The sequence below is a fragment of the Malus domestica genome, chromosome 17, assembly GCF_042453785.1.
Source record: "Malus domestica chromosome 17, GDT2T_hap1".
NCBI classification, from domain to species: Eukaryota; Viridiplantae; Streptophyta; class Magnoliopsida; order Rosales; family Rosaceae; genus Malus; species Malus domestica.
Window position 1 is genome coordinate 10,622,213 of NC_091677.1, and position 121,896 is coordinate 10,744,108.

The 121,896-nt window shown below is 37.9% G+C and overlaps 10 protein-coding genes and 3 long non-coding RNA genes across 20 annotated transcripts; 7 read left to right on the forward strand and 6 right to left on the reverse strand.

The window, feature by feature from the left end:
- Positions 1-6,526: 6,526 nt before the first annotated feature.
- On the reverse strand, positions 6,527-7,634 carry LOC139193350 (uncharacterized). Its single transcript, XM_070816344.1, has 2 exons — positions 6,697-7,634; positions 6,527-6,620 (listed from the first exon to the last, which is right to left on the reverse strand). Exons 1-2 carry the CDS (start codon positions 7,632-7,634, stop codon positions 6,527-6,529), a joined length of 1,032 nt encoding a protein of 343 aa, XP_070672445.1.
- A 20,186-nt stretch (positions 7,635-27,820) lies between these two features.
- On the reverse strand, positions 27,821-32,574 carry LOC103405073 (probable glycosyltransferase At3g07620). 2 transcript variants are annotated; one of them, XM_029097868.2, is made up of 5 exons: positions 32,341-32,574; positions 29,656-29,856; positions 29,279-29,514; positions 28,831-29,179; positions 27,821-28,594 (listed from the first exon to the last, which is right to left on the reverse strand). In XM_029097868.2, exons 2-5 carry the CDS (start codon positions 29,842-29,844, stop codon positions 27,938-27,940), a joined length of 1,431 nt encoding a protein of 476 aa, XP_028953701.1. In that variant the 5' UTR covers positions 29,845-29,856; positions 32,341-32,574; the 3' UTR covers positions 27,821-27,937. The 2 variants fall into 2 exon arrangements, with proteins under 2 accessions (XP_028953701.1, XP_008342266.1); XM_008344044.4 differs by lacking the exon at positions 32,341-32,574 and adding an exon at positions 29,987-30,173.
- A 1,319-nt stretch (positions 32,575-33,893) lies between these two features.
- On the forward strand, positions 33,894-35,167 carry LOC108169892 (uncharacterized). The gene is made up of 2 exons (XR_001786203.3): positions 33,894-34,345; positions 34,640-35,167. It is a non-coding gene; the product is annotated as an uncharacterized lncRNA (long non-coding RNA).
- A 1,196-nt stretch (positions 35,168-36,363) lies between these two features.
- On the forward strand, positions 36,364-38,864 carry LOC103426004 (uncharacterized). Its single transcript, XR_528047.4, has 3 exons — positions 36,364-36,582; positions 36,889-36,965; positions 38,409-38,864. It is a non-coding gene; the product is annotated as an uncharacterized lncRNA (long non-coding RNA).
- Positions 38,865-44,997: 6,133 nt separating this feature from the next.
- Positions 44,998-46,325, reverse strand: LOC139193351 (uncharacterized protein At4g26485-like). The gene is made up of 3 exons (XM_070816345.1): positions 46,178-46,325; positions 45,866-46,070; positions 44,998-45,622 (listed from the first exon to the last, which is right to left on the reverse strand). The coding sequence occupies exons 1-3, from the start codon at positions 46,323-46,325 to the stop codon at positions 44,998-45,000; spliced, it is 978 nt and encodes a 325-aa protein (XP_070672446.1).
- Positions 46,326-47,317: 992 nt separating this feature from the next.
- On the forward strand, positions 47,318-51,242 carry LOC103405251 (uncharacterized membrane protein At3g27390). The gene is made up of 10 exons (XM_017324145.3): positions 47,318-47,466; positions 48,147-48,255; positions 48,383-48,575; positions 48,812-48,948; positions 49,039-49,327; positions 49,458-49,564; positions 49,718-49,883; positions 49,975-50,170; positions 50,264-50,504; positions 50,681-51,242. Exons 1-10 carry the CDS (start codon positions 47,373-47,375, stop codon positions 50,928-50,930), a joined length of 1,782 nt encoding a protein of 593 aa, XP_017179634.3. The 5' UTR covers positions 47,318-47,372; the 3' UTR covers positions 50,931-51,242.
- Positions 51,243-55,309: 4,067 nt separating this feature from the next.
- Positions 55,310-56,077, forward strand: LOC108169840 (uncharacterized mitochondrial protein AtMg00810-like). Its single transcript, XM_017324026.1, has one exon. The coding sequence runs from the start codon at positions 55,310-55,312 to the stop codon at positions 56,075-56,077; it is 768 nt and encodes a 255-aa protein (XP_017179515.1).
- A 13,308-nt stretch (positions 56,078-69,385) lies between these two features.
- LOC103417205 (uncharacterized) lies at positions 69,386-71,069 on the forward strand. 3 transcript variants are annotated; one of them, XM_029097702.2, is made up of 2 exons: positions 69,386-69,506; positions 69,654-71,069. In XM_029097702.2, the coding sequence occupies exon 2, from the start codon at positions 69,884-69,886 to the stop codon at positions 70,811-70,813; it is 930 nt and encodes a 309-aa protein (XP_028953535.1). In that variant the 5' UTR covers positions 69,386-69,506; positions 69,654-69,883; the 3' UTR covers positions 70,814-71,069. The 3 variants fall into 3 exon arrangements, with proteins under 3 accessions (XP_028953535.1, XP_008353617.2, XP_008353618.2); XM_008355395.4 differs by having other exon boundaries at positions 69,810-71,069; XM_008355396.4 differs by having other exon boundaries at positions 69,820-71,069.
- A 1,715-nt stretch (positions 71,070-72,784) lies between these two features.
- LOC103417206 (uncharacterized) lies at positions 72,785-95,044 on the forward strand. 2 transcript variants are annotated; one of them, XM_070817610.1, is made up of 5 exons: positions 72,785-72,942; positions 73,028-73,127; positions 73,811-74,194; positions 74,434-74,586; positions 94,837-95,044. In XM_070817610.1, exons 1-4 carry the CDS (start codon positions 72,842-72,844, stop codon positions 74,560-74,562), a joined length of 714 nt encoding a protein of 237 aa, XP_070673711.1. In that variant the 5' UTR covers positions 72,785-72,841; the 3' UTR covers positions 74,563-74,586; positions 94,837-95,044. The 2 variants fall into 2 exon arrangements, with proteins under 2 accessions (XP_070673711.1, XP_028952871.1); XM_029097038.2 differs by lacking the exon at positions 94,837-95,044 and having other exon boundaries at positions 74,434-74,747.
- LOC139187720 (uncharacterized) lies at positions 74,841-83,693 on the reverse strand. The gene is made up of 8 exons (XM_070817609.1): positions 83,581-83,693; positions 82,991-83,484; positions 81,421-81,894; positions 80,863-81,009; positions 80,680-80,781; positions 76,421-76,501; positions 75,891-76,321; positions 74,841-75,634 (listed from the first exon to the last, which is right to left on the reverse strand). Exons 2-8 carry the CDS (start codon positions 83,475-83,477, stop codon positions 75,026-75,028), a joined length of 2,331 nt encoding a protein of 776 aa, XP_070673710.1. The 5' UTR covers positions 83,478-83,484; positions 83,581-83,693; the 3' UTR covers positions 74,841-75,025.
- A 160-nt stretch (positions 95,045-95,204) lies between the features above and the next one.
- On the reverse strand, positions 95,205-106,447 carry LOC139187436 (uncharacterized). Of its 2 annotated transcripts, XM_070817611.1 has the most exons (8): positions 106,355-106,447; positions 105,965-106,251; positions 104,293-104,766; positions 103,756-103,902; positions 103,573-103,674; positions 96,716-96,796; positions 96,186-96,616; positions 95,205-95,928 (listed from the first exon to the last, which is right to left on the reverse strand). In XM_070817611.1, exons 2-8 carry the CDS (start codon positions 106,242-106,244, stop codon positions 95,320-95,322), a joined length of 2,124 nt encoding a protein of 707 aa, XP_070673712.1. In that variant the 5' UTR covers positions 106,245-106,251; positions 106,355-106,447; the 3' UTR covers positions 95,205-95,319. The 2 variants fall into 2 exon arrangements, with proteins under 2 accessions (XP_070673712.1, XP_028952869.1); XM_029097036.2 differs by lacking the exon at positions 106,355-106,447 and having other exon boundaries at positions 105,965-106,302.
- Positions 100,992-104,082, forward strand: LOC103417204 (uncharacterized). Of its 2 annotated transcripts, XR_011578369.1 has the most exons (5): positions 101,001-101,180; positions 101,274-101,390; positions 101,604-101,645; positions 102,110-102,143; positions 103,779-104,082. It is a non-coding gene; the product is annotated as an uncharacterized lncRNA (long non-coding RNA). The 2 variants fall into 2 exon arrangements; XR_526498.4 differs by lacking the exon at positions 103,779-104,082 and having other exon boundaries at positions 100,992-101,180; positions 102,110-102,327.
- A 9,836-nt stretch (positions 106,448-116,283) lies between the features above and the next one.
- On the reverse strand, positions 116,284-119,346 carry LOC108169876 (uncharacterized). 2 transcript variants are annotated; one of them, XM_070817612.1, is made up of 3 exons: positions 119,254-119,346; positions 119,075-119,156; positions 116,284-116,881 (listed from the first exon to the last, which is right to left on the reverse strand). In XM_070817612.1, exons 2-3 carry the CDS (start codon positions 119,139-119,141, stop codon positions 116,379-116,381), a joined length of 570 nt encoding a protein of 189 aa, XP_070673713.1. In that variant the 5' UTR covers positions 119,142-119,156; positions 119,254-119,346; the 3' UTR covers positions 116,284-116,378. The 2 variants fall into 2 exon arrangements, with proteins under 2 accessions (XP_070673713.1, XP_028953738.1); XM_029097905.2 differs by having other exon boundaries at positions 119,075-119,172; positions 119,254-119,320.
- Between the last annotated feature and the right edge of the window lie 2,550 nt (positions 119,347-121,896).

The following is a 121,896-nucleotide window of genomic DNA, read 5'->3' on the forward strand; positions in this document are numbered from 1 at the left end:
AAATTTTGTTATACTTTCGAAATGAAAATCGACATTTAATATTTATTTAAAGTTACAAAATTTCATTATTTATCTTAAATAACAAAAAATGGGAAGGCAAAAATGAATATACAAATGACAAAAGAGATACTAGGGGACCAACTAACTCCTAGTAATCTTTTTCAGCTTCCGACTCATTGGATTTTCTTGGTTCACGTATTTAGGGGGACAGGGGGTTCTATTGGGGTCTGGCCTGGCCTGGCTCTTTTCAATTGCTATGAATGGGGAAAGGTAGGCTGAATTAACAACCGCAGTCTGAGTTCTTATGTACAATCAGACTCGCCTAATCCTTTATGACATGAGCTAAGTTTTTCCCTCTTAGTTGTAATCTTATATTTTATCAAACACGTCTTTTTTTTAATTAAAAAAGACCAACTAACTTCTTGTTAATTATAAATAAAAAAGAAGGGAGGAATGAATGTGTCAAGTTACTTTAAAATGACATTAACCAACCTTGAAATCGACAATGTAAAAATGTTCTTAGAATTATCCTCATCATGATTCCTTCATAAACCCAATAGGAGTATTTCATTTAATATGAAGAAAAGTAAGCATATATGAATATAATGCGAAAGTAAACAGGTACTAACAACATCACACTCTTTATTGTTGTAATATTATGATTATGGTGTTGTTGGCCCTAAAAACTACCAAGCCTACGTGGCTGTTGACCCTAGAAACTACAAAACCTACGTGGCGCGCATGCCGAGTAATTAATGAGCTAACTACGTCCTTCGGTGAATGCGGGGCGTGCCAACTCGTCGGCCGAGCTCAGCCGAGGAGTAAATTTGTTGATGTTGCGTTGGGTCGCGCTACTGACTTCTGCGTCTTGCGATTGCGGCCGAGAAAGGAACACGTCTCGGCCTCTTGGGCTCTTGAACCTGAAGACAAGGTTACTATTCTTACGAAGTTCAATATCAAATTCGGCTTTCAATGTGCCGAATGTAATAACTGTAACACCTCAATTCGCCGAGAAGGCTGATGAGATGACCTCGACCAATAAGGATTTAGAAACCCTTCTCGACCGAGACTTGGATAGGTAATCAATCTTTTTCGCCGCAGTGCTGTTGATGCCAACGGAAGATACTGCGAGACCGACTGACTCTACGGTGACAGAGCTATCTATGCCGACTTAAGATATCACCGGTTGCTTCCACAGTGCTGTTGATGCCAACGGAAGATGTGTCAGCGAAAAAGGAAGAAGAAAAATCACAAGTTGTGAGAGTTTGCGCAGGGCAATTTTGTATTGATTTTGTGGGGGCTTCCACAGTTGCTGAATGGCTTGTATTTATAGTAGCAGCACATCGAGCCCGAGTTCCAATCCTATTCGGACTAGGTCTCCTTCTCCGGATTAACATCCCCTCGATCAGTCCTATCTCCGCTAGGACTACGAATCTAGTCCTTAACTGAGCCGGATTCGCTTTCTAGATTATTGATCTCGTCGAGAGTCCCTATTGCACTAGGATTCGACCTCTTGCGTTATGACCTAGCCGACCTAGGTTTGGAGGCCCACATACTGAACGATCCGTAGTATTCTTGCCGCAAGGCCTCCAGGGCCGAGAATGACCCTACACTCGGCCCAAACTGTTATTTTGGGCCCAAACATTGCCCCCTCGCTTCTGAGGTCTTCGGCCTGAATTCTTTGGCCGAGTTTCGGCCTTGAAGAAGCGAATCTGTCACTCAGAACCCTAATGCCCGAGTTCCAAGGCGCATTTATTGAACACGATTGCACGATCTTGATCCTGCTAACCAAACTTGCCACGTGGCGTCCTTTAATACGGCCAACCCCAATGATGACGTCCAAGGCGTGCGGCTGCCTGAACCGTCGACATTATGACCACTATCTCAATCCGCGAGCCACTTTCTTAGTTCGTGAGCCCACTTGTCATCGTGCAGGCGTCGAAACGTCTTCCGCCATTAATTTCGCCGTCACACGCAATCGTGCGCCCCCAACATCTGAAACCTTCGGTCTTCTCAACTGCATTTCCCAAATGTTCATCATGATCAGCGATTCTTTCGGTCGATTTTGCCCCTTTGTTTTGAATTTCAAACGATTACCCTTCTTGCCAAAAGCCTATAAATACTGAAAATCTCTCATTCGCACTTTACGCTCCCAAAACTTTCTGAAAAACTCTCGCTCTTATTTTCCAGTACCTTTCTTTTTCAAGTCTTCGTCTTCAAATCTCCCTACCCAGAAAACCCTTTTACACCGTGCTTCCTTCTTACAATGGCGTCCTTCATCTCCAAGCTTTCCAAGGAATGTGACCAGCATCAGAAGATTCTTGATCGGAGCTCGATCAAGACTATACGGTTTGAAAGTGACATGAGCACCGTTCACCAAATCTTGGGCCCTCTCTTCAAAGCAACCGTACCATCAACTATCACCGAACTTCTTCAGGAACATTGCTTGTCACCCTTGTTCCAAGGGTTTGAATGGTCAAGATAGGAGGCAGCGAAACCCCAAGGCTCCTGGCCCTCGACGACCACAACCTGGGTAGCCTGGGTTGTTCGAATGGAACGACTCTTTGGCGAGCAATGGAAGGCCCTCAGCATCTACGACGCCATCCTCATTTTATCCATGGAAGTCGTCCTCGACAAGGAGCTTCTCCTAGCCGCTCTGTGCTTCTGGTGCTCGGCCACCAACACAATGGTTCTTCCTCTGGGTCCCATTGGCCCCACCATCCTGGATATCACTGCCATTCTGGGGACTTCGGCAACCGGGATCCCTGTCGACGCGACACTTTCTGGGCACCCGTCGAATATCGACCTGAAGAAGCTTTTCGACCGTCGAGCCTTCGAGACCCTGAACCGTGACGGTCACATCCCGTCGAAGGAAGACATTCAGAAGCTCCACAAGAACTTCTGTAATTACAACACCCTCTATCTTCACTTCGCCGGCCGAGGAGAAGAAGACCTGCGAGAGGGAGAGCATGAAGCCTTCCTCTTCTATTGGTACAACAAATACATTTGTTGTACCAAGTCAAACAAGTGTTTGGTCGAGAACATGCCGGTAGCCGAAGCCCTGGCTAGTGGACACGTCCTGGCACTGAGTTCCAACATTCTCGCCCAACTTTTCCGTTGCCTGGCCGAGGCAACCCTGCACAAAATTGACCCATACCAGAATGGTCCTCTCTGGGTCTTCCAACTCTGGCTCCAAGTGTACTTCGCCTCCCTTCGGCCAGCAATCGTCGATTTCTCACCCACAGAGGCGCTTGGACCTCAGCTGGCCTCTCGACCAATACCCTCTCACCGAGCCGAAGAAATATTTAAATTCTTTTTCGCCCTCGACGATCTCTCCAACGATGAGTTCCTGATATGTCATCGTCGGGCATATCCTTCCTCGGTCAGGCTACCTATATCGGCGTGGAGCGCAGATGAAGACGCCGACCTTCGTCAGTCCTGGGGGTCGTTCGTGCTTGCTCGCGACCTCCCCCTCGGTTGCGATGGAAAACGAGCGGGGTGGGAAGTGTATCATCCCAACTTCCTTGCTCGGCAGCTTGGCTACCTCCAAGGTAGCCCAGTCCCCCTTCTCTCCTCTCGGTCCGTCCTAAGTCGCGGACGCGAACCTGGCTCCTCAGAGAAGGAGTGCGCCGACGCCAAGAAGGAGTTCCAGGAACGGTGCCAGAAATTTCGCCTTCGACCGGCCACTCCAGAAACCCTTTGCACCGACACCTTCGGTGATTGGTGGGACAGTTACACCCAACGTTTTTTCGGGGTCTCGGTCGATACCATTGTGGACACACTTTTTGGTGGTCGACCTAAAAAGTCTTCTGCCCCCCAACCCCAAGGTAGTTGCTTTTTTTTTTTTTTTTCAACCTTGCATATTGATTTGCCTTACTGAATTGTTTTTATCCTTATAGGTAGTCGGCCTTCGAGAAAAGCGGAGGCTGTTGCCGTGGCTACGGTCGAGAAAAAATCGGCCGTGGTTAAAAGGGATAAAGCTGCTGGTCGGGCAGTGCTGATCAAACGACCTCACCCAGAGGCCGATCCGGTCATCGAACCTCCGCCGCCTGCCAAGCGGGTAAAACAACTGGCAAAGAAAGGTGCACGGGAGATCCACGTCATCTCCAGTCACACTACGGGGACGACGACTCCCAGTGCTTCCCCTTCTCCAGCCGCCGGCCAACCCCTGGCCGAGAAACAAGTCGTACCTCCCTCCGTCGAGAAGGCACCTGTCCCTCAACAGGTGGTCTCTACGGCCGAGGAAACCTCCCCGAAAAATCCAAAGCCCTCGGTCTTCATTCTAGAAGAAAGCGAGGGGAGCGATGAAGTCCCGCCGGCACACCGTCCTCATCCTTGCCAACCACCTCCTCTAGTGTCTGAGACGGTGGTTCGAGCCGGCCCCTCCACGGCTGATCGTGGCAAGCGCCCGGTCGAGGAACCGACCCCGGTGGCCGAACCTCTCGCTCCCTCTCAGGACCAGGACGTCCTTGCCTCCTCTGAAGCAGCTGTTCCAGTCGGCCCTTCCACAGCCGACTGTGGCAAACGACCGGTCGAGGAACCCGAGGCAACGGCGGAATCGCCTGTTCATCCTCAAGACCAGGGCTTCCACATTCCTCCACATGAGGCTACCTCAGCCTTTGTAAGCACATTCGACCATCTTTCCTTGATTGTTTTTTTCTTTAGAATTCTAAACGAGGAAAATAATAAATGTCAGGTGCCTGTACATTCTTTTCACCGAGAATTCTACGCGCCGAAGGGCGTTATCTATATTTCGTGGCCGCCTCAATGGCCATCAAACATAGATAACCTCAATCGGCCGCGTGAATTGAGAAGCAACCTGAAACACTGGGCTCGGCCATTGAGTTCTTTAGGTTCGACCAACGATCCTGGAGACATGGCCGAGGTCTCCTCTTGGCAGGTTAAAAAAATGAAACCTTCTTGCTACTCCTGTCATGACTTCTTTTAAACTTAACCTGATTTGTATGTGCAGGCTTCCTGGGAGGTCGAATTCAAAGCCCTCCTCTCCAGTACTACTGCAGAGTCTGGTCCTTAGGCCGCTACGACCGAAGCTGCCGATCCCAGCGCCCTAACCCAGCTGCGAGAAGTCCTGTCGCTCTCATCATCGCAAGTACTTGAGCGCAACGGTCTTGATCTGCTCGGTGTGTGTCTGAACGACCTTGGAGCTGACGGTCGCCTGAGCGGAGATGCCATTGTTCGGGCATCATCTACCTTGGAGCGCGTTCGGGAGACATTTAGTATCTTCCAGACCGCTCTAAAGGCCGAACAAGACCTGCAAGCTGCCACGGCCGTTCAAGACACCCTCCGTCCGAAGATTGACGATCTTCGGGCAAAAGGAGAAGCGCTAGCCGAGCTCGATCGTCAGATGGCCGAACTAGCACAACGTCGGTCGGCCATCGCTTCCGAGCTTGCTAAAGACTTCGAGTCAGGCGGGAAGGATCGCCTCACCGAGTATGCGGCAGCCAAAAAATGGGTCGAGCGGCTGAAGCTGGACAAAAAGAATCGGCAAGCCGAAGTCCTCATGGCCGACGTGCGGTGGTTGGAGTTGAAGGCTCTGCTCAGCACTCTTCTTCCCTCTTCTCCTTAAATGTATCTGAATGTAAACCAACTGACCTACTCATTTTGTAAATACTTATCAATTTTAATGGACTGGTTTACTATTCCCGCATTTCCCATGTGACCGGATAATATTTCTTCAAAAACTTCCCATTAATCGGTAATCTGTGGACCGTACCGGTTCGGTCTTTAAGATGATACGCCCCTTTTCCGTATACTTTATGCACAATAAACGGCCCTTCCCAATTCGGCGACCACTTGCCGAACCTAGGATCTTTTATTCCTACGGGCAACACCGTTTGCCACACTAAATCACCCTCGCCGAATGTTTTCTGTCGCACCTTTTGATTATAGGCCCGCTCGGCAATCTGTTTTTGTGCCACCAACAAGTTGTAAGCGTCAAGCCGCGCTTCTTCCAAATCTTCTAGTTCCTGTCTCATGGACTGATTATATTCGGCGCTAAACAAACTACTTTGCTCAATTAATCGCAACGAATTTATGCTCAACTCGACTGGTAACATTGCATCGTGTCCGTAGGTTAATGCGTATGGGGTTGTCGCGGTCGCCGACCGGGGCGACGTTCGGTATGCCCATAATGCCTCGTTCAACTTCAAATGCCACATGCCAGGCCTTTCTTTTATTATTTTTTCGAGGATGCCGATCAACACTTTATTACTTGTCTCGGCCTGCTCGTTCGCCTGTGGATAATACGGTGTGGACTGTTCCAACCGAATTTTCAAATTTGCCGTGTATTCTTTAAACCTTTCGGCTGTGAAGATTGTTCCATTGTCGGTTATGATCGTTTCCGGTACACCGAACCGGGTCACAATGTGTTCCTCCACGAAGTCGCAAACCTCTTTAGATGTTAACTCGGCGTATGATTTTGCTTCGACCCACTTAGTAAAGTAATCAGTTGCGACTATTATCCATGCATGCTTAGCAGCTCCAGAAGTCGGCGTGATTTTGCCGATTACGTCCATGGCCCATCCTCTAAATGGCCATGGTTTAATGACCGAATGTAACGATTCAGCCGGGACCCTTTGTATTGGCCCGTGGATTTGGCACTGTACGCATCCTCGTGCAAACTCGATACAATCCTTTAGTATCCTTGGCCAAAAATAGCCGTGCCGTCGAAGTAACCATCGCATTTTCCGTCCGGATTGATGAGCTCCGCAAACCCCTTCATGAACTTCCGAGATCACCCGAGCACCTTCTTGAGGGCCGAGGCATAGCAGTAGTAATCCATCCTCCCCTTTTTGATATAACTCGTTCTGGTACGTGACATAGTTCGTGGCGTGAACTCGTGTCTTGCGACTATGTTTTTCATTGGGATTGTCAAGGTACCGCATAATGGGTTTTTTCCAATCATATGGTGTTGCCTCGACGGTGCAGACCTCTATAGTATCTTGTCGGTCTAACAACGAAGGTAAAGACATGACTCGAGTGCGTATTACATCGTCGCGCCGGAGGATTTGCTGGTTGACCAAGGCCGGGTATAATTGTCGTAGCACCGGTATTTCTCGGCCTAGCTTGCCCCCCAGGAGTTGTGCGCCAGAGGCAATTTGAGCCAACTTATCTGCGTAGGTATTATGGATCCGGGAAACATGCTCGAACGTAATACCGGCAAAGGACTCGGCCAAATAGCTGGCAACCATGTGGTAGGGTGCCAGGGTACAACTCATGCATCGAAAAGATCCATTAAGTTGGTTGATCACAAGTTCAGAGTCACCGAGGATGAGGGCACGGGTGACCCGCAAGTCATGAAGGAGGCCAAGGCCAATGATTAAGGCTTCATATTCGGCCTGATTATTGGTGCAGTCAAAATCCAACTTAAGCGAAAAATACCAACGATCATGATTAGGAGATTGAATGACAACTCCAACGCCGGCTGAGGATGAAGTACTGGACCCGTCAAAATACATCGTCCAATAGTTGTCACGTGCTTCAACCATGCCGATTTCGACATCGGTGTCCCCAAAACCATAGGGGGAAGGATGGTGAGCCAGGAAATCGGCCAATGCTTGGCCTTTGACAGCTTTCTGAGGCACGTATTGTAGGCTAAACTCGGACAACGCCATCGTCCACTTCCCAATTCTCCCTTTTACGATCGGCCGGGTAAGCATGTACCGGATGACGTCGGTCTGGGCAATGACTTGTGTGACCGACGGAAGCATGTAATGCCGAGTTTGGAGACGGCGAAGAACACGGCAAGACAGAGCTTCTCCACGGCGGAATAATTGATCTCCGGTGGATTAAGATTTTGACTGAGGTAAAAAATAGCCTGCTCTCGCCCGGCATCATTGTCTTGGGCAAGGAGGCAGCCGATGGACTCTTCAGCCGCCGAAATATATAGTTTGAGGGGTTTACCGCGCCGAGGTGGAACAAGAACAGGCGGCGTTGTGAGGGAGACTTTGATTTGTGTAAATGCCGCCTGATGCTCGGTCCTCCACGCAAATGTATCCGAATTCTTAAGTTTCAAAAGCGTGGAAAACGCTTTCATTTTTCCTGCCGAGTTAGATATAAATCGGCGGAGAAAATTTATCTTGCCGAGTAAGGACTGCAGTTGTTTCTTCGTAGTCGGTGGTGGAGCACTGATGATTGCACGTGCCTTATTCTCATCGACTTCAATCCCCCGATGATGTACGAGAAAACCAAGAAAATTCCCGGCCGAGACACCGAAGGCACACTTGGCAGGGTTTATCTTAAGGTTGTACTGACGCATGCGAAGGAAAGCATGTCGGAGATCGTCCAGATGTGTCCGCCGGCGTTTAGATTTGACGACAACATCGTCGATGTAAACTTCAACGATGGTACCAATTAAATCATGGAAGATGGTGTTCATCGCCCGTTGGTACGTGGCGCCGGCATTCTTGAGGCCGAATGGCATGACAACCCATTCATAAGTGCCGAGTGCCCCCGGGCAACGGAAAGCAGTTTTGTGCACATCGGCTTTGGCAATAAATATTTGGTTGTACCCGGCATGTCCATCCATAAAGGATAAGATCGCGTGATTTGCCGCTGCATCGATTAACAGATCTGAAATCGGCATTGTATACTCATCTTTGGGAATTGCCAGATTCAGATTGGGAAAATCGGTACAGATGCGCAGTGCCCCATTTTTCTTTAATACAGGAACGATATTTGCTAACCATTCGACATATCGAGCTGTCCGAATGAATCCGGCTTTCAAAAGCCGAACTAGTTCGTCCTTGACACTGAGTTGTACTTCGGTCGAGAATCGACGAGGTGGCTGACGGAAAGGTTTAAATCCGGGCTTAATACGTAATTCATGCTCGACCAGAGTACGATCTAAGCCGGGCATTTCATGATAACTCCAAGCAAAACAATCTTTGAATTCCGTAAGCAAGGTACGAAACTCGTCTTTCATTCGTTGAGGAAGTAACGCACTAATAAACAAAAGCCGTGGGTCATCGGCCGTCCCAACATTAATCTCTTCCAAAGGGTCCTTAACAAGGGGCCGATGATCTTCGAGTTCGGCCGGGGCGGCTCGAATTTTATCAAAAGATAATACAGGCCCATTATCTCCCTCAGCAAGGAACTCGACGAGGTTGACGCCCGAATTTGGTTGTTTAGATATCGTATACCAATGGGCCAGCAGTCGTTCCATAGTAGATGAAACCGCGGCCCTGCGTGCTTCCCGATCGGTGTCAAACATTGGCTTTGGGGAGAAAGTTAGCTAATCCGAGTCTCGCCGAATCCTGCTGGACAGTCTCGGCGCCAACCTCAATAGCTTTCTGAACGGAAATTCGAGTTGGCCGTCCCTCTTCATTGAAGCCTTGCAAAGTAATGTAGCCGACATGATCGTCATAATACCGTGCTTGGATCATGTTAGCTTCGAAAGGCTGGCTATCGGCCGGATGAACAGTGACCGATTTACCGTCCCAAAAGACAAGCACTTGGTACAATGATGAAGGAATACAACTGGTTTGATTAATCCAATCTCGGCCGAGCAATGCATTATACTCGGTTTTGGAATCAACCACGAAAAAGGCGGTCATATAGGTGCGACCGGTAATATTTACAGTTAACGGTAGTACACCTTTGGTATGGGATTTGTCACCGACAAAACTACTCATTGTGATTCCTGACGGAATAAGCTCGTCATTTGAACGGCGCAAGGCCTTCATGATGTTCAAAGGCATGATATTAACGGTAGCTCCACAGTCGACAAAAACTTTAGAAACTGGATATCCCTCGATGTGGGCCGTCACATACAGTGGCTTTAAATGGTGAAGCTTGGCCGACGATGAACGAGGGAACAATTCGGCCAAAGCGACCTTTAGACTATCATCTTTTGCTGTTGACTCGCCTTCAGCAATCGATACAAAATCAACATGGCCGGGTTCCTCGGCAACCACATCTCCATCAAGGAAATTTGGTTGAGCCGTGCTTGATTGAAAATCGGCAGGTAACACATGGACCATACTGATTTCCATATTATCCAGGACTGAAGGGCCCATCTGGTCAAGACCCTCCTCGTTCGGTTGGTCGGCGACTACGGACTCAATTGTCGTCAAAGTCGGACAACGAGACTCTTCTGTCCCTTCTTCAATGACGTCACTCGGCGGAGCTGCTTCGACGACTTGTTGGTTCTGCGTGACCGCCTCAGGTAAGGTTGAGATTGACAATGAACTTGGGGTCAGGACCTGAACCTGCTCCTGGTAGTGTAGCCGAGCATCCCTAGTGTTGAGATAAGCATCCAGACGGGCAATACGTGCGATTTCATCGGTCGTAAGGCCGAAGAGAGAAACCACCGAAAATACTTCAAAGTGATATCGTAAATACTGAAGGTCCTCCAGCGAGAAAGGAAGGTCGGCTGCATTGATATCGGTGTACAGGTCGACTTCAAATCCAAAGACACGAGCTTCTCGTATGTGCTGGAACCTTGCTTTCAATCCTGGATCTGAGGTCTTCTGGATGATCCGCTCAGCATCCGGACAAGTTAGGATCAGATCGATGGTGTCCTGGCATGCCTTCGGCAAACCATACAGATCGTTAGCCGAATGATTCTTATGAAATTCTTGCATATACTCCAAAGACTCCCCAAGGAACGGGGGATGCAAATTCCGTCAAATTTTGACCAAAGGCTCTTGTATAACTGGCGGGGATAATTTGTTTTCGGCCTCTTGCCTGAAATGTTCAAGACGTGCCTTCATTTCCCCTGGTCGAATGAGAAGTTTGATCCGTTTATCAGCTTCTTCAAACATGGTCTCGACATCTTGATCGACCAGCCGTTTCCCCTGAGCCAACTCTGTCATAATTGCTGGAGGTGGTCGCTCCTTATCAGTGGCAACTGTATCCTTCGGCCGCCACTTAGGGGCCGAAGTTTCTTGGGCTGCTCGTCGGCGAGCCATGCAATCTATCCGTTGATGCCGGCGTTTCTGAGATTTGGACAACGCTGTGTAGACGCCCTTCGAAGAATGGTATGTATACCAACGTTGGTCTCTAGGCTCGCGAGGCTTGAAGGTTTTTTGACTCCGTGATGATCCTGAACTGCTAGAATTACGCTTATAGTAATCATCGTCATAAAATGAAGCATCAAAATTGAGGCGCCGCCTGACCGGGGGTGTCTCTTCCATCCGTACTTTAGGACCGAGCCTCCCAAAAACCCCATGATGTTGGCCTTCATTGGCTATCTTTTGCCGAGTTACGGCCACGGGTTACGAAGAAGGCTTCTCCTCTGGTTCACTGTCGACTTTCGCTCTACATTTCCTGCACAAAACCGCCGTCCCACTATCTTCATCGGTGCTATAATCCATCATAGATTTGACAATAGCGGGCCCCGTTAAAGCCGTAGGTGGTTTATTTGAACGAAAATCGGCCATGAACCGTGGCCGAACATTCTGATTCCGCGGGCGTTGTGTCTCAACCACTTCAGCCTTGCCTTTCCCTTTGTCCTTGGGTAGGTACGCGTCGACCATGTTTACTGTTACCGTGGGGAATGGATCAGTATCAACACTCATCCTCTTCTCGGGAAACTTCAATTTGCCATTATCAATCCAGCTTTGGACGTTATCGCGAAATACGACGCAATTGTTTGTCGTGTGTTTGCTCGAATTGTGGTATTTGCAATACACCTTTCCTTTAAGCTCTTCGGCCTTAGGAATGTTATGACCGGGCCGAAGCTTAATGATTCTTGCTGATAACAGTTGGTCAAAAATTACGTCAGCCTTGGTAATATCAAAAGTATAAACCTTTGACGGTTTCGATGTTCCTTCAGTGGCCGAGCGACTTTTGGCTTCTCTAGAATCAATCTGAGTCAATGCCTTGCAAATGTATGGCTTATCTATTACTATCTCAGCCGCATCCACACTAACACATTCATCCTCGGTTGATGCATAATTGACAGTAGGGTTCTTGTAAATCGTTCCCCTAGTTGGAGTCTTCGAAGTCTTTTCCTCGCGGAGCAAATAATCATACTGCTCGACATGTTGGGCCAATTCGTACATATCCCGAAAATTTGCCCCCAAGAATTTCTTTTTGTATTCGACGTCAAGGGCGTTCAAAGCAAGCCTGACAAATTCGACTTCGGGTAAAGGCACTCGGCACCAATTCCTAGCCGATTTGAACCTGGTAAGATAATCCATTGGTGACTCATCAGATGCTTGAGCCATCCGTGCTAATGAAGAGACTGACATCTCCATCCCCGGCCGATAAAACTGCTCATGGAACTTCTCGACCAACTCCTCCCAGTTTTGGACGGAATTAGGCGGGAGATTGATGTACCAGGCAAATGCCGAGCCGGTCAATGAAAAATTGAACAGCCGTAACTTGTGGAAATCACTATTAACATCTCCGCATTGCGCGGTGAAACGAGCCACGTGCTCCAACGAAGACAGGGACGATTCACCGGCAAAAAGACTAAAATCTGGGATCTTGAAACCCTTCGGGTAACCAAACGTTTCCACATAAGCTGGGTACGGATGAATAAACTTGGGAAACTTCGGCCCTTTCTTCATGGCCGAGTCGATCATCCGCTGAACTTCGGTCATATCAACAGGTGTTGCTTCGACCCTCTGGTCGGTCCCGTCTGACCTACTATTCGACCCTCCTCCTTTCTCCAAGTTAATTGGTTTGAGCGGGGCAGGAATAGGCTCGGCCGGTACAATCGGTACCGGGTTGTTTCCTGGTAAACAATGTTGGCGAAGATCAAAAGGCCTGCTGCCACCAACTTGACTAACCAGCATTTCGAGCAGCCTGGTTTGTCGATCATTGGAACTGAGTATCGCGTCATGCAGCTTGTCAATGCCTCGACTGAACGTCTGCTCGACTGACCGAGACTGCTCGTCTAGTCGCTTTCGGAGAAACGACCTCGTTGGTGGGTCAGATCCTTCACCACCATCCTCGTCACACTCCTCTACTATCCCTTCATTGAGAACGCATGTGTTTCTGTTAGGGATTTCTAAACCACGGAGTTGACCGCCGAGATTAACTTCTCTCTCTCGGCGAGTCGCGCTCGTGGACTCAGGTGTCACAGCGCTAAGGGGATTCTGCGCCTGCGGCACACTTTGTCCCAGGCTTTGATTCGGCAAATCGGTTGTCGACTTTCCCATAGTTGTTTTCTTTTTTACCGATCGTGTTTCAATTGGCATGAACTTCGTAGTTTAGCACTGGGTCCCACTGGGCGTGCCAAAATGTTGACCCTAGAAACTACAAAACCTACGTGGCGCGCAGGCCGAGTAATTAATGAGCTAACTACGTCCTTCGGTGAATGCGGGGCGTGCCAACTCGTCGGTCGAGCTCGGCCGAGGAGTAAATTTGTTGATGTTGCGTTGGGTCGCGCTACTGACTTCTGCGTCTTGCGATTGCGGCCGAGAAAGGAACACGTCTCGGCCTCTTGGGCTCTCGAACCTGAAGACAAGGTTACTATTCTTACGAAGTTCAATATCAAATTCGGCTTTCAATGTGCCGAATGTAATAACTGTAACACCTCAATTCGCCGAGAAGGCTGATGAGATGACCTCGACCAATAAGGATTTAGAAACCCTTCTCGACCGAGACTTGGATAGGTAATCAATCTTTTTCGCCGCAGTGCTGTTGATGCCAACGGAAGATACTGCGAGACCGACTGACTCTACGGTGACAGAGCTATCTATGCCGACTTAAGATATCACCGGTTGCTTCCACAGTGCTGTTGATGCCAACGGAAGATGTGTTAGCGAAAAAGGAAGAAGAAAAATCACAAGTTGTGAGAGTTTGCGCAGGGCAATTTTGTATTGATTTTGTGGGGGCTTCCACAGTTGCTGAATGGCTTGTATTTATAGTAGCAACACATCGAGCCCGAGTTCCAATCCTATTTGGACTAGGTCTCCTTCTCCGGATTAACATCCCCTCGATCAGTCCTATCTCCGCTAGGACTACGAATCTAGTCCTTAACTGAGCCGGATTCGCTTTCTAGATTATTGGTCTCGTCGAGAGTCCCTATTGCACTAGGATTCGACCTTTTGCGTTATGACCTAGCCGACCTAGGTTTGGAGGCCCACATACTGAACGATCTGTGGTATTCTTGCCGCAAGGCCTCCAGGGCCGAGAATGACCCTACACTCGGCCCAAACTGTTATTTTGGGCCCAAACAGTGGCGGGCAGACCGAGTAATCTATAAGCTAACTACGTCCTTCGATGAATGCGGGGCGTGCCAACTCATCGACCAAGCTCGGCCGAGGAGTAAAATTTGTTGATGTTGCGTTGGGTGCGCTGCTGACTTCTTGATTTTGCGATTGTGGCGGAGGAAGGAACACGTCTCGGCCTTCGGGTTCTAGAGCCTGAAGACAAGGCTGCTAACTTAGCGAAGTTCAATATCCAATTCGGCTTACAATATGCCGAATGTAGTAGCTCGTAACACCTCACTTCGCCGAGAAGACTGATGAGATGACCTCGACCAATAAGGATTCAGAAATCCTTCTCGACCAAGACTTGGATAGGTAATCAACCGTCCTCGCCGCAGTGTTGTTGATGCCAACGGAAGATGCTGCGAGATCGGCTGACCCTACGGTGACAGAGCTATCTATGTCGACTTAAGATATCACCGGTTGCTTTCACAGTGCTGTTGATACCAACGGAAGATGTGTCAGCGAAAAGAGAAAATAAAAATCTCAGTTGTTGAGAGAGTTTGCGCAGGGCAGTTGTGTGTTGAATTTGAGAGCTTGAAATGTTGCACGACATCTTGTATTTATAGGGACAAGTTAGCTTGCCACGGCCTAAATGATAAGTAGAGGATTTCAATTGCACCTAAAGACTTGTAATGGAATATTCTGAGAAATAAAACGATTAGCACATAAGGACTCTGCATACTAATCCTGTTTTATTCCCACTTTGACTTAACTTTATCCCATCACTGAATTTGTTGGATAGTCACATACGACTCTTTTCACATCCAAAACAATCACCTTGTTTTTCTCAATGTCTATACGCCCCACACATTGCAGACACCTATCCAACTTACTACTGGAACTTATCCCACCTGCAAGTCACCTATGCATGCATAAAGACCATGCACCTAACAACTCTAATCAAACCCCATGTTGATATATCCAACCGCAACCATGCATGAAGGCCATATGACAAGATGGAATCCTACTACAGTTTTGTTGGATAAAAATCTATTTGTTGATGTACTTAAATTCCAAGATAACTATTCTGATTGATAATATCTAGATATTGTTAATCAGAATAATTATCGTAGAAATAAAAACATCTTTATCCTAGGAACGATCCAAATATTTTGTCCATCCAACGCCGAACTGATTTTGTAAAATCGGGTCCAAACATTGCCCCCCAGTTTCCTTGAGCTTCGGCCCATAGGCCGAATGGTTAAGGAAATTAGCTCAGTCGAAGAAATGTACGGTCGAGGAATCCACTCCATAGCCTAACACGTCTTGAAAGAGACCTCTCTCTCTCTCTCTCTCTATATATATATATATATATATGTGTGTGTGTGTGTATATGTGCTTTTATAGTCCTCCCACATCACTTTATTGACAAAGTCTGCAACCATCAGCCCCCTTGTCCCTTTCATGCACATGCATATATGCATGCATTCTATTTATTAGCATTTGATAGGGTGAGAAAGCTAGCCCAGCGACTTGATGACCAAAGGTATGATCAAAGAAGTAATAATCTTGGTAGCTCGGATTTTCAGGTCGAAAAAATCATTTAGGTCGAGGTCAAGGAAATTTATGTATGCTTGGCGGGCCGAGAAACAAAGCTTTAATAATTTTACTCGACCAAATCTCCTCGGTCATGCTAAGCAGCATATAACAATAACTTGCCATGGTGAATCTTGATTGTAAGTAACTCGTCGAAGAGACATTGGGCCGAGGCCAAGAAAATCTTGGCCGAGGTCGAGCAGAATTTTCATGAGCAGTTCGGCCTACCCCAAGAAAGGATGCAGCAAAAGTGGACATCATGCGCCAAATCACCAACAAAAAGTAGCCTACCTTTTAGCTATTATAAAGGGAACAGTGGAATCATGACGTCCGGACTTATATATATATATATATATATATATATGTTTTGACTGATGCTTTGTTTCGTAATGGGGCCGAGGCCGAGGCTTTTGTAAGCAAAGTTCACAACTAAATGCATTTGGCCAAAATAGTCAAACAAGTGTATTCGACCAAATTTTTTATTAGGCCAGAATGTTGTTGCCCCCTTATTTTCTTATGCATCGGCTTGCAAAGCCGTATGTTTAAGAAAATAACATATATATATATATATATATATATATTTAACAAACGACAAGAAAATTGGCCGAACCATAGTTAGGAGGAGGCCGACGATGCTTTATTCCAAGTCGAGATCTTGTAATAACAAAATCTTCACATTGATTTCGCTCTAGGCCGAATAAAGATTTTCCTCCAAATATTTTCGACTTGGCGAAATATTTTTTATCATCGGCTGCGGAATGTATTGAACAATTACTATGCCCCCCCGGGCATAATAATTTTGACTTTTAATTCAAACATCTTAGCCGAACGAGATTTCTCCATATCGGCTTTATCGCCAATAATCATATCAATTGTCGTGGTTTCTTGGGCTAAGCCAATGTTGCGGCCTTGTTCGTTATTGGAGCATTCCTCTGACGAATCATTTTCTGAGTCAATTTGTGGCTCAGAAACTTGAACATTTTCTTCTAGGCCTACCACACTTCCAGTCTCGACCGCAAAATAGGTGGCCTTTGTTCTTCGGCCAAATTAACAATTTTCTTAGGCCGAATATTGGTTGAGGCCGGAGTGGAAATTTGCCCCCCGGCCTCTTGCCTTTCAGAACTTCTTCCCAATCTCTCGAGAAGTTGTTTTTGCTTCTTTAATAGGCAATGACACTCATCCCTTAAAGCCTGATCGAGATATATCACGTGAACTTCGTAGTTTTAGCACTGGGTCCCACCGGGCGTGCCAAAATGTTGGCCCTAAAAACTACCAAGCCTACGTGGCGCGCAGGCTGAGTAATCTATAAGCTAACTACGTCATTTGGTGAATGCAGGGCATGCCAACTCGTCGGTCGAGCTCGACCGAGCTCGACCGATGAGTAAAATTTGTTGATGTTGCGTTGGGTGCGCTGCTGACTTCTTGATCTTGCGATTGTGGCCGAGAAAGGAACACGTCTCGACTTTCGGGTTCTAGAGCCTGAAGACAAGGCTGCTAACTTAGTGAAGTTCAATATCCAATTCGGCTTCCAATGTGCCGAATGTAGTAACTCGTAACACCTCACTTCACCGAGAAGGCTGATGAGATGACCTCAACCAATAAGGATTCAGAAATCCTTCTCGACCAAGACTTGGATAGGTAATCAACCGTCCTCGCCGCAGTGTTGTTGATGCCAACAGAAGATGCTGCGAGATCGGCTGACCCTACGGTGACAGAGCTATCTATGCAGACTTAAGATATCACCGGTTGCTTTCACAGTGCTGTTGATGCCAATGGAAGATGTGTCAGCGAAAAGAGAAAATAAAAATCTCAGTTGTTGAGAGAGTTTGCGCAGGGCAGTTGTGTGTTGAATTGGAGAGCTTGAAATGTTGCACGACATCTTGTATTTATAGGGACGAGTTAGCTTGCCACGGCCTGAATGATAAGCAGAGGATTTCAATTGCACCTAAAGACTTGTAATGGAATATTCTGAGAAATAAAACGATCAGCACATAAGGACTCTGCATACTAATCCTGTTTTATTCCCACTTTGACTTAACTTTATCCCATCATTGAATTTGTTGGATAGTCACACACGGCTCTTTTCACATCCAAAACAATCACCTTGTTTTTCTCAATGTCTATACGCCCCACACGTTGCAGACACCTATCCAACTTACTACTGGAACTTATCGCACTTGCAAGTCACCTATGCATGCATAAAGACCATGCACCTAACAACTCTAATCAAACCCCATGTTGATATATCCAACCGCAACCATGCATGAAGGCCATATGACAAGATGGAATCCTACTACAATTTTGTTGGATAAAAATCTATTTGTTGATGTACTTAAATTCCAAGATAACTATTCTGATTGATAATATCTAGATATCGTTAATCAGAATAATTATCGGAGAAATAAAAACATCTTTATCCTAGGAACGATCCAAATATTTTGTCCATCCAACGCCGAACTGATTTTGTAAAATCGGGTCCAAACAGGTGTAATCAAGACATCTTCTGTGGAGATCTGTACACATTTTTCCTGTAAAAGCTATTGAATTAGTAAACTTCGGAAATTATATATGCCAAAGACGATAGGTCAATCTCTTTGCCCACATTTGATCTACTCCAATTCTTGGAGTTAAACTCAAATTTTAGGTTTTAAACTTACCTCAACTTACTCCAACCCTTGGGCCAAATATGAGTTTTAACGCAAAACTCATTTCTAGGACAAATTTAGCCAAGAATTCTCACATGAGTTAGTCAACTGGCTCATCATATATGTGTATATTTTTTTCTAATTTTATATTTAAAATTTGATTTAATCCAATAGTTAAGATCTAATATGATTAAATCTAACGATAAAAAAAAAATCTAATGGTCCAAATTTAAATCCAAAGGCTAAAATAATTAAAAAAAATTATTTCATGTGTTTCATATTCTTTCATAGTATTCCACGAGTTTCATGGTTTTATTTTAGTGATTTTTCATCGGAATCTAAATATTTGTAGGTTAAAATGTTTATAAAATTAAATTTGGATAGTCTACATAGTTTTTTTTTTTAAGTTACTTTAAGAAAAAATTATCCTAAATTCATTATTTAATAATTTCGAGCTAAAAATGTAACTCATAAGGATTGGAGCATAAAATTGTTCCTAGATTAAAACCTAAACATTTTGAGTTTAAAATTTTAGGTTTTACGAGTTAGAGACTGTCTAAGAAAACCTCGACAACAAGATTAATTAATCAGCAAAAGGTTCAGTCCTGTTAGTTAGGGATTGTTGCTGGGAATCTCATAAAAATTGTAGTGACTGCACGTTGAAAAAATAAGTTTTAACCACGTGAACCATTTCATGTGATCGACTTTTGGTTTGGAAGGTGCAAAGAAAAAACAAGTTGGAAATAAGAGTTATTATTCCAGCAAACTACAAATTAATAAGAGAGTTTTAATGAAACACTCTTGGTTTGTTTATTTTTAATGAAAATTTACATTTTTACCTTTCTCTGATACTATTGACTACACCTTTATTTATCATCTTTCATTAAAATTAAAGTTTTTTTTTTAATTGTCGTTCATTTTCCTAATTAATAATTGTCTCCACTTCCTTTTGGGGTTATCTATGGACAATGATGCGTTTAAGTCATTAGGTGGCAAATTGGATTAGTCGAAATTTTGACCAAAGTGTGAACCCCTTGAAAGGTGCCCCATTACGCGGTTCACTGTTTGTGTGCTTGATAAATAATAAAAAAAATTAAATATAACATATTGTATACAATAGATTTATGTTTTGTTTCGGAGTACTTTTAAAATGACTCAAAACAGTTTTAGAGAAAATATTTTTGCGTTTCAAAAGAACTTGTATTGCTTCCTGAAATAACACACTAGTTATGTCTTTTTTTTTAGGAATAAGTTTAAGTGTTTTTTCATGATTTATTTACATTTTTATTAATAATTGGTTTTAAAAATATTTTCATCAAAAACTATTTTAATAATTTAAAAATATCAAATGACAAAAATTAATAAGGGATGTATGAGAAGTAAAAATGAATATGTTACCCACCCCATCCTCCAAGTCAGATTGTTGGAGGAAATAATATCAAAGTACCGTTTCAATTGGGTCGTGTCTAATGAAGACAAGTTGCTTTGTTTACCGAACAAACACGTCGGTTTCCAAACAGTGCCCATATACGAGCAGTCGCAACTGCTTCATATAAACCATGTGAACCGATGTGCCTTCTCCAAAATGGAAAGGGACTGATAAGTTGATTTTATACTATATATTTTACCCTATTATTAATATTAATTTATTAGTTATTTTGTGAGAAGTTTGATACTTTGATTTATATTCTTAATATAGGACATTCGACTTCCTCTAGAGAAAAAAATAGTCAAACGGATGAATTTTGGAGTGATTCCAATTGGAGAATGTTCGTGATTCTGTTGACTTGATCGTATCAAAGTTTCATAATTTTATACCAAGCGGTTTATTTATAGTGATGAAACAAAGGAGCAGAGCGTAGTGTTGTCAAACTGACGTTTTGTGATTTTTTGGGCTTTTTGGCATCCAAGATGATGTCTTTTGGGTTCTACATCTCTAGCTTTAATTCTAGCCATTTTGGGCCTGTTTTGGAGCCCTGAAGATCTAGAAACGTGGCTGTTTTGAGGTAGTGCAGATTTTGGACGAATTTTACCAGTTAATTTATGACTATGTTTCCTAATTTATTTTAATTTATTTGGTTTCCTAGTATTATTCTAAGACTTTTTCTGGGTAGAGTTTTATTTTCTAGTAGTATAAATAAGGCTTTTTAGCCATTAGGGTTTTTGGGGTAGAGAAGACAAGGGGAAAGGGAGAGAACACACGCACTAGTTGGAGAATTGCTTTTGACAATTCAAGTTTATTTTCAAGGTGCTTTCTATCCTTGTTTTTAATAATATTTTGTTTTATAGTTGTTAGTACTAATTTCCGTTTGTTAGGGCGAGGCCACAAGCCTTAGCAAGAAAATGTAGTTTCTTTTCAATTTACTTATGATATTATGCATGTAGATTTTGAATTATTAATCACTGGTTTAAACTATTTAATTGTCTTAATACTTAGCTACCATTAGGATTTTTAGAAAAGTAAATTGATGCAATTTTGGTTGGAGGTCAGTTCCTGAAGTTGACGAACGCTTCTTGTGATTAATATGTGCAAGTTCACTTAGGATGAATACCATGTCTTAAGGGTTGTATGATTTTTCAAAAGGTTTTACAAAGCTTAATGAGTCATGCATGTTTACATTTGATTTGAATACCACAGACGGATTGTATGTTTAATATACGCTCTATGTTGGGGGTCTAAGTAGGCATATATTAGGAAAACCTAATCTTCAAATATACATGTGTAATTCATAAGTAATTGAAAGAACTGCATAGGATTGTTAAGGTGACGGCGGAACCTTAGGCTTTTACAATTTAATTTTCAAAAACTATTTTCTTTTAGTTTATTTTATTTTATCACTTTATTTAATTATTTTCTATTAAATTCGTTTTTAGTATTTGAAATCAAAAATCGACTTTTTCTCAAACTTTGTTTCAAGTAATTAATTAAGATTTGATTTGATACACATTATTCATTCAATCCCTGTGAAAAACGACATTGTTAGAGCTGCTATACTACGATAATCTTGTACTCTTTCAAGTATTTAAAGTGTTTTTATCCCTATTTTTGCAGGTTGTAATACAGGGACATTTGTTCATCCAATTCAAACTGACAACAAATGAAAAAGCAAGTTTACAAACAAACTACCAGCACATGGTAAGCACTCATTCATAATCGAAGGACATGACCATCAAGATTCGCAGTAAAACAAATCTACAATTTAAAAAAACTGGCTCTCGAATTTGTTCCGAGGCAAGAGTTTTGATCAACGGAGCCGAGGCTATAGATCCGAACAGAGAAGTCGTCATTTATTCATTTAGAGCTCTCTCTCTTTATCCGAATAAAAATGGAACGACGACCTCAAATTCATGTCATAAAAAAACAAAATTAACAGGTGAAGGCCGAAGGAGTTAGGGGCATATGAGATAAATTGTTCGAATGGGCCAAGTCTGTGGTTTGATTTTGTCCTTATGGTTAACCAAAGTTCATTGAATGCTTTTGGTTAAATTTAAAGTTACGAAATCTTTTTTATTAGTTTCTTAGTGTTTATAGGTATAGGTTTTCTAGTACGATTAAGTTTGATTTATTTCATGTTTTGGATTATTGCATCTTGTTTTCCTTTGGAAGAGAATAATAAAGGATTGTGATTTGTGAGTGTGTCTGTGAAATTATGAGAGAATTCTCAAATGCTTTGTTTAACTTGGTATAAGCATAGTTCGATTATTAGTTGAATCATGATGTGCTTGCTTCACTGTGTGTGCACAAATCTAGCTAGGTTTATTCATGCACCCACATGCCCGACACTTGAGAATGATGATTATGCTTTCGTTTCCTTTGCCTTTGAAACATGATGTGCTCGCTTCACTGTTTTGTCTTTGCCTTCACCTTGTCTTCCTTTTCCGTGGATTGCTTTACTTTTGTCTTGCCCTAAAGTTTATGTTTTAGGTTTTGCCCTTTGCCCTAAAATTTGTTGCAGTTTGCTTTTGTTGCCTTGCTGAGTTGTTTTGCCCTTCTTGTTCTTGCCTTGATATTGCTTTGCCATTGTGATCGTACTGTGTCATTATCTTGCTAGTGTTTGTGGCTTGTGCTAATTGCGATTATGTTCGTTGTTTCTTAAAGACCTCGCCCCCTTATTGTCATCACGTAAATATTTAAATTCAATCCTAAAAGCAAAAAGTGCAATCACACAAGGGCTCAAATTTGAAGGGAAAATAAGACTGCTTCTATTGTGTTGTGAGAAAAACAACTATAAAATAAAGTTGTTGAGTGTTTGTAAACTTTTTTTTTTTTGTAAAAGTGCTTTTAACAAAAAAAAAATAATAGTATCTGAGTGTTTGGAAAACTTTTATATAAATTGCTCTAAATTTATTAAATGAGTAAAAATGATATACTATTTAATATGATATAATAATTGTCAAAGAGTATAATGTAAAAGCAATAATTGTAATTTTGTAAAAAATGTGGGGATATATTTGGTATTTGAAAATTTCATTAAATGTGCACTGATTACTATGCTTTGAAAAAAATAAGCACTTTTTTTAGAAGCATAGTAGACCCTACTTCTGATTTTCTATGTTTTTCTATTGTCATTAATGTCAATTAAAAAAAAATTGTTTTACCAAAGACATTTGATGCTTCATATTTTCTAATAACCTTTTTTTTTTTAAAAAGAACCACTATCTCAAACCAGTCCTAAATATAAAAATTTGGAGGGTACACTGGTATATTTAGAGTGTCAATAACAATTTGTTTTTCAATTTTATTATATAATAATGATGTATATTCAAGTGAAACTTTAAAATTAGAGTATTTAAAGCTTTTTTTTTTCTTGTTTGTTTGTTTAAGATTGAACCGCTTTGATTATGTAGTGAAAGTTATGTTTGTAGTTTTTTTTTATTACTTATTATTTAATGACATTTATAAACTTACAATCAGTGAATTCTAAAATTTGTTTTGATTTAAGTTTTTTTTTTTAGCATTAATACATTGTCCTACTTTTTGAAAAAACCATTTTAACGAGAAGAACTTTTATAAACTCCACACATCAATTCCAAAATCTCGGAGATCGCCAGGATTAATCAAATATTTTCTTAATTTCTACTAGTATATGCGCACAATAAAGTGTGAAATTTTTTACTTTGGTTGTTAAAATTGAAAGAGAGGGGAAGCGAGTGAGAGAAAACATGGGAGTGAGGAGAGGAGAGAGGGAGAGATATTGTTTTTTTATTTAAATTAGAGATGATAAACTTACATGTAGGTGAAGTTTAAAAAAAAAAGTAAAATTGTATTTTGTAAAATTACATTATTGTCTTAAATTTTTTTTGTTGTGATAGAAAATAAATATGTTTTTTTTATCCTCATTTAGTTGACAAAAAGAGTTTTATTAATGTAGTTTTAAACCATGGAAGTTGATATGATATCTTCCCAGACATCAATGACCTACTTTTTGGACTCAAACAAGGAGGCAGATTCTATGTCCTCCTACTTTCCGTGCTCTCCTATTTTGTGTGATCACAGTTAAGTCATGTCAATATTTTATATTATTTTTTTATAGAGATAATAAGATAAAAATGAATAGTAATATAAAATGTTAATACGACTTAATCGTAACTACACGAATAGAAGGGCACGGAAAGTAGAAGGGAGCCGCGGTCAAACAATCGCCCTTGTGGAAGGGTAATCATTGATTTGAATACAGTAAACACAATTAGAAAATGTTGATAGTAACTGATTAACTATTTTGTTTTTCACCAACTATTTATTATTAGTATAATGCCTATTTATCCACGTTTTGAGATCATTGGAGTACATCTTCATCTTAGCCGTCCATGCTTTTTGGATTCCATAAATATAAATAGTCTGGATTCTTCAAACACGTACACGTACGACTGATTCTAATTTTATTTTATTTTATTTATTTTTTTTTTTGTAAATTCCTTTATTTTGTAGGGTGCTATGCTTCAAGTAACGTCGATATCAGATGATGTAATTGAGTCATGATGACAAAGTGCTTATACAATATGTAGATGAAAAAGGTATGATTAAATTTGGAGTGTATAGAATAAGTGGAACCTTAAATCACTACAAGGTGGTTCAGTAGTTGAGACGAATTTCAAGTTCGTATTCTAAAACGACATGTTTTGTGTTTGATTCCTTGCACATAATTATACGATGGTGGTCAGAGAATGCTTAAATGATTTCATCAGTCTTTTCGATTCAAAATGGTGAACTATTTTGAGAAGCAACCATCTATTTCCTTTTCAAGAATAAAACAAGTGGAACCTTCATTTTGCCTGAAAACTTCACTTTGTTCATTTGATTTTAACAATGTGAAATTATCAGTAATTTGATAAACCAATCAAACTAGCTGAATCATAAAATCGATCCTTTAATTTTGTTCTACATTCTATTGAATTTACATTAAGAATAGAAAAAATAATGGTTAATAAACAACTGATTGAATCACATTATTGCTAGCCCATTGTAAGGTACTAATTATGTAACAACCTATCCCTAACTTTACAATTTTATTAATTTTAAATGAGTGAATTGACGAAAATGCCTCTAGAGGCAAGGATTTTGACTTCTGTTGACCATCGGGGCGTCTCGGTCGACTTTTTAAGATTGATCGTTGACTTTTTGTTGACTTTTTACAAAATTTGCTCGGGACCCCGCTCTGGTTCCGAATCCACGCTCCGTTTTTCCAAATTTAGTCGTTTAAGTTGAGTTTTACTAATTGTTCCTAATATTATGCTTAGGTGCAATTATTATCAGAGACTCTGGTTATTCCAGTTTAAACGGATGCGGCCTCGCAAGTATCTGTGAGTGGGTCTTTACTTTTAAATATTATATATTTATTCAGTTTCTATTTATACGTTTGAAAGAGAATTTCCTACGTATGCCTAGATTAGACTAATGTTTATAAGAATTAGCGAAATAGCGGAAATTACGAAATTATCCCAAATCCTACGGGATGCACATGTATGCATACTTTTATGGGGTTTTAATTACAACCATGATTAATATTTTACTTATTACTATTATGTTGATGTGAATTATCAAATTACTATGGCACGACTATATTTATGTTATCTGCTCATCGTTTGCTGCACCGGTGTTAGTACTCGCCGGAGCCAAGGCCAATCTTTCACGTGTATGTTCACATCGCACTGTACGTTCACTTTGTAAGTGCCAGTCATGTCCATTGCTATAGGCAATTAGGACTCGTATGTGCTGCTTATAGCTCCACTTTTCACGTCGTAAATCACTGGTACACCCAGTCATGTTTATGTCAGAATACATTTGCATGAACTCGTGCATAGCATGTGTCGATAAGCACTCGATATGATATGTTTGCTAATGCGAGATTATGTGATTACATACGTTATGTACTTATTTATGAAATATTGTGTCGTATTGAATTCTTGAGATTTTGCAGGTTACGGTAGTTATTTTCTTACTATACGTAGTATGTATATCTTGGAAACTATACTTGTTTTACGGTGATGGGTTATTATGTTTTCGAAAAAGTTTTTATAAAGCTTTGTTTTTAGGCCCACTCACCCTTATTTTTCACCCATCCAGGTTTAATAGCTACGCATTTTGTGTCGACGAGGATTCTTGGCAAATCTTGGTATAAGTGGTTACCTTCGATGGTATGATTCTCATCCTACCTTACTGCACTTTACTTATGCTCCGACATAACGTGTGAAATGAGTTCATTCCCGCTCACAAGCGCACTTTTGTGTTTATGCATTTTTAGGTTTAAATTTATCCACAATTTCCTTATCACTACACTTTTATGGCTTCGTCACCTTCCTAGTGTCGGCCAGTACAGCTCGATTTGGAGTCCAGGTGTACATTCCGAGTCAGGGTGTGTCAAATTATAAAAAATAAAAATAAAAAAATAAAAAAAACACTGTACAAGAAAAAGTTAAATATTAAAAACACTGTTTACCATTGTACAGTAAATAGTTAAATATTAAAAACACTATTTATCATTGTTTATATGATGAAAATACCCTTGCTACATTTGATGCATTATTTTGAATTTCTTTTGAAGTTTTTTGTTTGAGGGCATTTCTGTCCAAATCTTTTTGGTGAAGCCCGTGACCCAAAAAAAACACTATTCACTAGGTTGTTGGCTTTATATATATTAGCCTTCATGCATGCGTGCTATGTGCGATTGACATGTTTTAAATGAATAATATTAGACCATGCTAGAAGAAACCCCTCATAAACCAATCAAAGCAGCTTGTTGATGCACAAAATCAGTGAGGACTTTGGTACAACAGAAAATGTCAAGTTTGTGACCTTCGCTAGATTGCTTCGGTCACTAGCGTGGATAAGTATGTAAATGGATAGAGATAGGGAAGCAAACACAAAATGTACGTGGTTCACCCAGATTGGCTACGTCCACAGAGTAGAGGAGTTCTCATTAATTGTGAAGGGTTTACACAAGTACATAGGTTCAAGCTCTCATTTTGTGAGTACTAGTGAATGATTTAGTACAAATGACATTAGGAAATATTGTGGGAGAATGATCTCCTTTTATAGAAGAGAGTTTCTAGTTTTGTTTTGACATTGACACGTGTCGTATTGTGATTGGCTTTTGATGTTGACACGTATCTCGCTATGATTGGCTTCTGATGTCGACATGTGTCGCGTTGTGATTGGCCTCCTGGTTGGAGGGAAACTCTTCTGGATCCTTGACGATATAACGTTGACCGGTGCTCAGTAGTTTTAGGATTGGTCAAGTATGATACAAACACAGCTGAATCCACATAATACAATCGGTCTTTCAATTTCGATTTACATTCTATTGAATTTACATTAAGAATAGAGAAAATAATAGTTAATAAACAATTGATTGAATTATATTATTGTTAGCCTATTGTGAGGTACTAATTATAAAAAAAAAAATTAAGAAAAACATTGTACCAAAACACAGTTTATCACTGTTTACTACTATACAGTAAATAGTTAAATATTAAAAACACTGTTTATCACTGTTTATATGACGAAAATACCCTTGTCACATTTGATGTATTATTTTGAGTTGCTTTTGAAGTTTTTTGTTTTGGGGGCATTTCTGTCCAGTTCATTTTGATGAAGCCTATGATCCCAAAAAACACTGTTCATTAGGCTGTTGACTTTATATATAAGATGGAGTGGGATCAGTTGCAGCTGTCATGATACCAAGCAAGTCCCCAAAATACCAAAAAAATAAAAAATAAAGTTAGAAATATTAGCCAGATTTTCTATCCCTGTATTGTCACTTGGTATGGTGTAAGAGAGCTAATTTTAACGCGAAAAAATATAGGAGAGCTAATTTTAAATTTTTGAATAAAAAGCTTCAAGAGAGAACTTTAGTAAAAACAACCCTCAATTTAACGGAACAATTGACACAACTAAGTTGAGAGGGAAATTGACATGAATGTAAGTCTATGGGGGCCTCGGAAGCAAATTGAGAGTTCATAAAGTGGAACAATACCTTCAGGGGGTATTGCTACATTTTTCACTTTGTATTTAAACAAATTTTTTTAAAACAATATCGTGATGTACTTGGTAACTTGGGAAATAAATTAACTCTAAATCTGTACATTCAATCTTCTAAGCCAGATTGAATGAATAATCATATGGAAAACATCATATCTCTTGGGTGGATTATTCACTACAAAATGCCTTTGCACCTGCTTCACTCTTTCCTGCATTCTTCGATATTGCTCTTCAGGTATTCCCATTAAGATTTCTTTAAGTTTTGGAATTTCACTCACTGAAACTTGAACAGAAAACGAGTCCCAGTTAAGCACATCACTGAAAGGCAGCACATAGTGTTGTGATATCAAAACTGGAACACAATCTGCATAAATTGCCTCCACAATTCTTGGGCTGGCAACTTCATGTCCACTAGGGCAAATGCAATACTTGCTTTTCTTCAGCATGTCATGGTATGAAAGCTCTTCAGGGAGTTTTTCATAGACCAGTAAATCTCTGTCTTTTCCTTTCCAATGCTCGAAAAGAAATGGCCTAATTCGACCGTGCATTCGTCCTGCAAAAAATGCTAGGATTGTACGTTTGGACGGATGCAAGCCTCCAATTAGACCTGTTATTTCACCAGTTTCCAGATTGATTTCAGGAAATGATGCATCTTTCTTAGGGTTAAAGTGCTCGGATGTATTGGCGTTGCATAGTACACGGATGGCAACGAAGTACAGTTGTTTAACATACCATGTAGCCCTTGGCCCCTATACAAAAGCCAGTAGCAAATTAGTTACTCGACTGTGGATCTGAACAACTGATCATGTGAAATCATACTTTCATACAATATCTTAATTGAATTATATGTAATGATCAATAAATTCTATTTAATTCTACGTCTACATGTATAAAAATTCTAGTAATCTATAATATTTGTTTGAATGTGTGATCCAGATTAGCAATATGGCAATGTGAAATGTTGTACTAATAGTAAAAAATTTACCCAATCATGGCAAGAAAGCATGACATGATCAGCTCCAAGGCTTCTGTTCCAGTATGGATACCTATTAGAGATGATACGAACGTAATCAACCACAGTGCGCTCAAGAACAGCTTTGTCACGAATAATCGGGTGAAACAAATACTCGACGATCATCACAACACTGAATGGCAGAAAATAGACGTGAGCATTTTCAGGCTCTCGAGTCCGGAACTTGGTATCAGTTTCCATGAAGCTAAGGAAGAGTCCCTCCATAGAGTAAATGTTTTTGCAAGGACCGTTATGAAATATAGGCAGCTCTCCCTCTTCGTAGACATATATTTTAAACATTTTTTCCATTAAGAGGTAGCTCCTACATAATTGAAATAAAATGAGACAGAACTGAAGAGTAAGGCAATTTATTTTTCGGACTATTGAAAGATTTAAGGTTCTAGTTATGAGAGTTCAGTACCGGTGAAAGGCATACGCATTCCTGTAAATATCGCCTTTTGGTATATAATCTGCATCTTTAAGAGGTGTTGTATGGTTAAGATTTTTTATTGCTTCCCCAATCAATGCTCTAGCAGCAGCAAGACCAGCTTCAAGTTTCTTCAGGTTTTCATCTCCCTTCTGCCAATCCCTTTGCGGAACAGAATCGCCAATGTATCCCCTTCCAAGATCAGGCAATGCCTTCATCCTTGTTGCATCCTACAAGATTAACTTGGTCAAAACATAAGTGGTAACATCAACCCAAAAAAAAGAAATGGAAGAACAAAATTGGTTACACAAGTTTACACCATAACGAAATTTTACAGAAATTCAAGCACCAAACTTGAATAAGTAGAATACCTTGTATGATGAAATATAGTTGATTCTGAATGTGGAATCAGAAATCATATCTACGCCGGTACCCAACCATGGAAATTGAGACGTTCCTTTCGAACCATTTGTCACAAGACTCACAACCATATAAACTATAGCAAAGGAAGCCATAGCAAACACAATAGCATTTTGATATCTTCTGTAAACCTGCTTCATCTTTCTCTTCCTCTATCAGAAACACACAAGCACACATTACCTTTCAGAACACATAATTCTGTAAATGTCTGGGAAATATATGTATGATTATAAGTAGTTATCAGGTTTTCGCCTTATCAAATTTCACTTGAATAAAATATACCTGATTAACGGCATTTTCTCTCTGAGGTAATGCTATACTGGAATAGAATATGTATCCAGAGCGTTTAAAAGATGCTATACTGGCATCTTCTAACAACCGGTAACCGACATGGAATTTTTGGAGTGAACGGTAAGATAATTGTATAAAAATTTGGTACACTTCAACAAATCAAGGGAAAAAAAAAATCACAGAACGAGTAATGATTTGTATAAAATGACCTTAATTATACATTAAGATTTTGGCTACAATATTTAGATGTATTTAATACAATAATCATTTGACAGTCAGATATAAATCATGTGAATATATGGACAGATGGATGAAGGGACTAGTAATGTCCATCCCCATCCTCACATTATTACTTACGGTGCAATCCAGAGACTCCAAAGTTATTCTCGTTCCCTTCATATGTTTTGTCAATCTCAAATAACAAATCAATTCAACAAACAATAAGATTTATAAAAGTATTGGCCATAATTTTTTTTGGTTTCTCCTCTGCTCTACCTCTTACTTGAGTGCTAGGGTTTCTATATTTTTTATTGATAGAATTTTCCTATTAACCTTAATAAGTCTTTCAAATGGTTAATAAATAATTTTGTAAATACTCTCCGTTTAATTCCTTTTTATATTTGGAAGAAGTTCATCCTCATATAAAATTTTGGTTCCGCCACTATATAAATATATGTATTTAATGCTCGAAAACTTAATTTCAATCATGTGGTATCATGCAAGAATTAAAGAAGGTTTTGTTATTTACTCCTGGTCCTGATTCTTCAAGCACAAGATAATTAATAAGATTTGGAGATGCTCGATGTGACATCCCACATCGCCCAGGGGAGTGATCCTTAAATGTATATTCTCATCCCTACCTAGCACGAGGCCTTTTGGGAACTCACTGACTTCGGGTTCCGTAGGAACTCCGAAGTTAAGCGAGAAGGAGGCCAGAGCACTCCCAGGATGGGTGACCCACTGGGAAGTTGCTCGTGAGTTCCCAAAAACAAAATCGTGAGGACGTGGTCGGGGCCCAAAGCGGACAATATTGTGCTACGGTAGTGGAGCGGGCCCGGGAAGTGATCCGCTCCGGGCCGGGATGTGACACTCGAGACCACTGTCATTTGCATAGTTGTATTTTGATGTTTTATTTTATCCTTTTATTTTTATTTTAATGTATTAATTACATTTAAATTTAATTTTAAGCGGACAATATTGTGCTACGGTAGTGGAGCGGGCCCGGGAAGTGATCCGCTCCGGGCCGGGATGTGACACTCGAGACCACTGTCATTTGCATAGTTGTATTTTGATGTTTTATTTTATCCTTTTATTTTTATTTTAATGTATTAATTACATTTAAATTTAATTTTTATTTCATTCATCATAATATATTTTAATGTCTACATTTAGGCAACTAATTTTTTTATAATATATATTCCGATAACAATTTTGTATGTTCTTTATTTAGGTACATTAATACATTTGAATATTTTGGTATATCCATCGATACAAACATGTAGTTACATTGATTCAATATAATGCATTTTGGTCAATATAATGTATTTCGTTACGTACACTTTGGTACACACATTTGAGTATTGACTTTTAGGTACATTAATTCAATTATTATATTTCGGTAAATACATTTAGGTACATACATTTTGGTATTGATATTTAGGTACATACATTTTTGGTATTGACATTTAGGTATATACATTTCAGTATTGACATTTAGGTACATTAATTCAATATAATACATTTCGGTATATACATTTAGGTTCATTATAATATATTTCGGTACAATCATGTAGGTACAAATATTTCGGTACAAAAAAGTCAATTTTATATATTTTGGCACAATTATTTCTGAACACTTATGTATTTATATATTTTTGTATCACAAATTTTTTTTAATATTTTCTCATTTAAATTCATTTCTAATTAAAAAAAAAACTAAATATGTGCATATTAATAAAATTAAAATTTAATATGGAGAGATTAAATAAAAATACACATTAAATAACAAAAATTGAATGTAAATTTTGATAAAAGTACACTCAAGGGATTAAATTGAATATTTAGCATCAGGTTTTTTTTTTAAATTTTAATCTTTTACAAGGATTAATGTTCAAAAACCCCAATAAATTATTATCTTCGTGAAAACTAGACAACACAAACAATCGTCCAAGCAAGGGCAACTCAATAATTTTTATTTCAAATAATTTTAAGCATCATAAACTGTTAGAAAACGAGATTCCCTATCGTCGTTCACCTCAACGGTATTGGATCTCGCAACAATTAAATGGTTCACAGTCATCAACGTACATGATCAGTAATTTCTTCAATATTAAGAATCTACACACCTGATAAGTCGAGAACTGATAAGTGGACCGGGCAGGAACATATAGATGTCTGGGCAGATGCCTTTTACTTCATGCATACTTAAAAAATCTGACACACACTTGTACGACAACAATAAGGCAAGGAGATAGCAACAAGAGATAATAATAGAGTTTATTATTCAACGACTAGCCCAAATGTTGATGAAGACCTGGCTTCAAGTCTTTCTATTATTTATGGCTCTTCTCTTACTATGAATCTTGATAAGCTTTCATGCACGCATGTGAAAGACTTGGCTTCAAGTCTTTTTATTATTTGTGGCTCTTCTCTTACTATTATTTGTGGCTCTTCTCTTACTATGAATTTTGACAAGCTTTCATGCACGCATGTGAAAGACTTGGCTTCAAGCCTTTCTATTATTTGTGGCTCTTCTCTTACTACGAATCTTGTGCTCATGCGCGTACAGAAGACATTTTTTGAATCACGACGTGCTACGTGCGATTTACACGTTTTAAATGTATTTATATACGTTAATTGACAAAAGAAAAGTTAAATATTTGAAGTAAATGAATAATCTTAGATCATGCTAGAAGAAACCCCTCATAAACCAATTAAAGCAGCTGAATCCACATAATAAAATCGGTTTCTATTGAATTTATCTTAAGAAGATAGAAAATAATATTTAATAAACAACTGATTAAATCACATTATTGCTAACTCATTGTGAGGCTAAGCTCACTCCCCTCTCCCTAAGTGTAGATAATATTGTTTGTTAAAAAAAATCATTTAACAACTAATTTAATCACATTATTATCCGCATGCGAAAGACTTTTTTTATAACCGGGCATTACACGCCTCTTAAGATGTTTTGAACGTCTTTAAAAATAAAGGAAATAATATTTAATTAACAACTGATTAAATCACATTATTGCTAGCTTATTGTCAAGTACTAATTATTAAAAAAAACATGTACAAAAAAAATTTATTTATTAAAAAACACTATTAAAATGACAAAAATACCCTGCCACATTTGATACATTATTTTGAGTTACATTTGAAGTTTTTTGTTTGAGAGACATTTTTATCCAGTTCTTTTTTTTTTTTTGGGTGAAGCTTATGACACCAAAAAATATTGTTCATTGAGCCCTTGACTTTATATATAAAGATAAGTCCTAAAACAAAAGGGAATATGAGAGAACTCTAAACTCCATTGTATAAGAGAACAAGTGACAACCATAAAAGATGTTTAAATAACTACTACCATCAATTGATGATGTCATTAATGGTAAGTAATGGTGCGAACAAATATTGAAGCTATTTTCACTAACAGGTCATTTTAGGGTGCATTTGTTGCACCACACTATCTCGAACTGGACTAACTTCAGGGATTAAACTGGATTGGTTTTGAATGGACTAAGTAGTATAAAGATAATGAAACATTTGGTGCAGTGTCAGACTAAATCAGAGATTAAATTATTTTAGAGTTAAAAGACTTTTTTTTGTCATTTTTAATATTTTATTATTGTTAATACACACTTTTTTTATTTGACTCTCTCCCCCAGTCTCACCACTTTTTTTCTTTGGTTTGCATTCTATTCTTCGAAAGCGCATATTTGCTCCCACTAATAATCAAACCCAGAAAACTCTCTCTTCCTTTCATTTGCTTTCTCTACAATTAAAACCCATATTTCTCTTCTTTTAATTCACTTTCCCTTCAAATCAAATCCAGAAAAATCCCTTCTTTTTTTTTTCAATTTGCAGAGGCTCAGATCGTTGGATCTGTAAATCGGCGACATACTTGCAGACACATCTTCTTGGCGGAGTGCTTGGCGGCCTCAAGGAGGACGCGACGGTCGGTGGCATGTAATCTGGAGCTGCGGGCAAGGCATATGAGAGAGCTGGAAATTCGAAGGAAATTATGGAGAAGCTTTACAAAATTATTATGAAGCTATGCGATTAGAAACTTATCCTAATGATTGAAGTTATATACTAAAACATAGGCCTTATCCACACAAGTAACCGAGAAAGGTAACTAATGTGGAAAGTAGCCATCGTGTTTTAAAATTGAGATTATTTCATTTATTTCTTTGTCAGAAAGCAGCCCTTAGGGAGCGGGGCTTTTTTTTATTGAAATGGGGGAGTTTCGGGAACAAAGCTCGGCCCAGATTTTAAAGAAAAGCCCTACCCTATATGTAGGGGTAGTATCATTTCCCTATCTAAGCTATATCAACATAGCCAACTAGAAAACTCATCCGCTTGTCAGTTATTCTTGGTGTAATACTCACTCATAAATGATTGGTGTCATAATTTTTCACTGATCAGGTGTGATCGGTCTCATCCCTGTGATTGCAAGTTGAGGAAGAAGAAAAGCTTAATGGCAGCAGGTTCGGGATTTGTGGAAGACGAAGAGGAAGATGACTGAGGAAGTTGAAGCCTCAGCACATTGATGAAGCGAAGCAATGATCTTAGCAATCTCATCCTTCTTGCCCTGCCTCGCTAAGCCTAGCTAGTGAAAAGTTTAGTCGGAACGAGTCCAAGCTAGTCCCATTAAACTTAGTGTTGGCATGCACCAAACAAAGATTAATATTCTTAGCTAAGCCAGTCCAGTGAGACTTAGTGAGTGCAAACAAACACGCTCACCAAATGTAGTCCATAGTCAACACTAACTTTGTCTAGTTAAAGGGGATCAATTTAGAAATTTAGAGCTCTATAAATGATATGGGAGTTAAATCCCGCTTCAATACTTGTCCAGGTTATCATTTAATGTTGGTGACCTAACAAGTCTTCATTTTTCAAAATATTATGTAATTATTTGAAATGTTTTACAAATATGAGACCAATTTAAAATCATCTCTAAGTTGAATTGTTATTTGTACTTAACCCTACAATTAAATGAGCATTTCAAAAATGGCCAAAATTTAAAAATCAAATGATGCCAATGCAGGGGGTGTGGTTTGTTTTTGTCGTATAAGCCCAAATCGAAAACCAGAGCCCAATTTCAGATATCTGAGAACCATTTTTCTTGGACTTACACTTACCAGCTGCCACCAAAATCTTGTCCGCACCAAAATACAATGCTGCATCTCTAAAATCTAATGCAGGAAACATGAAATCTCAAAGTTTCAACTATAAAAGAAGAGTCATGCTAGGTAGATGTTGATTGAAACATTAAAACCACCATTAATGTATAACAGAGAAAGCTTGAAGATATAGAAAGCTAAGAGAGGGAAAACTTTCACAAAGACTTGTCATGGTAAGAAAAAAGGTAGGAATAAGCACACTTGGAGAGCGTAATACAATGATGAGTTGTATACGTGTTCAGGAAGTATGAATTGCTTCTAAAAAAGAACTATTGATTCTTTCCCAATTGGTAGGACCATAGATTTGTCAAGAATGAATCACTATTGACCTTATTCCTTTCATATGGTATTTATAGCTCATTACATAAAGCAAACTTGCAATTACACTACTTAAACTAACTTAAGATAACATATCATTTCACTTTAACTGATGTGTCACTACTATTATCTATTATAGCCTCCCTCAGTCTCATGTTAGGATTATGTAACATGTTCATAATATATGCAATTTGATTGGAACCAGAGACATGATAAATCACCAACTCTATCTTAAGAACATGCTCATGAATGAAATGGACATCCACCTCGATGTGTGTACTACGACTATGAAAGATGGGACTATGAGCTTAGGCTTGCAAAGATATTTACAGCTCATTACACATAGCCGTGCTACCCTTCACTTCATGGCTGTCAAACCATACTCAAGTATCTTTTTATTTGGCAGGGATATTTGGAGTAGAATTCTCTCTTATTTTTTTTTCCCTTCTCTTTCCTCTTTTTCTATTTAAACGGTTACGGTTATGCCGCATTAACATTTTATATTAATTTTTTATAAAAAGAAAAAAATAAAATAAAGAAAGTGAGAGGAGGATATAGAAAAAGAAGAAGAGAGAATCCTAATCCGGAATATTTTTCCACTTCAGGGTTTATCAAAGACAATCTTGTACGAACCCATATGCAAATTTCAAGGCTTCGTTTTCTACTTTAAGGTCTCGTTTGGCATACCATATAAGACGTCGGATAATATTAATATTACGAAATACAGTGAATACCCGCCTCCTTAGTCCTTACTCTCCAAACCCACGGGGCAATTTAGTCGCTCTCTCCTTCCTCTCCAGGCGCACACTCATCCTCTCCAGACGCTCTCTCTGCCTCTCGCGCGCTTGCTTTCTCATCTGAATCCAGGTTCGTCTTCTCAGAGGCCTTCTTCTTCTTCGTTTTCCATCCTATCCAGTTCATCTTCTCATTTTTCTTCTTCTTCCCAAGTTCCTCCCTTCCCTCTGATCTTCTATCTCCTCCTATTTTTCTTGCAATTTTCTTTCAATTGATTGAATCTAGTTATTGTTTTCTCTCTAATTATGCAATTGATTATGTAATTTTGTGTTTTAATTAGAATTTTCGAATTTTATGGTTTGCTGTTGGGGTCGAATTTTAGATTTGTTGTTGGGTTTTTCAGCTTGTGTTTTGTGTGATTGTGTGTGTTGTTTGTAGGTGTTGTCATGGCATCTAAACGCATCATGAGGGAGCTCAAGTATTTGCAGAAGGACCCCCTACCTCATGCAGTGCTGGTATTTGCTCCTTTTCCTTGAACTTGTCTTTTTATTAAATTTGGATCCCATATATAAAATTGTATTAGAATTGTAGATGGTAGTTCTAATTGAGGCTAATTAGCGGGGTTTTTTCGATAATTTCAACTGTTTGCAGCTCAGATTTTTAGCCAAAAATTGGCCCCCTTTCATCAATTGAACAGAAAAGAAAAAAACTGAAATTTTGCCCTTTGCTTCATCGATTAGGAAATAAAGATGTAGCAAATTTGTGGATGGTCCATTTGGGAGCGAAACAATCCTCCTTTAATGGTTTAACTGATGTAAAAAAGTGATGGTTAGATATTAGCATAATGTAGCTGGTTTTGTATAGGTCTCGTATGCTGGCTCATGCATCTTATGTTTCTCGGGTATATGTATATTTTGATCACTTTACTGAACTTGGCATACATCAATTCATTTCCCTCCAGATTATCCATTCAAGCCTCCAAAGGTACAAATAGAAAAACCGGGTCCTCATGTTTCTATATGTTGTTGTGGTCATGTTCCTCCATACAGTATCATTATTGAAACATGAGCTTTTGTGAGTCGTATAATGGGTGAAATGGATATCTGCACATAGTCTTTAGTTATCTATTCATACATGCAGGTGATATATATTTTGGCTACTTGGAAAGCAGCATGCATATCTTTTGTTAAAAGTTGTAGCATGCATATATTTTGGGTACTTGGACAAATTGCTTCTTACTGAAAGCAAAGCAGCAGCATGCATATATTTTGGCTATCTGGACAAACTGTTTCTTACTGAAACCAACTTGCATTTGTATATTTTGTGAACTTGGATATGTGGTTGGATTAATCTATATAACGTAACGACTGTAGTTGTGTTTTGTGAACCTTCTTTTATGTTATTGGAAAATATTTTGAATTTGATGTATGAAATTTACTATTTTTCTTTGTTATTTGAAAATTTGTGTGGTTTTGAATATGTATAAATATGAGAAAAGTTCAACAAACAAACACAGATTTTTCAATTTTTTTTTCTTCCCTTTTCTTATCTGGTTCAGTACCAAACACAATATAAATAATACGATCATTAGTTTAATACTGTACCAAACACTCGACTAATTTAGTTAGTACCATCCGATGTCTATTTATCCTATTCGACAAAAATAGTCAATACAGTTTGCCAAACGATGCCTAAGATTTATTAAAGTATAATGTTAGAGATATTAAATTTTTATATCAAATTTGTCAATAATAAAATATAAATACATTAAACAACACTCATTTAATAATTTAATTATCTATAATCATATAATTTGATTTCAAATTTGATAGAAAAAATTTGGTAGTACCTTATCAAAGACACTTCGATGTCTCTGGTTTTTTATCTGGGCTTTTGCTTGTTTTTTGTGATTTAGGATTCTCTTTCTCATCCGGGTAAGTGCGAAATCTCACTTGCAGGGCTCCAACGGCGATGACAAGCTCAACCACCCACAAGCTCTCTCTTTTTCTCTCATCTATTCCGACTGATTCTCACAGCTCGGGGTCCGATTCTAGCTTTCTTAGGAAATTGTAGTTTTGGTTAATTTACTTTAATCTAGAATTTGAGGATAAATTTGAAAAGAGTTCAAATCTGCAAGGGGACGGCGACCCCAGGAAGACCCACTACACGCTGGGGTCTGTAAGACGAGGTGTCGTGAGAGGCTGTCTCTGTTGGGTCTTAAAAAGATTTCATTACTTTGGAGATGTTTATCTCACAAAGAAAAATGTAATGGAGCGAAATTCCTCCTAGCCACAAGTTTTGTGGTTCTAGATATTTCTACTTGCAAGCCTACTTAAATATTGCAAGAACTCCAAATTTTTTTTAGTATGCATGCCTAATGCACCGACAACCTTTTGCTAGAATTTTCTAGCACATTTTATGAGTTTTCTATGGGCTGGATAATCTTCTTGGGCCAGGAACAAGATTACATTTCAACAGTCTTAAGGGCGGCACTTGAGTATAGGAACTTGCATGAAATAGCGGAAAGGGAGGAGAAGGAGAAGGAGGAGGGTTTTGATAGGGTGTGATTAGGAGACCGTGACGAAGGTATTATTGGAATGTAGAAAGTTTCATTAAACATCACTATTCATTTGCATGTTTTAGATAAAAAGAAAAGAAAAGAAAAGAAAAAGTAGCATTTAGTTGCTTCGGCCTTTCTGCTTTTATTCACAACTTCCAAAATAATGAACTTAGTTTAATTTCACCAAACACCTTAAACACAAACAATTATAAAATAAGATGTTTTTTTCTTAAGCAAAACAGCCTTAAACCAGTACTAAATGTAATATATTGCAATCCTCCTACCAAGCTCCGAAACAAGAACGGATCAGCAAGAGGTTCTCCTGAGTTTTGCTTCTGGAAGAAGAGGAGTTGCACAAGGTTTTCACACGGTCATACCAGCTTTCGACAATATCCGGCCATCAGCACAAAAATTACAAACAAACTGCAAATTTAAACAAGCGATAGCCGAGGTCAGTGAAGCAGTGGAAGAAAAACGGAAAACAAAAAGTAATTTTAGTTGTCCTATATGGCATTTAAAAATAGTTCAATTGTAACAAATCCTAAGCAGTTCATCCTGTTCACTGTTTGTATGCTTAATCTGCAGATAATCATCGAAGAGTATTCTAGGTTGGATACTGGCTGTTAAATGCCATTAATTCTAAAATTCTAAAGTTACAGTTGATAATCATCAAGAAATTAGATAGAATTTAGTCCTGAAAAGGATAGAAAGAAAACAACAACTAATAAAACACACAATTACCTAATGCATGTTGAATATGATGATCAAAGTATTAAGGAGCGTAACAAGAAAACTTGACTACTTGACAATAGTCACTAACATCAGTTGTACAAAACGAGTTGGAACAAAAAAAGCCATATGAGGGGCTAATGCCCATCATAGTTAGTAGTATACGGAACGGGTATAGTACGTGAATACACGAACGTGTATTTTTGTGCAGCTAAAGTCAATTGCAACTGAAAGCTAGTACGGGTATTGGGACAAGGACAGAATACGCATACCAGCCTCCAAGGATTGAGCAGCAGCCGTTGTCATCATCTACTTGGCGTGAAGGAGGTGGGGTTGGGGGAGCTGTGTTGTGCGGAAGCGGCATTCGACTGTAAGTGAATAGTAAGTGAAAAATAAAACAGAACCGAATAAAAAACAACACCAACAAGAACACCAAGATTTATACTGGTTCGGCAATGCCTACATCCAGTTTGGAGACGACGGAGTATTCCACTATAATCAATGAGAACATACAATAGTGTTTATCGCTCAATTTCCCAAAGACCCAAATAACCCCAAGCTCTCACACTTACAATAGAAAGAGAAAACCAAAAATACAAAGCAAGACAATTTGAGAAAATTCTTCTCTATGCCAAATGGCTTCTTGCTATTTTTCTCTCTTCCTTGTTCTTCTCTACTTCTCCATGCTTATGAGCTACACCTTGCTCTCCTTTTATAGCCAAAGAAAAGTTTCTCAAAGACATCAATGGCCAAAGGCCTAACATCAAGTCAAAAAGAATTAGGCATAAGTGCATCCAATTTTGGTTTCCCACATGTAGCATGCCATCCAACAATTTTGACCACAAAAATAGCCCAAAGATTTGGACTTTGACTACATGTTTGAGTCAATAATCAACAATCTCCACCTTGACTCAAACCCTCTAAGTAGAACTCCAAATAGTCGTCTCCCAATCCCCCATGGGGCAATCAACAAATTTTACAAATGTTAAAAATGCCAATCTCCACCTTGGCTCCACCTTGGAACAATAAACCAACATCCACAGTACCCAGAATATACCGTAGAATCCATTTCACAGCTTGCCAATGCCCTTTTCCTGGATTATGCATATATCTACTGACAATGCTAACAGCTTGTGAAATATCAGGCCTAGTACACACCATAGCATACATCAAACTACCAACAACATTTGCATAAGGAATTTGAGCCATGTACTGACTCTCTTCAACAGTTTTAGGACTCTCTTCAACAGTTTTAGGAGACATAGAAGCGCTAAGTTTGAAATGAGAGGCAAGAGGCGTACTAACCGGTTTTGAATTTTCATTCATCCTGAAACGTTGTAGTACCTTCTTCAAATACTGCTTCTGACACAGACTAATCTTGCCCTTCGCTCTATCTCTTTCAATTTCCATACCTAGTATCTTCCGAGCTTCTCCCAAGTCCTTCATCTCAAATTCATTACTTAGTTGAGTCTTCAACCTTGTAATCTCCACTTTGCTCTTACATGCTATAAGCATATCATCAACATATAAAAGCAGATAAATGAAGGTTCCATCTTGTAGTTTGCGAAAGTATACACAATGGTCATAGTGACTTCTTGTGTACTTCTGCCCGATCATAAATCTATCAAATCGCTTGTACCATTGTCTTGGAGACTGCTTCAAGCCATACAATGATTTTTCCAATTTGCAAACCCAATTTTCCTTTCCAGCAACCTTAAAACCTTCTGGCTGAGACATATAAATCTCTTCCTCCAAATCACCATGTAAGAACGCAGTCTTGACATCAAGTTGGGCCAACTCAAGGTCAAACTGCACAACCAAAGCCAACAGAATACGAATAGAAGAATGTTTTACTACAGGAGAAAATACCTCATTGTAGTCAATGCCTTCCTTCTGAGCGTAGCCTTTAGCTACCAATCTGGCTTTGAATCTTACATTGTCTTTTCCCAAAGATTCCATCTTTTTGGCATACACCCATTTACAACCAATTGCTTTCTTCCCCTTTGGTAACTGAACCAGATTCCAAGTCTCATTTTTATGAAGAGATTTCATCTCCTCATCCATAGATTTCTTCCACAACTCGCACTCTGAACTCATGACAGCTTCTTTGTAGGCGGATGGAATATCATCTTCAATAACGGGAAGTGCATATGCCACAATATCAGTAAATCGAGCAGGCTTTCGGATTTCCCTTCTCGATCTTCTGGTTGCAATATAGTCTTGTTGCTGTGGAGGCTCTTGGGTAGGTGCCTCCTCTTCATCATCCTCGTCCTCATCATCAGAATTAACTGTAGGACTAGTGTTTGAAACATCAGACCTTACTGGAACAACTGGAGTCTTCAGTAACTCCACCTGCTTTGAGCTACTCATGGTCTCGGTCGCTTCAGTTTCACCTTCATGCTTGTTCTGATTAACCATAGCAGCCTCATCAAAAGTCACATCTCTGCTTACAACAAATTTCTTCTCATCTGGACACCAGAGTCGGTATCCCTTCACGCCAGTGCTAAAGCCCATAAATAGAGCTTTCTTTGCTCTTGGATCCAACTTGCTTTCTCTGACATAATAGTAAGCAGGACAACCAAATATGTGTAAAAACTTGTAATCAGTACAAGGTTTACTAGACCATACCTCCATGGGCGTTTTGCCCTCATTCGCAGCAGCTGGCAATCGATTAATGAGGTGGCTTGCATAAGTAATTGCCTCAGCCCAAAATGCCTTGCCTAATCCAGCATTAGACAACATACACCGAACTTTCTCAAGCAAAGTACGGTTCATGCGCTCCGCCACCCCATTCTGTTGCGGTGTCTCCCTAACCGTGAAGTGCCTCACAATACCCTCATCTTGACAAACTTTCAAGAAAGGATCAGACTTATATTCACCCCCATTGTCTGATCTGAGAGTCTTGATCTTTCGACCGTTTTGCGTTTCAATCATCTTTTTCCACTTCAGGAATATCTTCAAGACTTCATCTTTACGCTTCATGGTGTACACCCATATTCTTCTAGAGAAGTCATCAACAAAGGAGACAAAATAATGGCTACCTCCCCAAGATGCATTCTTGGAAGGTCCCCAAACATCAGTGTGAACATAATCAAGAATGCCTTTAGTGTGGTGAATAGCAGTGCCAAATTTTACTCTAGTTTGCTTACCCAACACACAATGCTCACAGAATTCCAATTTGCATGCCTTTGCACCTTTCAATAAGCCTTGCTTCACCAATCCTTGCAATGCTTTTTCACCAGCATGCCCAAGACGCATATGCCATAACCTCGTGGTGTCTGTGCTATCTGCGTCAGCAGCTTCGGTGACAGCTGCTCCACCAATAACTGTACTCCCCTGCAAGAAATACAAGTTATTTCGTCTTGTACCTTTCATCACCACCAGTGCCCCGTACACAGCTTTAAGAACTCCACCCTCCATGGTGATCTTGAGACCCTTGGATTCCAATGCACCTAGTGAGATAAGATTTTTCTTCATATCCGGTACATACCGAACATCACTTAATTCTCTGACTGTTCCATCATGCATCTTCAAACAGATTTTGCCTATTCCTTGTGTTTTGCAGGCATTATTATTACCCATCAAAACAACTCCACCATCCAGCTCCTCGAGATTAGAAAACCATTCCCGAATGGGACACATATGATAGGTGCAACCTGAATCCAAAATCCACTCATTTGAGTGACCATCAGCATATGAACTCGCCAAAGCAAACTCGAAATCATCATCTCCAGATTTTGCAATATTTGCTTCAGAACCCGCTTTCTCCTTCTCTTTGTTCTTCAATTTGGGGCAGTCTTTCTTCCAATGCCCCTTTTGGCGACAAAAAGCACATTCATCTTTAGCAGGAAACTTCCCTCGTGACTTTGAACGAGATTTTCCCCGCTTCCCAGATTTTCTTTCCTCTGTTCGACCCCTTGCAACAAATGCCTCGTTTTGTGAATTGTGAGTCTTCAATTCCTTCTTACGACACTCATGATTCACCAATGCCGCAGACACCTCATCAAGTTTCACCTCAGATTTTCCATACAACAGAGTAGTTGTCAAATGATCATAATCATCAGGCAATGAATTTAACAAACATAGTGCCTTGTCCTCGTCAGGAATTTTCACATCAAGGTTTGCTAAATCAGCAAGTATTTTATTATAATCATTGAGGTGTTCGTGCATAGAGATACCTGGACGATACTGAAATCGGAAGAGTCGCTTCTTCAAGAAGAGACGATTTTCTGCGCTCTTGGTCATATACTTCTCCTCCAATTTCGTCCATAACTCCTTAGCAGAAGTTTCCTTCATATACGGGTATTTCAACTCCTTATCAAGGAACGATCGAATAGCAGCACAAGCATGAAGATTAATTCGCGTCCACTGCTTGTCATCAATATCTTCTGGTTTATCTTCCAGAACCATATCCAACTCTTGTTGATACAACACATCCATAACTTCACATTGCCACATACCAAAATTATTAGAGCCATTGAATTTATCAACCTCTAACCTTGTAGTAGTGGTTGGATGTCTATTGGATGTAGACGAAGACGATGCTGACTCCTTCCTTACAGATTCATCTTTATCTCCAGCCATCTACTCGGTACTGTTCACAAATATGGCACTGTTCACAGATACAATACTGTTCACTGATACTGTAGCAGTTCACTGTTCACAGAACTGTAGCGCCAACACTATTCACGAAACTGGGCTCTGGTACCACTTGTTGTGCGGAAGCGGCATTCGACTGTAAGTGAATAGTAAGTGAAAAATAAAACAGAACCGAATAAAAAACAACACCAACAAGAACACCAAGATTTATACTGGTTCGGCAATGCCTACATCCAGTTTGGAGACGACGGAGTATTCCACTATAATCAATGAGAACATACAATAGTGTTTATCGCTCAATTTCCCAAAGACCCAAATAACCCCAAGCTCTCACACTTACAATAGAAAGAGAAAACCAAAAATACAAAGCAAGACAATTTGAGAAAATTCTTCTCTATGCCAAATGGCTTCTTGCTATTTTTCTCTCTTCCTTGTTCTTCTCTACTTCTCCATGCTTATGAGCTACACCTTGCTCTCCTTTTATAGCCAAAGAAAAGTTTCTCAAAGACATCAATGGCCAAAGGCCTAACATCAAGTCAAAAAGAATTAGGCATAAGTGCATCCAATTTTGGTTTCCCACATGTAGCATGCCATCCAACAATTTTGACCACAAAAATAGCCCAAAGATTTGGACTTTGACTACATGTTTGAGTCAAATATCAACAAGCTGGAGGGTCATCATCATCTTGGCAGGAAGGAGGTAAGGGTGGAGAAATTCTTTCCTCCGGAAACTGGAGGCAGTGGGCCATGGAGTGGTGTGAGGGCGGGTTGGGATCATTACATGGGCTAGTGGTGGGTCTCAAAACAAGAGGTGGTGGGTCATGTGGGGGGTTTTGTGTCTTAGGTTCGCACCGGCTCGTGGTCTGGATGCCAGACCTAAGAATCTCTCGTAAGGGTGGGCTTGGAGGAGCTGGAGGACAAATGTAACCCTGATAGCCAGGTGGTGAAGGGACATCACTAACAATGCTGGTTGTCGAATTACAAACAGAAATTTCAGAACTCGCATGTTTGAGAGAGAATTTGGAGGTGTAACATTCCTTGTTTGTTAGAGGAAACGTTTTGTTGCTCTGGATGCCGCCACCTCTCTTATTGTGGTAGCCAGGGTAGTCCGATTTGTCGAACCACACTTTCTCTTTCAAAAACAGGCCTGCTTTCTCAGCAAGCTCCTTCAACTTCCATTGATCATACGGGTAGTCTACCCTGTGTGAAACATGAATTTCACCACCTTTGCTGAGCATCCCGCGGGCGCTTTTGAAAAACGCTTTTAACAAATGTCTGTGCAATCTAGCTCCATTGAAGCTCCAAATTAATCACTTATGATAAAGAAATCCAGTAACTAATAGTTATAATATGGATAGAGATTAGAGAGAGATTAAAGGATCAGCATTATGCTATATAACTGCCCCTGCAGCCTCACCATTGCATAAACATTAATCAGTTTTGTTTTTTTTGGTTACACAGGCATCACTGGAGAGCATGTCGGAACAAGGCATGTCACAAAAGATGAAGGAAAATTTTGTCACTTACTCTATAAGCTCCTCGTCGGTTTCGATTAGCCGATGGTAATGACCTGCATGAGGAAAGTTGAATATGATAACATCAAATTTCATAGACTTCAGTGTGGGATGACGGTCCATGACATATACATTGACTTCATACAACACCAAGCACCCTCTTCTCTCCAACTCCTCCAAATGTGCCTCACTGCTGAAATGCTCAGTCAATATAGTATCTGAAAGTTTTCAAGAAAATTAATTAATTCATGTAAAACAAATTTAAAAAGATGAAGGTAACGGCTTTCTGTTTGTTACGTGCATCCAAGGAGTCCATATATTTTACCTTCGGATTCGAGAGTCGTAGCAACCATGTTCGCGGCGGAGCGAAATGCTCTAGCCAAACAGGCAGAAAATGAGAAGTCTCCCTCACCAACCAAGAGTATTTTGTGAGAGCTAGAGTAGTGTCCTATCCATCTTTGTTTCTTATCCATGCTTGATTTTTGCTCAACTTCCTTTAAAAATTATATGCTTTCTCTTTGAGCCATTTCACTTACTCTCTTAAAGGTGATAACAGAGGCAGAGGAAGAGTTTATTGTTAGAATTCCATCCTCAAGAAATTAAATGCCCATCTTTAATGTGCAGCTGTCTAAGAAGCAAAATCCTTGGACAAAGAAAGGTCTTTCCAGTTTTCAAGAACTGAGTAAATGTAAAGCAGCCCAATATTGATCGCTTTGTCTATCCCCTTCCATAGTTTTCTACAGGGGAGTTGATTATGAATATTTATATGTTGGTTAGCCTGTAGCTCTTCGACAGAAGGTTAGTAACAGAAAAATAGTGAGTTCATCCAAGAGTTTGTGAGTGCTCTTGAGTCAGTCAACCTCTTGAGTCAGTAACAACTTAAGAGAGAGGGAGTTTTGAATCTAGAACGTATAAGTGGAAACTAAAGACCTTATCCATTTGGAGATTAGATTATATGCAACGATCTAGTACATTTCTCTCCACTTGTAAATGATAGATGATAAGTTTGAGTCTCATAAATAACAAGTTCAATTCCAATTTATTTTTCAAACCTTTTTTTTTACTATAAAAAATATCCCACCATATATTTATGACAAACTAATCTCTTGATATAGTTTTATTTTTTTATTTTTTAAGAAATCTCTCGATATAATTTGGTACCGCATAAAACGGTAAACTTTTGCCTTTCAAGTAAAAACGGTATGCCAAAACTTTTGCCTTTCAGTAGAGATAGTTGGCTTTGGGCTTGCAGGTCATTTGGCCCTTTTGGGGGCTCTTCCTTTTTGTTCCCGCCGAACGCGTGACGATACCCCAAGAAAGCGGTGTCGCGTGTCGTTGTCTCAACGCTCTCCCTCACGAACCCGTCGTTTGCCACGTGCCCGCCTCACATCCCCTTTGTCCCGCCACGTAACGCCTCCTTACCTGCACTCCGTCAAATCAAATACCTTTTCTCTCACTCTCTCTCTCTCGCTTTATTAAATTCAATTTTTTTTGCCAAAAGTTATTACTTAGATCGTGCAATGGAGGTTCCTGTGCATTTTGTGGGGAAGCTATGGAGTTTCATCTCCTTTCTGCCCTTCTTTTTCTTGCTCTTCATCCTTGGCCTTGTCAAAGGTAATTAACCACACATAGTTATTGCTAATCACTGTGTTTACATCTGCTATGAACGATATGTACATATTAGTCAATATATGTCTATGCATACTGAACACAAATTGTATATCTACTTTATGTCCATGATTGCATGCATATACATAAATATAGAATCTGTTTCTTCCCATATCAATACTTGGTCAATATTATTGTTATTATTGATACTTTGATCTATTTTTTAATTAAAACAACAATTTCACCTTTTCTTTTTAAACCTTTATTCTTTCCCTCCCCCACCCCACCCCACCCACACCAGGCCTCAAACCTAGGACCTACTCTACCCCACTCCTCACCCACACCCTCACCACTAGGCTATTCCTAGTGGTTTAACAACAATTTCACTTTTAATCTAGCATTGCGTTCATTCTATGACCTATAAGTTATATTACTGATATTGTTGATATTTTAACCGTTGGAGTGTGTTAGCATATTGTTGATGTTGTTGATAAATTGAACTATTCTTTTTAGAAGTGTAGTTCAACTTGACAAGAAAAATCCTATCAATGAATGTATATGGTATGGATGCAAGGGGATGGATGGAGTTGATTGGATGGGTTTGCCAATTTATAGGTGATATATATATATATATATATATGTGTGTGTGTGTGTAAATTAGTAACAGTGTAGGTTTTGCTTGGCAGCTGCAATCATTGGGCCAGTGGCGGCGGGAATTATCGTGATTGGAAATTTATCTGTAATTGCTGGCCTTTGGATAGCTCATTTCATCTGGACTTACTACTGTGTAGCAAAGTATGCTTACCTTGTACTAATCTTTATGATTATGAACCGACATTATAAATGTTTTTATCGTTCTTCATACCATGTGCTTGGACATTTCCAAATTTTCATAGCCCTACTGTTTCCCTAATTATTTCAGGAGCAAGAGGCTTGGGCTTGTGTTGAAGATCCTTGTGCTGTTATTGCTGCCATTGCCTCTTGTCCTTTGGCCGGTCCTCGGAGTTGTTGGAAGTGTTTTAGGTGGGATCGGATATGGGTTTTTTGCTCCCCTTCTTGCAACATTTGAGGCTGTTGGCGAGAATATAACCGACAAGTTCTATCATTGCTTTGTTGTATGTCTCCTTTCTCCTTGGATTTTTTATTTTTTTTTGGTAAATGGTTTTTTGTTTTATTTTTGATAATGTATTCGGAGGGGCCATTTGAACAATAATAACATCCAGCGCTATGGGGGATTTTCATGATTTGTATCAAATGCATGTCCCTAACAAATTGTTTGTATGGAGCTTTCATTCTCGATTATAGTAAGGTCGTAGCAATTCATGTTGGCAGCTTATGTTTTGTGTACTAGGATGGTTCTTGGTCGACAATCAAAGGAAGCTTCGTGGTTGTGCAGGATCTCACAGATTTCTGCTTCCACTCTTACTTCTCCTTCATGGATGAGCTAATTGAGCAGATACCTGCGGATGAAAAGCCTTTGGATATCGAGTGAGAAACTTTACTTTTTAAACTCGTCAATTACTTGTTAAAAGAAATTACATAGATGGACATTCTGAAAATTTTGGTTTCACTTGGTAGGTTATTGAAATTGCCAGCTTCTTTGTTGGTGAGTCTGATTGGAGTGCCGGTGGATGTGCCTTTGATTACAATGGTTGCGATATGGAAAAGCCCATACATGTTGTTCAGAGGATGGAAGAGGTTATTTGAAGACTTGATAGGCAGAGAAGGACCATTCTTGGAAACAGTATGTGTACCATTTGCTGGTCTTGCCATTATCCTATGGCCTTTGGCAGTTGTGGGAGCCGTGGTAGCTTCTTTCATCTCTAGCTTCTTTTTGGGACTATATAGTGGCGCTATTGCTTATCAGGTAGGCCGATTAGTTGCCTCTTATGATAATTTTGTTGTGTTTGGGCATACTATTGGAACTTCTTAGTATGTGGATGGGTTCATTTTTCGTAGGAAAGAAGTTTTCCTTAATATGATGTGTGATTTTTCAGGAAGACTCGATCCACCTTGGACTTGCTTTCATAATTTCTGTGGTTTCACTGTTCGATGAATATGTGAACGAACTACTCTATTTGAGAGTAGGGTCTTGCTTTCCAAGGTACATCAGGGATCCCCGTCCTTCTTGTAGACTTCATATGAATGATTGCCCTAGTGAAATGTTTTGTCCAAAAATAAGGAATTTTACTTTCCATTAGGCCATTACAGCTTGAAGTCTTTTAATTTGATCATGAGACATATCTGTGACAGCTAGGCCAATATACCGTAGAAATATGAGTCCTCGCCCGGAGGGGAAAAAGTATGGTAACAACGAGAAAAATGATTTGGAGAATGGTGGAGAAGGCTCATATAAATCAAAACTTGTCTCACAACGATCAAGAACATGGAAGCAGGCAATTCAACGTTATAAACCAATCCAGGTAAGGAGTTGCCAAAATACAAATATAATCAACATGGACTCGAGTTTATCTGTCATTTTTATGTGACAAAATATTTTTGTTATTGTCAAAGGTGTGGGGCTGGCTGTTTAAATCTTGTGAGATTAACGGCCGGATATTCCTCCGCGATGGTCTGATAGATGTTAAGGACATAGAAGAATGCCTTATAAAAGGAAATTGTAAGAAGTTGGGGATCAAACTACCTGCTTGGTCTGTGATGGAGTGTCTTCTTGCATCAGCGAAGTCGAACTCGTCTGGGTTGGTCATATGTATGCTATCTGACTTAGATCTTTTATTCTTTGCTTAATTGATATATGTTACCTTGAGCTTAATCACAGTTAATTCTAATTTGAATCCCATAGCTGATGATGTAGAGTTGACGAAGGCAAATGGACCGAGGGACAAAGTGTTCGAGTGGTTCATCGGACCTTTGTTGGTCATGAAAGAGCAACTAAAGAATCTCCAATTGGAAGCGAACGAGGAAATGAGTCTCAGATACGTGTTTATGAAATCCAGAAATGATACACCATGGGAATGGGACGATACAGAGTTTCCATCGGGAGACCATGTCAGACGGGCGCAGTTGCAAGCCATATTTAGGAGGTGCGCACATTCATTTCATTATATAAATTGCTCTAGCCCCGATTGTGTTAGATATTCAGATCATCATGTCATTAACGTTGATCATTCTCGTGCGCATGATCAAGTCCGTGCTTGTTTTCTTTAGTTGTACGCTACCTCAGAAGCAAATAAAACTTTGACAAGCTGTTTTGTATCAGATTGCAGGGGCTTGTAGCGTCTATGTCAAGGATACCAACTTTCAGACGGCGGTTCAAGAACTTGGTGACAGTGCTGTATATAGAAGCGGTTCAGGCTGCTGCTTCAGACAGCCATATAGGAGGAATCTTAAACCCCGGTAAGGGTGCCAGTAGCGTCATTGGAAGCAAGGATAGAAGAGATGGTGAAACTAGGGACAGAGGCCGGAACGATACACGCGACAACGGGTCATATGGGATAATGGGAGTGTAGGATGAATGAGTTCTTTTTCAAACTACCCTTCCATAGAAATGGAAGCTTCGCATGTCTAATGACTCTATTTCGAGTTAAATTTTAGCTAAAAAGACGGAAAGTTAGTTTAGGATCTCGCTACAAAATTTTAACTTCAACCATATTCTAATTTAGGGAGTAGTGATAATTCTGAGCCAATAGGAATATTTTAAATATTGTTAAATTGTAATAAATAACGATAGGAGCTCATTGTCATTCCTCACTCTTTAGATTCAGTAGCTCCTAGGGGTTTTTCGATTTTCAGAGCATAATACATTCAATTCGGTTTTTTCAGCTTCGGTTTAGTTTTTTCGAACCCACTCCTACCATCTACTCATGTTTTTAAAGAGGGTAATGTTAGGAAAACTAAATTTGAAGTTAAATTTTCAAACTAAAAAATGTGTTAGCAATAGGAATGAACATGTTTAATAACGTTTATATAATAAATTAATCATCAACTTTCATGTTCTTGTTGCAGTCTTAGTAGATTAGGAATGTGATTGTGTAAATCCTAGTATATCTTGGAATATCTCTTATATTCCTATTAGGGAGTTGATTACCTGTTAAAGAGTTGTAATCCTAAAAGGGTAAGGAATTAACATTTCATACTACTATAAATAAAGACATAATGGGGTGGAATAGAACATACCTCACAATTACACATCTATATCTTCTTCTCTCTATATTGCACATTCTCTCTCTATATGACCTCCATAATTGTTCAGTAATTATGCATACACCACATTATCAGTGTTGAATTATAAGTTATGAGCTGATAGGATGAATTTTATGGTTTAAATGGTGTATCCACTTGTGCTTAGAATGCCAAGTGTAAAGTTTTGATTTGTAAAGGCCATGAGAGCCATGTGAATTTCCTTTGATTTGATTACTTGTTAGATGTGTGGCTATGATCTAATCTAGGAGAGAGAACAGATCCAACTGTCCCTAACAATCATTTTCTTTACCTCACGACCTGTGTGAGAAAGAAAGATATATATCAAAAATCTAAGAAAGCACCTCTACAACTTGTAAAAGGAGAGAAGAAACCATTTTCTCAATTTTATCAACTTTTTTGAATCCATTCAACATAAGAATAATCACAAGTTTGATTCAATCTAACATGGCCTCAGAGCCAGGTTGCGATTAGAACTGGGCGTGCATTGTGAATTCAAACATCACCGGCGTTGGGTTTTCTGGGTTCGCATAAGCTCGCGATGGCTGGATTTGGGAGTGCCTCACTCCGATTTTCACCGATGAGAACTACGAGTTCTGGAGAATCAAAATGGTCACCATTTTCAAGTCACATGGACTATGAAATCTGGTGGAAAAAAGAATTACGACTCCCGATTCGAAGAAGACGAAGGCGAAGACTGATGAAGATACAGACGCTGATGGTGACGATGATGAGAAAATGGCTACAATCTTCATGAAAGATGCAAAAGCTCTCGACATCATTCAAAGCGCAGTCTCTGATCAGATTTTCCCTCGAATCACAAACGCAGACTCAGCAAAAGTGGCGTGGGATCTGTTATATGGTGAATATCATGATGGGGAGCAGGTAAGGTCTGTGAAACTTCAAAATCTTAGACGAGAATTTGAATACACTAGAATGCGTGATGATGAATCCTTGTCTGGACATCTTACTCATCTAAATGATCTGATTAATCAAATGAAGACGTTTGGTGAAACTCTTTCAAATGAGAGATTAGTTCAGAAGGTGTTAATTAGTCTCACTAAGATGTATGATCCTATATGTTTAGTGATAGAAAACACCAAATGTTGGGAATCTGTTGAGCTGCAAGAGGTACTAGCTATATTGAAGAGTCAAGAACAGAGGTTTGATTTGCACTCATCTGATGCAACTGAGAGAGCATTTTCTTCTCTTACTGTTAATCCAAAAGGACAGAATCGAGGGTATGCTCAGTCTAGTACATTTAAGCCACAAAGAAATTATAATCAGAAGGGTAAGAAGTGGGACTCAAAACCTAAGTTTCAGCAAAAGCCATTTGTTAATGCTGCACAAAATGTTACTTCTGCTCAAATCATGAGTCAAGAGGGTACAAAACCTTAGTGCAAGGTGTGCTCCAAATTTCATTATGGTGAATATAGGTATAAGGGGAAATCTAAGTGTTATAACTGTGATAGATTTGGGCACTGGGCCAAAGAATGTACTGTTGGAAAAGCTGTTCAGAAAGCAAACTGTGCAAATCAAATGGAAGTGACTGGAAACTTATTATATGCAAATTGTGTTATTGCTGAATCAAAAGTTAATGGGGAATGGTATATTGACAATGGCTGCAGCAACCATATGACAGGGAATGTTGATCTCCTTGTTGATATGAAGACCGATGTTGCAGGGAAAGTTCAAATGCCAACATGAGTGTTAGTGAATGTGGCAAGAATGGGATCACTAACAATTGAAACTAATAAAGGGAGGAAATACATCAAAGAAGTCATGTACTTACTTGGTTTAAAGGAGAATCTACTGAGTGTGGGACAAATGGATGAGCACGAATATTATCTTGTGTTTGGTGGAAGTATGTGCACTATTTTTGATGATCCTTCTCTGGAATGTCAAATTATCAGTGTGAAAATGAAAGGAAACAAGTGCTATCCTCTATCTCTTAGGCCCGAGAACCAACTTGTGTTGAACACTAGTTTTGCTCACTGTACTTGGACTTGGCACAGAAGATTAGGCCACTTAAGTTTTGGTGGAATTAAACAGTTGAAGGATAAAGACATGGTTCATGGTCTACCATATTTAGAAGAGTATGATAGAGTTTGTGAAGGTTGTCAATATGGTAAACAACACAGAGAAAGATTTCCTAGTGGTCAAGCACAAAGAGCAGGTGCTTCACTCGAATTAGTTCATGTTGATCTATGTGGGCCAATGAGAAATGAATCCATTGGAGGAAACAAGTATTTTATACTGCTTGTGGATGATGCAACAAGAATGATTTGGGTATACTTCCTTAGATATAAATCTGATGCTTTCTCTTGCTTCAAGAAGTTCAAAGCAATGACTGAGTTGCAAACTGGTTTAAAGGTGAAATGTCTGAGGAGTGACAGAGAAGGGGAGTTCATATCTACTAAATTCAATCAGTTTTGTGATACATAAGGCATTCAAATGCAACTCTCTCTTGCATACACTCCACAACAAAATGGAGTGGTGGAAAGGAAAAATAGAACTGTGGTTGAAATGGCCAAGTCTATGCTACATGATAAAGGGATGTCTTACTATATGTGGGCAGAAGCTGTACATACTGCAGTTTATATTCTGAATCGATGTCCTACCAAGTCTCTTGACAACATAACCCCTTTTGAAGCCTACAGTGGAAGGAAACCGGGTATTGCTCATTTGAAGGTTTTTGGCTCAGTTTGTTATGTGCACACTCCATCTAAGCTAAGGCACAAACTAGAAGCTAAGAGTCTGAAGGGAGTTTTTGTTGGTTATGCAAAGTGTGAGAAAGGGTACAAAGTTTTTTATCCACTTTCTAAAAGGATAATATTGTCGAGAGATGTTGTGTTTGATGAAGATTCAAGTTGGGACTGGCAAGGAAACACAGAGAAACATGTGACTATGCCCAACTATGAATGGCAATCTATTGAGATACCAAGAAGTGAGTTCACAGAAGATGAGACTCAAGTCTCAAATACCTTGTCACTTGGTAGTTTGAGAGAAACTTCAAGTGGTAGTGATGACACTCAGATTACTCCACAAGTACAGTCGAGTGAGTCTTCTAGCAAATCAAGTGAAGGTGTGATAGACTCACACGTTTTTTTATCATACTCCATTGAAATGAAGAAACTTGGATGATGTACTTGCTCAATGCAAGTTATGCATTATGGAACCTGAGAAGTATGAAGATGTTGCTGAGGATGAGTCTTGGATGAAAGCCATGAAGGATGAGCTTTCCATGATTGAAAAAAATGCAACCTAGGAACTGGTAGACATACCATCAAACAAGCCTATAATTGGAGTTAAATGGGTGTTTAAGACCAAACTCAATTTTGATGGAACTGTGCAAAAGAACAAGGCAAGGCTTGTTGCAAAGGGATATGCCCAGAAACCAAGAATAGACTACAATGAGACTTTTGCCCCTGTTGCTAGGTTGGATACAATCAGAACTCTTATTGCTTTGGATGCACAAAAGAGTTGGAAACTCTATCAGCTTGATGTCAAATCTGCTTTTCTGAATGGTGTTCTGGAAAAAGAGGTATATGTAGAACAACCTGATGGATTTGTGATCACAGGAAAGGAAGACAAAGTGTATAAACTCCATAAAGCTCTCTATGGTCTCAAACAGGCACCTAGAGCCTGGTATGGGGAGATTGACACTTATTTTGCATAGTGTGGTTTCATGAAGAGTCTTAGTGAGGCTACCCTCTACACCAAAGCAAGGGGAGATGAAATTCTAATTGTTTCAATTCATGTGGATGACATAGTGTATACAGGGAATAAAAATGATCTGTTGAAAGAATTCAAGGAGGATATGATGGTCAAGTATGAAATGACTGATTTGGGTCTTCTTCATCATTTTCTTGGCATGAGAATTATTCAAACTCACTCTAGTATTTTTATTCACCAAAGAAAGTATGTTGCTTCTCTGCTGAATAAATTTGGCCTAAGTGAGTGCAAATCTGTATTCACACCCCTTGTTCCATCAGATAAGTTGTGTAAAGATGATGGTAGTGGATCAGCAAGTGAGGAACAATATAGAAGAATTGTGGGAAGCTTGCTATATCTTACTGCCACTCGACCAGATATAATGTATGATGCCAGTCTCCTTGCTAGGTTCATGAACAGTCCCACAAATAAGCATTTTGGTACTGCTAAAAGAGTGCTAAGATACATTAAAGGTACTCTGGATTATGGCTTGGAGTATGTGAAAGGAAAAAATGCAATGCTAATTGGATTTTGTGATAGTGATGGGGGAGGATCGGTTGATGACAACAAAAACACTTCTGGAAATGCTTTTTCTTTTGGCAGTAGGGTGTTTTCATGGGCTTCAATGAAACAAAATTGTGTAGCTCTTTCCACTGCAGAAGCTGAGTATATCTGTGCTTCTGAGGCAACCGCCCAAGTTATTTGGCTTAGGTTTGTCCTTGAAGACTTTGGTGAATTATAAACTGAATCAACTCCAGTGCATTGTGATAATACAGCTGCAATTGCAATCACCAAAAATCTGGTGTTCCATCAGAAAACCAAGCACATTGACAGAATGTATCATTTCATCAAGGATGCACTACAAGAAGGGGTAATTAACTTAGTGTATTGTCCAACAAATGAGCAAATTGCAGACATCTTCACTAAGGCCCTAACCAAGGATCGGTTCAACTATCTCAGAAACATGCTTGGTGTGAAATCAGCTCAAAACTTAAAGGGGAGTGTTGAATTATAAGTTATGAGCTGATAGGATGAGTTTTATGGTTTAAATGGTGTATCCACTTGTGCTTAGAATGCCAAGTGTAAAATTTTGATTTGTAAAGGCCATGAGAGCCATGTGAATTTCCTTTGATTTGATTACTTGTTAGATGTGTGGCTGTGATCTAATCTAGGAGAGAGAATAGATCCAACAGTCCCTAACAATCATTTTCTTTACCTCACGACCTGTGTGAGAAAGAAAGATATATATATCAGAAATCTAAGAAAGCACCTCTACAACTTGTAGAAGGAGAGAAGAAACCATTTTCTCAATTTTATCATCTTTTTTGAATCCATTCAACATAAGAATAATCACAAGTTTGATTCAATCTAACAATCAGCACGTTCTTGATGCTGCGCTAAAGAGAGTTTATTCTTCAATCAGGGAAGTATTACGTTTTAATCATTCTTATTATGATTAATTTATTATTTTGAATTGATCTACATGCTATTGATTCAATTTAATTTTTCTATGTTGAACGTGATACAACACATTGGAGATGCAATTCCGGCTTTCCGAGAAAGATCTTCTACAAATTCAAAGGCTTTTGTTGTTTTCTGCCAATCAGGTACACTTAAAATAAAGTAAGATATTTGAAACGACCTTGAAGCATGAAAACATTCCCCATGATGCATGAATCCCCTATGTTTATATTTTCCTTCCGATATATATATTGTATATGTTCATATTTGTCAACATATATATATATATATATATATATATATATATTTGTTTCATGCATTACGCAATTAAATCGTTATGTGGAAATTGTGAGTCAAAGTATATTCATAAATTAGAAGCATAATAGGGTTTCTAAAACCCTAGAAATTTCGGAAAAAAAAAGAAAGGAAATTGGACATCATGCGGCACCACGGTCGTGAGGACCACTATGCTGGCCCGAAGCCCATCCGTGTGGAGACACTCCTCGAAACGACGTCGCTTCGACATATGGACCTTGGCAGCAGCCCTCTGGGCTTTGCTGCAGAGCACATGGACACACCAGGCCTTCGGCCTGGTTGGTTTGACTCGAGCCCGTAGCTTAACTCCATAAAGGAAACTTGCAACATTTCCCTTTCGGAACAATCTAATACTCTCGGCCCAAATCTGCCAGCACCAATAGGCTACTGTACCTTGTTCTACATCCCGGCCCATCTTTGCTGCAAGCCTGCAACTTGCATGCCCAATTGGGCTTCTTTTGCAACCTGCCCGAGCCCAGCCCATAGCTTGAGGCTACATGAGCTTGTCTAAAGCAGCAGCTAACAATGCTGGGTTGCTTTATTTTCTTGGCCCAAAAGCCAATTTTTGGCTTGTTTTTTTTTTCTTTTCAGCCCATATTTTTGGTGCCCTACTCACGGCACCCAAGCCCAATGTTATTAGGTTATGGCTTTTGGAATCTAATGCTAATTTTTGGCATTTTAAATAATTTAAACCCGAATGTTATAATTATTTTTGCTTCTACGATCGACCCCGAATGATCCTGATCTATTGAATTAATTAAAAGTGACTTGCAGTCCATTAATTTGATAATGAATCCAAAATTATTGACCTGAATATCACTTTTGGACATTAACGATTCAATAATTTATTTTTATACTTTGAACCATTGACATACTTTCGTAGTCTCGAAGCGCTCACACTTGAGTCCTTGAAGAAACTCAAATCCACTACACTTAGTTGTATATTGCATTTTGTATTATTACAGGAACCTCTCCTTTATGAACTAAACGTTCATAAACTAAATTGAACTTGTAGTTTCAAATTTAGTGCTTTTGAAACCCAAAGATTTCATAAAACAATACACCCATGAAAACCCGATGTTTTTTCATGAAAACCATGTCTTAGAACTCGAATGTTCTAACTTTGATGCTTATGGATGATTTATTCCCATATCACTAATCACAATCTTGTTCCCTTCAATTCAGTGGATTGTCGAACTGTCACAAGTTCGATTTTCCTGATTTGGACATTTATAATAGAAACCACTTTATGAGGGGTACAAGACGTGAATCTCCACTTGACTATCAAGAAGCTGAGAAACCATTGAAGCCAACAATGGCAAGGAAGAGTTGAATAAGTCTCCACCATGATCTTCATTCGAAGACTTATGCCCAAAGCATTACAAGCGGATTTACCTCTTGAACGAGGATTCCATGGCTCTTTGGCTCGCTCCTACAGACTGTCTAATCATGAAAGACATTGCCTGAAGCAAACCATGATTACGTCCATGAATGAGTACAATTTTGAAGTTTATAAATCCGATCGAATTTTGACTAGAGAATACCTTTCTCATCCTTCCATGCTTCTAACTCGCCCCTGAAGCAGCAATGTAGAAAGCGAAAGTTTACCAAATTCTTGGATCTAATTACTACCACAAACATATGGTAGAATCAGAGTCTGCCAAGGTGTGGCATCATGCCCGAAGCGTGATCTTTGGCACCTAAGACCTAGAACTTCAAGAATAAGGGATAATATTTTCGAACCTCAACCCTGTAGAATCTACTTCCATCTCAATGGAATAGATCATTGGTTATGCACATGTTTGTGCCCCTACCAATGTTGTTGAGGAATACCATTCTAGTAGTCAATCTGTGAGACTAATTTTGCTCCATCAAACATCATTGGAAGAGTAGAATTTTGACATGGATGACCTTGTTGGCCGAATCCCCTTAGTAAACCATTTACTTTGTGAACATTTTTCCATGTTCCTGGATTCAAGTTTGGTGTATGTTTTACTTATGGATAATCTTATTGATCTTGTCCTCGAATATGAGTTAATTGAATCATGTTTCTTAATACATGTAACCGATTCAATTAAACACGTGATTAGGTGGGAAAGTTAGTTGTCTGGATGAATGTGTACTACACACACTAACTTTACACCTAAATCACATCTCTAACAACGACTTTAGGTTTATCCAACCTGATTAAGAGCATTGGTACACTCCTCGTTGTATGAATGGTACTGCATCACCATTTAAGGGACCTTAAATTCTCCTTGTCGTTGAGTTTTTAAGGATATTGGAGATGACAATGATCATAAATGAACCACGGAAGAAAATAAAGTGAAATATCTTTGCACCACCTCCAAACATAAGTTTGAAGCTTTGATTTAGGGCCAATGAGTTGTCTCCCAACTGGGAATACACCACATGTGGCTAGCCTGAAGCCTAATGATTGAGCAGTTTACTTAGTTTGGCACGACCTTTTGAGACATTTAGGTCGAACAATGATGCTATGACGCATCTCCTTACCCGAAGTAAGGATCTTGTGCCTACAAGCACACTTTGCCAAGCCTGCTCATTAGGGAAATTAATTTTCTATATCATTTCTCGCAAAGATATGAAATCACCCTTTTTCATAATGGATTCAATGGAATATATGTGGACTAATCTAACCAAAATGCGGACCATATAAATACTTATGGTTTTGGTTGATGAAACGACAAACTGGTCGCATATTTATCCACACACATTGTTGCTAAACCTCATGGCCGATTAAGGGTTCACCACCCTACTTATCCTTTAAGGTCTGGGAGACTGGATAATGCCGGAGATTTTATATCGACGGTTTTCGATAAAGTATTGCATGTATTTTGGGTTTATAATTGAACATCGAGTTCCTATGTTCACCCCAAATAGTCTCGCCTAGCGATCATAAAGCACAATTTAAATGATCGCCCGGATTTTGGTAAACGAACCAAATTTTCGGTTTCTACCTAGGGCTATGCAATCCTTGTACGCAATTATGTTGGTCCACCTTGAGGCCCATTGCCACCCAACCTATATGACGTTACAGTTAGTTACTGGGTATGAACTTGACGTTTTTCGTATTTACGCATTTGGGTGTGTATTCTATGTGCCAAGTTGCGTCGCCGCAACGTACCAACATAGGTCCTCAAAGAAGGATGTGAATATTTGTCGATCATGATTCTCATTCACACTAGCTCTCTTCGAGCCCTTTCATGCGATCTCTTTACCGCTCATTTACGGGTTGTCACTTTAATGAGACAGTCTTTCCGTTGTTAGGGAGAGATAAGAACGTCAACATTCATATAGAACAAAGCGAATTTGAATGGACGTTACCCACTATGTTTCATCTCGATCCATGTACCGCACATGTATGATAAGTGCGATGAATTCTAGCTTTCAGAATGTTGCTCCAAATGCATTCCTCTAATCTAGCTAAAGTGACGATATCATATACCAGTTGCAAACATGCCTGCAAAGATATACCTACTTAACGGATGTCGAGTCAACGTCCCTGGAAGGTGTGTTGCCCTTGTTGGACAGTTTGGACGCCCCTGTTAGACGGTTTGATACACCGGTAGATAGCCAATCAATCTGTCTTGGCCTAGAACACTACAGATCACTCGGTTCGTAGGATTCACTTCCCTAAAAGAGGATGACACGTCACAAAATGAATCTAAACTCGATCACTATCTCAAATCATTTCCATCTCATGAGATTAATCCGGATTTCTCCCGAGACTTAAAGTTCTTGGTCCAGTATACTAGTTTGGATGAGCTAAATGGAATTGAAATGAGATTATCATCGATGATGTTTTCACTTATATGGTAGCTACCAATATAAATGAAAAGCGACGATATCGAACCGTGTTCCGTGGATTAAGTGACACCGTATAACTGATTGGACAACCAAAATTACAATCCAGGTCAAATTCCTTACCAAAATGTGTATTGGACCTGTCGTTCCTACACTGCCCAAGGTAACCCTGTTATGTTACAAGTGGGAAAGGAAGCGTTATGAGATGAATGAAATAGTGCGATATGATGCATGCCTTACAACACAAGGTTTCTCTCAAACGTTTTATGATTGATAGCAGCATTATGAAATGTGGTTAGTGTTTTCTCCATGGGGATATAGATACGAAGATTTACATGTAAGTTCCTGAAGAATTACATGGACTGATTCAAATAGTTCCAAAACCACGGAACACCATTCTTAACTTGTTTGAGGCGTTCACTTACAATCCGACGGATGCTGTATACCCGTATAAGTGATTATTTGATCAGTCAGGGAATAATTATGCCCTTGTGTGTTAAACTATGAAGTCTTGTTCCGAATTGCTAGAGTTACAATTTATGTCGTTAACACAAATCTCACTAAGACTCTGGAAGAGCTTGAGAAAATTATCTCGCACCTAAAGATGGAATTTGAGATGAAGGATCATGGGAAAACTCGTTTATTCCTTGACTTGAAGTTGAAGCATTATTCTGACGGTATTTTGGTCTACCAATCAAACTAGACCCAGAATGTGTCACCTTTGAGTATACCTTTGATCATCCATACGTTATATGCAAATGAGACCCTTAAAGAGGTTATGGAATCCGAAATTCCATATCGAAGTTCAACTTTGCGCTTCGTTGTACTTAGCTCATTGTATTTAGACATGACATCTCATTCGCTGTTGATCTTGGTAAAGATGCAGCACCGCGCCTACACACATCCACTAAATTGGTATTAAAGACATACCCTAAAGGTACTACGAGGGCAAATCCCAACGCATCTCGAGCGGATCCAACCCCCTGATCCTCAGAATGATGCTTGCCTTGTTTGTTATGCTGACGCAAGTTACTTATCAAACCCGCACAAGGCAAAATCCCCGAATGGTTATGTCTTTACCACTAAGGGATATCGCAATATCTTGGAGGTCCACGATACGACCTTAGTTGCAAAATCTTCAAAACGTTCCAAGACTCACCTCACTTCACTACGCCATAAGTGAGACATGGTTAGGAGTTCTTGTTGAGCATATTTGAAGTACTTGTTGTGTTTTTCATCCATCGTTGAGTCCCAATGACGATCCATAAAGACTATGTCGCATGTATCAACCCGACTAAGCCATGATACATTAACGAAGTCAACGCCAAGTTGTATCGTGTCTACATCTACATCAACAAAGAATCAGGAGATTGAAGTCATGCAAGCTCATCCCAGACAACCTTGCCGACTTCTACACGACGTCACCGCCGAAGTCAACTTTCCAGAAGCTTGTTCAAGGAATTGATATGCCTAGCTATCATATGCAATGCATGTAGTTTTCATTTGGAAGTTATGTCAAACTCAGGGGGAGTATCCAGAAGTATACTCACTTGATCTTAATGTACTTTTTTCCCTACGATTAGGAGCATTTTTCCCACTGGGTTTTGGCTACCTAACTAGGTTTTAACGAGGCACCCATCCTTGGCTGATCATACCATTGTGAGCTCTTCTACTTGCGTCCAAAAGACGTATAGTTTTGACTTAATGCAACTTCTCACTTTTTCTCCTTATTTTATGGGTTTTTCTCCCACCTTGGATTTTACCATAACGAGGTTTTGTGAGTTTTACCTTTTTATGCATTCTTCCGTTGATTTGAGATTCGCATTCGCTCATTGTGCCAACGACTTCATCAACTATACTTACTTCATCGCTGAAAACCTGATGCGCCATTTACTTGAGTATTTACACACTCAAGGGGGAGTGTTGCAATCGTATTAGATTAAGAATATGATTGTGTAAATCCTAGTATATCTTGGAATATCTCTTATATTCCTATTAGAAGTTGATTACCTATGAAAGAGTTGTAATTCTAAAAGGGTAAGGAATTAACCTTCCATACTACTATAAATAAAGGCACAATGGGGTGGAATAGAACATACCCCACAATTACACATCTCTCTCTTCTTCTCCTATGCCGCACCTTCTCTCTCTATATGACCTCCATAATTGTTCAGTAAATTATGCCTACAATAGTTCTTTAATTTTCAAAATTTTATTTACAAATTTAGTTTCCGCATTACCATTTTAAAGTTCTATTTCTTTTCAATCATATTAAAATATTCAAAGAATTAAGTTCTATTTATTTTCAATCATATTAAAATATTCAAAGAATTTCAGTGGGACCTACTGCCAGCCATCAGTTAGCAATAATACAACAGCAACAAAGTTTCATTTTGCAACTTACCACTAGAGCAATGCTTCCTAGGATACTCCAAAAATGATGCAATCGGAGATGCAAAGAACCCCTTTACATCCTCAATTTTGCATCTTTTGCATTGGAGATGCTCGTACGATTGGAGATAAAATCTTCAGCTTCCCTCTATATTTTGGCTAGGAGCACATTCAAGGAGTCCATTGGAGTTCGAGTCTTCCAATTCGTGTAATTGAGCCTCCACCTTTACCCGGACCTCCAACCCTTCTGTCTCGACAACTAATCTTGTAATCCATCAATGAGAGAGCGGAGGGAAGTACCTGCAAAAGACACATCCCTCCGCTCTCTCATTGATGGATTACAAGATTAGTTGTTAGTAGAGAATTAGAGGACTCAAATTTTTCTGCACCAACATTGACATTCTCTCATTTTTAGATTATTTTCTTGGGTTGGACTCCAACGAGTTTGGCCTATAACGAATGGAGTTATGATTAGTTTTTTTGCTGGTTCTCTATGATCATATTGGAATAGATAAACTTTTACATTCAAGTATATTAAAGGATATCAGGTGAATGGTTTTTCATTTGGAGCGGATTAGTGGATTAATAGTTAGTTGTTAAGGGGGAAGAGGAGAGTGCAAGTGGCCATTTATCATAGTGGTGGAAAGATGTTAAGCCCTTGCATGACGGTGTGACTAATCTAACATCTAATTTAACAAAATATATCGTTTGATAAAAAAAAAAGGGGAGAGTCTGTGGGGATCAAACCCACACCATATTACATAGACAATATTGTTTTCTGCAATTTCATTGCAGTTTATGTTAGTGTGTAAATTGTGATCTGATGTGGTAGTTGTATTTCTAGCTTATATTGCTAGGATGATTAGCTAAATTGGTTGTATGCTTTCTTATCTAAGTCTCATAGTTCTTAAGTAAGTGAGTGTACATGTGTCTTCATCTCATAGGGTGTAAGATGGATGGCTAGGATTACTTGGATGTAATTTTGAATACTGCCAAAAGTTTGGAAGTGTAACTGTTAAGTGTAGAGAGATGTTCCTCTCTCATTTTGTGAGCAATAAAACAGTGCGTGTGTGAAGAATTGCAGAGTCATATTCTCTGCTCTCATTCTTTCTCTCTCTCACTCTAGTCATTGCAGCATATCCTCCATTGTTGTACTACGTTTTCTTCTTGTTCTAACATGGCCTCAGAGCCTTGTTGGGTCTGAATCTCTGGGCGTCGATTCTGTGAGAGATAGTGAGCAAGTGTTTGCAACACATCGTTGCAAAGAAAATAGTAGAGAGAGGTGTGATCTAAGTCTAACATGGCTGGATCTGGTGGAGGGGAGCTTCGAGCTCCGGTGTTCAACGGAGAAAATTTCGATTTCTGGCAGATTCGAATGAAAACAATCTTTCGATCTCACGAGTTATGGAATATTGTTGAAAAAGGTTTTACCACTTCAGCGAAAGGGGAAGGAGAACTCACTGAGGTGGAAACGAAGTTGCGGAGTGAAAATCTGGTCAAGGATGCAAGGGCTCTTGGAATCATTCAGGGAGCCGTATCGGATCAAATTTTTCCACGCATTGCAACCTTGGAAACTGCGAAAGAAGCTTGGGATATTCTGAAGCAAGAGTATGTAAGGGACAAACAGGTACGATCTGTGAAATTACAAGGTCTGCGTCGTGATTTTGAATATACCCATATGAGTGAAAGTGAATCTCTAGCTGCATATTTAGCTAGGTTGTTTGATCTGATAAATCAGATGCGAAGCTATGGAGAAAATCTTAGTAATCAGAGAATTGTGCAAAAGTTATTGATCAGTTTACCCAAAACATATGATAGCATTGCTTCTGTTATAGAAAATACTAAAGATATTGATGTAATTGATGCACAAGATGTGGTTGCCATATTGAAAAGGTTTGAACTGAGATTAATCAGACATGAAGAGAGTAGCACATAACGTGTATTTGCTAGCTTAGATATCTCATCTAAGAATAGTAAATTTGGTAATCAACATACCAATACTGGTGGATCAAAATATCAGAAGAACTTCAAGTTCAAAGGGAATCAGTGGACTAACAGGTTTACTCCAAGTGTAAGAAATGAAGTTAACAACACTGGAGGGGCATGCAAATATTGTGATAAACTTCACTATGGTGAATGTTGGCTAAAAGGGAAGATTAAATGTCACAAGTGTGGAAAACCTGGTCATATTGCTAGGATCTGCAATCAAAACAAAAATGCTCAGCAAGGGAATTTTGCAAACAAAGTGGGAGAGCAAAGGAATTTTACAAACAAGGTGGGAGAACCTGGAAATCTCTTCATGGTCAAGCAATCAACTGAAGTGAAAGCTGTGAGTGATGCCTGGTATATTGACAGTGCGTGCAGTAATCACATGACTTCCAGATAGGAGTTACTTATGGAAATTGATAGAAGTATTAAGGCAAAAGTGCAAGTTGGCACATGGGTTCTTGTTGATGTGAAAGGCAAAGGAACCTTGGTCATTGACACGGATAAAGGAAAAAGGTACATAAGAGAAGTTATGTTGGTACCTGGAATTGCAGAAAACCTTCTCAGTGTTGGGCAGATGACTGAACATGGGTATTTTCTGTTATTTGGTGATTATAAGGTGGATATTTTTGATGATAGAACTCTGACAAATTTGGTGGTTAGTGTGAAACAAAAGGGAAATAGATGATTTCCACTTGTGTTCAAGTCAAACGATCACTTGGTACTGAAAACCAATGTGCATCAGAGTAGTACAATGTGGCATAAACGGTTTGGTCACCTGAATTTTAGAAGTTTGCAACAATTGCAGGAGCATGATATGGTTCTTGGGTTACCTGAAATGCATGACAGTGAAGGTGTATGTCAGGGATGTGCATTTGGTAAGAATCATAGAGTGTCCTTTCCAAGGGAGTTAATCTGGAGAGCAAGAATGCCATTGGAACTTATACATTCAGATGTGTGTGGCCCTATGCAAACACCAACCATGAGTGGAAATCGATACTTTGTTACATTCATTGATGACTATTCGAGGATGTGCTGGATATATCTCTTGAGACACAAGTCAGATGTCTTTCATGTATTCAAGAAATTCAAAGCTATGGTGGAACTTCAAAGTGGTTTTTCAGTGAAGAAATTGAGAACAGATAGAGGAGGAGAATTTACCTCAAATGAATTTGAACAGTTTTGTGAAGCTTTGGGTTTGGAGAGGCAGCTTACTGTTGCATACTCTCCACAACAGAATGGAGTTGCAGAGAGAAAAAATAGAACTATAGTGGAGATGGCAAAGTGTATGCTTCATGAGAAAGATCTTCCTTATAGTTTTTGGGGTGAAGCTGTAGTTACATCTGTCTACTTGCTCAATAGATGTCCTACAAAGGCATTGGAAAATGTGACACCTTTTGAGAAATTCAGTGGAAGAAAACCTGGAATTCAACACTTGAGAGTGTTTGGCTCATTAGGTTATTCCCTTATTCCTGGAAACCTGAGACAGAAGCTGGATGAAACAAGTGTCCTTGGTATTTTTATTGGATATGGCACTTGTGAAAAGGGGTACATATTGTTTAATCCTGAAACTCAGAAAGTAATCATTTCAAGAGATGTTATTTTTTATGAGAATGGTACATGGGATTAGGATAGACAGAAGATCAAAGAAGTGTACATTCCAATTGCTGCAAGTGAATCTTCAGAGATGAAAGAAGCTGATGAGGATTCGGATTCCATGGAACAAGCTGTTGCTGAAGGTTCTCAGACTCAACTTACAGATTCTCCACTCATTGAATCTGAAAGTGCTAGTGACTCAATCTCTGCATCTCAGATTGATCATACTCCTTTGAGATATAAAAGTTTGAGTGAAATCTATGAAAGATGTCATGTGTGTATTATTGAACCAGAATCCTATTATGAAGCTGCACAGGATGAAGCATGGAAGAAAGCTATGAAAGATGAAATCAGCATGATTGAGAAAAATAAGACTTGGGAATTAGTGAAAAGACCATATGATAAACCTGTGATTGGTGTGAAGTGGGTGTACAAAACTAAATTGAATTTGGATGGATCAGTTCAAAAGAACAAGGCTAGGCTTGTTCCAAAAGGCTATGCACAAAAGCCCGGAATTGATTATAATGAAACCTTTGCACCTGTGGCAAGGTTGGATACAATCAGAACATTAATTGCCCTGGCAGCAAAGAACAAATGGAAGTTGTTTCAATTGGATGTAAAATCGGCATTCTTGAATGGTGTACTAGAAGAAGAAGTGTATGTTGATCAGCCAGATGGATTTATTGTACAAGGGGAAGAAGATAAGGTCTACAGGTTACATAAAGCACTATATGGTCTGAAGCAGGCACCAAGGGCCTGGTATGGTGAAATAGACTCATATCTTACACTCTGTGGGTTTAAGAAAAGCACTAGCGAAGCAACTCTGTATACCAAGTGGAGGAAAAGTTCAGAAATGATTATAGTGTCTATCTATGTTGATGACATAATATACACTGGAAGTTGTCAAGAATTGATGGATGACTTTAAATCTGATATGATGCTCAAATATGAAATGACTGATCTTTGACTCCTACATCACTTTCTTGGTATGGGAGTAATGCAAACTGAGGAGTACATTTTCATTCATCAGAGAAAATATGCTTCTTCTCTACTGAAGAAATTTGGACTTCAAGACTGTAAGTCAGTGAGTACTCCATTGGTTCCAAGTGATAAATTGAGAAAAGAGGATGGAAGTGGGACTGCGGATGAAGCTCAATATAGACAAATTGTAGGTAGTTTGCTGTATCTCACAGCAACTAGACCTGATATAATGTATGATGCATGTCTGCTATCACGATTTATGCACTGTCCAACCAACAAGCACCTTGGGACAGCAAAGAGAGTACTAAGATATGTTCAAGGGACTCTTGATTTTGGCTTGGAATACAAGAAAGGCAAAGGAGCAATCTTAATGGGATTTTGTGACAGTGACTGGAGCGGTTCAGAAGATGATATGAAAAGTACATCGGGGTATGCATTTACCTTTGGCAGTGGAGTTTTCTCTTGGTCTTCAGTCAAGCAACAATGTGTTGCATTATCAACAGCTGAAGCAGAGTACATTAGTGCATCTGAAGCAACTGCACAGGCTACATGGCTGAGATTTGTTTTGGAGGACTTTGGTGAAATGCAAACAGTTGCAACACCAATGAATTGTGATAATACTTCAGCCATAGCTATCACTAAAAATCCTATTTTTCATCAGAAGACCAAGCACATCAACAGGAGATACCATTTCATAAAGGAAGCATTGCAGCAAGGAGTAATTGAGCTGTTGCATTGTCCTACGAAAGAGCAAATTGCTGATATCTTTACAAAGGCATTGGCAAGAGAACAATTCAGTTATCTGAGGGAACTTCTTGGAGTTAAATCAGTTCACAATTTAAAGGGGGCTGTTAGTGTGTAAATTGTGATCTGATGTGGTAGTTGTATTTCTAGCTTATATTGCTAGGATGATTAGCTAAATTGGTTGTATGCTTTCTTATCTAAGTCTCATAGTTCTTAAGTAAGTGAGTGTACATGTGTCTTCATCTCATAGGGTGTAAGATGGATGGCTAGGATTACTTGGATGTAATTTTGAATACTGCCAAAAGTTTGGAAGTGTAACTGTTAAGTGTAGAGAGATGTTCCTCTCTCATTTTGTGAGCAATAAAACAGTGCGTGTGTGAAGAATTGCAGAGTCATATTCTCTGCTCTCATTCTTTCTCTCTCTCACACTAGTCATTGCAGCATATCCTCCATTGTTGTACTACGTTTTCTTCTTGTTCTAACAGTTTAACGTTCAAATTAAATTGTACCGATACCTTATTTTTTTACTAAGTACCATAGACGGATTTAATTTACTTTTCTTAGTTTCCTCCAAAGCTAAACCAAAAAACAGAAAGCAAATTGATAAGGAGGACGCTGTAAATAGAAATAGTAAAAGATCTTGTTTTGTTAACCCTTCTGTTTCGGCAACCTCTTAGATTATAGCCTCTAAAATGGAGAGTTTTTCTCCACAAAACAAACTGCCTCTTCTATTTCTCTCTTTCTCTCTCTTCACCAACCCCTCTCTCTCTCTCTCCTCTCTCTGTCAAACCAGTTTCTCATCAATCTCCATCCATGTCAATAGGCCATATCCAAAGGCACCGAGAATCCCAAAGATCCCAAGAGGTTAAGTTGTAAGCTCCAAATATCCAATCCCTTTTCATTCTCATTAGCATTAGATTTCAAGATCCACAATTGAAAAAAAAAAATCAATGTGAAACTTTTTACCTAACCTATTCAATGATTGCTAACCCAACAATTTTACATATTTGTTGGTGTAGCACATGAAAATGGAGGTGGCAAGAAATATTTGATGATTAAATTGCTACCGATCAAACCTTAAACATTACACATCTCTTTCTCATCCTCAATCCGCATGCTTATTCAATCCGCGATATTATTGTATTTTTTTTCCGATCATCAACTCCTATCGGAAGTATACATCAGTTTTGGTGAACAAATTTCGCGACTCTAGCATTATTGTTTCGAGAAAGCATCTACATTTGCAAAGATGCAGTCTTTGAGTCGATCAATACGAGGTCAATCATTACATGAGCCTCCACCATTTGCAGAGAAGATCACAGAAGACCCTGTGACAACGAAAACCGCACAAAGCACGGTGACATGCGTCTACCTTGCAAATATTGCGACATGTTGGCGGAAGGTGACGATCATATGGTGTAAGAACCTCATGAACCATTCCCTCAGCATTCGGATTGATAGCTTAGACGGCGGTTTTCATTATACGTGCAAAATCGACCTAAAGCCATGGCATTTTTGGAGCAAAAAAGGGTATAAGTCATTCGAGGTCGAAGGGAATCAAGTGGAGGTTTATTGGGATCTTCGTTCTGCAAAATTTGGCGGCGGCCCAGAACCTTGTTCTGACTTTTATGTTGCTCTTGTTTGCGATCAGGAGATTGTGTTGTTATTGGGAGACATGAAGAAAAAGGCATACAAGAGAACAAAATCCAGACCAGCCCTTGTGGAGGCACTTTTATACTACAAAAAAGAAAACGTGTTTGCCAAGAAAAGTTTTGCCACAAGAGTGAAGTTTGATGAGAATAGAAAAGAGCATGACATTGTCGTGGAGAGCTCAACATCGGGCTCGAAAGACCCCGAAATGTGGATCAGCATAGATGGGATTGTGTTGATTCATGTCAAGAATTTGCAGTGGAAATTCAGAGGGAATCAGACCTTGCAGGTGAACATGCAACCGGTGCAAGTTTTCTGGGACGTGCACGATTGGCTTTTCAGCAGCCCCGGGACTGGGCACGGGCTGTTTATTTTCAAGCCAGGGCCGCCGGAATCAGAGAGCGATCACGACAGAGATGGCAACGGCGGCATAGACAGTGATCATAGCAGTCCTTATTATTCAACTCAGACTAGTAACTCAACATCTTCTGACTTCTGCCTGTTTCTTCATGCATATAAGATTGAGTGAGGGAAACTAGCTTATGGTCGTAGCATTACTTCATATATAAGGGTACTCGAATATTCATTTGATAATTTGTAAATTGAACTTTTTTAATTGTTGGTGTCACCCGTTTCGTGCTGTTATAGGATACTGGGTAGCCTTTGGTAGGGAAGGTATATGGAGGATGATGAATGGTGGGAGGCATATATAATAATGTAAAATTGTATTCATATTATATATGCAGGAAATTAAGAAAATAAGGTCTAGAAATGCTATTCCATGATCTCCTACTTATTCTTGCAATTTTTCAAGTGGATTGATTATTATATTCTTGCCATTTTTTATTTTCTGTGTGTGGAAAATTGGAGGGGTACGGTGTTGGTATAATGTGGATATGGCTAGTGTTTAAGGACCGATATTGCTGTTAATTTTTCATGATAAGAAAGTGAAAAGAAAATGCTTCGAGTCAATATTCAAGTATCAAACGTTACAACACCGAACTAACATGTTTCATGGTTTAATTGTAGGTCAAACCATAAAAAAGGGGTGGATGAATTGAATCATTTTACACTTGTTTCGATAGATTAATCCAAGGCAAGTCATGTAAAATTATTTTTGATTTTCTTATTCACTGGTGTTAAATTGGTTGAAGTGGAAAAAGTTCAACAAGTTCATTGGTCAAGAGATTCTAGCAAATTAGGGTTACATATATGAAATTTTAGCAAAAAGTTCATCCAATTTTTCATACCACCTGGGATTGAGACTAGCTAAGCTGCTTCCAATTTCAACAAAACCTCATCCTTCTTAACTTTTAAGAGATGTATGTCAAAACATCGGCCATTATATTAAATTTGAATATTTCATAATCTAACTTACTTTCATTTTTTCAATAAATAATATGTGACGTTTGCATGTTGCATTGAAAAAGTGTACAATACTTTCACATTTTTGGGAAAAGAACGCATAATTTAACTATTCATTGAGATTGTATGAAAAAATAAAAATATGTATGTATGATCATAAAACGCATATTGAATTGCACTGTACTTTTATATCTCATCACCGCACCATGGCGAAGTACTCTTTTTTGGCTTAGATGGACGGAGGAAGCTAGGTTGGCCGAAATATATTTATGAGTTCAAACGTGATGTGCCATTAATTTTTTAGAATAAGAAAAGATGGAGAAAATTTCTCAAGCCAATATTTAAGTATCAAGCATATATCACACAGTGGGCCATTAATTCTACACTTGATTTGTTGGAGAGAATTGGTATGTTCTACTCATTTGCCACATGAAACAAGATTTGAATTGTACTGTACTTTCTAAAATTGAAAAGTCGTCACTTATCTCCTTACAAGCTGAATTCTATCTCAATTGGTCTTCTTTTCATATACTCTATCTACAATCTAATTAAGTTGGGTTATGTGACTTTCAAGGATTAAGTGACAAATTTTTAGTTTCGAATGGGAAATGAATAATCAAAGGCAAGTCATAAACCTTACTCTATAAAAAAAGAAAAAACAAATGCCATTGATTTAGCCACTTAGTACCACGATCTGGTGATATTCCTCTTCACTTAGAAGTAACTTGGAAGTAAGAGGTCTTATGTTCAAATCTTGTGAATGACGAATTCAATACCAAATTAGGCTGCCATTGTGTGACTTAACCGAACTTTCCCTCTATTTAGTGTAAAAATATCGACATACTAAAAAAACAAAACAAATGCCATTGATTTTTTTTTTTAGGTAGGATTTTAATTTTGGGAACTTTAACGAAAAGCACCCGGTACTGTTCACTTTAACGAAAAAACACATTTTTACACTAAAAAGTCAATCCTAGTACTATTCACTTTACCCTTCATTTTATCTTTATCATTAAAACTCAAAGTTTTCAAGCCATTTTCATTAGTTTCCTTTTAATTTTATTATTTAAACTCCACCAAAAAATAAAATAGAGAAAAAAGAAAAAAAAATGAGCGGCACTCGATCTCCTCTATATTGCAAGTGCGCGCACCTCCGGGCATTGGTTAGAAGAAACAGCAGAAAGAAAAGAAAATGAAGGTTGGTTCGAAGGTAGTGTTTCTGCTGAGAGACTCAGAGGGCTTCGGCGAAGCCATCTCAGCTGCTTTCCGCCCAAATCCAAGCAATTCGACTATGTAAGATATCTTCCTATCAACCCTTTTAAGTTTGAGATCAAGTTCATATTATATCGATTGATTTCGGTGCTCCAAATTGTTGCAGAGAAGAAAGTTTCGAGCTTTCATTGGAGCGCTATGGAATCCAAAATTGCAAAGCTTCTGGAATCCTTCGCCACTTCCTCGATCACCAGGGCCTATATGAGGTTCCCCTTCTCTCTCTTCCTCTCTCCCTCATGGTATTGTTTAGGACCCAGAAACGGGTTTGTATTCGTATAGATTCTATGTGGGATTTGGGTGTTGAGAAATGGGTCGTGTATTTTCTAATGGAATGTGCTCTGGTTTTTATGGTGAAAGTGAAATTTGTGACAATTTGGGGTTTAGATTGTGTGTGATTGAAATTGAAAATGATGCTGGTTTTTCAAAACCATGTGGGGTATAAAATCGACTCGGTGTTATGGAATTGTGAGTGATCTGTGAGATCTAAAGGGACTTGATTGCAGGCGTTTTTCGAAGAATTCTTGTAGATTTGGTTTCTATGCCCATAGTAGTAGAAACCCATTAAATTACTTTGTAAAAGTTTTGTTCCTTTGTGTTTCAGAACTCATGCTGTGACCATAACAGTGGAAGGTTCCACATTATTTTTTTATGCAGTTTTCTGTTTTTCATAAAGTTTATCGATCTACCACTGCTCTGAAATGCTTTAGTTGTTAGGATGTGAGCCAACAGCTTTTGATATTGTGTTGAGTTTGTCGGTTTATTACTATTTCCAACAGCTTGAGTTACTAGGACAGAGTGAATAACTATTTTATTTATCTTCTAACATATCTTGAAGATAACAGATTAGGGGAACTTCAAAAAAATTTCTCTTCAATTTTGTATATTTCAGGTGTCTGTGCTGCTTATGGAATACTCTGAACCGCCAATACTAGCCTGCGCTATTAATGAAGTTCTAGGAGAATTAGCAGGGCGGAATTCATCCTCAGTTCCTACAGTCGTTGCCCCGTTTTTCCTAGAGTCATCCAAGCTAAAGGGGGAAAGTAAATCTGCAACAAAATTTGAAAACAAATATTCACTTTATGGTATAGAGATTGGTTCAGAAACAAGCATAAGCAAGGCTATGGCAACCGAAACCCAGAAGCCACCGCCATCCTTGCGGATTCATCATGAACCTTTGGCTTGCTTTCTTCAGTTGGTCCGTGTTTTGAAGTTGCCAACATATGTTCTTATCGGGCAAAGAGGCCAACGCATTTCTGATAAAGAAGAGTTTCAGGTATACAGTTTTTTTTTTTTTTAAATTACTTTATCTAATGCAACTGTCAACATTCAGTTGGGTTTGGAGGCCATGATATGATAGTAATTTTTATTTCTATGATTTGCTTGAGAAATGAATGGGAAAAAAATTAGTGTACGCTCGGTTTCTTTCTCTTTTCTCTTCCTTTTAGTTCTCTATGAATCTTTCTGTTTCCCGAGTGTATGTATATCGTCTAACTCTAGATGGATTTTTTTCAGATACTTTATGAGATTGGAGAACTTTTAGCAAGCACTTTGAACCTTTCCTTTTCAAGAGACAAGATCACGTGGAATCCAACAAGAAAATCAAAAGACGATCGGGAGCCATGGCGTGCATTATATGGTTAAACCTCTACTGTCTGTGACATTAGAGGTTGAGACAAGATCTATCGTCGGGTGCATCAGGTTGAAAAAACTTTCAGTTCATACTGTGATTGATAGATCTATGTTCAACATCATAGTGCTTAAACTTTCATTTATGGATTATATATTAAGGATGATGGGATAATCTGAATGATTAGTTCATGTGTTCATCCTGTTGGGTGCCTTGTGTGGTTCTTATTCGAACCTGTAATGTAGTAACTACAATCAAATCATTCATCATACAATAAAAACGAATCAGGCAATACACTAAAACAAGATATCATTTAGTAATACAGTTTAGTGGTGTTCCTCTTCATTTGTAAATGAGATGTTCTACATATACCACCAATTTATTCCTTAATATATAATTCATCGAATCAGTTACACCTCTAATTTTGGAATCTCACATAAACAGATACAATAAGAAATATAAAATAATGAAAAACCTTTACAACCAACGTTTCACATTCCTATTAAATATTCCTTTTCCGTAAGTAGAAACGATAATTCTAACTAGGAGGGGGAATTGCATCCAAGCAAATAAAGTGACAGGAACACTTGAAAGAAGGATGGCCGGAATCACAATCCAAGAATGTCCACGAACTATAATTAGAAGGGCAGCGGAAAATGCAATCATCATGGTTGCAATAGCCAAAAAGAGAGTGGCAAGACCAATTATTATTTTTGTGGGTAAGGATTTCAAGAAATCATCTTCTGCGAAACGTGACGTGAGAATTCCGAGAAACGTCAATGTTGCAGTCGTGGAAGAAAAGAGTGATATAGCATCTGAAATTATAAATAACATAAACAATTTTTCATGGTTGAATGTGGGAAAACCGGTATCTCCATTTCCTCCAGGAATTGTGATTACTGCGGCAAACATGATGGTGATAATAAGAGCACCTACAACAGTGTAAGAAGTTGCCGTCTCTTTCATCCATTTTTCTCCTTCCTTTAGCAATTCACTGTGATTCTTTGTAAATAGTTCCCTTGGTTTCAAATTTTCACCGCTGTTCATAAACTCAAGACACTTAGGAGGTACAATAGTCTCTACTTCCTGCATTGCATTGAACAACTACTGACATATGAGAGTATAAAATATAATTTTCTATAATCTTTGTTATATTATGGTTAACTACATTTTACACTCCAAGATCTGAACATGGTATTCAAAATTGGTCACGATGTTTCAATTTAAAATTTACGCATTATAGGCTTTAAGATTGTGTTAATTTTACAACTTATTTTAGATTGTGTAAGTATTGTAAGATGGGCAAAGTAATTAAGAACTATGCTGGGTGAGAAAATCTAACCTTGTACCATTGTAGTTCACGCTGCATCTGCAATGCTGCACCTGGAATTTGATTAAGCTGTGCAGATGGGGACAACAACCCAGCGATATGCAGCATGTTATTACTATCCCCATCGGCTGAATTTGCGATAGAGTCTTTAGTAGAGATCCCGTATATAAGGTTATAAATCTTTTCTTGACGACATTCGATGGCAACGTGAAATATGCCCCTTGCCCTGTCATTTACTAACATCAGAAGTTCAGGATTTGCTTTACACATATGAGTAACAAACTCCACGTTCCCCTTCCTAACAGCTAGGAAGATTGCCGACCTCACAGAGGGATAACTCATTTGTTGCATATCGAAATCTTTATTTATCTCTTCGCAGATGAGCTTTAAAAATGCAAGTAAGTTGACATGGACAATCTTCATTTCATATATGCGTTTGATTCCTGAGTTGACATTTTAAACCCAAATGTTTATGACATAAACTGATTTGGATAATTGATTTGAATTCAAATCTACAACAAATGAAATTGTGACTAGCATACCAAGTATCTGAACGATTTTCGAAACAAGCCCTTCCTTTTGTTTTTCTGAATGGGAAACAAGCCGTTCCACTAAACCTCCCACTGCAATGGAAAAAATGTTGGTGAAACTTATGGAGCATGTTGTTAGATGTACGACCGATCTAATGGAACTTGCATAATGGAAAAGGAGATTATATTCACACATTCTAAATTACTTTTTCTACATTCTTTCAATTTTTTAATATTTTTCTATCAGTTGTTAGTGGTGTGTAGAAAATATTAAAAAATTAAAAAAATGTAAAAGAAGTAATTTGAAGTATGTGAATATAATAATGAAACTGTATTAATTAAATATTATAAAACGTGTGACAAAAATGGCTTTATTGTGTTTACACTTTACAGAAGCTAGCAATAACATGTATGTTTCTCATGGTTGATACACACTATTACAAACTTCTCTTCTATCTCCAAACTTCCCTGGGCAATTTTTCAAGAAATGATGAAGCCCAATTTTTTTTTCACGAACCAGGAGTCTCTACAACTCCAACCTCATGATAAAGTACGGAGTTTTGTGCTCTTTAATTTAGTATATTTAAATAAAAGTTAGTTTTTTTGACCTAGCTTTTTTTTTAATTTTATTTTTTTGAACAAAAAATATTAACTACACTAAGAAAGTAGGGGAGTGCGTTAAGCCTCATAATAAGTTAGCAATAATGTGGTTCAAAGTCGCATTTAAGGATAATTAAACTCATACCTATAACTTACAAGTCAAGACAAATACCACTAAACTATAATATTAAATAGCGACCTAACATTTAGTATATTTAAATAATATGTAATTTTTGTGCCCTAATATTTAGTATTATTTAAATAAAATTACTTTTTGAATTATCTGCACTGTGCACTTTTTACATTTCATATGGCATGTATAAAAATATAGATAAATTGCTGTTTGACCCCTGGATTTTTTTTGGTAAATTAACCCCAAAACTATTTTAAATCAGCCAATTAACCTCTCACCTTTAGATTTGAAAAAATTCATCTACTTTGTTGTTAGATTTGAAGGTAAATTTGTCTTCTTAACAGTTAGATTTTAGGGTAGAAGAGATAAAGGGGATGACAAATAAAAAGACAATTTTACCCTCAAATTTAATGGCAGAGTAGATGATTTTTTTTTAATTTTTAAAATCTAATGGTAAGAGGTTAATTGACGGAAATGAATCATCTTCAGATCCATTCCTCCTAATCCATCAAGTCTGGAGATCCGGACCATTGAAATTTGATCTAACAGCTACAAACAGGGCCCACTTTAAAAGTTATAATAATTTTGGACGTTGGATCAATAACTTTTAAAGTAGGTCCTTGTTTGTAGTCGTTAAATCAAATTTCAATGGTCTGGATCCCCGGACTTAGTGGATTAGAAGGAAGGGATCCGGAGATGATCCCTTTCCTTAATTGACTTATTTAAAATAGCTAGGGGTTAATTTACCATAAAAATAATTCATGGGATCAATTTTAAATGGTATAATAGTTCAGGGGTCAAACGGTAGTTTGCTCATAAAGATATCATGCCGTTTGTGTAAACTACAATTTAAAAAAATATGAAAAATAAAAAAGAAAACTCTAAAAATTTTGCACTTTTCATAAGTGTATTTTTTAGTAATTATAAAAAGTTTTGAATGCCAAATAAGTTTTTTAAGAATGGTAATAACAATTCTCAATAAAAAAAAAAAGGTTATTTATCCTCTCTGTCCTCCCCCCTTCGTCGCTCCTCCCTGCCGTATCCTCGCTCCCTCTTCTCTTTCACGCAACGGAGCTGTCGTCCAGCGGTCACCAACGACCGTCAAATGATATCTCCAGAATCTCTTTCCGTCCTCTTTCCAAACCACAGGTTAGTTTCTACAAATTCGTAGCCGAATTTCCTTAATTTTGATCAGCTTTTGTTTTGTGTGTTTTGCAGGTATGGGAGCGGCATACAGGACGATGAAGACCGGAGTTGGAGTGGCGACGATGGGTGTGATGAGGCCAGAGCTGGTGATGAAGTCGATCGTGCCGGTGGTTGTAGCGCGAGTTTTGGGTATTTCCGCATTTTCAATCTCGATTTTACACTACTTCAATTTGATTTAGGATTTTTTTTTGTTGTTTTGCTATTTTAATCTGTCACTGGTTGTATAGATTGCAACACATCAATTGGATTGTTGAAGAGTCAAGTTTTCTTGGTGTAATTATTGTTCTAACTAGATGCTAAGAGTGTGAACATTGATTTGATGCTTGTATATATATATATATACATACATACATATATATACATATATATATATGTTTATATGCAGGTGGAGCGAAGGTGAAAGCTGACGAAGATGTTCCACAGAGAGGTAAGTTCTTTATCTATTTTCAATATATTGTTCTTAATTAGCTCATCGCGTTTTCTTTCGACTTTGTCCTGTAAAAGCTTTATTTTTCAAGTTGTGGGACTCTTAAAAGTTATAGGCAAGAAGGGAATGTGGTCCAACGCCTGCGAGTAATGCATTGAGTTTTCTTGGTAGTAATGCACTTTTTATTTTTTTTTTGGTTTTGTTTTGGCCCTTAACATCACTGGAATATGTGGTAGTTGATATCATATCTCTTCGAAGGGATTTGGCCTTACTTTTGCTGAGGGTGTCGATATCATATCTTTTCAACTGTTTCTTAATTTAAGTTTTTATTTTTTTAATGGGTTAAACAGCTAATGATGAGGATTGAATTTTTAAGTAGACTACTTATTCATAGGAAGCAGGGTCTTAGAGAAAATTGTAGTAAATTCAAATTCATTATTGTTATTTTCCTTTTTTCACAGGTTCCTGAAGCTTATGATCGGCCTCTCTTCTCAGGTATTGATATAACTTCATTTTAATGCAGTATGATTATCTTAGAGATTGTTTTGGCCAGACAATTTCTCTGTGCACACTAATAAACTATATCAATTTCTCTGTGCACAAATAAACTTTACTAAGCTTAGAGATTGTTTGGGCTGAACAATTTTTCTTTAATTTATAATGTTGATTTCTTGTTTGAGTTTCACATGTGATTGATCTATCAAGAACAGAAACCGAGGTGCGCCTATTGGTCACGATTTGAAAGTTGTGCATATGGTTCTGTCATCTAGCATGGTTGTCAAAATTAAGGTGCAAATAGGTTGCCTATTTGTGCTTAACTCTTTGAGCGCAAATAGCCATATCGTGCCCTCTCATCAAATGGCACACCCATAGAGGGCATGTATAATAGTTTAGTTGCTGCACTGTTACTATTGATATATGGCACATACATTGGTGCCCTTTGACCTCATAGGGCACAAATAATTTTTTGTGCACAGTGGCTATATTTTTTGTGGTGAAATGAGATATCTATGCGTATTTCAATTGTTTGTGAACTGAGAGCTAGAGGGTCAATAACATAGTGTCACAAGGTTAGGTAATAGTAAGTCTGCACCGTGTAGCATTGGAATACATGACACCATACATGTAAATCCATATTGTGCGATGACTATATGCATGAATAATTATGCATCATGTAGCAATGAAGTGCATGTGATGTTGACTTAGTATATTCGTATTAAGAGATCACTACATATGGGATCATAACCTAGTAAAGTCGCATGTGCGATCAATATTTTCGAAAGATGATTGTGGCGTGGTGAATCCAAATCATGCAATCATCTTCTCCAGTCAGTATGTGCTATAAAGTCCAAAAGGGTAATCATGACATGATAAATTCGCCAGCAGCCCAAGTGCTGCCAGGTCGAGGAAGGAAGAAGTAAGGAATTTTTCATACTTGGGTTTTATTGTGTGAATTCTCTAAGCAAACCCTGAATTTTAGAAGTAAGGAATTTTTCATACTTGGGTTTTATTGTGTGAATTCTCTAAGCAAACCCTGAATTTTAGAAGTAAGGAATTTTTGAGAATTCAAGGAATGCTTATCTCCTAAATTATAAATATTCTTGGAGTCCTATTTTAGGTAGGATTAGGCTTTGTCTATTATGGACTACAATTGCCCTCCCGGTTGCCTACTAGAGTTCATGTCTATAAATAGTCAAGTCAAACAGGGAAAACGGTAATTAAGTGGCAAATTTGTCATCTATGTGAGTTGTAATTGAGACCTCGTACGTACGAATAAAGAGAAATATCATATATTCCCTTGGTTAAAGTTAAGCAGGAATTTGAAGTGGATAACCCAAATTAGATCGTACCATTTATACAACATTTTTAGCTTGTTAATGATGGGAGAGGAAGGGGATAACAAACCTGAGCGAAATAAACTCCCTCCGTTATTAGCTTGGGGATTTTCTTCATTTTGAACAGTTACACAGATATGATTGATGCGAGGAGGAGGTTGTATATATAGACCTATCAAGACAAGAAAATATGTCATATAAAAGTGAAAGCAAATAATTAAGAGAAAGAGAAGGGAGTATGTGGTACACTAACAGTCATAAACCCATTGTTGCCAGAAATTGAGCTCCGCACCGCTCAGGAATGAAGGGTTCGATGCCAAAGCTTCTAAAGGGGTGAGCAATAGGCGGTTCATAGTAACGGCCAATTTTGGGCAACGTTGAATTAAATCCCATGAGACATCTGTTTATTTTTAATGTTACGAAATTTCCAGAAATAATTAGTTTGCTATAGTAATTTGTAACTATGGGAAAAAAGAGTAAACTGTAGCTAGAATAAGCTATTTATTTTTCAAGTTGTGAATTGATAACCATTTTATTTTCAGTTTTTGTAATCACCTTTTTACTTTGAAAACCAAAAACTTGTTAGATAACTATATTTAGTTTTCAAGTTTCAAAAAAATAAAAATTGAAGGCTACTGTTTTTTTTATAGTTTTTCTAACTTTTAATTTCAGTTTTCATTTTTTTTCATTTTTTTTTTTTGAAATTTGAAAGTAATTTACCAAACAACTGAAATGATTATCAAACGAATTCTTAATTTTCATTTTTGTAGTCCTCAACAGCATGTTATCACTCATATTTAAATTTTTTTACCAAATTCTTTAGCTGAAAAACAAACGGAGATTATTGAAGCGCCATGAGGTCCTTTGGCTGGCATTAAATCTTCAAGTGGAGTGACGGAGTAGAGATATCGAGCCATATGCCATTCACCGTCCAAATAAGCTTGCACAATTGGAAGATCGTTGAAAGCATTGGGAATGCTGAGTAATTTTTGGTTCTTTGTTACCATGCATTGAGCCATTTCGATAATCCCTTTAGTTGCAGCAATAGCAAGAGCTGTCCGACCTACTGATTTTATTTCCAAGTCGTCCTCATCCATCAACGACACCAATTCTTTGACAATATCCACATGCCCAGCTTCAACTGCAATGTGAAGAGCTGTCTTCCCATAAAATGGATGTCTTACTCTTACTGCCTCTGGATGTTGGATGTAAAAGTCCTTTGCAGTTTCCCAGCGACCAGCTTGCACAGCCTCAAAGAAAGGTTTGTACTGACTATATTCATGTCCTGTCAAAATTTATCATGTTTTGTTATTATTAATTACCCCATACTTGTTTAGTTTTATGCTGAACATTTCTGTAGTTAAAAACTTCAATCATAGAAACGATGGAAGATAATGTTATGGGTTCCTTGTTATTTAACTTTTTAATCAAGTTATATGAAATTATATGACAACTAGAAAAATTATATGGGATCATTGTGATTAACAATCCAAACTGTTAGGAAAATAGAGCACTGAAATTTAATCACAAAGAAAACCAAGAAATCATTCATGCCATTAATTATATACACAGTTTAAATATGTTCAAACAAGGATTTTTAGCCAAAATGAGCCTTGAGATTTGCAAACTTTGATCCCTGAGATTTGAAATCAAAGGAAGTGAGTCCCTGAAATTGTCCATCATCATTTTATCCTTATTTTATGGAGATTTTTCACAGAATGACCAAACTAATTGTTTGTGGATAAATTTAGGGACCAATTCTATCGATTTCAAATCTCAGGGACCAAAATGAGGAGTTATGCAAATCTCCATGACCATTTTGGCTAAAAAGCCTTCAAACAATAAAAAATAATGCTAAATGCACATGAATATGGTTACAAATATATGAAATTTATGGTAAAATTAGACATTATATGTCCTTGAGATGATTTGCATTTTACAACAATGCTCATCATTTTAAATTTTCATATTTTGGAACAAATTTTCATCATTTTCATTGAAGGCAACCGATATCGATACATCCATCGATATTTCTATAAATTTTTATATTGATCTTCCACTGATATCAATATTTTTAAACACTAGATGATACACAAACATGGTCTAAAAATATAGTAGGGTACTGCTAGGGAGACCAAATTTGTACACTAAATGATTTGGATGTTGAAGGTTAGATTATTATTAAGTATTGATTAATGTACTTATTTTCTATTTATGACACATAATTTAGTTTGCAAATTTAATTAAAAAATTAATTTCTCTAACATATCCAATATAGTATTATAGCATTTTCTAAAGAAAAAAGTATAGACGATTATTTAATTAGATAATGAAATAGGAAATGATTATTATTTTTTGTCTTTTGGCAAGGAGAGACGCACCTTGTGGCCCTGTGCTTGTATTGGGCACTGATGACCCTGTGCTTGTATTGGGCACTGATGGATGTAATGATGGCTCCGACACACCTTGTGGCCCTGTGCTTGTATTGGGCACTGATGGCCCTGTGCTTGTATTAGGCACTGATGGATGTAATGATGGCTCCGACACACCTTGTGGCCCTGTGCTTGTATTGGGCACTGACGACCCTGTGCTTGTATTGGGCACTAATGGATGTAATGATGGCTCCGACACACCTTGTGGCCCTGTGCTTGTATTGGGCACTGATGGCCCTGTGCTTGTATTAGGCACTGATGGATGTAATGATGGCTCCGACACACCTTGTGGCCCTGTGCTTGTATCGGGCACTACTGATGGATGTAATGATGGCTCCAACACACTTTGTGGCCCTGTGCTTGTATTGGGCACCGATGGATGTAATGATGGCTCCCTAACACGTTGTGGCATGTTCTGCCAAACACCTTGTGCCATGTTCAACCTATGATTCATTGGAGTATCATATCATATATCATACGTATTATCTAAACAAACAAAAAATTAGCAATGAAATTAAAGTAGTCTAAATACTACTTACGAATTGAAAGGAATGGAAGCCAACAAACTGCAGCTAGTTAGTTATTAAACTCTTGTAAGTAAGCAAATAAGCAATGATATGAAATAAAGGCTTGCATTCGCAAACTAATAAGAAGAAAATGGGGGAGGGTGGGAAGGGAAGCTACTTAAAAGTGAAGAGGTGTATGGGCTGCTTTTCCTCGAATATTACGGATCAACAGGACACGCAACCTCTACTTAATATTGGTATCATATTCCTACGTACATGCAAAGTTGGGCAAAGCCTTGTTATTGACTGAAGAGGATTTAATAAGCAAACCCACACAAAGGTCGAAGGAGTAATCAAATGTAACCAATACAAAAGAATAAAAACAAAAGGGGGCAGTAGCATGCTTTAGAAAGTCAGGAAAGAACGAACAGGGAGGTGATTTGAGCCTAGAGACCTTACGATTATTCCTTTAGTAATTTTGGGGTTACTGGGAATCTATTTGTTTGTTTGTTTAAAATTTTGGGCTAGCCGTTGCATTTGATTTTTTTTTTTTTACAGTTTTATTATTATTTTTTATTTACAAAATTTTTCATATAACTTCTATTTTTTTTCCTATAACTTATATTGTACAAAATTTGGTTTATATTTTTTTTAAATTCCATTTTTTTCCTATAACTTCTATTTCACAAAATTTGTTTCATATTTTTTTTAAATTCCATTTTTTTCCTATAACTTCTATTTCACAAAATTTAAGTTGTAGTTTTTAAATAATAAATTATGTTTGGCCCTATGGCCCTCGGTTGTAGATGGTTTTTTGTGACAGGGCTAAAACGAGCCCTCTGGCCCTCGGTTGGAGACGGAGGCAAATATGGCCGTGTACTGTTCATTAAAATATTAATATCTTGGAGAATCTTGGAGGGTCAGAGGGCTAAAACGAGTCATCTGGCCAGCCATCGATTGGAGATGGCCTAATCTTCATCCCTAGAATCATGTTCTTCAAGCTCCCAAACCTACTGTCACACATGTTAATGATAAAAACTTGTTTTTTTTTTTTTCATGAATTGAACATGAAATTGAAGTTTGGAGGCACCACATGAGGAATGGCATATTATATAGCTAGTAAACCATAAGACAATTTTCAGTAGGTTTTGATTTATTTAAAGAAATATATTTAAAGTTTGATCTACACCCAGCATTGTATTGGCTAGAACATACTTGTCCAACGGATGGTCCGACCAAAATAAAACCCCGTCCAGCCTGTAGGTTTGGGTTGGCTAGGCTAAAAATTTTCAGTCCAACAACCTTTAATGTGGACATCAAATGTTGCTTAATTATGTGGTGTATGATGCATGGAGCCCTGGTAGTGCAAATCATCCTCACCCTACATTGTTAATGTAAATGCTTTTTTTTTCTTCACATTTCTTGGTTACAAACTTACAGTAATGGGGTGGTCGATCGTGGACTCGGATTTCTTGGTTGAGCTACAGTCGGCTGATTTGGCACGGGATATGGTTGACCTGATCTTGTCCTTATTTCTCTATAAGGATATACATTATCTGACTGTTTTCTACTGAAATTCAGATTAAATAAATAAAATCGTTTACAGAAAATAACAAAACCATGCACAGGGAATGTTGAATAAAATTTTATAATCTATCATATTGTCTTTTGCTGGAGGCTGTTTGGTTTATGTGTTTGGAAGGAGGCAAATCCATTTTTTAATTTTGAACTTCTGAAGTTCCGAGAGCATCTCTAATAGAGTCTTTAAATAGGGACAAGCACTGATAAAATGAGTATAAAACAAATATAGACATAAAATGAATCTTCATAGGATGTATTCAATTGAGAATTTGAAATACTTTAATGGATTTATAAAGAGTAATGCTATTCATACCATGTTTTGTACCACATTTTCATATCATCTTATATGATGTGGACAGCCACATTATTTGAATTAATCAGATTTTTAAATATAGTTCATTATTTAATAACCTAATAATTAAGAAAAACTAGTTAATTAAATTATGATTGTGGTATGAGGAGTCTTTCTTCTTCCTTTCCTTGTGTTTTGCAAATTTTTCAAATGATGTGGTTGTCCACATCAGATGTCACCTAAGGTGGTATAGAAATGTGGTATAAAAACATGATATGAATATCATTACTCATTTATAAATCCATGGATTTTTATGAGTTTAATTGATTTGTAGATATTACATATAAAATTTTGATTCAATTCCCTCAAAATCTCATGGGGAGAGATGAGATTTGTATATGCTTAAAATACACTACGAAATCTCTCCAATTCTCTCTAATTCCTCAACTTTCTCAAATTCTTTAAAACCAATTTCTAATTGAATACACCTTGAATGTTATAAATTTCTTTAAAATCCTAATTGAATACATCTGGATTTCTAAGAATTTTATAAATTATCTTAAAATTATAATTGAATACACCTTGAATTTCAGAGAATAACTTAAAATTCTGATTGAATACCCATAGATTCATCAAAACAATTAAAATCCCTCAAAATCTGAATTGAATACACCCCCTTCAATGGGTCGGAAAATTAATCCCTAAAGTACAGGACTCACCAAATACTTAATGTATATAGCCCCATATAAGAACTCAAATGGCGGATGGAAAAGTTGGTAATGCAAGAATATCTACGTTTAGATGCCGGTAAATTGGCTGGGAGGTAAATATATCCATTGCAAACTGCGAAGCAACAACTTGCACTTTGTAAAACAATATTTATATGTTACTGATGTCTATATGAATTGTGGGTGTCATAACAATTTGGAATTTAGCCAATGGTAGTATGTCATTTTTCCCTCAACATGTCAATCCCCGGTCACCCTTGAAAGAATTTTTCATTGTGACCGGAACATAAAGGGTACATCACATGTTTTTATATAAATGGTGAAATTTTTTATTTTTTAGTTATTAACTTTTTAACACACATATTCTACTATTTGTATAATAACAAGTGATGTACCATTCTATATATCGATCACATTGAAAAATTTCTCCACCCTTACCATCTAATAGATCCGCCCCTTTTCCCCCACTCATTGGTTTGGTGATAAAATATTCTCTCCATATTTTTTCTTTTCCTTTGTTATCCATATGCCAAAATGGATATTTGTAAACAAATAGTAATAAAAAAATTTCTCACTATCAGTACTGGAAACGAAGTAATATATACAAACAAAGTAACATATGAGAATAAGGTGAGGCTAAGGAAGTAAAATACCCAACACTTGGTCTCGATGAGAATTCGGCATGACAATTGAGGGAGGGGAAGTGAGGGAGGGAAATGGATCTGATATCCAATTTCTGATCGGAGACCGAGCACATGGTGGGATGGAGATAAAGTATCACAATTGAGGAGGGAGCGAGGGAAATTAAAAGAACGTAAAAGCAGGGAAAAACGCCGAATAAAGGGTATAAAGCATATGATAGTTGAGACTCGGTCCAAAGAAAACTGAAATTAATCTCAAGAAAGAGTGAGATTATCTAAATTTGACCTTTTGGGTGGCGGCAACAGAGATCATGAGACTGATTTGCCCTGGTAATCAATTAATCGAACTACAAAAGATAATGGAAGCACTGTGCGTCTAATGGGAGATGGCATGTGATTTTTTATTTTTATTTTTGGAAGGAAAGGATAGTGGATTTCATTCATAAAACTGTGAAACGGAGTAACAAGAGGAACTATACAATAGGGGAAGTATCCGCAACTAGTATATCAGTGATTATACTAGGGGGAGATCCTATCCATTCATCACATTGTTCCATAGAAAGACCAAGACGAGCTAATATATGGGCCGCTGAATTGGCTTGACAGCGAACGTGGGTGATGGGAGCTTCAATGACTGCCGGAGCCAGCGATTTGATGTCCTCAATTAACTAGCCAAGATGCGACAAGTTAACCGAGGGATCTCTCAAAGCTTCGACAATATGAAGCGAATCATATTCACATAGGATATTAGAAAAACCCTTTTCGAGCGCCCAGATCAAGCCAACTCTAACGGCCATAGCTTCCGATTGAAGGGGTGAGAAGAGGTCAGCGAAACCACCGCACTTAGCAGCCACGAAACAGCCTGATGTATCTGTAAAACTATAACACACTTGAGGTTTCACTTCAGTTGCATACCCAATCAACAATGGGTTGCATGTATTTATAACAACTTCAGGATTACAATGGAAGTTTGAAAACCCTAAATACAAGCAATTTTCAAAAATACAAACAGAAGCGTAAAGATTACAAACCGAACTTTGCGTACAACAAATATTTGAAATACAAATCCCTAGAAACTAGGAGTATCAGAATAGGATAAGAGTTTGATAAATATCACAACTCCTCAAAACTCGGCAAGCACGCTGGACCTTGACTTCGTCTAACACCCCCCGCAAGCTGACAGGTTGAGGAACAACAGGAAGCTTGGACACCAACATCTTGAATCTAGACGAAGACAGACCTTTAGTAAATATATCTGCAAGCTGATCTTGAGAACAAATGTAATTAACCAACAGTTCACCACGAACTACTTTCTCCCTGACGTAGTGATAATCAACCTCTAAATGCTTAGTTCGTGAATGAAACACATGATTCGAAGCAAGAGCTATGGAAGACACATTGTCACACCATATCTGAGGCCGTATATGTTAGACAATAGAATCCTAGTCAAAGTAATAGATATGATTGTAATCCTAATTGTGATTGTATTCCTAGTTTGTAGGGATTATGCCTTGTAGAGCAAGGAATGTACTTGTATATATTTCTTATTCACGTATCAATGAAATATACTTTTACCCTATACATCCTTTTCTACATGGTATACAGAGCAGGCTTCATAACCCTAGCTTCTTTTTAATATTTTTTTTTCGGCAGCCTCATCCTCCTGCCGTTATTGTTCTTGTTCTTCCATCATGGGAGATTCCGATTCCAGTACTCCTTTTTATATTCACCATTCTGATCACCCTAACCTTGTTCTTGTTTCCAAAAAATTAAATGGCGACAACTACACCACCTGGGCACGCGGCATGGAGATCTCTTTGAGCGCCAAGAACAAACTTGGCTTTATTAATGGTGACATTGCCGAACCGTCCTCCTCCGAAGACCCTGATACGCACGCTGCCTGGCGTCGCTGCAACGATATGATTCTTTCATGGCTTCTTCATTCTTTGGAGCCTGACCTTGCCGAGTCCGTCCTCTTTTCCACTACTGCCAAAGTCGTTTGGGACGACCTCCGTGAACGGTTCTCCCAAAGCAATGATCCTCGTATTTTTCAACTCAACCGTGACCTTGCCACTATCTCTCAAGGCACTTCATCTGTTTCCGCCTACTTCACTCATCTCAAAGGCCTTTGGGACGAACTTGCCTCCTACAATGACCACTGCACTTGTTCTTCTGGCACCAAGAACGACAGACAACAACTTATGCAGTTTCTCATGGGCCTTAACGTGTCTTTTTCGACCGTTCGTGATCAAATCCTCTTGATGAACCCACTGCCCACCGTTCGCCAAGCATGCTCCTCCGTGTCTCAGGTAGAGAAGCAACGTTCGATGGGTTCTCTTCGTTCAGCCGATTAACCTGCAGCAGCCATGGCGGTCCGTGGATCGTCCCGTGCTTCCTCCGACCGTCCTCCTCTTCACTGCACTTATTGCAACTATGATTTTCACACCCGTGACACCTGCCACAAGCTTCATGGTTATCCTGTTGGTCATCCTTTCCATGGCCAACCATGGAGGCCACCCCGTCGTTCTACATCTGTTGGTTCTTCTCGCAGCAACAATGGTGCTCCTCTTCCTGCCCGTCACACCCATGCAGCTAATCCTCGGCCCACTCTCAGGCCCACACGGCTTCAGTCCCTCCATCAGCCCACCACGTGCAAGGGCAGCCCACACTGCATGATGTTCAGCTTGCTATGCCACATCTCTCGGCCGACCAACACTCCCGAGTCCTTGCTGCCCTAACTGATGCTGCCAACCCTCATTCATCTCCTCAGGCTCATGCTGTTTTTAATAAGGACTTTGCCAAAGGTTTGTTTCCCGTAGCTTCTCGTCTTGGTCAATGGATCATTGACAGTGGAGCTACAGATCATATTACTTCATCTGCCTCATGTTTGGTTAATACTTCTCCTTCATAGTTACCACCTGTTTCTTTGCCTAGTGGTTCTACCGCACCTATTTCTTTAACTGGCACTCTCCATTTAAATTCCTCTATACATGTGAACGATGTCTTATGCGTCCCTAATTTTAATGTGGACCTTTTATCGGTTGGTAAGCTTACAGATGGATTATCGTGTTCCGTAACATTTTTTCCCACTTGGTGTGTTTTGCAGGACTTGGTTTTGAAGGCGATGATTGGTGTGGGTAAGCGACGTGGCGACCTATATTACCTTGTGGCCCTTGCCTCTTCCCTTCCCTCCTGTCAGCCCCTCTGCCATGTCATCACCATCCCATCTTCCCTGTGGCATAGGCGCCTTGGTCATCCTTCCTCTCCTCGTTTACAAGTTTTAGCTTCTAAATTTTTAAATTGTTCTTTTGATTCTAGTCATGTTTGTGATGTTTGTCCTTTGGCGAAACAAACCCGTCAACCTTTTGGTTTAAGTTCAATTTCAACAACTTTTCCTTTTGCTTTAATTCATTGTGATATTTGGGGTCCGAATTGTCAATCTTCCCTTTCTGGAGCTCATTATTTTTTAACCATTGTGGATGATTTTTCTCGCTTTACGTGGGTCTTTCTCATGAAACATAAATCTGATACTCAACAATTAATCAAGGATTTTTTTGCTTATGTCCATACCCAATTCCATACTCATATCCAATGCATTCGTACTGACAATGGCGGCGAATTTCTTTCTCTTCGTCCTTTTTTTTCCGCTAATGGGATTTTACTTCAAACTTCTTGTGTCTATACCCCTCAACAAAATGGCGTTGTTGAATGCAAACATAGGCACCTCCTAGAAACCGCCCGCGCACTCCGCGTTCAGTCCCATCTTCCTCTCAAATTTTGGGGTGAATGTATCCTTACCGCTGCTTATTTAATCAATCGTTTTCCCACTCGTCTTCTGCACAATAAATCTCCCTTTGAGATCCTCCATAACAAAGTCCCCACCTATGATCACTTCCGCGTCTTTGGTTGTTTAGCCTATGCCACCTCTGTCATTCCACCCACTAAATTTTCCCCTCGAGCCCATCGTTGCATCTTCCTTGGTTACCCTCCTGCCCAAAAGGCATACAAACTATATGACCTAGCCACTCACCGCATCTTCACAAGTCGGGACGTAATTTTCCATGAAGATTCCTTCCCTTATACTCTTCCACCCACCCATACCGCTTCACCCACTCCTACCCTGCCTCTTCCTTCTTCTCTGGACCTTCCTTATCCCCCACTCCCTGTCACTACGTCACACCCACCTACTGCACCTCCTGCCACCTCATCCCCGACTCCCTCTCCTGACGACACATCCCATGTCCATCCTTCCACCACTATAGCCACGGCCCCACCTGTTCCCTCCACCGCTTCCCCCTCTAGTTCCACCCACCTACCCCCGGACCCCACCACCTCCACGCTCACCTCTCCTTCTGACCTTCCCCCCACCCCTCGCATCTCTTCCCGTACCTATAAAACCCCATCCTATTTAAAGGACTATGTTTGCTCGCAGGTGATTCTGCCACCACACCAATCTTCCACTTCGCAACCCAGTTCTATAAAAGGTACGCGATATCCCATTTGTAATTTTATTTCTTATCACCGTTATTCTCCCCAGCATCTTTCCTATATATATTCTGTTAGTCAGCATGTGGAGCCCTCCTCATTTGCCGAGGCTGCCAGTGATCCTCATTGGCGTCGTGCCATGACTGTGGAGCTTCAAGCATTACATGCTAATGGTACTTGGACCATGACTACCTTGCCACCTGGCAAAGTTCCTATTGGTTGTAGGTGGGTTTACAAATTGAAGTATAATTCTGATGGTTCTATCGACCGCTACAAAGCTCGCTTAGTTGCCAAAGGTTACACTCAGGCTGAAGGTATTGATTATCATGACACTTTCTCTCCTACTACTAAGATGATTACGGTGCGTTGTCTTCTCGCATTCGCTGCTAGCCAGTCTTGGTCTCTTCATCAGCTTGATGTTAATAATGATTTTTTGCACGGTGACTTACATGAGGAAATTTATATGTCTACTCCTCCTGGTCTTCGGCGACAGGGGGAGAATCTTGTGTATCGCCTCCATAAATCTCTATATGGTCTTAAGCAAGCTTCTCGCCAATGGTTTGCAAAATTCACTACTGCCATTCTTTCCGTTGGTTTTCAACAATCAAAGGCTGACTATTCATTGTTCACCAGAAAGTCCGGTACTTCTTTTACAGCATTACTTATTTATGTGGATGATATTGTGATTACAGGCAACGATCTCAGAGCTATAGATTCTCTCAAGACTTTTCTCCGTGATCGTTTTCGGTTAAAAGACCTTGGTGAATTAAAATATTTCTTAGGTATTGAGGTCTCTCGATCTCAACGTGGCATTTATATTTCACAACGAAAGTATGCATTGGAGATTCTTAGGATTATGGTTTTCTGGGGGCACGTCCCATTGCTTTCCCTATGGATGATACAAAATTATCTGATCAAGGAGAACTTCTCAAGGATCCTGAAAAATATCGGCGCTTAGTATGAAGGTTGATTTATCTTACCATAACTCGGCCAGATATCACTTATTCCGTGCATGTTTTGAGTCGGTTTATGCACGAGCCTCGTATCTCTCATATGGATGCTGTGCTTTGTGTTGTTCATTATTTGAAATCTACTCTAGGTCAAGGCTTATTATTTCGTTCTGACAACCAGACCAAGCTAGCTGCATTTTTTGACTCTGACTGGGCAGGTTGTCCTATCACTCGCCGTTCGACTACTGGGTATTGTGTTTTCTTGGGAAACTCTTTAATTTCGTGGTGAACAAAGCGACAGAAAACCGTGTCGCTTTCCTCAGCTGAGGCAGAATATAGGGCTATGGCAGGTGCTTGTTATGAGTTAGTTTGGCTTCGACATTTATTGAAGGATTTGAACGTTTCTTTAGAAGGTCCTTCCGTGTTATTTTGTGATAATCAAGCAGCATTGCACATAACCGCTAATCCCGTCTTTCATGAGCGGACTTGTCACATAGAGATGGATTGTCACTTCATACGGGATAAGATTGCAGATGGCACTATAGCAACCAAATATGTGGGTACGGCACACCAGTTAGCAGATTTGTTCACTAAGCCTCTTGGGAAAGACAAGTTTACAACTTTGATGTGCAAGTTGGGTGTTCTTGACATTCACTCTCCAACTTGAGGGGGACTGTTAGACAATAGAATCCTAGTCAAAGTAATAGATATGATTGTAATCCTAATTGTGATTGTATTCCTAGTTTGCAGGGATTATGCCTTGTAGAGCAAGGAATGTACTTGTATATATTTCTTATTCACGTATCAATGAAATATACTTTTACCCTATACATCTTTTTCTACAGTATAAGATGTAACTGCAAATCTCGGAATAACGATCGCAACTATGAAATTTCAGCTGCTGTGTAGGCAAGTTGCCTGTACTCGGCCTCAGAACTCGAACGAGAAACTGTTTTCTGTTTCTTGGAACTCCAGGACACCAGGTTTGAACCAAGATAAATACAAAACCCACCAGTAGAATGCCGAGTGTCTGGATTCCCAGCATAGTCCGCATTAGAGAAAGCAGAAAGATGAGCAGTACCTGGTTTATAGAGAAGACCATGACTATGCGTAGCCTTCAAGTAATGTAAAATTCGTTTGACTGCCATCCAGTAAACCGTTGTTGGAGCAGGCATAAATTGACAGACTTGATTAACTGCATAAGATAAGTCTGGGCGAGTTATTGTCAAGTATTGTAGAGCACCTACGACACTACGATACAACTCTGGTTGATCAAAAGGGTCGCCATCATGAGCACTTAGTTTCTGACCAGAAGACATTGGTGTAGAAATTGGTTTAGCCTTAGTAAATTTGGTACGGGACAACAAGTCGAGAGCATACTTAGATTGACACAAATGCATGGTAGTTCCATCGTACTTGACTTCTACACCCAAGAAGTAATTCAACCCTCCCAAATCCTTCATGGAGAACAAAGTACTCAACTTCGTAATTAACTTGGACATATGACGAGGACTGTTCCCAGTTACCAAAATATCATCCACATAGATGAGAAGAATAAGATACACCCCTTTGTGATTGAACACAAACAAACTGTAATCACAAGTGGATTCCTGAAAACCAAGTTGAAGCAGAAAATCTGAGAATCGCTGAAACAGGCCCTAGGAGCCTGTTTGAGGCCATAAATATTGCGTTCAAGTTTACAAACATGATTAGGTAACTGCTGATCAACAAAACCCGGAGGCTGGCGCATGTACACTGTTTCGGTCAAGAAACCATGCAAAAACACATTTTGGACGTCAAGCTGCCTCACACGCCAACCTCTTGTAACTGCAAGACTTAAAACAAGTCAAATTGTACTATGTTTAACCACGGGACTGAAAGTCTCATTATAATCTATACCAGCCTTTTGATGAAATTCATTGGCGACAAGCCGCGCCTTGTAACGTTCAATTGTTCCATCTGCATGTCTCTTCAATTTGAAAACCCATTTGTTTGGTAGTAAATTCATTTTTGGATGAAACGGGACCAAACGCCAAGTTCCATACCGTTGCAAAGCATTAAATTCTTGTACCATTGCATTCCTCCAATCCTGGGATTCGACAGCTTGACTGAAACAAGTTGGCTCACTAGGAAAATTATCAATAGTCACAAGCATGGCATACTTTGGGTTTGGTTTGTGAATACCAGACTGGGAACATGTAGTAACACGATGGCCTGTAGAACTTGACACCACTGGGACTGATTCCGTATATATTTCAACTTGTTCACGTGAAGGTATGGTTGATGACATAGGCGAGGGTGACAGGAGGGTAGTAGGGTTAGGGCTTGAGGTGACAACAGAAGTAATGTGGGCAGGATGATACTGTGCAGTGTTTGGAGCAGGTTGAGACAGTGCAGTGGTGGGAAGAGGTTGAAACTGTTCAGGGTGTGGTATGAGGTCAGTGGACACTGAATGTTTCCCGAGTGTATGTATATCGTCTAACTCTAGATGGATTTTTTTCAGATACTTTATGAGATTGGAGAACTTTTAGCAAGCACTTTGAACCTTTCCTTTTCAAGAGACAAGATCACGTGGAATCCAACAAGAAAATCAAAAGATGATCGGGAGCCATGGCGTGCATTATATGGTTAAACCTCTACTGTCTGTGACATTAGAGGTTGAGACAAGATCTATCGTCGAGTGCATCAGGTTGAAAAAACTTTCAGTTCATACTGTGATTGATAGATCTATGTTCAACATCATAGTGCTTAAACTTTCATTTATGGATTATATATTAAGGATGATGGGATAATCTGAATGATTAGTTCATGTGTTCATCCTGTTGGGTGCATTGTATGGTTCTTATTCGAACCTGTAATGTAGTAACTACAATCAAATCATTCATCATACAATAAAAACGAATCATGCAATACACTAAAACAAGACATCATTTAGTAATACAGTTTAGTAGTGTTCCTCTTCATTTGTAAATGAGAGGTTCTACATATACCACCAATTTATTTCTTAATATATAATCCATCGAATTAGTTACACCTCTAATTTTGGAATCTCACATAAACAGATACAATAAGAAATATAAAATAATGAAATACCTTTACAACCAACGTTTCACATTCCTATTAAATATTCCTTTTCCGTAAGTAGAAACGGTAATTCTAACTAGGAGGGGGAATTGCATCCCAGCAAATAAAGTGACTGGAACACTTGAAAGAAGTATGGTCGGAATCACAATCCAAGAATGTCCACGAACTATAATTAGAAGGGCAGCGGAAAACGCAACCATCATGGTTGCAATAGCGAAAAAGAGAGTGGCAAGACCAATTATCATTTTTGTGGGTAAGGATTTCAGGAAATCATCTTCTGCGAAACGTGACGTGAGAATTCCAAGAAACGTCAATGTTGCAGTCGTGGAAGAAAAGAGTGATATAGCATCTGAAATTATAAATAACATAAACAATTTTTCATCGATGAATGTGGGAAAACCGGTATCTCCATTTCCTCCAGGAATTGTGATTACTGCAGCAAACATGATGGTGATAATAAGAGCACCTACAACAGTGTAAGAAGTTGCCGTCTCTTTCATCCATTTTTCTCCTTCCTTTAGCAATTCACTGTGATTCTTTGTAAATAGTTCCCTTGGTTTCAAATTTTCATTGAAGTTCATACACTCAAGAAACTTAGGAGGTACAATAGTCTCTACTTCCTGCATTGCATTGAACAACTACTGATATATGAGAGCATAAAATATAATTTTCTATAATCTTTGTTATATTAGGGTTAACTACATTTTACACTCCAAGATCTGAACATGGTATTCAAAATTGATCACAATGTTTCAATTTTAACATTTACGTATTAAAGGCTTTAAGATTGTGTTAATTTTACAACTTCTTTTAGATTGTGTAAGTACTGTAATATAGGCAAAGTAATTAAGAACTATGCTGAGTGAGAAATTCTAACCTTGTACCATTGTAGTTCACGCTGCATTTGCAATGCTGCACCTGGAATATGATTACGTTGTGCAGATGGGGACAACAACCCAGCTATATGTAGCATGTTATTATTATGCTCATCGGCAAGATTTGTGATAGTGTCTTTCGTAGATATCCCATATATAAGGTTATAAATCTTTTCTTGACGACATTCGATGGCAACGTGAAATAAGCCCCTTGACCTGTCATCTCCGAACATCAGAAGTTCAGGATTTGCTTTACACATATGAGTAACAAACTCCACGTTCCCCCTCCTAACAGCTAGGAAGATTGCCGAACGCACAAAGGGATAACTCATTTGTTGCATATCGAAATCTTTATTTATCTCTTCGCAGATGAGCTTTAAAAATGCAAGTGAGCCGACATGGACAATCTTCATTTCATATATGCGTTTGATTCCTGAGTTGACATTTAAAACCCAAATGTTTAAGACATAAACTAATTTGGATAATTGATTTGAATTCAAATCTACAACAAATAAAATTGTTACTAGCATACCAAGTATCTCAACGATTTTCGAAACAAGCCCTTCCTTTTGTTTTTCTGAATGGGAAACAAGTCGTTCCATTAAACCTCCCACTGCAATGGAAAAAATGTTGGTGAAACTTATGGAGCATATTGTTAGATGTACGACCGACCTAATGGAACTTGCATAATGGAAAATGAGATTATATTCACACATTTCAAATTACTTCTCCCACATTCTTTTAATTTTTTAATATTTTTCTATCAGGTGTTAGTGGTGTGTAGAAAATATTAAAAAATTAAAAAAATGTGAAAGAAGTAATTTGAAGTATGTGAATATAATCTCTCTAATGGACATCCAAGGTGTGTAGACCAAGAGTGGGTTTCATAACCCTAGCGGTGCCACTTCGCCCAACAGTCAACTTTTCAGTCAACATGCTACAAGTCTCGTTCTGTAGTACCACTAAATTTAGAGGTGTGCTATCCACACACTCTATTTTACTTTTTACACATCCCTTGATAATTTATGTCCGTTGATCTTCTTCAATTCATCCGATCCGACGGCCGAAAATTAAAAATGTATGTGAAACGTAAAATGAGATGTGTGGATATCACATCCCTAAATATAATAGTCGTTGGACTTCAAATGGTCATTTGACCTTTGGTTGGTCGCAAGACATTTTAGTCATTCGCACATTTAAGTTCTCATTTCCTCAATAGTGTGTTGTCACGGGCAACATGCACACCGATTTGCGTGCAAGTGAGGACCATATCACAATTTGCGTGTTATAAAGGTAACCACATAAACGTGTTGTGCTCATAGAACGTTGAATTATTTTCTTAGGCATTGATACTATCTGAGTGCTTCTATCTACGTGCTACCAAGTGTTGATAAATAGCTTTGGACTTTAGGTGAGTGATTTAAGTTATTATTATTTGTTATAGGTCTAATTTACTGAACTGTATTTAGGACTAGAGAGGAAGAGGGCCGGCGGCAAGAGAAAGAAGAGAGAAATGTAATTCTGAGGTATGTTGTATGCCTTTATTTATAGTATTATGGTAAGTTAAATCCTTATTCTAATAGGATTACAAATCTTATAGGATATTAACTATTAAAATGAATATTCAAAGATATTCCTATATACAATAGAATTTACACAATCACATTGCTAATCTAATAGGACTGCAACATCATCATCATCATCATCATCATCATCATTATTATTATTTATTTTAATAAATGATATTATCTACACTAAGGAGAAGGTGGTGGACTAGGCCTCACAATGAACTAGTAATAAGGTGGTTCAAATTTGTCTTTGACAAGAATTGACTCTAAGACCTCTCACTTACAAGTGAAGAGGAATACTACTAGACCGTAGTACCAAGTGACACATAAATATTTAAATATATTATATGATATTGCTACTGGTACTTTTAATTAGTCATGATCTTTTATGAAAGGGTAATGCTATCTATACACTTCTTTTTTACCTCACACACACACCTCTTAATTTTCAACCGTCAGATCGAATGAATTGAAGAAGATCAAATGACAGAAAATAACAAGAGGTGTATATGACGTAAAAATGAGTGTGCAGATAGCACCGCCCAAATTTTTCATACAAAAAAAATGGCCCTTGGGTACAAATTAAGGACACAAATGAGGAATTCGTGTCTCTTTGAACATCAAATAGGGTGGATTAATGTCTAGTCAATAATGGGCACCCCATATTGTGTCCAATGTGAAAAGATGAACACAAAACACTAATGGGCACGGACCGTGCGAAGAGAGACATGTGTCCGTTGGCTTGACAACTTTTTGATAAAACATAGATACGAAAGACTTTTTGTGTCTATAAATAGGATTTATAAGCACAATGACATTGTGCCCATCTTTATAATAATGAAACTGTATTAACTAAATATTATAAAACGTGTGACAAAAATGGTTTTATTGTGTTTACACTTTACAGAAGCTTAGCAATAACATGTATGTTTCTCATGGTTTATACACTATTACAAACTTCTCTTCTATCTCCAAACTTCCCTGGGCAATTTTTTTATGAAGCCCAAATTTTTTTTCACGAAGGCTAAATAGCCAATATGGTCCTTGAGATTTGCATAACTCATCACTTTGGTTCCTAACATTTCAAATTAATAAAAGTGGTCCTTGAGATTGTCCACCATTCATCATTTTGGTCCCGTTAAAAACTCCGTTAAGTGTCCCGGAGCTCTTGGCTGGAAGTTTGGTCAATTTTCAAAGCTTCGTAACTTAATCGTTTCTTAACCAAATTCGACCCATAATATATCAAAATGAAGATAGGAAAGTGTAGAATAAGATTATACCTATTTGAAAGCCCAATGGCTGCCGGAGATGGCTGGAAAATAGCCTCAAAGTTGACAGGTCCGAGGGAAAACTGGAAAACTTGCCGGAAACTGGGTAAACTTTAAACATTCATAACTTCTTCAATACTAAACGAAATCAAGTGATTCAAAAACGAAAATCATACTTCTCGACGAGATGAAGAGAACGGTATCTTTTTAGATGGATAAATCGCCTTGGTTTGGCCAAAAAAGGGCTCGAAAGTGGCTAACTTGAGACCAAGACAGCCACTTTCGAGCCGTTTTCCGGCCAAACCACGGAGAGTTAGCTATCGAAAAAGGTACCATTCTCTTCGTCTCATCAAGAAGTATGATTTTCGTTTTTGAATCACTTGATTTCATAGAAGTTATGAACGTTCAAAGTTTACCCAGTTTCCGACGAGTTTTCCAATTTTCCCTCGAACCAGTCAACTTTGAGGCTATTTTCTGCCCATCTCCGGCTGCCATTGGGCTTCCAAATAGGTATAATCTTATTCTACACTTTCCTATCTTTATTTTGATATATTATGAGTCGAATTTGGTTAAGAAACGATTGAGTTACGAAGCTTTGAAAATTACCCAAACTTCCGGCCAAGAGCTCCGAAACACTTAGTGGAGTTTTTAACGGAATGATCAAAATGATGGATGGTGGACAATCTCAGGGACCACTTTTATTGATTTGAAATGTTAGGGACCAAAGTGATGAGTTATACAAATCTCAGGGACCATTTTGGTTATTTAGCCTTTCACGAACCAGGAGCCTCTACAACTCCAACCTCATGATAAAATACGGAGTTTTGTGCTATTTAATTTAGTATATTTAAATAAAAGTTAATTTTTTTGCCCTAGTTTATTTATTTTTTTTTTATTTTTGAAAGAAAAATATTAACTACATTAAGAAAGTAGGGGAGTGCGTTAAGCCTCATAATGAGTTAACAATAATGTGGTTCGAAGTCGCATTTGACGATAATTAAACTCATACCTTTCACTTACAAGTCAAAACAAATACCACTAGACTGTAATACTAAGTAGTGACTTAACATTTAGTGTATTTAAATAATATGTAATTTTTGTGCCCTAAGATTTGTTATTATTTAAATAAAATTACTTTTTGAATTATCTGCACTGTGCACTTTTTACATTTCATATGGCATGTATAAAAATATAGATTGCCGTTTAACCCCTAAACTATTGTGTCAATTGAAATTGACCCCCATGATTTTTTTTTTGGTAAATTAACCCCCAAAACTATTTTAAATCAGCCAATTAACCCCTCATCGTTAGATTTGAAAAAATTCATCTACTTTGCTGTTAGATTTGAGGGTAAATTCGTCTTCTTAACGGTTAGATTTTAGGGTAGAAGAGATAAAGGGGATGACAAATAAAAAGACAATTTTACCCTCAAATTTAACGGCAGAGTAGATGATTTTTTTTTTTTTCAAATGTAATGGTAAGAGGTTAATTGATGGAAATGAATTCTCTCTGTATCCATCAAGTCTGGAGATTCGGATCATTAAAATTTGATCTAACGGCTACAAATAGGGCCCCATTTTAAAAGTTATAATAACTTTTAAAGTGGGCCCCTCTTTATAGCCGTTTGATCAAATTTTAATGGTCCGGATCTCCGGACTTGGTGAATTAGGAGGAAGGGATCCAGAGAGGATCCCTTTCCTTAATTGACTTATTTAAAATAGCTAGGGGGTTAATTTACCATAAAAATAATTCATGGGATCAATTTTAACTGGTACAATAGTTTAGGGGTCAAACGGTAGTTTGCTCATAAAGATATCATGCCTTTTGTGTAAACTACAATTTAAAAAAAATATGAAAAATAAAAAAGAAACTGTTATTAGCACTTTAAAAGTCTCATTATGTACTCTTCATAAATGTATTTTTTTCTAACTATAAAAAATTTGAAATGCCAAATAAGTTTTAAGAGTGGTAATAACAATTTTCAATAAAAAAAAAGGTGATTAATCCTCTCTGTCCTCCCTCCCTCCCCTCTTCGTCTCTCCTCCCTACCGTATCCTCGCTCCCTCTTCTCTTTCACGCAACGGAGCTGTCGTCCAGCGGTCACCAACGACCGTCAAATGACATCTCCAGAATCTCTTTCCGTCCTCTTTCCAAACCACAGGTTAGTTTCTACAAATTCGTAGCCGAATTTCCTTAATTTCAGATCTAAGAAACGTAAGGATTTTGATCGGCTTTTGTTTTGTGTGTTTTGCAGGTATGGGAGCGGCATACGGGACGATGAAGACCGGAGTTGGAGTGGCGACGATGGGTGTGATGAGGCCAGAGCTGGTGATGAAGTCGATCGTGCCGGTGGTTGTAGCGCGAGTTTTGGGTATTTCCGCATTTTCAATCTCGATTTTACACTACTTCAATTTGATTTAGAATTTTTTTTTGTTGTTTTGCTATTTTAATCTGTCACTGGTTGTATAGATTGCAATACAACATCAATTGGATTGTTGAAGAGTCAAGTTTTCTTGGTGTAATTACTGTTATAACTAGATGCTAAGAGTGTGAACATTGATTTGATGCTTGTATATATATGCAGGTGGAGCGAAGGTGAAAGCTGACGAAGATGTTCCACAGAGAGGTAAGTTCTTTATCTATTTTCAATATATTGTTCTTAATTAGCTCATCGCGTTTTCTTTCGACTATGTCCTGTAAAAGCTTTATTTTTCAATTCATAAAAAGTTATGGGACTCTTAAAAGTTATAGGCAAGAAGGGAATGAGGTCCAACGCCTGCGAGCAATGCATTGAGTTTTCTTGGTAGTAATGCATTTTTTTTTGGTTTTGTTTTGGCCCTTGAACATCACTGGAATATGTGGTAGTTGATATCATATCTCTTCGAAGGGATTTGGCCTTACTTCTGCTGAGGGTGTCGATATCATATCTTTTCAACTGTTTCTTAATTTAAGTTTTTATTTTTTTAATGGGTTAAACAGCTAACGATGAGGATTGAATTTTTAAGTAGAGTACTTATTTATAGGAAGCAGGGTCTTAGAGAAAATTGTAGTAAATTCAAATTCATTATTGTTATTTTCCTTTTTTCACAGGTTCCTGAAGCTTATGATCGGCCTCTCTTCTCAGGTATTGATGTAACTTCATTTTAATGCAGTATGATGCTTTTAGAGATTGTTTTGGCCAAACAATTTCTCTGTGCACACTAATAAACTATATCAATTTCTCTGTGCACAAATAAACTTTACTAAGCTTAGAGATTGTTTAGGCTGAATAATTTTTCTTTAATTTATAATGTTGATTTCTTGTTTGAGTTTCACATGTGATTGATCTATCAAGAACAGAAACCGAGGTGCTCCTATTGGTCACGATTTGAAAGTTGTGTGTATAGTTCTGTCCTATTGGTGCTTAACTCTTTGAGCGCAAATAGTCATATCGTGCCCTCTCATCAAATGGCACACCCATAGAGGGCACGTATAATAGTTTAGTTGCTGCACTTGCTACTATTGATATATGGCACATACGTTGGTGCCCTTTGACCTCATAGGGGCACAAATAACTTTTTGTGCACAGTGGCCATATTTTTTGTGGTGAAATGAGATATCTATGCGTATTTCAATTGTTTGTGAACTGAGAGCTAGAGGGTCAATAACATAGTGTCACAAGGTTAGGTGATAGTAAGTCTGCACCGTGTAGCATTGGAATACATGACATCATACCTGGTAAATCCGTATTGTGCGATGACTATATACATGAATAATTATGTATCATGTAGCAATGAAGTGCATGGGATGTTGACTTAGTATATTCGTATTAAGAGATCACTACGTATGGGATCATAACCTAGTAAAGTCGCATGTGCGATCAATATTTTCGAAAGATGATTGTGGCGTGGTGAATCCAAATTATGCAATCATCTTCTCTAGTCAGTAAGTGCTATAAAGTCCAAAAGTGTAATCATGACATGATAAATTCGCCAGCAGCCCAAGTGCTGCCAGGTTAAAGGTCGTACCCAGTGCACAAGGCTCCCGTTTTACGCAGGGTCTGGGAGAGGTGAATGTCGGCTAGCCTTACCCCCATTTATGGAGAGGCTGCTCCCAAGTCTCGAACCCGAGACCTACCGCTCATGGGCTTTATTGTGTGAATTTTCATACTGGGTTTTATTGTGTGAATTCTCTATGCAAACCCTGAATTTTAGAAGTAAGGAATTTTTGAGAATTCAAGGAATGCTTATCTCCTAAATTATAAATATTCTTGGAGTCCTATTTTAGGTAGGATTAGGCTTTGTCTATTATGGACTACAATCGCCGTCCTGGTTGCCTACTAGGGTTCATGTCTATAAATAGTCAAGTCAAACAGGGAAAACGGTAATTAAGTGGCAAATTTGTCATCTATGTGAGTTGTAATTGAGACCTCTTACGTACGAATAAAGAGAAATATCATATATTCCCTTGGTTAAAGTTAAGCAGGAATTTGAAGTGGATAACCCAAATTAGATCGTACCATTTATACAACATTTTTAGCGTGTTAATGATGGGAGAGGAAGGGGATAACAAACCTGAGCGAAATAAACTCCCTCCGTTATTAGCTTGGGGATTTTCTTCATTTTGAACAGTTACACAGATATGATTGATGCGAGGAGGAGGTTGTATATATAGACCTATCAAGACAAGAAAATATGTCATATAAAAGTGAAAGCAAATAATTAAGAGAAACAGAAGGGAGTATGTGGTACACTAACAGTCATAAACCCATTGTTGCCAGAAATTGAGCTCCGCACCGCTCAGGAATGAAGGGTTTGCTGCCAAAGCATGTAAAGGACTGAACGATCCGCGGTCCAAAGTAACGGCTAATTTTGGGCAACGTTGAATTAAATCCCATGGGACATCTGTTTATTTTTAATGTTACGAAATTTCCAGAAATAATTAGTTTGCTATAGTAATTTGTAACTATGGGAAAAAAGAGTAAACTGTAGCTAGAATAAGCTATTTATTTTTCAAGTTGTGAATTGATAACTATTTTGTAATCACCTTTTTAATTTGAAAACCAAAAACTTGTTTGATAACTATATTTAGTTTTCAAGTTTCAAAAAAATAAAAATTGAAGGCTATTTTTTTTTTTTTTTTTAGTTTTCTAACTTATAATTTCAGTTTTTTTTTTTTTTTTGGAAATTTGAAAGCAGTTTACCAAACAACTGAAATGATTATCAAACGAACTCTTAAATTTCATTTTTGTAGTCCTCAACAGCATGTTATTACTCATATTTAAAAACTTTTACCATATTCTTTGGATGCAAAACAACTGGAGATTATGGAAGCGCCATGAGGTCCTTTGTCTGGCATTAAATCGTCAAGTGGAGTGACGGAGTAGAGATATCGAGCCATATGCCATTGACCTTTCAAATAAGCATCCACAATTGGAAGCTCGTTGAAAGCATTGGGAATGCTGAGTAATTTTTGGTTCTTTGTTACCATGCATTGAGCCATTTCGATAATCCCTTTAGTTGCAGCAATAGCAAGAGCTGTGCGACCTGCTGATTTTATTTCCAAGTCGTCCTCATCCATCAACGACACCAATTCTTTGACAATATCCACATGCCCAGCTTCAACTGCAATGTGAAGAGCTGTCTTCCCATAAAATGGATGTCTTACTCCTACTGCCTCCGGGTGTTGGATGTAAAAGTCCTTTGCAGTTTCCCAACGACCAGCTTGCACAGCCTCAAAGAAAGGTTTGTACTGACTATATTCAAGTCCTGTCAAAATTTATCTTGTTTTGTTATTATTAATTACCCCATACTTGTTTAGTTTTATGCATGAACATTTCTGTAGTTAAAAACTTCAATCATAGAAACGATGGAAGATAATGTTTTGGGTTCCTTGTTATTTAACTTTTTAATCAAGTTATATGAAATTATATGACAACTAGAAAAATTATATGGGATCATTGTGATTAACACTCCAAAGTGTTAGGAAAATAGAGCACTGAAATTTAATCACAAAGAAAACCAAGAAATCATTCATGCCATTAATTAAATACACAGTTTAAATATGTTCAAACAAGGTTTTTTAGCCAAAATGAGCCTTGAGATTTGCAAACTTTGATCCCTGAGATTTGAAATCAAAGGAAGTGAGTCCCTGAAATTGTGCATCATCAATCATTTTGGTTATTTGGTGAAAAATCATGTTAAATAAGGATCAAAATGACAAAAATACCTTCAATTTAATAAACAATAGGTCAAAATGATTTGACAAAATTTGAGGATATTTTTATCATTTATCCTTATTTTATGGAGATTTTTCACGGAATGATCAAAATGATTGTTTGTGGATAAATTCAAAGACAAATTCAATTGATTTCAAATCTCAAGGACCAAAATGAGGAGTTATGCAAATCTCCATGACCATTTTGGCTAAAAAGCCTTCAAACAATAAAAAATAATGCTAAATGCACATGAATATGGTTACAAATATATGAAATTTATGGTAAAATTAGACATTATATGTCCTTGAGATGATTTGCATTTTACAACAATGCTCATCATTTTAAATTTTCATCATTTTCATTGAAGGCAACCGATATCGATACATCCATCGATATTTCTATAAATTTATATATTGATCTTCCACATATATCAATATTTTTAAACACTAGATGATACGCAAACGTGGTCTAAAAATATAGTAGGGTACTGCTAGAGAGACCAAATTTGTACACTAAATGATTTGGATGTTGATGATTGGATTATTATTAAGTATTGATTAACGTACTTATTTTCTATTTGTGAAACATGATTTGGTTTGCAAATTTAGTTAAAAAAAATTAATTTCCCTAACATTATGCAATATAATATTATAGCATTTTCTAAAGAAAAAAATATAGACGATTATTTAATTAGATAATGAAATAGGAAATGATTATTATTTTTTGTCTTTTGGCAAGGAGAGATGCACCTTGTGGCCTTGTGCTTGTATTGGGCACTGATGGATGTAATGATGGCTCCGACACACCTGGCCCTGTGCTTGTATTGGGCACTGATTGACAAAATGATAGCTCCGACACACTTTGTGGTATATTCCAAACACCTCGTGGACATGTGCTTGTATTGGGCACTGATGGATGTAATGATGGCTCCAACACACCTTGTGGCCCTGTGTTTGTATTGGGCACCGATGGATGTAATGATGGCTCCCAAACACGTTGTGGCATGTTCTGCCAAACACCTTGTGCCATGTTCAACCTATGATTCATTGGAGCATATCATATCATATCATGTATCATACATATTATCTAAACAGACAAAAAATTAGCAATGAAATTAAAGTAGTCTAATTACTACTTACGGATTGAAAGGAATGGAAGCCAACAAACTGCAGCTAGTTAGTTATTAAACTCTTGTAAGCAAGCAAATAAGCAATGAAATAAAGGCTTGCATTGGCAAACTAATAAGAAGAAAATGGGGGAGAGTGGAAAGGGAAGCTACTTAAAAGTGAAGAGGTGTATGGGCTGCTTTTCCTCGAATATTACGGATCAACTGGACACGCAACCTCTACTTAATATTGGTATCATATTCCTACGTACATGCAAAGTTGGGCAAAGCCTTGTGATTGACTGAAGAGGATTTAATAAGCAAGCCCACACAAAGGTCGGAGTAATCAAATGTAACCAATACAAAAGAATAAAAACAAAAGGGGGCAAAAGCACGCTTTAGAAAGTCAGGAAAGAACGAACAGGGAGGTGATTTGAACCCAGAGACCTTACGATTATTCCTTTAGTAATTTTGGGGTTACTGGCAATCTATTTGTCTGTTTGTTTAAAAATATTATCTCAGTAACTAGTGATCAAGGAACGTATGGTTATTTATTTTTAGATTTGATATTAAGAATGAAGAATAAATAGGTATGCTTTTAGTGTTTTAACCTCTACTCTTAGTATCACATTGGGAAGTGACCAAGGGGTTGAGACTCTAGTATTTTTACTCATGTCATACATTCTTAGTCGAAAGTTGACCCATAGAGTTAATTAGTCCTATTTTTATGTAACAATGACTTATTTAAACTAAGATTAGTAAAGGATTTAGTACTAAACTTGTCATCCACAAGAGTCAAGTGAAGAGGAATACCACTAAATTGTATCTCCAATCTAAGATTTAAAGGTTAAAAATTATGAAGTCGTATTTGACTCTAAGTGTGGTGGTGCAAGTTATTTTATAAACAATGCATATGAATCAAATTTGACTTGTAACTTTTAACTCTTGTAAATTGGAAGGAGTCTAATCAAATTTAGAGAGAAAATATAATTTTTGTATCTTATGTGGTGAGGATCTAACATTTAGAGCTATATCAAATGTCAAATATGATTTTGCACTTGAATTATATATGAATATAACCTTTCCAGTACATTAGAGATGTCTTATAGTTTTATTAAGTGAGCTGCATTTCCCCCTAGATTTGGCGGATCTCATCTCAACACTGATTTGCTGCATTACGCGAGCTTCTCTCTGATTGAAGACTATGAGTCATACATTATTAGGTGTCATTTCAACATGTGTTTAATTAGTGAACGAGTGATTAGCTTAAGAGTTAATCTTGTTGTACAAGGGTATTCTTGTACTATTCATTAAGTTGAAAACAAATCAGTTACTAAGAAATACGAGCGATTTATTCTTCTCTAAGTTTTCATTTCTTTCTTCTTTTTTTGTGATGCTTCTTCTTCTCTGTTACTGTTATGGTGGTATTAAAGAGCCAGTCTTGCTTGTGCATTTGATTATGAAGATTTTGCAATTGCACTCCAAGTATCATGTTCTTCAAGCTCCCAAACCTACTGTCACACACGTTAATGATAAAAACTAGTTTTTTTTCATGAATTGAACATGAAATTGAAGTTTGGAGGCACCACATGAGGAATGGCATATTATATAGCTAGTAAACCATAAGACAATTTTCAGTACGTTTTGATTTATTTAAAGAAATATATTTAAAGTTTGATCTACACCCAGCATTGTATTGGCTAGAACATACTTGTCCAACTGATGGTCCGACCAAAATAAAACCCGGTCTAGCCTGTATGTTTGGGTTGGCTAGGCCGAAAATTTTCAGCCCAACAACCTCTAATGTGGTGGACATCAAATGTTGCTTAATTATGTGGTGTATGATGCATGGAGCCCTGGTAGTACAAATCATCCTCACCCTACATTGTTAATGTAAATGCTTTTTTTTCGCATTTCTTGGTTACAAACTTACAGTAATGGGGTGGTCAATCGTGGACTCACATTTCTTGGTTGAGCTACAGTGGGCTGATTTGGCACGGAATCTGGTTGACCTGGTCTTGTCCTTATTTATCTGGAAGGATATACATAATCTGACTGTTTTCTGCTGAAATTCAGATTAAATAAATAAAATTGTTTGCAGAAAATAACAAAACCATGCACAGGGAATGTTGAATAAAATTTTATAATCTATCATATTGTCTTTTGCTGGAGGCTGTTTGGTTTATGTGTTTGGAAGGAGGCAAATCCATTTTTTAATTTTGAACTTCTAAAGTTCCGAGAGCATCTCTAGTAGAGTCTTTAAATAGGGACAAACACTAATAAAATGAGTATAAAACAAATATAGACATAAAATGAATCTTTGTAGGGTGTACTCAATTGAGAATTTGAGATACTTTAATAGATTTATAAAGAGTAATGCTATTCATACCATGTTTTGTACCACATTTTCATACCATCTTATGTGACATCTGATGTAGACAGCCACATCATTTGAATTAATTAGATTTTTAAATTTAGTTCATTATTTAATAAACTAATAATTAAGAAAAACTAGTTAATTAAATTATGATTGTGGTATGAGGAGTCTTTCTCCTTCCTTTCCTTGTGTTTTGCAAATTTTTCAAATGATGTGGCTGTCCACATCAGATGCCACCTAAGGTAGGATAGAAATGTGATATAAAAACATGATATGAATATCATTACTCATTTATAAATCCATAGATTTTTATGAGTTTAATTGATTTGTAGAAATTACATATAAAATTTTGATTCAATTCCCTCAAAATCACATGGGGAGAGGTGAGATTTGTAGATGCTTAAAATACACTACGAAATCTCTCAAATTCCCTCTAATTTCTCAAGTTTCTCAAATTCTTTAAAATCAATTTCTAATTGAATATACCTGGAATGTTATAAACTTCTTTAAAATCCTAATTGAATACATATGGATTTCTAAGAATTTTAATAAATTATCTTAAAATTCTAATTGAATACACTTTGAATTTCAGAGAATCACTTAAAATTCTGATTGAATACCCTAGATTCATCAAAAGAATTAAAATCCCTCAAAATCTGAATTGAATACACTCCCCTTCAATGGGTTGGAAAAAAAATCCCTAAAATATAGGGACTCATCAAATACTTGATGTATATAGCCCCATGTAAGAATTGAAATGGGGGATGGAAAAGTTGGTAATGCAAGAATATCTACGTTTAGATGCCGGTAAAATGGCTGGGAAGTAAATATATCCATTGCAAACTGCGAAGCAACAACTTGCACTTTGAAAAACAATCTTTATATGTTACTGATGTCTATACGAATTGTGGGTGTCATAACAATTTGGAATTTAGCCAATGGTAGTATGTCATTTTTCCCCCAACATGTCAATCCCCAGTCAGCCTTGCGAGAATTTTTTATTGTGACCAGAATACGGAGAGTACATCACATGTTTTTATATAAGTGGTGAGAAATTTTATTTTTTAAGTTATTAACTTTTTAACACACATATCCTACTATTTATATAATAACACGTGGTATACCACCCTGTGTACCGGTCACATTGAAAAATTTCTCTACCCTTGCCATCCAATAGATCCACCCCTTTTCCCCCACTCATTGGTTTGGTGATAAAATATTCTCTCCATATTTTTTTTCTTTTCCTTTGTTATCTATATGCCAAAATGGATATTTGTAAACAAATAGTAATAAAAATTTCTATCACTATCAGTACTAGAAACGAAGTAATACATACAAAGTAACATATGAGAATAAGGTGAGGCTAAGGGAGTAAAATACCCAACACTTAGCCTCGATGGGAACTCGGCATGCCTGTTGAGGGAGGGGAAGTGAGGGAGGAAAGTGGATTTGATATCTAATTTCTAATCGGAGACCGAGCATATGGTGGGATGGAGATAATGTATCACAGCTAAGGAGGGAGCGAGGGAAATTAGAAGAATGTAAAAGCAGGGAAAAATGCCGGATAAAGGGTATAAAGCATATGATAGTTGAGACTCGACTCAAGGAAAAATGAAATTAATCTCAAGAAAGAGTGAGATTATCTAAATTTGACCCCTTGGGTGGCGGCAACATAGATAATGAGACTGATTTGCCCTGATAATCAATTAAACGAACTACAAAAGATAATGGAAGCACTGTGCGTCTAATGGGAGATTGCATGTGATTTTTTTTTTTTGGAAGGAAAGGATAGTGGATTTCATTCATAAAACTGTGAAACAGAGTAACAAGAGGAACTATACAATAGGGGAAGTATCCGCAACTAGTATATAAGTGATTTTAAAAGTAAGGAATTTGTGAGAATTCAAGCAATGCTTATCTCCTATACTAAATTCTTGTGGGGAAAGGAAAAATTATTGATTTGAGTTTTAATTGTAAATATTCTTGGAGTCATATTTCAGGTAGGATTAGGATTTGTCTATTATGGGCTCCAACCTCCATCATGGCTGCCTACTAGGGTTCATGTCTATAAATAGTCAAGTCAAACAGGAAAAACGATAATCACCACTTACGTCTTAGAACCCTCTCAAGTTCATAATTTCTCTCAAACTAATTTTTTGACTTAGGCATCAGAGGCCCTTTGGTGTACACATTCCCTCCTTTTTTAGGTGTTTGTCAATTAGATTAATGCTGTTTCTTGTTTTGTAGGTGAAATTTCGTCAATTCAACTGTACGAAATTTGAATCCATAGTGGTGGAGATGATGGTAACATGGGTGAGGGTGTGGTTAACAATAATGGTGGTGGCAATGGTGATTATGAGGTAGTAGGATTGATAATGGTGGAGATGGAGAAATTTTTCTAGGAGCCGGGAACTCCACATAAGATTGATAGCTGGTGTACCCGAGCAATAAGAGATGGACACATGACTATTAACATTTTTTCTTTAAATACATATGAACACGTAATCCAAAACCAAGAAAACTTCCGACAAACGTTAAGCATTCACCACCTCTTTCCTTTCCACCGTCGATGGCATCATTGGACACACCCCAAATCCCGACGACATCATCGGAATAAAAAGCCTCACCGGCTTCTTCCTCTTTGAATCAGAGAAACTCTGTCAAGCTACCGCTGATGAAGAATACTCGTCCGTCCTCGGTTTCGTCCTTGCTCCGATGGCCTTCCACTGCCCTTTTATGGAGACACCAATCAGTTGAGAAATTAAAGGAAAAAAAATTGCATTTTCTTAAAAAGTCATTGCAATCTGCCGCCATGTGTTCCTCTTAAAACCCAAAACATTCATACTATGCATAAATGCATGAATGTTTGAAATTGTAAAAAACCCAGCTCAAAAAAAAAAAAAAAAAAAAATCGAGCAAAAAGCTAAAGGGAATTGAGAAGATCTGTGCAGAGGCCATGACGGCCGTTATCTTCTCAGTTATCGAGCCCACCGTTTTGGAAGTCACAGAAATTGTTTTAATTGAAAAAGAAAGCAGGCCACATGCCTGCCTGTAGTTGGCTTGGTACTCCAGGTCAGGTTGGGTACCCGGTACCCTGAAAAATTTCTCGTGGAGATGATGGAGGTGGTTGTGGTCGTGGTGGCCCAGTGATGGGATGGTGCTGGTGATGATAGGTGTAGGATCTGGTGGCAATGATGCCTGGTAGTGGAAAAATCTCTCCAAATTCCGTAAGATAGTGAGAGATATATTAGTCATAATAATTAGGGTAAATCTCATTTTATTACTTTTAAGTTTCGTGGTTTTCAATATTTGGTACATGAAGTTTTTTTCGTCCTAGAGTTGTGTTAATTTTGGGATAGTCTCGTACATCCGTTTGTCTGGCTATTATTAAGTCTCTCGTTAACTGATGATGTGACACTCATATGGATAATGACTAAGCGTCACGTGTCATTAAATAGTTCACGTAAAAATTAAAGATTCAAAAAAATAATTATATAAAGAAAAGTATAAAATAAAAAAAAAATAAAAAACCCAAATCCCATTTGTCTTCCCCAGAATCCCATCCATGCCGACCCTCCCACTAGACCTGGCATTTTTCACCCGACCCGTTAACCCGACCCGATCCGACCCGACCTGTTAAAATTAGTATTCGGGTAGGTGATAAACGGATCGGGTGGTTAACGGGTCAACCCGTTAAATAACGGGTCATTTTGGGTGAACCGCGAAACCCGTTAACCACCCGTTAAGACCCATTATTGAGGACTTTTGTGTAATTTCGTTTTCCTGGGAATTAGGATTTTCTCTCTGAATCGGTGTTTGTTTCTCGGGAAAATTGTGTGGTTTTGCAGGAGGTAAAATGTCGACGGCCGATTTGATTCTGAGACCTGAGTGTGGTGGATGTAAAACGACCAAGGATTTATACGGAAGCAATTGCAAGCACTTGACTCTGTGCGACGACTGTGGCAAACAAATGGCACTGTGCGGCGCCGTCGTCACTCGCTTAATTCAAGTTCTCTCTCTCTCTCTCTCTCTCTCTCTCTCTCTCTCTCTCTCTCTCTATATATATATATATATGTATATATATGTAAACATTAATTGATGTATTTGTTCCGAAATAGGAATATAATGTATATATATATGTATATATATATACATATATGTATATATATATATATATTTGATATGTATTTATATGTAAACATTAATTGCCGTTTCGCGAGTATCTTTTGGAGATTGTGTTGCTATAGCTAATAACCACTATAAACTTGTGAGTTGTTTTGTGCCCGATTGTATCAGCATATGCACACAAACCGAATGAAGGAAGGAGGTGGCTAGCACAAGCACTAGAATGCTAAGAACGGGTGTAATTGATTGGGATGAAATGTGTATAAAATAAAAATAAAAAAAATAAAAAAAAGGTTAACGGGTGAAACGGGTTGAAACGGATGACCCGTTAGCTTAACGGGTTGGGTTCGGGTGACCCGTTAAGCTTAACGGGTTGGGTTCGGATGACCCGTTAGCTTAACGGATCGGGTTGAACCCGATCCAAACCCAATAAACCCGACCCGTTTACAGGTCTACCTCCCACCCCCCCCCCAACACTCTTCGAGTCGACAAGGAGGTGAAAGACAGAGAGAGAGGGGAGGGTTTCGGAATTTCCATTGATGATCGATGTTGACAAGGAGGTGAAAGACAGAGAGAGAGGGGAGGGTTTCGGAATTTCCATTGATGATCGATGTCGAAGATGAAGCACCTACTGCGAAAGCTTCACATTGGCGGCGGACTCAATGAGCATATAGGGTTCTGAATTTTCTCGCATTTAACGACTTAGCGTGTGTGAATTGGAATGAATTAGGTTTTCTGTGAACTTAGGATCTCAATTTCTATGCTTCTATGGTTTGTCATTTTCTTTCGGGATCATTTTCTAGCTAGGGGGAGATGGTACTAGTGAATTGTGGAATGCTTTGTATTGCTTATGGTGACATTTTCGTAACAATTTCATGTTGAATCATTCTGTTAGTTATGTAAGGTGGGTGCTTCTTGGTAGTTTCGTTACCTAATAATGTCGTAAGATTGGTAAATTCGGTACAAGGATTTGGGTTCTCTTCGAGTGAGGGAGAGTGTTGAAAGAGAATGAGATAGTTGGGGAGAGAGAGTGGTGCGAGAGAAAGAGTGTTAGGGGGTGGGAGAAGGAGTTGGTGATGGAGGGTGGGAGGGTGGCACAGGTGGGGATTCTGGGGAAGACAAAGGGGATTTGGGCTTTGTATTTTTAACTTTTATTTAAATAATTATTTTTTTGAATTTTTAATTTTCACGTGGACCCTTAATAAATGTGATGTAAGTCATTGTTCACATGGACGTCACGTCATCAGTTAACGGGAGACTTAACATCCAGACTAACAGATGTATGAGATTATCCTGAAATTAACACCTTAGGTGACGAAAAAAACTTCATGTATCAAATGTTGAAAACCACAAAACTTGATGGTAGTAAACTGAGATTTACCCTAATGATTAAGTGTCAAACTCGTCATTTATGTGAGTTAAAACTGAGACATCTCAGATACAAATGAAGATAAATATTATGTACTTCTTCGGTAAAGTTAAGCAAGAAGTGGATAACCCAAATTAGATCGTACCATTTATACAAAATTTCTAACTTGTTAATGATCGGAGAGGAAGGGAATAACAAACCTAAGCGAATTAAACTCCTGTTATTAGCTTGGGAATTTTCTTCATTTGAACAGTCACACAAATATGATTGATGCGAGGAGGAGGTTGTATGTCTATGCCTATCAAGACAAGAAAATATGTCGTATAAAAGTGAAAGCAAATAATTAATAGAAAGAGAAGGAAGAATGTGGTACACTAACTGTCATAAATCCATTGTTGCCAAAAATTGAGTTTCGCTCCGCTCGGGAATGAAGAAGCCTGCCCAGCCAAAGCTTCTAAAGGGGAAAACTTTAAGCGGTCCAAAGTAAAGGCCAATTTTGGTCAACGCTGAATTAAATCTCATGAGATATCTGTTTATTTTTTAAGTTACAAATTTTTAGAAAAAAATAGTTTGTTGTAGTAATTTGTAGTTATGGGAAAAAAGAGTAAATTGTAGCTAGTGTTTAAAATATTAGTATTGGTGGAAATATCGATAGACAAATTTGTGGAAATATCGATGGATATAACATATATCAAATACCGATGTTGATTGCATTCGATGAAAATGATGGAAATTTGCTCAAAAACATGAAAATTTAAAATTATTTTTAGGAAATGTCATATGAAGCCACAACACACGTATAAATCAAGAATAACGATTAGATACTGTGTAAACAATAAGTATGTGATATATGTGAAGAAAAACTTCCTTATAATGACAAGTAATAAAATAAAGTATTTCACTAGAAAGAATAAATTATACATAACTTAATTGAAATTATCGTCATGAAATGAGCACAAGTTTTATTGAAGTAAACTAATACCATAAAGAAAGAAGTTTAAAAAAAATAAATAATGCATAGGATCATGGATATTTCCTGCAAACACTGAATATTTCCTGAAAATATCGTGAAAATTAACTGATTTCTAAAAATATCGTGGATATGGGGTGAAGTTTTCCATATCGTTCCCTGAATTTTTGGATATTCTCGTGGAAATATCGAGTATATCCAGGATATTTCAAACATTGACTGTAGCTAGAATAAGCTATTTATTTTTCAAGTTACAAATTGATAACCATTTTATTTTCAGTTTTTGTAATCACGTTTTTTGTCACATCCCGGCTCGGGTTCCACCATATCCCGGCCCCTTCCACCACCGTAGCACGATATTGTCCGCTTTGGGCTTACCATTCCCTCACGATTTTGTTTTTGGGAACTCACAAGCAACTTCCCAGTGGGTCACCCATCCTGGGAGTGCTCTGGCCTCCTTCTCGCCTAACTTCGGAGTTTCTACGAAACCCGCAGCCAGTGAGCTCCCAAAAAGCATCGTGCTATGTAGGGATGGGAATATACATTTAAGAATCACTCCCTTGGGCGATGTGGGATGTCACATTTTTAATTTGAAAGCTAAAAACTCGTTTGATGACTACTTTTAGTTTTCAAGTTTCAAAAAAAAATAAAAGGTCTAATTGGATTATTAGTTCCCGTGGTAATATGATAGTCGGAAGATAGCCCATGTGGTTAAAAAATTAGGATTTAAGCCTCTATGGTGAAGTCTATTAGGATTTAAGCTCAAAATTGAAAATTCCGTCAACTCTCCATTAATTATTAGTATGTGAGCCACACATATGAGAGCAAAACAAAACTCTCTGTTAATTGTTTGCACGTGAAGCTTACATATGAGGCTAACTTTATCTTTTTAGCCTCACATTGGGCTTCATGTGCTAACAATTAACGTAGAGCTTAAAATTTTCAATTTTGGGCCTAAATCTCAATAAACTTCACCACAGGACTTGCATCCTAATTTTTTTACCATATGAGCAATTTTCCAACTACCCTATAACCACGGAAACTGTTAATCCAATTAAGCTATAATAAAAAGTGAAAGCTACTTTTTTTAGTTTTAACACTTTGAATTTCAGTTTTTTTTCTTTTTCTTTTTAATTTGAAAGTAATTTACCAAACAACTAAAATGATTATTAAATGAACTCTTAATTTTTATTTTTGTAGTCCTCAACTACGTGTCATTACTCATATTTAAAACTCTTACCAAATTCTTTGGATGAAAAAGATTCGGTGATTATTGTAGCGCCGTTAGGTCCTTTGTCTGGCATTAAATCTTCAATTGGAGTGACGGAGTAGAGATATCGAGCCATATGCCAACGACAATTTAAATAAGCTTTCACAACTGGGAGCGAGTTGTTTGAATCGGGAATGCTGAGTAATTTTTTGTTCTTTGGTACCATGCATTCAGCCATTTCGGTAATCCCTTTACTTGCAGCAATAGCAAGAGCTGTCCGATCACCTAATGTTTCTTGTAATTCCAAGTCTTCCTCTTCCATCAACGACACCAATTCTTTGACAAGATCCACATGCCCAGCATCAACTGCAATGTGAAGAGCTGTCTTACCAGAATATGGAATTCTTGCTCTTACTGCCTCCGGATGTTGGTTGTGAAAATCCTTTGCAGTTTCCCAATCACCAGCTTGCACAGCCTCAAAGAAAGGTTTATACTGACTATATTCGAATCCTGTCAAATTTATCTTGTTTTGTTATTGTTAATTTCCTCGTAGGGTAAATCGCCAAAATGGTCTCTGAGATTTGCATAACTCATCACTTTGGCCCCTGAGATTCCAAAACGATAAAAGTGGTCTCTGAGATTTTCCACCATCCATCATTTTGGTCATTCCGTTAAAAACTCCGTTAAGTGTCCTGGATGAAGTTTTGGCAATTTTCAAAGCTTCGTAACTCAATCGTTTCTTAACCAAATTAGACCCATATATAACAAAATGAAGATAGGAAAGTATAGAATAAGATTATACATATTTCAAAGCCCAATGATTGCCGGAGATAGCCGGAAAATAGCCTCAAAGTTGACTGGTCCGAGTGAAAACTTGAAAACTCGCCGGAAACTGGATAAAATTTAAACGTTCATAACTTCTTCAATACTCAACGAAATCAAGTGATTCAAAAATGAAAATCATACTTCTCAACGAGACGAAGAGAATGATACCTTTTTTTTTTTTTTTTTATGGCTAACTCGCCATGGTTTGGCCGGAAAATGGCTCGAAAGTAGACCAAGACAGCTACTTTCGAGCCGTTTTCGGCCAAACTACAGAGATTTAGCCATAAAAAAAGGTTCCATTCTCTTTGTCTCATCGAGAAGTATGATTTTTGTTTTTAAATCACTTGATTTCGTTGAGTATTGAAGAAGTTATGAACATTTAAAGTTTACCCAGTTTCCGACGAGTTTTCAAGTTTTCACTCGAACCAGTCAACTTTGAGGCTATTTTCCGGCCATCTCCAGCAATCATTGGGCTTTTAAATATATATAATCTTATTCTACACTTTCCTATCTTCATTTTGATATATTATGAGTCTAATTTGGTTAAGAAACGATTGAGTTACGAAGCTTTGAAAATTGCCCAAACTTCCTCTAGAACACTTAACGGAGTTTTTAACGGAACCAAAATGATGGATAGTGGAAAATCTCACTTTTATCGTTTTGGAATCTCAGGGACCAAAGTAATGAGTTATGAAAATCTCAGGGACCATTGTGGCGATTTACCGTTTCTCCATACTTCAGTTTTATGCATGAACATTTCTGTAGTTAAACTTCAATATTAGAAACGATGGAAGATAATGTTATGGGTTCCTTGTTATTTAACTTTTTAATCAAGTTATATGGAATTATATGATAATTATATATAATTATATGGGATCATTGTAATTTTTTTTTAGAACAAACGATATTATCTTCATTAAAGGGATAGGTGGGCTTAGCCTTACAATAAGTTAGCAATAATGTGATTCAAATTCGTCTTTAGTGATAATCGAATCTAAGACCTCTCATTAGAAATGAAGAGGATCATTGTAATTAACACTCCAAAGTATTGAAATAGAGCACTATGTTTGTTTAATCACAAAGAAAACCAAGAAATTGTTCATGCCATTAATTACAGCACTGATATGTAAATGCACATGAATGTGAATATGGTTACAACTATATGAATATGGTTACAACTATATGAAATTTATGGTAAAATTAGACATTATATGTCCTTGAGATCATTTACATTTTACTACAATGCTCATGGTATGGTATCTCCATGAATATGAATATGGTTACAAATATATGAAATTTGTGGTAAAATTAGACATTATATAGTAATAATGTTATGACCAAACCAATTTTATAAGTATAGGAAGATTATTACTCAATAAAGGTGTATTTAAAAAATAAAAAAGACTTAGTTATCCTTAATGAAAGGTAATATTTAATATAATTACCTAATTAAATGTGTTGGATTGGATTTTTCTGTTGATGTTGTTCTCGTTTGAATTAAGTTATGTATTATGTGAAGATTATATGAATTGTAGATTACTGGGATAAGATTCAGTAAAAAAAATTAGTGGGATTATGACTCCTTGAGTCTCTTATCTGTGTAAAAGATGAACATGTTATATAGTATTTAATCATTTAATTTTTATTAATACATGTATTGTGGTTTGATATGACATACCTTAAAGTGTAATTTCAAATTTCCACGTTTTTTTGGCAAATTTTCATCATTTTCGTTGAAGGCAACTGATATTGATATTAATATATCTATTGATATCTCTATAAATTTGAGTATCGATATTTCTACCGATATCAATATTTAAACACTGAATGATACACAAATGTAGTATAAAAATAAGTACCGTGGTCTCCGGAACACACCTGTGCTTGTATTGGACACTGATGGATGTAACACGCGTGACATGGCCGCCCAAACACCTTGTGCCATGGTCTCCCAAACACCCTTTGCCATGTTCAACCTGTGATCCCGTTGGAGCATATCATATTCTAAATAAACAAAAAATTAGCAATGGAATTAAAGTAGTCTAATTACTACTTACGTATTGAAATGGATCGAAGCCAACAAACTGCAGCTAGCCAGTTATTAAAAACTAGTAAGTATGCAAATAAGCAACGAAATGCTTCCCGCGGGGGGGGGGGGGGGGAGGAAGGTGTGGTTTGTGGGGTGGGAATTATGGCGGAGGCAGGTGATGGAGTCGATTATTGGGAGTGATGTTATGGAGGTTGGCATTAGATTGGTGGTGGAATCGGATTCGAAGGGATTGATTCAGATGCTTAACAAGGAGGTCACGGCTGATGTGACTTTAGAAATTTATCTCCAAGACATTTGGAGGATGGTGAGCTTATTCCAGTTGGTAAGGTTCTCTTTACCCCTCAGCAATGCAATCGTGCAGCCCATTTGGTGGAGATGTACATCGTTAAGCATGGCGGGAGATTTGGTTGGGATAAGTTAGGTCCAGAGTTTCTTTTTAATATTTTAGCAAAAGATGCAAATGTACCTGTTCATATTTAATTCAATAAAATTCTCTCTTTCGACAACAAAAAATAAATAAATAAATCCTTGCATTGGCAAACTAATAAAGATGAACTGGACACGCAAACCTCCACTTAATCTTGGTATCATATTCCTACCTAAAAGGTCGAAGGAGTAATCGAATGTAACCAATACAAAAGAATAAAATAAAAAGGAGCAATATTCACGCTTAGAATTTAGAAAGTCAGGAAAGAAAGAAAAGGAGGTGACTTGAGTCCAGAGACTTCACGATTATGCATTTAGTTAGACCCAGAAGTTTCTGACACGACACGAAAACGATACAAAAATAACGGGTTTCATGTCAATACGATAACTAATCGGATCATTATCAGATGACCAGTTAATAACGGATTTTTAATAGGTATACACATGGGTAACCCATTTCGACCCGTTAAGAAAAAAAATATTTTGATAATTTTAAAGTTTAATTACTAAAAGATTTATTATAAAATACAATAGCCATATTAATATACAATATATTCTATATTAAATATATAGTTTTGTATTATTATTCTATATAGTTAAAAAAAATGTTTTAGTCATTATTTATTTTTATTATGAGAGTTCTTTATTATCATTACTAGGATAAATTTTACTTAACATGTTGTTGTCCAAAATTAAAATAAACTAGTATAGTATTTGTATAGGTAAGAACTAAGAAGACATACATACAAGTATGAAAAATGTGAAAGAATATATAAACACTCGTGATTCATGATTATTCCTCAACAAGTAGATAATGATTACACTCACATTATCGTTTAGATTTTTAAAATCCTCCAAACCCTCATGAATAATGTTTTTTATTTGAGGGAAAAATTAATAAAATTAATAATAATTATTGTAGAAGTGTAAAAAATGTAAAAAAAAAAATACAATCACTCATAGTGACAAGCTTTACAACTTTCATGAAGGGGTCAGTTTCGAAATACAACAATATAATCCATAAACTTTAAATTTATATTTAACCGGCAATTGTCATTTACGCTTTATTCTTCTTTCTGAATTTTATTTTTAAAATTTTATTTTTTTGAAAACATGATCATCTGGCGGATGTAAGAAGATGAAAGGTTCAGATCTTTGATATCACGTTTCGATATTTACAGTTAACTAAAATATGAGTCGATGTCATATAGTTTATAGAAACTTTATAAACATCAAGCAATATTTTCACTAACCGTAAAACTCTGAATATAATATCAACGATCCAAACCATTCATCTTCATGTATCCTCTAATAGATCATGTTTTCTAAAAAGAAAATATGAAAAAGCAAATGTTGATGAGAACAATGAAGCGTAAATCTGAATATTTTCACTAATCGTAAAACTCTGAATATAATATCAACGATCCAAACCGTTCATCTTCCTGCATCCTCTAATAGATCATGTTTTCTAAAAAGAAAATCTGAAAAAGCAAATGTTGATGAGAACAATGAAGCGTAAATGTAAACAACAATCAACGGTTAAATTTTGATCTATGATTTATATGATTATAGTGGTAAATTTCAAAGTTAAGCTTTTCATGAAAGTTGTAAAGCTTGTCATTACGAGCGTTTATATATATTTTTTTCTATATTTTTTACACTTCTACATTAATTAAAAAACTATTAAAGACTTTACTTAAATAACAATCATAAGATAAATGAGAGTAAATCTGTACCGTTAGATTCTATTTCACTTATATTATTAGAACTTTTTTGGATGAAAAAAATCCCTTCTTTATTCCAATATTTTCCAATTTTACCATTTGATCAATTTAGGTAAGCGAAAATATACTTAAAAGAAAAATGCATTTTTATGCTTTGGATGTGATAATATGGTATGTATATACTTATTTAGTATTATGTTTTTCATTTGATTATTTATTGGTTTAAAATATATATATTTTTAATGGGTAACGGATCGGGTCATATTACCCGTTAATATTATCAGGTCGATTTTGGGTCATGTCATTTTACCCGTTTATTTTAATGGGTGTTACACGATACGACCTGTTAAGATATCGGGTATGACACGAACACATAAAACACAACACGAATGTCAGGTCTTCATTTAGTATTCTTGGGGTTATTGGCAATCTGTTTGTTAGTGATCAATGTATGGTTATTTTATTTTTAGATTTGATATTAAAAATAGAGAATAAATGGA

Excerpts from the sequence above, each read along its gene's own strand:
- LOC139193350 (XM_070816344.1), bottom strand. The coding sequence starts at position 7,634 with ATGGCGTTGTCCGAGTTTAGCCTACAATACGTGCCTCAGAAAGCTGTC. Across the intron at positions 6,621-6,696 it reads TCCGGACGGAAAATGCGATG|TGCCAAATCCACGGGCCAAT; the intron begins GTTACTTCGACG and ends GGATGCGTACAG.
- LOC103405073 (XM_029097868.2), bottom strand. The coding sequence starts at position 29,844 with ATGAAGCAGGTTTACAGAAGATATCAAAATGCTATTGTGTTTGCTATG. Across the intron at positions 29,180-29,278 it reads AATGCGTATGCCTTTCACCG|GAGCTACCTCTTAATGGAAA; the intron begins GTACTGAACTCT and ends TCAATTATGTAG. Across the intron at positions 28,595-28,830 it reads TGCTTTCTTGCCATGATTGG|GGGCCAAGGGCTACATGGTA; the intron begins GTAAATTTTTTA and ends GCTTTTGTATAG.
- LOC139193351 (XM_070816345.1), bottom strand. The coding sequence starts at position 46,325 with ATGGATAAGAAACAAAGATGGATAGGACACTACTCTAGCTCTCACAAA. Across the intron at positions 46,071-46,177 it reads TACGACTCTCGAATCCGAAG|ATACTATATTGACTGAGCAT; the intron begins GTAAAATATATG and ends GAAAACTTTCAG. Across the intron at positions 45,623-45,865 it reads ACCGACGAGGAGCTTATAGA|ATTGCACAGACATTTGTTAA; the intron begins GTAAGTGACAAA and ends CAATGGAGCTAG.
- LOC103405251 (XM_017324145.3), top strand. The coding sequence starts at position 47,373 with ATGGAGGTTCCTGTGCATTTTGTGGGGAAGCTATGGAGTTTCATCTCC. Across the intron at positions 48,576-48,811 it reads AGTTCTATCATTGCTTTGTT|GATGGTTCTTGGTCGACAAT; the intron begins GTATGTCTCCTT and ends TTTGTGTACTAG. Across the intron at positions 49,565-49,717 it reads GTAGGGTCTTGCTTTCCAAG|GCCAATATACCGTAGAAATA; the intron begins GTACATCAGGGA and ends TGTGACAGCTAG.
- LOC108169840 (XM_017324026.1), top strand. The coding sequence starts at position 55,310 with ATGAAGAGTCTTAGTGAGGCTACCCTCTACACCAAAGCAAGGGGAGAT.
- LOC103417205 (XM_029097702.2), top strand. The coding sequence starts at position 69,884 with ATGCAGTCTTTGAGTCGATCAATACGAGGTCAATCATTACATGAGCCT.
- LOC103417206 (XM_070817610.1), top strand. The coding sequence starts at position 72,842 with ATGAAGGTTGGTTCGAAGGTAGTGTTTCTGCTGAGAGACTCAGAGGGC. Across the intron at positions 73,128-73,810 it reads ATCACCAGGGCCTATATGAG|GTGTCTGTGCTGCTTATGGA; the intron begins GTTCCCCTTCTC and ends TGTATATTTCAG. Across the intron at positions 74,195-74,433 it reads CTGATAAAGAAGAGTTTCAG|ATACTTTATGAGATTGGAGA; the intron begins GTATACAGTTTT and ends GATTTTTTTCAG.
- LOC139187720 (XM_070817609.1), bottom strand. The coding sequence starts at position 83,477 with ATGGCACAAGGTGTTTGGCAGAACATGCCACAACGTGTTAGGGAGCCA. Across the intron at positions 81,895-82,990 it reads TACAAGCACAGGGCCACAAG|GACATGAATATAGTCAGTAC; the intron begins GTGCGTCTCTCC and ends AAATTTTGACAG. Across the intron at positions 76,502-80,679 it reads AGGGAGTTTATTTCGCTCAG|TGGGAGGTTTAGTGGAACGG; the intron begins GTTTGTTATCCC and ends TTTCCATTGCAG.
- LOC139187436 (XM_029097036.2), bottom strand. The coding sequence starts at position 106,262 with ATGAATCATAGGTTGAACATGGCACAAGGTGTTTGGCAGAACATGCCA. Across the intron at positions 103,903-104,292 it reads TTTTGCATCCAAAGAATATG|ATGTCCCATGGGATTTAATT; the intron begins GTAAAAGTTTTT and ends AAAAATAAACAG. Across the intron at positions 96,797-103,572 it reads AGGGAGTTTATTTCGCTCAG|TGGGAGGTTTAATGGAACGA; the intron begins GTTTGTTATCCC and ends TTTCCATTGCAG.
- LOC108169876 (XM_029097905.2), bottom strand. The coding sequence starts at position 119,165 with ATGGCAAAGGGTGTTTGGGAGACCATGGCACAAGGTGTTTGGGCGGCC. Across the intron at positions 116,882-119,074 it reads AGTGTCCAATACAAGCACAG|GATTCGAATATAGTCAGTAT; the intron begins GTGTGTTCCGGA and ends TAAATTTGACAG.